This window comes from Peromyscus leucopus, chromosome 4 (genome assembly GCF_004664715.2).
Source record: "Peromyscus leucopus breed LL Stock chromosome 4, UCI_PerLeu_2.1, whole genome shotgun sequence".
Lineage (NCBI taxonomy): Eukaryota > Metazoa > Chordata > Mammalia > Rodentia > Cricetidae > Peromyscus > Peromyscus leucopus.
The window spans coordinates 12,557,787-12,695,239 of NC_051066.1; the positions used below are offsets into that span (position 1 = coordinate 12,557,787).

General features: G+C 48.8%; 9 protein-coding genes, 1 long non-coding RNA gene and 3 other non-coding genes across 23 annotated transcripts; 6 read left to right on the forward strand and 7 right to left on the reverse strand.

Moving 5' to 3' along the window:
• Positions 1-4,029: 4,029 nt before the first annotated feature.
• On the forward strand, positions 4,030-14,909 carry Rexo4 (REX4 homolog, 3'-5' exonuclease). Its single transcript, XM_028858726.2, has 8 exons — positions 4,030-4,548; positions 6,365-6,702; positions 8,285-8,422; positions 8,622-8,815; positions 10,080-10,168; positions 11,861-11,935; positions 12,529-12,603; positions 13,941-14,909. The coding sequence occupies exons 1-8, from the start codon at positions 4,351-4,353 to the stop codon at positions 14,058-14,060; spliced, it is 1,227 nt and encodes a 408-aa protein (XP_028714559.1). The 5' UTR covers positions 4,030-4,350; the 3' UTR covers positions 14,061-14,909.
• An 82-nt stretch (positions 14,910-14,991) lies between these two features.
• Positions 14,992-34,747, reverse strand: Stkld1 (serine/threonine kinase like domain containing 1). The gene is made up of 19 exons (XM_028858727.2): positions 34,283-34,747; positions 33,019-33,105; positions 30,974-31,018; positions 28,815-28,889; positions 27,691-27,795; positions 25,478-25,548; positions 24,653-24,768; positions 23,293-23,411; positions 22,925-23,088; positions 21,948-22,078; positions 21,326-21,409; positions 19,417-19,533; positions 18,502-18,642; positions 17,967-18,095; positions 17,015-17,143; positions 16,812-16,940; positions 15,710-15,850; positions 15,457-15,536; positions 14,992-15,223 (listed from the first exon to the last, which is right to left on the reverse strand). Exons 1-19 carry the CDS (start codon positions 34,295-34,297, stop codon positions 15,089-15,091), a joined length of 2,013 nt encoding a protein of 670 aa, XP_028714560.1. The 5' UTR covers positions 34,298-34,747; the 3' UTR covers positions 14,992-15,088.
• Positions 34,748-34,937: 190 nt separating this feature from the next.
• Surf4 (surfeit 4) lies at positions 34,938-47,279 on the forward strand. Its single transcript, XM_028858748.2, has 6 exons — positions 34,938-35,098; positions 41,366-41,552; positions 42,657-42,733; positions 43,316-43,359; positions 43,769-43,955; positions 45,795-47,279. The coding sequence occupies exons 1-6, from the start codon at positions 35,051-35,053 to the stop codon at positions 46,059-46,061; spliced, it is 810 nt and encodes a 269-aa protein (XP_028714581.1). The 5' UTR covers positions 34,938-35,050; the 3' UTR covers positions 46,062-47,279.
• Positions 47,280-47,767: 488 nt separating this feature from the next.
• On the reverse strand, positions 47,768-51,559 carry Surf2 (surfeit 2). Its single transcript, XM_028858750.2, has 6 exons — positions 51,460-51,559; positions 51,115-51,269; positions 50,581-50,684; positions 48,966-49,136; positions 48,664-48,827; positions 47,768-48,228 (listed from the first exon to the last, which is right to left on the reverse strand). Exons 1-6 carry the CDS (start codon positions 51,535-51,537, stop codon positions 48,139-48,141), a joined length of 762 nt encoding a protein of 253 aa, XP_028714583.1. The 5' UTR covers positions 51,538-51,559; the 3' UTR covers positions 47,768-48,138.
• Positions 51,461-54,521, forward strand: LOC114684229 (surfeit locus protein 1). Of its 3 annotated transcripts, none has more exons than XM_028858746.2 (9): positions 51,461-51,702; positions 51,994-52,045; positions 52,273-52,406; positions 52,489-52,571; positions 53,186-53,377; positions 53,681-53,753; positions 53,845-54,007; positions 54,224-54,305; positions 54,384-54,521. In XM_028858746.2, the coding sequence occupies exons 1-9, from the start codon at positions 51,628-51,630 to the stop codon at positions 54,451-54,453; spliced, it is 924 nt and encodes a 307-aa protein (XP_028714579.1). In that variant the 5' UTR covers positions 51,461-51,627; the 3' UTR covers positions 54,454-54,521. The 3 variants fall into 3 exon arrangements, with proteins under 3 accessions (XP_028714579.1, XP_037060551.1, XP_028714580.1); XM_028858747.2 differs by having other exon boundaries at positions 51,596-51,702; positions 52,233-52,406; XM_037204656.1 differs by lacking the exon at positions 53,186-53,377 and having other exon boundaries at positions 51,592-51,702.
• A 74-nt stretch (positions 54,522-54,595) lies between these two features.
• Positions 54,596-58,378, reverse strand: Rpl7a (ribosomal protein L7a). Its single transcript, XM_028858749.2, has 8 exons — positions 58,287-58,378; positions 57,964-58,084; positions 57,519-57,668; positions 56,543-56,683; positions 56,278-56,357; positions 55,175-55,305; positions 54,911-54,980; positions 54,596-54,753 (listed from the first exon to the last, which is right to left on the reverse strand). The coding sequence occupies exons 1-8, from the start codon at positions 58,287-58,289 to the stop codon at positions 54,649-54,651; spliced, it is 801 nt and encodes a 266-aa protein (XP_028714582.1). The 5' UTR covers positions 58,290-58,378; the 3' UTR covers positions 54,596-54,648.
• LOC114684235 lies at positions 55,375-55,446 on the reverse strand. Its single transcript, XR_003733277.1, has one exon. It is a non-coding gene; the product is annotated as a small nucleolar RNA SNORD36 (small nucleolar RNA).
• Positions 56,428-56,502, reverse strand: LOC114684234. Its single transcript, XR_003733276.1, has one exon. It is a non-coding gene; the product is annotated as a small nucleolar RNA SNORD36 (small nucleolar RNA).
• On the reverse strand, positions 57,747-57,820 carry LOC114684236. Its single transcript, XR_003733278.1, has one exon. It is a non-coding gene; the product is annotated as a small nucleolar RNA SNORD24 (small nucleolar RNA).
• A 44-nt stretch (positions 58,379-58,422) lies between the features above and the next one.
• Med22 (mediator complex subunit 22) lies at positions 58,423-63,926 on the forward strand. Of its 2 annotated transcripts, XM_028858752.2 has the most exons (5): positions 58,423-58,494; positions 58,643-58,801; positions 60,197-60,277; positions 60,956-61,164; positions 63,227-63,926. In XM_028858752.2, the coding sequence occupies exons 2-5, from the start codon at positions 58,679-58,681 to the stop codon at positions 63,414-63,416; spliced, it is 603 nt and encodes a 200-aa protein (XP_028714585.1). In that variant the 5' UTR covers positions 58,423-58,494; positions 58,643-58,678; the 3' UTR covers positions 63,417-63,926. The 2 variants fall into 2 exon arrangements, with proteins under 2 accessions (XP_028714585.1, XP_037060552.1); XM_037204657.1 differs by lacking the exon at positions 58,423-58,494 and having other exon boundaries at positions 58,501-58,801.
• LOC119087834 lies at positions 58,794-65,364 on the reverse strand. The gene is made up of 3 exons (XR_005091315.1): positions 65,062-65,364; positions 60,936-61,072; positions 58,794-58,881 (listed from the first exon to the last, which is right to left on the reverse strand). It is a non-coding gene; the product is annotated as an uncharacterized LOC119087834 (long non-coding RNA).
• Positions 65,365-65,413: 49 nt separating this feature from the next.
• Surf6 (surfeit 6) lies at positions 65,414-71,659 on the forward strand. Its single transcript, XM_028858744.2, has 5 exons — positions 65,414-65,617; positions 67,974-68,177; positions 68,519-68,607; positions 69,936-70,136; positions 70,293-71,659. The coding sequence occupies exons 1-5, from the start codon at positions 65,524-65,526 to the stop codon at positions 70,770-70,772; spliced, it is 1,068 nt and encodes a 355-aa protein (XP_028714577.1). The 5' UTR covers positions 65,414-65,523; the 3' UTR covers positions 70,773-71,659.
• A 35,458-nt stretch (positions 71,660-107,117) lies between these two features.
• On the forward strand, positions 107,118-119,259 carry LOC114684223 (histo-blood group ABO system transferase 2). Of its 8 annotated transcripts, none has more exons than XM_037204658.1 (7): positions 107,118-107,254; positions 108,362-108,478; positions 112,688-112,757; positions 113,399-113,455; positions 114,960-114,995; positions 115,493-115,627; positions 117,660-119,259. In XM_037204658.1, the coding sequence occupies exons 2-7, from the start codon at positions 108,427-108,429 to the stop codon at positions 118,348-118,350; spliced, it is 1,041 nt and encodes a 346-aa protein (XP_037060553.1). In that variant the 5' UTR covers positions 107,118-107,254; positions 108,362-108,426; the 3' UTR covers positions 118,351-119,259. The 8 variants fall into 8 exon arrangements, with proteins under 8 accessions (XP_037060553.1, XP_028714562.1, XP_028714563.1 ...); XM_028858730.2 differs by lacking the exon at positions 107,118-107,254 and adding an exon at positions 107,848-108,263; XM_028858729.2 differs by lacking the exons at positions 107,118-107,254; positions 108,362-108,478 and adding an exon at positions 107,847-108,263.
• The last annotated feature ends 18,194 nt before the right edge of the window (positions 119,260-137,453 follow it).

Sequence of the window (137,453 nt, forward strand, 5' to 3'; positions counted from 1 at the left end):
TTGGGTCTTTGGGGGAGTTAATCTTAGCTGTCAACAAGATTGGATCTGGAGTAGACTAAGAGACAAACCTCTGGATGGATCTGAGGGTACTTTCTGGGACGATTAACTGAGAGAAGACCCTTCTCCAGAGTGGGCAGCACTTCCTGGCAGCAGTCCTGGTATAAAGAAGTCCAAGGAAAAAGCAGAGCTGATTTTGCCTGCCACTTCCACTGCTTGATCACGAGCACAGGCATCCTGTTGCTACTGCTACCACCACCACCATCCTTCGATGACATCAGAATCAGCTGCTTTGGCCTTTTTAAAATATATATATCTTATTTACTCTTATTTAATGTACATTGGTGTTTTGCCTGCATGTATATCTGTGTGAGAGTGTCAGATCTTGGACAGTTGTTAGCTGCCATATGGGCACTGGGAATTGAACCTGGGCCCTCTGGAAGAGCAGTCAGTGCTCTTAACCACTGAGCCATCTCTCGAGCCCACACAGAATGAAGACCAATGGCTCTCCAGAAATCCCCCAGACTTTCAATGCCAACTAGATCTGATGACTCATCCAACCTCATGGCCTGAGCAGTTACCAGGTTCTCAGCCTCCTGAGTACACAGACAACCGTGGTTGAACTACCTAACTGTGGTGGCTATTCTTGGTTGTCAACTTGACTACATCTGGGATTAACTAAAAACCCGAGTTGCTGGGCACTCCTGTGAGGGGCTTTGGTTAACTGGATCATTTGAGGTAGGAAGACCCTAAAATTGGGTCATGCCTTCTCATGGCAGCCTATATAAAGGACAAGGAAGAAAGAAGTTTTTGCTCTTTACCTGTGTGTTATTGCTCTATATTCTCTAGATTTTGATGGTGTATACTGAAGATCAAGACTGGCTGAGACATCCAGCCTCATGGCTGAACAACTACTGGATTCTTTGACTTACTGTTAGGAGATAGCCATTGTTGAACTGGCTAGACAACAGCCTGTGAACCATTCTAGTAAATAGATAGATAGACAGATGACAGACAGATGGATAGACTCATTCCATCAGTTCTAGAGAGCCCTGACTAATACACTAGCCCACATCATGTAAGCCAATCTACTAAATGACCTTTGTGATATATAATCATGCCACCTGTTCTCTTCCTCTAGAGAACCCTGACCACATAGCTCTCAAATGTTCCTTGAAGGCTCATCAATTGAAAGCTTGATCACCAGCCTGTAGGAGCTGGTGGAACCTTTTAGAGATGGGACCTCGTGGGAAGAAGTTAAGTCATCGAGACATGGCCTTTGAAGATTACTGGTTCTTTCCTCTCCAGCTTGTGGACTTTCAATGGTCATGAGGTAAGTAGCTTTTCTCTGCCATGATACTCTGCCTCACTACAGGTTCTAAACAACTGTGACTGAAACCATAGGCTAAAATTAACCTTCCCTCCTTACGAAGTTGATTATCTCAGATATTTTGTCACAGTGATAGGAAACTGACTAGCACCTCCCAAGGATGATTACTTTTGTCTCCTCAGCTAAATCTGCAGCCTCTCTTAACCACTGTACAGGGAAGATATGCACCCACCTGTGCTGGGTCAGACTGCCTCCGGGTCCTTTCCTACCTTCTTGCTTCCTTGAGGTATATATTTTAATGAAAAAATTTTAGTTTATTTTTATTTATGTGTGTACATGTGCCTGCTTGTTTGAATGTGTACCACCATGTGAGTGCAGGTGTCCACAGAGGCCCAAAGAGCGCGTTGAATCCCCAGTGTAGGTGCTGGGACCCAAATGCTAATCCTATGCAAGAGCAGCAAGAGCTCTTGACTACTGAATCACTTCTCCAACTCCTAGACTTTTAATGTTCACTTTTGAATCATGTGTGTGTGTGATCACTGTGTGGGGGTGTGCGTGTGAGTGCAGTGCAGGACGCATTCTAAGCCGATGAGCCATGTTTTCAGTCCCTCTCTCCGGTGTTGTACCCCTTCGGCACTCCTCTTCCCCACTTGCATCTTGCCTCTGCCCCTCCACTAGACTCGCCCGCTCATTCTTCCATATGACATACGTTTATCTGAGCTCCTGCAACGGGTAAGAAAGGCACTGTACCAGACTCCAGAAAAGCAGCTATGAGCCAATCAGAGAACCACTTTGGCTGCTTGGGGAAGAGAATCAACAGCAAAGTAATCAGATACACATACCATACAGCATACATAAAAGAACCTAAATAACACCTTGCATTCTAACTGACCATAAAGATTAAAGCTAGATATCAACAACAAAAGAAGTGACAGAGAGTATACAAACTCAAGGAAGTTGAGCAACTCACTACAGAATGAAAACTGGGTCAAGACAGAAACCAAGAAGAAAATTTAAAACTTTTTAGAACTGAATGAAAATGAAAGCACAACATACCCAAACCTGAGGAACACATGAAGGTGGTGCTAAGAGGCAAGCTCATAGTGCTAAGTGCCTACATAAAATAACTGGAGGTGTCTCATATTAGTAACTTAATGCCACACCTGAAAACTCCCCAAAACAAGAAGAAATAACTGCCAGGCAGTGGTCATGCATGCCTTTAATCACAGCACTCAGGAGGCAGGGGCAGGCGGATCTCTGAGTTCAAGGCCAGCCTGGTTTACAGAGTGAGTTCCAGGATAGCCAGGCCTATTCAAAATAACCCTGTTTCAAAAAACCAAACAAATGCCGGGCGGCGGTGGTGCAATCCTTTAATCCCATCACTCAGGAGGCAGAGCCAGATCTCTGTGAGTTTGAGGCCAGCCTGGTCTAAAGAGCAAGATCCAGGACAGGCACCAAAACTACACAGAGAAACCCTGTCTCGGAAAAACAAAAAACAAACAAACAAGAAGGAGGAGGAGGAAGAAGAAGAAGAAGAAGAAAAAAAAGAAAAACAAGAACAAGAGGAAGAAATAATAACCAAAAGAATAGTGGGGGTGGGGGAGTAGGGTGCACACCTTTAATCCCAGCACTTGGGAGGCAGAGGCGGGTGGATCTCAGTGAGTTCAAGGCCAGCCTGGTGTACAAAAGAGAGTTCCAGGACAAACCCTGACGGGGGGGTGGGGGGTGGGGGGGTGGTGGGGGAATAGATTGGAAGAAATAATCAAACTCAGGTTGAAATCAACAAAATACAAATAAATGAAACAATTCAAAGAATCATAAAGCAAAGAGTTGGTTCTTTGATAAAAATCAACAAACTTTTAGCTAACCTGGTCTACTAAGTTCCAGGCCAGCCGAGCTACATGGTGAGACCTTGTCTCAAAACAAAACAAAACAAAACCACTTCATGTATTGCTGAGATTACATAAATCAAAGCATGTAAAAGCAGCTGTCATACAGTAAAATGTTCAATAAAAGAAAGGTTTGGTCACTACCAAGAGGAAATACCCACAGGGCATTCTGTATTGAGAAATGAGTAATCATGAAATGTGATTGTGTTCTAGACATATAGTACCTTGAGGGGGGAAAAATACTTGCTTCGATTCTAGACTTCAGACTACCACGGATAACTATGTAAGTGCTAACTGCAATTTACAAAACTTCATTTCTCTCCTAGTCATTGAAGTCATCTGGATTCCTTGGGTCTTTAACTTAAAGGGGAAGAGGGATGCCAAACGGGTTTGGCACATGGACCCTCACCACCACCACCAAGTGGCTCCCTGACCTTCCTAAGTGGCCTGTGGGCTTGCATTGAAAACCAAAAGTGAACTATACGATTGTGGAGGCCTCATTTGGCTTAATTAAATATCGCACCATCAGGGTCAAGCATAGATTGCCTGTCATTTAACACGGCGGTTAAGAAAAATATATGCATATTATTACAACTAAAAGTCTTGTTTTATCATTATTATCAGAAATAGCTGGCGCGCCTTTGCACCCCTAAGACTGGGTAAAACAGGAACAGCAAGCTTGAGAAAAGCCTCAGTTTCTGCAGCGTCTGGTTGCGCACAGGGTAACCCGCACAAGCTCCGCCCGAGCTCCTTCCGGTCTCCCGCAGAGTGCCACATAGAGAGTGGTCCCCCAAGCCTTTTCCGGTGTCCCTGCTTCTCTTCATTCCCGCCCTGTCATGACTCCTCATCTTGATGAAGGCCTGGGGTTCCTTCTGTCAAACTCTAGGTCATCAGCTGCGGCGCTGCTCACCAGGGCAAGCAGCCTGTGTAGTGTTAACTAGCGGTCCGGCTGCCGAGTTCGCATACGTGCGGAACCAAAGGTGCAGACTCGGTTTCCACCAGGCCGCGAAGAGAAGCGCCACCCAGGTTGCCTCTAGCACTGTGGAGGCACGCTCGCTTCCTAGGGGCCGCTTCCGCCGTTGCCAGTGAGCCCGAGTCTCTTCCTTCCAGGGTCGGGCTGCTGAGAGCGAGAAGATGAAGGCGAAGGCCACCACGCCGGTGCCCCAAGCAGGGCCTATCAAGAAGCTCGCTCGGAAGAAAGCCAGGAAGAGGGTCAGGAAGAGCAAAGCGCAGGGAGGAGGCCGGGCTCCGGGAAGCCCCCCGGCAGCTGTCGCAGGCAGACCGCCGAAGGTCCCGGAGAACTTTTCTCAGAATTGGAAGGCGCTGCAAGAGGTGAGACTGGCGACAGGCTACCTTCACCCCGGACTTTTGGTCAGGTAGCCACAGACCACGAAGGAGGACTACTGGTGGTTCCAAAACGTGGAAGGGCCAGTCAACACTGCACGGACTCCTTCACAGGAACTTGGCCTGTAGGCAGTAATGCAGTTGTGACTGTCTGGCCTTTTGCCAATTTTAGTAGTAACCAACGCTTCTATAAACCACAGAGGTTTCTCTCTGCTTTACTCACATACCATAAATCCCATATTTCGGTTGCAATCCCGACAACGTCTTAAACTATGTCCCAGAACTCTGCCCCAGGCTGTTTAGAACTCGTGTAGCTCAGGGTCTCCTCCGCACTAGTGGTAGTCTTCCTACCTTAGGTAGCCTTCCGAATGCTGGGATTATGGGTGTGAGCCACGATACCCACCCTCATTTTTACATTCTAATTGGGCGCTTTTACTGTCCTTGTTTCTTAGATGAGGAAATTGAGAAACAGAGCTTAAGGTGTTTGGTTTAAGGATGGTCACATAGCCTATAAACAGCAGAACTGGGATACTGACCATGCTTTTTGATCTGTTGACCTCCAGGAGTGTATGCCATGGAGCCTCAGTAAGAAAGAGAGTATAGAATTTCTTTCTTTCTTTTTCTGGAGCTGAAGGCCTTGTCCTTGCTAGGCAAGCACTCTACCACTGAGCTAAATCCCCAACCCCGAGAGTATAGAATTTCTTGAACTCCATAATACTCCACCTTGTTCCTTAGTGTGGATTTTCCTGTCTGGACACCCAGGACCAACCAAACCCTGTGGACAGCTCCAGCTCTGTAAGCCAGCTCTTGTTCTTTCTCCCATGATAGTAAAGTAAAATTAAATGCATGGGTTGCATATTTACCATAGGGAACTTGGAGTTGGCTCTGGTTTCCACAAGAATCTAAACGCTTCAGGTCTCTTGACTATTGGGGGAGTGGGTAAGTCGAAACCCACTACATCATCTCTCAGTTAGTTGACATCTTGCTGAGGTCTTAACTGGGGATTTGAATACAAGGAAGAAATTGCTCTCCTGGACCTCTGCCTCTGCCTGGATAAGATCAAAGCTGTGGCTCTTCTCATCAACCATCTCTGGGTTGACAGGATTTTTTTCTTTTCATTGAACGACCTTCCCTTGGGTATTCCTCAGACCCTGAGCTGTAGCCAACCTCCAGAGATAGGATAAAGAAAGTGATCATTGGGTTGACCATGGAAGTCACTCTTAATGCAACTCTCAATTAAAGAAGTCAAAGTGATGCTCCTGCCCCAGGCTTAATGAAGTGCCCTGAGGTGTTAAGTCACTCGGGTACACGTGGTATAGAGTTTGAAATGCAGAGTGAAGAAGCATTGCCAGATTATGCATTGTAATAAGCAAAGGAAAAGAATCTCAATACCAGTGATTTAGGAGCATACATAAGGCTTTTTCAGGGGCTGGAGAGATGACTCAGTCACCCGGAGTGTGGATGCTCTTCCAGAGGACCCTGCTTTAATTCCTGGCACCCACATGGTGGCTCACAACTGTCTCTAACTCTAGTTGCAGGGGATCCAATGTCTTTCTGTCCTCTGTAGGCACCAGGCATGCATGTGGTGCACAAACACACGTGCAAGCAAAACACCCATATACATAAATTTTAAAAATTAAAAAAAAAGGGCTTTTCAAATAATTTTCTCTCAGTGATGGTGACTGGAAGTGTGTGTGGATGGTAGATACATGTTTGCACATACATTTACGTACAAGTTTCTTTAATCTGTGGTATGTCAGTTCAAAATTTAAATGTGGCATGTATTTAATTTTGATCCCATTAGCTGCTGAAACAAAAGACACAGGCCCCAGAAAAACCTCTTGTCTCTCAGATGGATGACAAAGTGCATCCCCAAATAATCCAGCAGAACAAAAAAGAGACTGCAGGTAAATCAGAGGGAGAGAAGAAGAGGACAGAAAAAGACCAGACCACTAGGGGTGCTGTTACATCTACATCTAAGGACAGGAAGAAACTGGAACCTCCCACAAATAGCTCTGGAACAGAACAGAAGAAAGGAGCCAAGAAGAGGACATATAGTGACATCTCTTCTCATCAAGGGGACATCAAGCATAAGTGGAAAGCTAAGGAGGCAGCTGTCTTGAATCAGTCCACACCTACTGAGTGAGTACCAACTCTGCTGTGGTGACTGGTATGTTCTTTGCTGCTGGGGCCACAGATACAGATGGTCCTTACTGGGTATCTAGCCTCCACTGTCTTCACCACCAAGAGGAAATGAGCATTTGGCCCTGGTGCGGTCTTCCTCACCTGACCCTATGATGCCTGTCACTTGTTTCCCCTAGAGTGGGTTGCTGAAGGCAGACCCTTTTGTACAGTCAGTGCTGTGTCTTTGGGCCCCAACACAGAGCTTGGCACAAGGTAAATGCCAACAAAAACTTTGGCATAATGTGTGCTGGAACCAGAAGGAGCCTGTGAAACCCAGTCCTGCCTCTTACCAGTTGATGGCTTTGGGCAGGTTTCTGCATCCTTTCTTCCTCAGTGTGGCGAGCTGTATAATTAGGGGGACTGAGGTGCAGTATGTGCTGCTTAGTGTCTTTTGGCTGCTTACTGAGCACTGTGGTGACACTTCTCCTGGAAGGGATATGTTTAAAAGGCAGGCTGGCTCCTGCTAGCTGAGCCTTTCCTTCCCTTTAGCCTAAAGAAAAGCTTGGCTCTGGAGTGTGGGGAAAGAGAACATCTCCCTGGGAACCAGTATGGGAAATGTGTTTACGACAGCTTTGTCAAGTCAAGCTAAACAGCCCATGACAGACTATAGCACACAGTGCTGAAGGGTAAAGTGTGGGTTTGGCTGCCTCTTCTGAGTCGTACAGGCAGGCTGGACTAGAGGGGCAACAGGGCCCCTCCTTCCTAAGGCTGATGTAAGCAGGGGAGACACATAGATGTTTACATTAGCATTTGTATGGGGGTGGGGTGGTCAGGGTAGCCTAGTAAAGAAGGCAAAGGAACACAAAACAAGACGTCTGTCAGTTGAGCCCTTTTTTGAGTAATGACATTGAAATCAGGCTGAAAAGCTAGAGTTCAGCAGATAGCCATGGAGCATCCAATATCAACTCTTGTCTTCCTCACTCTTCCAAAATGTGGAGACAGTGCATAGGTCCCTGTCTGTCATGCAGTCCTCCTACCTGTGTGTCCTGGTTGATAATGCATCTGTTGTTTAATTAGAAAATGTCAGTGGTCATTCTACTGAAGTGGGTCATGTTTCTGTTTTACATTCTTGGTGTTTTATGTGTAGTTCCTAAGTCTTAGATAATAGGTATATTTGCAGATTTAAAAGAACGACAGTGAGGGGCTGGAAAGATGGCTCAGTGGTTAAGAGCACCGGCTGCTCTTTCAGAGGCATGGATTCCCACATGGAAGCGCACAACCTTCTGAAACTCCAGTTCCAGGGGATCCCATGCATGCCCTCTTCTGGCCATCACAGGCACCAGGCATGCAAGTGATACTTGCAGGCAAAATACCTGTATAGATAAAAAGTAAGGAAAGAGAGAACAGCAGTGAAGGGAAAGGACAACAGCAGGCCCAGCTGGACTGAGTGCCCTGCCAGCCCTCATGGTGCCGCCCCTCACTGACAGCCCTTCTGCTCCTCACAGCCTACCAGCTGGCCAGAGAGAGTCAGTCTTTCAACAGGCATCCAGTGCCCATGTCTTTTCACAGCCAGCTGCATACTCTCATCTTTGCCTCATAGGGAAGACATCTGGTTTGATGATGTGGATCCAGATGATATTGAGGCTGCCATAGGCCCAGAGGCAGCCATGCTGGCACGGAAGCGGCTAGGGCAGAGCAAGAAAACCATCTCCCTGGTGAAGGAACAGGCCTTCGGCGGGTAAGCTGGGCTCGAGCAATGGCTGCTGGGAATGTTCTGCCTTCTGGGGCTGGAATTTCTCGGGGAGGAGGAGCAAGCACTGAGCCATGACTGCCCAGCAGGTCTTAAGGGTGCAAAATGGTGATGAATGGGCTTGGCTCACTGGCCTAGAATCCCAGCCTGTGATATTTATTACACCGGGGCCTTTGGTTCCCTTCAGCCTAACAAAAGCCTTGGCCCTGGATTGTGAGATGGTAGGCGTGGGCCCCAAAGGGGAAGAAAGCATCGCAGCCCGTGTGTCCATCGTGAACCAGTATGGGAAGTGTGTTTATGACAAGTACGTCAAGCCAACTGAGCCCGTGACAGACTACAGGACAGCAGTCAGTGGGATACGGCCTGAGAACCTGAAGCAGGGTATGATGCCCATAGGAGTGTAGCCATGGAGATGGTGGCAGGACTCATTTCTCTCCTACCTTCCCTTTTGTGTTCCGGAACAAGGCAGGACAGGGGTCCTGGCACGTCTTACCTCTTCCTCAGAGTAGCATACTTTGCAGATACAAAAGGTACCTGGCTGTTGTGCTGTCTGTGTCCTGTGCTTCTCTGCCTCCTGCCCAGGACAGTGCTCTTAGATTGCTTTCTGTTGTATGGCGGTGGGGAATAAAATGGAGTGTGTTAGGGACCAGGAGGGAGGCCGTGAAGGGCGAGTAGGCTACATGATGGGAGCTGGGGGACAGATCACAGGGTCTGTTTGGGAAACTCTAGTGCGGTGTTAGCAGTGAGGCCTACAACAAGATCCTTTGATCATGACATTGAGAACAGGATAGAGATCAGAAGACTGTTTTGAGGTGGGGGTTGGATAGGGAGGTGGCTGGAAGAAGTGACCTAACAAAGCAGAGGCTAGGTCTGATTTGTAATAGGAGAGGACACCTAGGATGTTCTGAGCCTGCCTCCTAGAGAGACCTGGATACCACTAGAGATTCAGCCTTGTAATGTCTCCCCAACTCCTCACTCACCACACTGCCTGTTTGCTTCTCTTGGTATCCATGGCCAACAAGGTGGCTCTGTTGCTCCTTGAACCATAGGTTGACCAGCAGCTCTTGCTTTCTGTTTCAGAAGGGAGGCTGGTCCTATTAGCTCTGAACAGAGTTGGGAAGTGAAGTGGTTTTGGTAGGAGTGGGGCCAGGGTGGTCCCCAAAGGATGTCTGCTGGGAGAGAGCAGCAGAGCAGATTCTAGGGTCCATGCACCCTCCTTGCGCTGTCTGGGAGAGATCCGGTCTGAATCCACTTGGGAAGTCCTAAGTATGAGTTGTATTGAGTGGGAAGCATATTGTTAGGTGTTCCTGGCTTAGTTTTAAGTGCTCTTGTGCTTCTGGGGTTTGCTGACTGGTGCCAGTCCACTGACAGCGATTGGCTTTGAGTAGAGCTTGTCTTTTTTTTTTTTTTTTTTTTTTAGCTGTCCCAGAAGTGGGAGCAGAGCACAAGGCCCAGCGGGTCCCGCCTGTCTTTGCACTTTCCTGGGGTCCAGTGTGACACTTCTAGGGGCCTCCCTCCTATCGAAGCTTTGTGTATCATTAAGAGCCTGGCCTGTTGTCATCAGGCTGGCCCGGGAATGGGAGGGACTTCTCTTAGAATCTTGGTGAGTTATGTGTTGTTAACCACTTCTTTGTCTGGTTTTCAGGGGAAGAATTTGAGGTTGTGAAGAAGGAAGTGGCAGAGATGTTGAAGGGCAGGATCCTGGTGGGGCACGCACTGCACAGTGACTTAAAGGTACTGGGCCTGGGGCCGTATCTCTTTGTGTGAGCTACACACACACACAGCCTCACATGCCTGTCTCTAGAAGCACTACTGTGGGGGACTTCTCATTTTGAATTTTTATCTTGACTTGGAAATTGTCTAGGAATAGTGTCAGGTATCTGAGCTCTGGCTGTGTTCAAGAGACCACATTAGGTACTTGTTTTTAGAGTTCTGACTACACTGTGGTTCCGGTGCCAGAGTGCTGACAGCTCTGTGTAGGGGGCTTTGAGTGTCACCTGTCTGATCTGGCAGATGGCCTGATGTCTAACTGTGTGCCCCATGTCCAGAGACAAATTTCTCTACACTGTCAAAGCCCTGGGGCTCTTGTGTACCCAGTTTATATCTAGGCATTGTTGTGATGCTGGAAGCCCAGCCTCCTGTTCTCTGGCATCTGAGGAAGACCTAGCCTGGGTTTATTACATGGGTCACTTTAAGTTCACAAGCAAACTGCAGTCTGGTCCATTTGAGGGTGGAGCAGGAAAACGGGAGCATAGTCTACTTGGCAGAAGGGACACCTCTGTGGCCATCTGGTGTGGTGGACTTCTAATGCCAGACATCAGAGCCTTACTAGGTGTCACCAGCAATCATACAGTGTAGACAGGTCTTGTTTAATCCTTTGAAGATAGGGATCAGGCTATGGGTGACAGAGCTGAGGTTTAGGGTATGGAGAGAAGGCTCCAGGAGAGCAGTGGGTATGCACCAAGATACCTCCCCCACTGCTGCTCAGCATCCCAAGCTGGCAGAGCTGACTGTTGCTGCTGCTACTTCAGCTGTCCCTAGAGGTGAGGAACTGGATGGGCATGTGTTTCCTCAGGGTGTCATTCTAGCTAGTCACCTCCTTCAAAGGCTGGCCACACATCAGCCAGTTAGGTGATTGAGCTCAGAGAACTCTACCTGGTGCTGGGGCATCTGACCTCCAGCTTCTGCCTTTTTAGACGCCTGCTGATTAAACAGTGGACATTGTCTTTCCTGGGTATGTACTGTGCTGTCACCATTCATGTGTCTCAGGAACCTTTAGATGGGAGTTCAATTCCCATTCTAATGTATGGGACTAGGGGTGTAGCTCGGTGGCAGAATGCATGCTTTGTGTGTATAGGCCCCGGGTCTCATCCCAGCACCAAAGAAATAAAAATAACAAATGTTTAACAATTAAAAATTAACTAAAGTCTCCTGCTATACAAGACCTACTGATACGTTGAGTCACCTTAAAGAAGATTGTCACCAGGGCCATACATGCTTCCTCTAGTGGGTTACTTTTTTGGCCTGTGTGAGTCCAGAAGTCTGCCAGGTTGCAGGGTAAGCTGTTCAATGTCATTTTTTGCTTCCTCATGAACAGACTCAGCTCAGATAGAGAAGGCAGTTGCAGGTAAATTGACTTTTCCCCAACATCTTGACATCAAGATTCTATTCTATTTACTTTTTGATCCACTTGCCTCCACCCCTAGAGTGCTAGGATTAAAAGTGTGCACCATACCTGGCCAAGATTTATTTTTATTAACATGGTTCTTAATTTTGGGCATCACCTTAAGTGAGAGTGATTAATTTGAGAAGCTCTCCCTTTTTTCTGAGTGTTATACCCTCTGGTGCCCTGTGAGATGCTCTTTGGAAAAGAGGGCTCCACTGCTGCAGACTGAAATGAAGATACTTGTCATCATTTTCCTCTAGGTACTGTTCCTTGATCATCCAAAAAAGAAAATCAGGGACACCCAAAAATTCAAACCTTTCAAGAGTCGCGTAAGGGTACGTAATGAATGAGTCTTCAACCCATGTTGGTCCCTGCCACTGACCCTGTGGCTAAAGGGATTTAGTTTGTTTTGGTTTCTCATTTTACCTTTAAGAGTGTTTGCTGCATAAGTTTGATCTCTGGGACCCATGTGAAGGCGGGAGAGAACTGGCTCCACAAGGTTTCCTCGGCTGTGGCTCCATGGTTAAGGGCACTTTCTGCTCTTGCGGAGAACATGAGTTAAATTCTCAGCACCCATGTCACGTGATTCACAGCCATCTATAACTCTAGTTCCAGGGGACCTGACACCTCTAGCCTTTTCAGGCCCTGCACTTATATGCACATACCCACATGCAGATAGACATACCTATGAATCACTAATAAAAATTTAAAAATTAAAAGCACTCCACCACTTGGTAGAGCTCCAGCCCCTGACTCCTCTATTGGCTGATAAGCAGTGTCATAAGCCACAGCAGGCTAATGGTTGCAGCCCTACATGCCACAGACCTCCTGGTGAAAGGGAAACTCAGTAACTTAGGTGTGCTCAGTAGCCAGCTGGGCAGAGCCTGTGAAAGCAGCATATTCAGTGGTATGCACCTTTTCTCTACAGAGTGGAAGACCATCTCTGAAACAACTTTCTGAGAAAATTCTGGGGATCAAGGTCCAGCAGGCAGAGCATTGTTCAGTAAGTATCATTGGGAAACAGCCCCTGACCTTAATACCTAGGCATGTATCCCTTGACAGTAGACACAGAAGAGGATCCTAAGCAGTTCAGGCTTATGAAATGTTGATTATATCTTAAATATTTACATTTAGCTTGAACTCAATACCTAGAATAATATACTGTAAGAATTTGGAACAAAATTCACCAGTCTAATTGAAGGCTGTTAGTATATTTACAGTTTTTTACTAAAAACCTGAGGTTGGGGACTTCATGGTAATGAGGCTTAGCTGATCAGAGAGATGCCAAGGAGGGAAGAGCAACACTTCACTCTTGGAGGAACTGACCGGTGTCTCAAGAATTACCTCATGTGTTTCTAGCACACTCTGACCCCCCACTAGGCCCCAACTCTGAAAGGTCCCTTTACCCCTATACTGCCATGCTGATGATGATGACTTAGGCTCCGGCACCTGAGCCCTGGGGAATAGAGCCTGTCCAAACCGTAACCAAGGTGCTTTAGCACCTTATGGCTCTGGGCTCTCCTGTGCCAACAGTTGTCTGTCCCGTCTGTCATCCCGTCATCGTCCCCATCCCCACCCTCCCCACCCCCCGCCGCACACCACGCAGTTCTCCTGCGGTGCAGCCTCTAACTCTGAGCCCTGTGCCTCTCTCCACTGTGCCTGCTGTAAAGCTCCAGCTGCCTGCTGCTGCAGGGTTTCCCTTTCTGCCCTGTAAACAGAGTGGCCGAGTCTGAAGCACAGGAACTAACCTGTACTCTGGTGTCCCGGCCACTTCTTCATAGTTCTCTCCTTCACTGCCTTACTTCCGTAGTCCCCCATGAGGTGTGCGCCTCTTTTAGCCTTGCAGTCTCAGTGCTGTGTAGCTGGAGAGTTTTCTCTCCGGGTCCCACCAGGCCCTGGCCGTCCAACAGCCCACTTATAAAATAAACACACAGACGCTTATATTATTTAAACTGTTTGGCCTAATGGCTCAGACTTCTAACTATCTAGTTCTTACATCTTAAATTAATCCATTTCTATAAATCTATACCTTGCCACGTGGCTCGTGGCTTACTGGCATCTTCACATGCTGCTTGTCATGGCAGCGGCTGGCAGTGTCTCCCTCCGCCTTCCTGTTCTCTCAATTCTCCTCTCTGTTAGTCCCGCCTATACTTCCTGCCTGGCCACTGGCCAATCAGTGTTTTATTTATTGACCAATCAGAGCAACACATTTGACATACAGACCATCCCACAGCAGTGCTGTGGCTATCATGAAGACCCAGGAGTCATAGGGTGGCTTCTGTGGCCTGCGGCCATGTGTTCTCACTAGCTGAGTAGTCAACATTGTTGTGTGTCACCCAGGTCCAGGATGCCCAGGCAGCGATGAGGCTTTACATCATGGCAAAACGGGAGTGGGAGAGCATTACTGCAGACCGGCGCCCCCCAGCCACCACCTCAAACCACTGCAGCGAGTACGCTTAGCACCAACCTACTGCTGTCACCGTCCCTCTGTCCTTCAGTGACTCCTCAGTCCAGTGGCAGTTGGGATGGGGTAATGGAGGCCCATCAGGTCTCTGCATAGCAGGGACCTACTCTGGTGAGCATTTTCAGAGCTATGGCTGCAGGGGTGTGGCGTGTGAGCTGCTGGAACTTCCTCCTCCTGGACTCTGCTACCAGAACCTGGTCCTGCACCTGTGTGTCGAGGTAGACTAGTCAGATACCAAGACAGAAGTCAGGGGTCTGATGTAGGTTCAGAGGAAAGAGCACTGGAATGGATGAGTGTGCTGCAGTGTCTACATCTACTGACCACCTGTGCTACCACTTCACAGTGAGCACAGCTGGATTCAGCCAGGGAGGGCACTCAGTGCCTTCCCCTAAGAAGCAAGGAGCTAAGCTGGTGGACCTAAGGGATCCAGGCTAAGGGCCTTCAGTCTGCTGCCAACCCTCTGGCCAGCACAGCAGCTCCATGACGACTTGATCAAAGCTACTAGGCTGGGGGTACTTTCTCACTCCTGTGTCCCTTGGCCCAGAGTCATCTAAAATGCCAACATCCGGTACAGTACGGTGTTTCCCACACAGTCCTTGGGGTGAGACTTGGGGCACAGGTACCCCAGAGGTGTAAGATCCTACTGCTTGGGGCACTGCTAACAGAAAGGCCATCTGCCTGCTAGCAACAAGTACAGAGTGACCAGCGAACTCTATGGACCTACCTGACAACTCCTAGAATGGCGCTGTGAACTGAGGTGTGACTCAGAGAGCACTCGTCCACTGTGTGCAAGACCCTGGCTCCCATTCCCAGCACTGTCAAAAATAAATGGATGGGTAAATGAAGCTCGTGAAGCTTAGTTTCTTCCCATCATCTAGGATTTTCCGAAGCCCTGCAGTGCAGGACTGCTGACACCACAGCCAGGCATGCCATGAACAGCTTGAGGCTTCTTTATTAGTCACCACAGAGTGCAAAATACAGCACTGGTCCTGGTGATACTTTCCAGGACCAGAAGGGCAGCATTTCAGGGCTGGAAGATAGGTGGGGAGGAGACCTTGGCTTCCGGCCCTGAAGCAGGTTCAAGCTGCTGCTCCTGGGGGTTGGGGTGTGCAGCCGCTTCTAGTGCCTGAAGTACTATGTCAGCATAAGAAATCAGCTCCTGGAAGGAGGAAACAAGTGAACCATTTGTTACAGTGGCTTCAGGATCCAGGAGCAATTACTTTGATGACACCCCCTGACTTGATGGAATCTTTGAGGTGGTCTAACTACCCTTCCCCCTTGGGATTGGATTCAGCCCAGCCACAGGAAGAGAGTAGTAGAAAAGATCACGTGGAGCTCTGGGTCAGTGCCATGTAAGTGTTCTGGCTTGATAGAGGTGTCACCATGACTTACCAGGCTAGAAGTAAAACGTCCCCGGATCACCCGCACTAGGTCCTTGATGCCTCCAGACTCCAGCTCTGGCAGGATCTCCTCTGCAGGAGCAGAGTAGGTGATGAGGTTCAGGATCCCTGCCCACCAGCCAGATAAGGTCAGTCGGGTGCTACTTTTGCTTGGAATGAATGAGTGGGGAGTCACAGGGGTTTGAGACCAGGCTCTAGGGCTCCCTCCCTTCCTGGCAGCGAAAGGACAAGGAAAGGGTCCTCACTGTAGGAAGCCAGGTGGGCCAACAGCATGCAGAGGTTCTCCACCACCTCAGGGTCGTCCTTGTAGAGCTCGTAGATATCTTGGAGGAGGTAGAGGCCGCTGCTGCCTTCTTCCAGTACTGCCACTTTGAAGGCCACCAGTTCTGGGGAGGGAAGCAAGGAATTGGGGCTTTTAGTCTAGTCTAGCATAGCTCCTTTGCAGCTGCCCTTACTTCTCAGCCCCCTGTGCCCAGTGTCCCTGGAAAGGAGCATGACTATGGTCCTCGGTTTGCTGGGAGAGCCCTCTTGGGCCAGGAACCCCAGCCTTCTGTGGAGGCAGCTCCTGAGGTCAGGGCTGCCCCCTGCTCTGTGGAAAATGCCGGAAGAGGTGACTGCACCACTTTGCCTCTCGGCAGCACAGCTCTGCACCTGTTGGCAGCGAGCCCCATGCCCAAGGGAAACACAGCACTTGTGTTCCTCTTCCCGTCACGGAAATGGAGGCTCCGGTGTGGCACTCTGGAGAAGAGCTCTGGGGCAGGTGGCCCTCCTGCCCTGCAGCAGTTAACACAGTTCAGAGGGGCTGACCTTCCCCCACAGGGTGCTGCTTTGTGCAGGGGTGTCAGGATAAGTCAGGGGGAGCTAAGATCCTAACGGCTTCCAGGGGCCCCCACCAGCTTGGGTAGTTTAGTAGACTGGTGTGAGTAGAACCCAGCAGGAGTGAAACCAAGGAGACAGCTCTTGGAGCAAGGGAGGTAAGTCGTTACCAACCAAGGGTGAGAGCATCCCTGCCATTCACCACTGGTGACCATGACCCGTTCCTGGGCCCAGGGATCTCTACAAAGGATAGCTGTGCCACTGTGCCAGTGCTTAGCGTGCCAGTGCTTAGCGTGGGGCCTGGCATAAGCCTGCACTTGAAGACGGACCTAGATATAGGAAATCCATGCAGCTGTGGGAGGTGTATAGGCAGAGATGTGGTCCCAAGACATCAAAATCGAAAAGTCCCAGTGGTATTTCCTGAAAGCTGTTTTCTCCTGTTCCAGTTTGGGGTCACTAGGTAGATATCACTGGAGGGAGCCAGCTTTTGTCCCACCTCCATGGTGGCAACCTGTCTTGTCCCAGACTTACCAGATACCTTTGCGAGGCTGGCCAGGCCACGACAAACATTGTTCACCAGTAGTACTCTGTCAGGGCACAGCTGGATGCTTCTCAGAAACAGCTCTACCACCTTCTCAAACTGAGTCTCCTTTATGCAGCCTACAGAGCACAAGCCTTGTTGCCTTATGTGTCCAGGGTCACCCTCCCTGTTACCAAGACCTCAGGCTGCTCACCCAACAATGACAGCAGCCAGAGCACTGCACAGCCAGCCTCAGCTACTTCCACATCCTCGGCATGCTTGGCCAGCACCGAGATGACCACAGGTGAGAATTTGTACAAGGGCTCTTTGTCCACAGTAGCAGCTAGAACCAGGACGAGGATGGGAGACAACAGGCCAGGTATGAGCAGAAGTACCTGCTGTCTATGTACCCCTCCACACCGCTCCCTCCCACCAAGAACAACAGGAGACTCGAGGGGACAGATGTCCTCAGAGATGGAAACTGGGGCTTGCAATGCCAGAGTCTGCAGTAGACTCATCAGTAGAGATGAGGACTTTTTGCATTTGTGGCTTCTGCACTTTTCTGGGGTTGCCATGGCTTAGAGCCCTCTTTCCTAGGGTAAGACAGTATCTAGAAGAGGGGGAAGGGCAGACCTCGGAACCTCCATCCTAAACCAAAAACCAGAACAGGGCATCAAGTTCTGGCTGACCTCTAAAGCCAGGGGCTGCCTACTCATTGCACAGGGTGTCCTGAAGGCCTTCTTCTCTTACCTCACTTGTGTCTCACTGTGCCTATGTGCTAGACTCTCAGAAGAGCCCCCAAGGGGCTGGGGTTGCCCTCCTGTGCTTAAGGGATAAGATATAGAGCAGCAGCTCTCAACCTGTGGCTTGCAACAGACTGAGAACTGCTGATAGAGAGGCTCTAGCACAGCGGTTCTCAACCTTCCTAATGCTGCGACTGTTTGATACAGTTCCTTGTGGTGACTCCCAACCATAAAATTTTTGTGTTGTTACTTCATAACTAATTTTGCCACTGTTACGATCATAATGTAATACCTGTTTTCTGATGGTCTTAGGTGACCTCTGTGAAAGGGTTGTTTGACCCCCAAAGAGGTCGTGACCCACAGGTTGAGAGTTACTACTTCAGCAGGTCTCATGCAGAGGGGCTTGTGGAGGGAGGGCCTTACCATCTATCAGAAGGGACCAGAGCAGGCTTAGGATAGCGAGACAGATGTCCCTGTCGTCCTGGAAGTGGTACAGTTGCTCTTGGGCAATCTGAAACAAACCCTGTTCCTCCAGCTCTTCAGACATCAACCCTGTGGACAGCCACAAGCACTTGGAGGAAAGGTATCCAAGAAGCTTTCCCCAACACTGCCTTTTCCCAATGGGCGGATGCAACACCTGGTCTGCCTGGCTGGTCTATTTTATGCCTACCTCTAATACCCTTCTCACTCAAGTGTGCTTAGTGTGGGTGAGAAGTCAGAGACCTGGAGTGGCCCAGTGCCTAGCTAGTCTTGACCTGACCTATTAGCCAGCCGTTTGATTCTTGGCCACTGTCCTCAGCCTTCAAGTAGTGCCCATGGCTGCCATTGAGAGCAGAGAACAGTATGGCTATCCCATCTTGGGAACGAGCCCCTCTCCTGCCCCTCTCCTGAGGGATGCCTCTGTTCTGTCCCTGGACTTTCAGAGCAGAAAGGAAGGGCAGAAGGCCCGCCTACTCACCTTGGCTGGAGATGATAGTGAGCAGGTTGTAGACCAGTGTGATAAGCCTCTCAGAGTTGGGGTGGCTCCTCAAGGCATTCATCAGGAAAGAGATAATAAAACTGCCCCTCGGGATCTCCGCTTCTGAGTCTTGTGCCAGTGCTGATTGAGCCAGAGAAAGAACATGGGTTAACCGCACAGTTAAGACTCTAAGGTAGACAAGTGTCCTCCCTCCCTAGTGGGGACAGCATCACCTCTTTGTATTAAAGAAACAGATCTGCCTATTCTCTAGGCACTGGGCAGGTCTTTGTAAACATGGGACCTTGCTCGCCAAGGATGTGGTGTTCCAGTTCCGGCCTTCAAGATCTTCCTGGGTCCTTCCCAATGACTGGGTGTGAACATTTAGTATAAAGTATTTGTGGGCTCTTGCCCAGTGGTAGAGTGCTTACCTTGTATGCAAGAAGGCCTGGATTTGATTGCCCCCCCACCCCTAAAAAAAGATACAATCTGGTGGCTAGGCCTTCAGTATTAAGACTAGAAAGGTAAAGGGGTAACTAGATGCTCTGGGCTTAAAGAAGTAGCTAGTTTTCTTCCTGTTCCTGAGAGCTGGGGAGGCTTCTACTAAGGACTTTAGTGCAGTGCTGTCCCCTGCTGGCAAGCCTCTCCTGGCTAGGAAAGAGCACTAGACCATCCTGTCCAGCTCCTGGGACATGGCTGGAGTACAGTCGAGAGGTCCCGGCAGGCTGGGCCAGGCCCCATGTAGACCTGGTGTAGGCAGACATTCATTGTGCCCTCTATCACTGAGATGAGTCACAGAGGCACAGAAGGGAACAACAGACTGGAAAGGCAGATGTTGGGGATAGGTGGGAAGTTGGAGGAGCTGCTGAGGCTGAGGACCCAGGAGGGTGGGGCTTCTCCATCCAGTCTGGTGCCCACCTTGGCCCAGAATACGCAGCAGCAGGGAGCAGGTGCTGACCAGAATGTCCAGGATCCTCTGGTGCTGTTTCATGATGCTGATCAACTCCTCCACCAGCTCTGTGGGCCACGGCAGGTCTGTGGAGCACGCAGCACAGGTGAAGTGTGGGAACAGCTGGGCTGTGTGACCCAGACCTGATGCCCAGGGGCTGCTGGGAGCCCACTAGTGAATACAGAGGGTCCAGGGGAGTGAACGCAAAGGCAGAGAAGGACGACCAGCCCACGTGTTCACAGAGTTCGGGAAGCACACCATCTGCCCAGGTCCACATTCTGGGTTGTCCAAGCTAACCTGGAGTTCCTGGGCTCTAGCAGTTCTCCTGCCTCAGCCTCCTGAGTGAAAGACCACAGGCAGAGTAACACCATGCCCAGCTCTGCCAAGCCATGCACTTGGAGCAGCTTCATGAAGCAGGTCTTCTCAGCCCTCACTTTCAGACAGCAGAGCTGAGAGTCAGTGGTGAGCATTTGGCATTACATGGCTGTGTAAACCTAGCCTGTCTGACCCCAGCGCCTGTGGCCGTAACTGTCTTGAGACTTGGCTTGTGATGAGGACATCAGATTCAGGAACACTGATGCCCAGGAAAAAGCTACAGGAAGTCCACTCTGACAAGGCTGAGGAAGAGGCAGCTCTGAGGTGGTGGGTGAGGCCCACTGTGGGGATAATAGCCCCTGTTTTCCAGAAAAGCAAAATCTACCTTATCCTGGGCTTCATCTTGGTCACAGTTCAGCTACAAAAGGGACGTTAGGAGAGTGATGGCTAATATGAAGGGTCTGTTAACTCACTAGGAGTCACACCTCAGCCTCATGTAACCTCCACTGTCCTAACCACCGAAACAGATCTTTGGTGTCCTTTGGATGTGTTTTGTGGATAGAAAGACAAGTAGGAATGGATAAGATGGGTGGGTGAACAGATGGAAGGTTACAGGAAGGAAAGGATGGAGGAAGTGGTGAACTAGCTAGAGGGAAGGGCATATGGATGGCATACAAGTATGATATTTGAGCAGGAGAGACAGGAAAGCATGTCTTCGGACATTCAAAATTTCCCAAGAAGCTTAATACCCATCAAAGGTGATGCTGATAAAGAGCTGTTCTCAAGCATTCTGGTAGGAAGGCAAGTTGGTGTGCTTAAGGGGGATGTCTCTGTTATTCAGAGCTACATCTGACAAGCACGTACGGCCAGATATGCCAAGTGACTAGTATGCCAAGTGATCAATCATGGTGCTGTTTATAAAAGTGGAAAACGAGAAGCAACTCAGATGCCCACTGTAGAGATGGTGGGACAGATGGATGAGGCTCTTCAACCAGGTGTGATGGTGCACACTTGTAGTTGTAGGCACTCTGGGGGCAGAGGTGGAAGGATCACAAGTTCAGTGACTTTTTGGACTACACAGTGAGTTTGAGACCAGCATGGGCAACTTTGTAAGACTCTTTCTTAAACTTCAAAAACAAACAACAACAACAAAACCCCCCAAAGAGCTGGAGAGGTAGTTCAGCATTGAAATGGTTAACCAGCATTGTACAGTCTCAGTCTCTAGTACCTCTACAAACCTTCAAAAGTGGTCCTTTTTTTTTTTTTTTTAAACAAAGCTTTGTCTCCTTATAGGTCAAGCTGACCAGGTGTCTCCATCCTCTTGCCTCAGCCTTCCTAATGCTAGATGGATTTCCTGTTGACCTTTTGAAATCATGCATAGAAGCCAGCCTCTCTCCTACCCTCCTCTGCTAGTAAGCACGGGATCAGGAAGAATTCCAGTTAGCAGCACTGGCCAGAAGAGCCTGCAGTGAAAGGCTGGCAGTTCCCACCTCCATCCACAATGCTCCATTTCTACCTCCCAGCCTTTCCTGGGAGCCTCTGGGGAAGGTGCAGGACCTTTACCTAGGTCTTCCTCTGGCATTGTCAGAAGCTTGTTAAGGGCCCTGAGCTGGACCTCTGGTCGGGTGGAGAAGTTCTGCATGACATCTGCAGGAACAAGAGGATACAGGAGACCCTACTGAGGCCAAGCCATGGGGTGCGGTCCCTAGCCTTGCCTCAGTTAGGCTACAAGGCAGCACTCCTATTGTCACTTTTCAGAGGAGGGTGCTCAGGCCCAGGAACTCACCCCAAATCAAATCCAAGTCTTTGGGAGCCTATCTCAGAGCCATAGTGCCTGCTGCCATACACGCTGGCACATAGGAAGCACACAGCCTGAGTGATGAAGACACCTGGTGTCCAGGGCATGGAGCCAAAGGGACTCTGGAGAACATGGGCAGTGGACAGGTCCTCACTACACAGGGGACATGTCCGATGAGAGCAGGGGGCAGGGCACAGGCAGGTCCAGGATACTGAGAGCCAGGGAGGGTATAGAGCATTCCAGGAGGAACCTGGAAACTGTTCCCACCCACTAATCATGCATAAGCAGCAGGTCTAAGACCAAGTTGTGGGAAAGAGACACTAAGCCTCTAAAACTAATGCCAAGGCCACAGCAGCTCCCAGCACTGTCCCATGTCCCCACTGTCACCTAAGACGTTGGCCATGTTGCCTTCTAGTAGCACATCAGTGATGAAAATGGGAACCGCCTGCCGGTGCATGTTCAGAGCAACACAGGAGTTTCTGAAGGAGGTGCTCATGAAGGTGATTCGGATCACATCCCTGGCAGAGGGACAGAAGACAGGTGGCTTTCCACAGGAGCTTCCCTCTGCCTTGGGCTATGGGTGACCCATAGTGGCAGATACTGAACACCAGCCTTCCTGGTGGGTGGGGGCTCTCTGTCCTATGTGTATCTAGTAACCACCTTTGTAGTTCCACTTCTAGGGACCTACTCTGTGAAGTCATAGGACTCCTTCTGTGGAAGGGTCCCCAAGGATGGTCCTGGGTCTAGCACTTTTGCCTTCATACCCCCTTCTTCCTTAAAAACATATGAACATTGGGCGGTGGTGGCACAGGACTTTAATCCCTTCACTCAGGAGACAGAGGCAAGTGAATCTCTGAGTTCTAGGCCAGCCTGGTCTACAAAGGGAGTTCCAAGACAGCTAGGGCTGTTACACAGAGAAACTGTCTCAAAAACCCAAAAACCAAACCAAACCAACAACAACAACATGAACAGGTTTTCTGATTGACATTATTAGAAACTTTCCCTGGGCTCCTGAAAGTGATATGTGTCCTTGAGGTTGTTCTCCGGTACCCACTGGGAAAGTAGGGCTGCTTGTATCTTTTTTTCAGAGACATATTCAAGACAGGTGCTCACATCTTAATTCTAGTAGTCAGGAAGCTGAGGCAGGAGGATCACTATGGATTCAAAGCTAGCCTGGACCACAGAGTGAGACCCAATTTCAAAACCAAAACCCAAATCCCCAGCATATATCTGTTCAAGATTAGGGGCTGCCAGGTAGCTGAGGAATGTGAGTGGACGAATCAAGACAACTTCCTGTGTGTGAAGGTGGGGAGATGCTCAAAGGTACACTGATGGGTTAAAAAAAGACCCAGCCCTGAGCTTACTTGATGGCTAGTCGATCCGAGGGTTTAATGTGCAGCATGAAGGGCAGAAGCAAACAGAAGATCTCTGCTCCGGGGATCTGCTTCTCCTCCATGGTCTTCAGGATGGGCTTCAGGCTGCCTGGGTGATGGCGAATGCCCTTCCTCAGATGCATGGCTTCTGTGTCCTTTGAGGAAAGAGGGCATCTGACTTGGACTTTCCTTAGCCATGAAGAAGGCTGGGCTGTCAATGTTCCCTCACCAGGCTGAGCAAGAGCTGAGGCAGGGGTCTGGGGAAAGTGAGCATACTGTAGCCCACATGGGACAGAGGGAAGGTCAGGGTGGCATGGTTAGTAGGGTGAGGGCAGGTGGCTTCTCCATGGGAAGCTCACGTTCAGGAAGGAGCAGGTGGCCATGTCTAGAAAGATGCAGCCCAGGGACCAGATGTCAGATTTGCAGGTGAAGGAGAATTTGAGAGCTTCAGGAGCCATCCAGGACTTCTGGCAGGGGTCTGTGGGCAGGACCAAGGTGGGAGAACCATTGAGTCCTATGCTTGCTCCCTGGGGACAGGGAAGAGAGCAGAGCAAACCTGCCCCAGCACTACCACCCCCCTTTTTAGTGTTTTGAGAGAGGATCGCCTGTACCCCAGATTGGCCGTGAACTCCTGATCTTCCTGCCTTCACTTCCCAGTGCTGAGACTTCAGGCTTGCTCTATCACACGCAGCTATATTGTCCCCATTTTAATGGTCCTTTGCAAGGACTTAAGTCAGGAGCCTGGCAGTCACCCTCCTTGGGTAAGATGAGAAGTGCAAGCTGCAGGCAGTTGAGGCCACTGTTATGACAGACCTTAACCTTACCAAGGAGGCTTGTTCGTCCGGGCAAGTGTCTGCCAGGCTCGCCCGAGGGCCTGCCTGTCTGTGTGGCAACAGGCAGGAGATGAGAGAGCCATGTTCCAGAAAAACTAAAGCGTGGCCCTCTTTGAACAGCTTATCCCCTCTAAATGTCAGGACTTCGGGGCAAAGTTCTGGCTGCCCTGCCTTCTTCCTAAACATAAACCCTGCAGAAAGAACCGAAAGTACAGCGCCCTTGCCCTGTCCTATCAGCGTGCCTGGACTTGGGTAGTCACTCCGTTTCCCAGCCAAACAGCAAAGGGCCAGACTCCAAGGACACACACCATTGACACCTCCAAACAACCCTTCCATGTACCTACCTAACCACCAACCCACCCACCCATCTGCCTGCCCATTCATCTACTCACCCACCCACACTCTGTGTGCCAAGGACAACCACTGCCACCGCAGGACTCGGAATTCCCTTCCAGTGTTGCTCTGTCTATCTGGGACAGCTGTTACAGACTTGATACTGTACCCCTTTTACCCTACCATCTTTTCATCCCCTGGGCTACTTCAGGCCTCTGTGTAACATGCATGGTCAGTGCCTATATCCCTGAGGACTTCTGTACCCCCAAATACAGCTTTTGTCCTTCTTGGGTGCTCTCTTCCCCACAAGAATCAACATCTTTGGAGGACCACAACCATAGCTTTGTTCCCCAGGGCTCTCTCTCACATGTTGGTGTCCTTTGGACCCTGCACCTTACCCACAGAGGCATGTCTGTTGTGTTATGCCCTTGATAGGAAGTCTCTGGACCTTCTGAGCCAAAGAACCCAGCCCAAGGGTAGCCACTGCCCCTGGGTGCCAAGAGCCACCACCTCCCTTGCCACTCATTCCTAGTTCCCCCGTCCCCCCAGCCACCTTCTTCTGCTCGGACATTCCACTTGGCTTCGTGGGTCATCAGTGCCTGGGAGCTCAAGTCCTGCAGTTTACAGTAGTTGTCATTGATAAGGGCGATGTTGGAAGGCTTCAGGTTCCTGCAACCAAAAGCAGGGACCCCTGGTGCCATGTAGCTGCCTGGGTAGGACTGGCACAAACCTGAGCCTTAAGCCTGCTCTCCCAAGCCAGTTCTAGCCCTTTTCACTCTTCAAGAAAATGCCCTGCTCAGCCCACTTATTAAATAATTATTTCTTAAAACATGACTTCTACTCAGTTTCTATACATTAGGGAAGAACACCTCCCCCCCCCCCCCCCGCACTGTAAGTACAAACACTGAAGTTCCTCACTAGAGAAGGTATCCATTTTTTCTGTACATCTGGTGACATTAACATGGGAACTCATTCTTTTTGCACACATGGCCCATGTAGGGGGAAGCTATTTCCCAGATCTTCCCACCATAGATCTTGGGCCTGAAGCTGGGTTCAGGGGTCAAAGGCTGGACCTGGATTGCAGCAACTTATACTGGCCTGTCCAGAGGCTGTGCCATTGCAGGCAACCTCACCTCTCCTCCTTGGCATCTTATCTCTGTTTCCTTGCCCTTTAGAACCACCCTGCCTGGCCCCCACACTCCCATAGCCCTGTGCCTTTGGGGTGAGTCAGACACTCAGAGGCTTCCTGGGGAGGTGCCCTGTTCTCTCAGAAAAAAGGGGAGCTCACAGAAGATGCTCCATCCTGCCCAGATCTGTCCCCCGGGCTTTGGCATCTGGACCTGGGGGTTTGGTCAGTCTCCAGAGGAGGCCCCATCACCTATGAATGATGTTCAGCTGGTGTAGGTACTCCACCGCGTCCAACACCTGGCTCAGCATGGTATGCATCCACTGAGGAAGAAGTCGGGGATGTGGCATTGGAAGGGGCCTGGGAACTCCCTAAGGGGAGGTCTCTGCAGAGCTTTGTATGATCATACAGTCAGTGGGACAGTGACAGTGCTGGAGATGCTGGGTGCTGTGGGGCTGCCAGTGGCCACTCTGTGGGCCATGCTGCTCATGGAAGGTGCCCCCTGTGGGTACTACATCTGCTGAAGCCTCAGTGCCTGTCAGAGCTTGCACTTTATGCCGTCAGAGTGAAAAGAGCCTGTGAGAACATCATGGGAGTAACAAAGTGCACCTAGCGCTTGGGGCTACCACTTTCAAACAATGTACCTAGGACTCCAGAGTCCCACATTAGGATTCAGAGACACCCTGAGGTGCCAGAGACTGGCTGGGTAGCAGGAAGCCCACATCCTCCCGCTGTGGCCCCTATCCTGATAGAGGAGCTCACTTGATGGTTCTGTGAACATTTCTGTTTCCCAGATTCCCACCAATTTCAAAGGTGCAAGCCCATTCCAGAGCCTTCCCCCGAGGCGCAGGCAATGCAGAGAGCTACATGCCTCCTATGAGTCTCTCGGGGAGATGGTGTCTGGCCCGCAGGAGCACAGAAACTCTCAGTAAAGTGTGCTCATATCATCTTGGGAGGGCACTAGACCCAAAGGTAAAAGTGAAAGTTTATGAGCTTTTAGAAGAAAACTAAGGAAAGCCCCATGACCTGGGGTAGGGAAGGCTGTCTAAGCCAGGACCAGAAGGTCCTGACCACAGGGAGGATATCCACCAACTGGCCTCCATTACACTGAGAACTGCCTTTCACAAGGTGATAGCAAACAAATGAACTGGCAAGCCCCAGACTGGGTAGGGATATATGGACACTGATATCTACCATATGTAAAAGAATGTCTACAAATCAGTAAGAAAAAACCCAATTTGAATGGACAGAGGATTCAAACAGGCACAGAAGAAGAACTCTGAATGGCCAACATGTTGCTGGATATGGTGAAGGAGGCCTACAATCCCAGCACTGAGAATGTGGAGTCAGGAGTATCAGTTCATGATCATCCTTAACTAGTGAGTCCATGGTCATCTCAAAAACAAAACAAAAGCCGGGCAGTGGTGGTGCATGCCTTTAATCCCAGCACTCGGGAGGCAGAGCCAGGCGGATCTCTGTGAGTTCGAGGCCAGCCTGGGCTACGAAGTGAGTCCCAGAAAAGGCACAAAGCTACACAGAGAAACCCTGTCTCGAAAAACCAAAAAAAAAAAAAAAAAAAAAAAAAAAAAAAAAAAAAAAAAGAAAGAAAGAAAGAAAGAAAAGAAAAACTAATAATTATTAAAAAAAACACAACATAACAAACAAAAACACATATCTAAAATGTGCTTGCCAGGTCTACTGATAGGGAGGTGCAAATTAAAGTCATAACAAAATGTCACTAACCCCTGAATTCTTGACAGGGAAAAGACAGGCCCAATGATGACTGGCCAGAGGGCCATATGGAAGGGGCACCCTCTCTGCTTCTGGGGAAAGTAAACCCTGACCCACCAGCTTCTGCTAGAACGTCCTGAAGCCACACCCCTGCTGTCTGACCCAGCGACCCAGTCCTAGACGATTAGACAAGAAACACTAGCCCTTCCACGATGCTCCTGGCAGCCTTACTCTACAGCCCTGAACTGGGGGTGATCAAAGGCTCATCAGTGCAGGAGAGGCAGACCCACTGAGCACTGCCTTGCCATGGACAAAGGTGTCTAGCTGACCACAGGGGGAATCAGGGCATGGCTAGACCTCAGAGGCATGGGGCTGAGTGAACAACGAGTATGCGGTTTTGAGCCACACACTGAACTCATCTTGATAATTTTAGGAAGTGCATTACAGTCTTTGGAGGCAGAGCCCCATCAGTTGCTTCTGCCTTAGAAGCTTCTGGGTCCTAAGGATGTCTAACCCTTAGCACAGGGGGGTGGCTGCGGCTGCTAGTGGTGTGCGCACATTTGCAGTGCATCAAGATATGCACTTGAGATATGTGCATATAGTGGTATAATGCCTCTGCACATGTAAGAGAAACCTAGGCCAGACCCTTCAGTTCCTCTGTCTCCCACTAAAGGGGCCTTAAGGGGTATAGGTTTAGGTGGCCTGCAGACCTGGTGGCCCAGAGTGTCTCTTACCTCAGAGTCAATATTCTCGCTCAACCTCCTCTTACTTTCCATGATAGTCTGGAAGGTTCCTTGGGTGGTATAGTCCATCACCAGGCAGAGGAACAGAGAGGAGATCTGTCAGAACATAAGGCCCCATAACCAGCTGCCCAAAGTCTGGGCCTGGGGGTTGTGTAGGACCTCTTGCTCCAGGACATCTTCCAATGGCCATCATCTGTGGTGGCAATGGTAGCACTGCCCAGTAGGGACCCATTACTCTCTTGCTCCCATTCCTGTGCCGTACCACATCAGGCCTTGTTAGTTGACCTTTCCTGAATGTTGCAATTGTTCCTGGCCTCTGCACATGCAGAGCCCTTTGTGGAACGGTCTTTACTGCTCGATTGCAGGATAGTTCCTCTCTTAAGACTGAGTATCCTACCCTGCTCAGGGCCCAGTATGTGGCCAATGGCCAGCTCTGTTTCCTCCAGTGAAATATCGTCTCTGAAAGCTTCAGGGTCCTTGGGAGACTCTGGAGGATTCATGCAGTGAGTGCCATCCCTAGCCCCGAGTTGTCAGCCTAGCAAGGAAACTGATGGAGATGGGCCACAGTAGAGGCCCCTCAGTCCCCTCTGATCCTTCTGGAGGTGTGATTTAGGAGAACCCTACTCATTGCAAAGACAAAAAGTCCTGTTGCCCATAGGGCACAGGTCTGGGAAGCCCCACTCAGGATCCACTAACTGAGGCACTGGGGCTTCAGACCCCATCATGAAATGAAAGTGGTGTTCCCACCCTGCTCTCCTATCTAGTAACCTGTCTGGAGCCATGGGAGTAAGGAGTCCCCAGCTTTGGGACAACTGGGGGAGGAGGCAGAAAAGCAGCTTCCTAGTTTCAGCCCCTTCTACAGAAGCCAAAACCCCACCATTAAAGATGCAGTGGGGAGCCTAACACCTGACCTCCAGCTTTAGCTGTCTTCTACCCGGGGGACCCAGAAGCAGTTGCTCTTAGCCTCAGCTTCCTGTTTTGTGAAATGGGCTGACAGGTCTCCTATGATGAGGTTGTTAGGGGATCATTTGATATCACCGACAGGACTCAGGCAACGCCAGCCTCTCAGTGTGTTCCATGCTGTCAGCTGCGGGGCTGTAGGTGTTCCAACCCACCTCACTGTTCCACATGATGAACATCTCATGGTACAGAGAGATGTTGGGGTGCTGGAGCTTCAGCAGGGGCATCAGCTGTACAGAGAGGGAACAGAGTGTCTCAGCCAGTACTGCTCTGCTACATATTTCAAGCTCTGCTACATATTTCAACCAAGAGATGGGCCACCAGCTTGGGGCGGGGGGCATGATGTGGATGCAAGGAAGCTGTGCAGCCTGCTGGAGAGAGGCCAGGAGGCTGATGTGGGTCTCCAGAATGGGGTGATCGTGCTATGTGACCAAGACTTGTTCTTCAACCTTTCTGAGCCTCGTAAGTACATATACAAATGGTGACAGGCTGGGGTGTAAGTTCAGGAATAGAGCCCTTCTCTAGCATGCATAGAGCCCTAGATTTGATACCCAGCACAACCCCAACCACCAATGAACTGGTGCAGACCCAGAGGAGTGCCAGGAGAGGAAACAGCTAGGGTGGCCTGGAGAAGGTGCTGTGCAAAGTCACAGTGAGAAAAGTACTTAGGAAACAAACCCAATCAGGCAGCAGAAATGGCCTCCTAGACATATTGCCAGATGGGCAATAGCTTTGCCTGGAAGCTGGATGGGAAAGCACCCGGCCTGGCAGATGGGAATGGGAATGGACAACATGGCAGTGTGATGGTAGAACCTCCCATGCTCTTTCCACATGTCAGAATGTGACCAGGTCCTTCCCTGCCCCACTGACACCGTGTGTGACACACGAGATGTTGACTGGCAACGTGCAAGGGCAGGCAACTCCAGAAGGAAACCAACTCACAAGTGACCGTCATGGAGGAGGAGACACCTCTCACCTCGGGTGAGATTTCTAGAAAGGCTCCAAGGAACTGCTCATAGGTGCTATCCATAAAGCTGGTAACTGCCTCACCTGTGGCTGTGTGAGGGTAATTAATCATCCTCTCACCCTTCCCTGACTCCTTCCTCTTTCCCTGCCTTGCATATTTGAGGCTGGTGCTTTACCACAGAGTCACATCTCAGCCCTTGGGCTGGAGCCTCACAGTGCAGTCCAGGCTGCCCTCAAGATCCAGTCAGTGCCAGGACTGTGGGTGTGCACTAGCACACCCAATTCATTAGCTAGGTGACATTTTCTTTGTAAACATTTTCTCCGTGTGTCTCCCAAATTGGTACTGTTCTTCTTTTATAACTAGAAGAAAAAACATTTTTTCCCAGTGCTGGGGATAGTACCCAGGGCTCTGAGCAATTGAGGCGCGTGCCCCACCACTGAACTACAGCCCCAACCCTACAGAAAACGTCTTCAGGAACTGTGAGATGGCTCAGTGAGTAAAGGACCAGGAGAGAACCAACTCCCCAACCATGTCTTTTGAATTGCTCGAGTGTGCTATGAGTCACACATATGCACATGCACACACACACTAAACAGATGTAAAGAAAACAAGAATTATTTTTTTCCAGACAGGGTTTCTTTGTGTAGCTTTGGTGGTCCTGGAACTCGCTCTGTAGAACAGACTGGCCTTGAGCTCAGAGATCTGCCTGTTGCTGCCTCCTGAGTGCTGGGATTAAAAGCATGTGCCACTACTGTCCAAAAAGAAGATTTTTTAAAAAGATGGTTACTGGGGATCGTCAAGATGGTTCAGCAAGTTAAAATGCTTACTTTGAAAACTTGACAATCAAGCCAGGTGTGGTGGTGCATGCTTTTAATCCCAGCACTCAGGAGAAAGCAGAGGCAGGAGGATCACTGTGAGTCTGAGGCCAGCCTGATTTACATGGTGAGTTCCAGGACAGCCAGGGCTACATAGTGAGATCCTGTCTCAAAAACAAAACAAAAAGAAAGCATGACAATCTGAGTTCAGCCCCCAGAACCCACACACAGGTGGAGGGAGAAGTGAGTCCACAGAGTTGTCCTCTGACCTCCACACATGGCTGTACATGTGCTTTTTGTCCCCTCCAACAACAATCATAAATAAACACAATGTGAAAAGATGGTTAGTGGTAGAGCAGCCATTAGGGGAAGGGTGTCCCAACGGGCAATTAAGAGGTGGTTGTCCTGAGCATGGACTCCCTTTCTGGCCACTGCAGGCTTCCCTTCACCCTGTCACTCAGCAAGTGAGCACCAAATGCAGTTCCTGTGTTTGCTGAGTCCTGATCCTCTCCGGGGAACCACTGATTATTACCTCCTCCAGGGCCTCGTTGGCGTGGTGCTCATCAATACACTCCACCTGCAGGGCAGAGGAAGACAAGCTCAATGTGAGTGTGTGGTGAACAATGGCTGCTACTACCACTGCTGTGTGATCACTGTCACTGTCATTATCAAGCCACCACCACCTCACCCCCACTACCACCATCGCCATATCTACAGCCACCACCCCGACCTTCGCCACCACCCCTACTACCACCAGCTCTACCACTTCTGCCTTAGCTTTGACCTCCTTCTCCACCGCCACATCAACTACCGGCTCCCACACTAGTAGCATCATTGCCACCACTGCCATTTCTAGGAAAGTTAATCAAACATAGTAAAATCATTCACTGGACACGGTGGCATGTGCTTATAATCCCAGTGCTTAGGAGGCAGAGGCAGGAGGATCTCTGTGAGCTTGAGGCTCATAAAAAACCTAGTCCAGTCCTGCCTCAAAACCAAACCAAACCAAACCAAACCAAACCAAACCAAACTGAAATGAAACAAAAACCCTGAAACACTTATTCTAAAACAACGTAAAGAACAAATTGAACCAGTGATGTTGGGGACAGGATTTAGCTCAGTGATGTAGTGCTGCACGCTTTTAATCCCAGCACTCTGGAGGGAAGAGGCAGGCAGATGGATCCCTGTGAATTTGAAGCCAGCCTGGTCTACACAGTGATTTCCAGAACAGCTAGGGCTACATAGAGAGGCCCTCAAACAAAACAAAACAAATTAAACCAGTAAAATCTTTCAATACTTCCTGAAGTCCTACTCCATGGATTTTTTCCCTAAGGAAGTTATATGTGCTCAAGAGGGGAAGACCCTATAAAGATCTCTGAAGATGTTTATCACAGAGGTTTATACTGGGAAAACACAAGGCAAGCTAAAGCCGTATGAGGGGACAGGCCGGGCCAACTACAGCACACGAAGCAGGACTAGTTGGGAGGAGACACAGCTATCAGATAGAGAGGAGGAAGCTGTGGTGACATGAGACAGTGTCACTGTGTGAGATGTTATCAACCTCAGTACCGTTCTTACAATCATATAAGAGACTGGAAAGACACGCAGATTCCTGCCTATAACCCCTGGCCTGATTTTTATTTAGAAAAACCAGGCAGCTAGTTTTACTTGTGTGTTTGTTGAGAAAAGGTTTTACTGTGTAGCCCAAGCTGGCTTTGAACTCCAGCTCTACTAGTCCCCCCCCCCCCCAAATGCTGAGAGTATAGTAGTGTGCCATCATGTCTGGTGTGGCTAGCTTTTAAAAAACTCTTGTAAATGCTCAGAAGACAGGCAGCCACTTTGGCCACTGGCGTGTGAGACAAGGCAGCTGACCCCACAGCTAACTAGCAATAGAGAGAGGTACATAAACACTTCAGCCCCAGCCCCCTGGGGCTGAAGCTGCTGGGAGGCCTGGCAGAATATGGTCAGGCCCCCACCCACAAGGTTCCTGTCACCACCCCAGAGGAAGGTGTACAAGAGACTTATACAGCAGCCACTCCTCTCTAGGGTGCTCCTGGGGGCCTACATCCCACCCAGCTGTGCTAGTTATGTGCCCTTTGCTCAGTCTCTGTGATCCTCTACACCCCCCCCCCCCCCCCCCTTGGTAAGACCACTGGCCCTGTCCTAGGCAGAACTGTGTTATTGCTTATCAAATTCAAATCCTCTCAGAAACTGCAACCCTGGTGAGGATGGGGCTCCTGAGTTTCACTGTTTCTGGCTGTGGAATGGGGGCAGTTGTTCTGGGTTGGCAGGATTGGTAGGTCCAGTGAGATGACAGCGGGCACGCAGACAAGCATCGTGGTTAGTGGAGTAAAACTCAGCATTTCTCCTCCCCGAGGTGTGTGTATGTGGGGCGGGGGCGGGGGGGGGGGACAAAGAGGGAATTCCAGGAAGTCTCATGGTACGGCCTAGCCCACCAGGCTTGTCTGGGGGCCTTCTGGGAGTCTGCAGACCTCTCTAAGCTGGGATGGTGAGCTTGGATTTGGGAGAGCCACTGTTACAGACTGTCCCCATGGCTCCTGGGGCTCTGTTCCTTACCTGTTTTACCACGTACTTGGTGTCGGTTTCCATTTCCTCCACCACCAGGTTCACTCCCAAGGCCCCGGGACTGCACTCTTGCAAAATCTACCCTCAAGGAAGAGAGAGACTTTGAGCAAGTGCACACTGCTCTGTATTTCCCGCATGTGCTGACTGCACACTGGGCCCCCAAAGCAAGCATCTTCCCTCAGTTTTGCTGTGGAGGAAATGGCCGCAGGTGACCGAGAAGCCCTCCATGGTGGTGGAGCCAATACAATCTCCCTCGAAACCCATTCTGGAACGCTTATTTTATAGCCTCATGACTCTCTCTCAGACTGCAGGGACAGCCTGACAGTAAGAGCAAGCTGCCCTGGGACAAGGGATTTAGTGGTCCTAAACCACAGTGACACCACCTTCCAGCATCCTTCTCCAAGGAGAGCATCCCAACAAGGCCCTGTAACTGGTGAAGCTGGGGCGGTCACAGCCTCCCTCAGGGCTCAGCCCCACAGAAGGTACTGCGCAGCCACCCTCTGGGGCCTGGACTGGTGCTCACTACCTACAATTTACAGGAGAGATACTGAGGCCTAGGGAGCAAGGTCCTTGCCTGAGTACAGCACTCTGGGGTCTGAGCCAGAGCCTTTGGTGGAAGCCACACCCTCAGAGCCAGGACTCTGCGAAGGTCAGGGCTGTGGGGTATAGGTGGCTGAGCTCTCTGAGTGCTGAGACAGTTATCAGGGTGGGGGAAGGGGACAAGATACCTAGAGGCAGTACAGGAAGGACAGATAGAATCAGGAAGTCCTTGGAGACCAGCCCAGGCTGTAGGCAGTGGATCAGACCACAGCATAAAAACTATTTTATTATTATTTTTAAAAATTTCTAAACTTTAAAAGTTTCTGGCTACCAGAAGTGCATCTGCTTGGCTAATGCCTCTAAGCCTTCTCAGAGAATACTGCAAAAGGGAGGAAACTCTAACCCATGAAAGCAAAGCTTTTATAGCTGAGTCTAACATTTAATGAGGCTGACACTTTAGGTAAACGGCAGTTTAAAAAAAACATTCAGTTTTTGTTCTCAGTGTTCTGCCGCTAGACCTCAGCATACCGACACACGGAGCGAAGGGCACACGCACCATTCTCCAACCAGAGGTCAGACTGGGGGTTGCTCATCATTTTAGAGAGGGAAACTGAGGCCCTGTGAGAAGGGCTCAGAGAAAGTCACTTGAGGGACTATGGGGTCAGACTGTGTGGCCCTCAACCTGTCCCCGCTGCCCACGGACCCTGGGCAGCACCTGATACTTTTCCATGGTATCTCGAGGAGACACTCTATGCCTCGCTGTCCCTCTGTACACGGAAGACAGTCAATCCCCTCGAGCCAGGCCGGTAGTCGGACCCTCAACTGAGCATGCTCAGTAGTAACTACCCCGTGTGCCCACCCAACCCCCCTCAGCCCCACTATCTGACTTCGATGACTCTGGGCGTGTCTGCCTAGCCCTTTGGCACGCACACGGCGTCTTCGTACTCCGCCCCTTAAAGAAGCCGCAGAGAATAGGGTGCCACGAACGGGACGAAGGGCGGGGCCCGGTGTGTTGGGTCGGGTGGAGGGCGGGGCATGTACTGTGACGACAAGGGTAGGCGGGGCCTCGAGCTCCACAGGCGGGAGCTGTGGGTGGCAGGAAGTCTAGCGCGGTAGGCGGGGCCTGCTCGACCGTGAGCGTGTAAAGTGGGCAGGGCTTCGGGTTCTACCGGAGATAGGGCTGGAGGTGGCCCGCAGGGGCCATAGGGGCGGGGCCTGGAGCGGAGGGGGCGGGGCATGTCCATGAAGGGCGGGGCGCCGGCGGGCGGCCCCTTGAGCGTGGAGGGCGGGGTCTGGAGCGTGAAGGCGCGCGGCAGGCGGGGCGGGGCGCGGCGGGCGGCGCGGCCCCTTTAAGGCTTGGCCTACGTGGCAGCCGCTAGAGCCGCCGCGGCGCAGCGAGGCCGGCCGCCGGGCACTTCCTGTGGAGGCCGCAGCAGGCGCGAGCGCCGAGGACCAGCCAGCTGAGCCCGCCGCCGCCGCCGCCATGGGCCAGAACGACCTGATGGGCACGGCCGAGGACTTCGCCGACCAGGTGCGGCCCGCCCCACAGCCCTCCAGCCCGTAGGGCCCTACGGACGCTCGCCCTCGCCGTCCTGCTTAGCTCCACGGAGAGATCCGCGGGCGTCTGGGCGGGGGTCGGCCGGGGAGGCTCCCAGGGCCCGCGGTGCTGCGCTCTGCCCTCTGCCCTCTGAACCACGGCAGCCCCTTGGGGACTCCTGGGGATGGGGATACTCTGTGCGCGCCCCGCTGCCCTCCGTCCGGGACCATGCTGCCCCTCCCTCTTCTCGTGGACTCTGCCCTGGTTGCCCGGCCTGGGTCCACGACGCCGGAGGACAGGAGCCTGCCCCTCGGCTCTCCTTCCCTAGTGTACAGGTGGCGAGTGAACCCCAGGGAAGGCCTGGGACGAGCTGGGGCCCGAGCGATTAGCCGGGCCGGATTAGAGCCCGAAAGAGGCGCAGGTGGCACCCACTTTTTAAAATTAAGTTCGACAGGAATGGGGTGGGAGTTGTGTAGGTGTGAGCCTTTAACTCCTGAAATTACACCGTTAGGTCTGCGAAGTAATAATGGAGCCTGAACTGGCACTCACTGTAGGCTGAGTGGTGCCGGGCCCATCCGCCAGCCTGTTCTGGTTCACCTAGTGTGTTCGTGGCTGTCGGTGAAACGAGGAAGCATTTTGTGGCCTAGACTACTAGAAGGCTTGAGTGTGTGTGAGCATCTTCAAATGAGCTGTGGGTCAAATAGGCTTCTCTACCCCTCCTTCGGAGGGGAGTCATCTCTCATGCATTCGGTTCTGTTGAACTACTTTCCTGTGAACTGATATTTTTTAAGTCATTTTCACCCCCTTTGGAAAAGTGTTTTTTTTTTTTTTTTTTAAATGTCGTGATTTTGCATTAAAGACACAACCTTAAGATTGTATTCATCATCACAAAGACACAAAAGTGTCTTCCTCATGTGCTGGGTTCCATTGACATAATTGTCAGTGACCCAGTTTTATCTCCCCGAGTAGCCGCTCTCTAAGAAGACGGCTGCATGGCCAGGGGAAGTTTGTGAGCTGCTCACCTCACAATCTTCTGCTGGAAAACCCTCCATTTTGCAAGTGGATTTCACAACCTGACCCAGATAAAATATCTCCAAGCAGCTGCCAACTATCGAATGATAGATTTCAACTAGAGGAAAAGTTCATCTTTAATGAAGTCCCCCATGCATTTTGTTTTATTTAAGTGAAAGAAGCCAAATTTTGAGACTGGACACTTTTGTGGGGAACACAGTGTCCACCTCCATCAAGTGTTTGGTTTAGGTTCTTGGACTTGGCAGTGGCCACCACCCAGGAAGAAACTCTGGGTCTCCTACTGCAAGCCTGGTGTTCAGGGCAGCTTGCATCCCAGGCCTGGAGTTACGTTTCAGCTACACATCAGTGTGAAGATGCCAGTGCTGCAGATTGCCTGTTGCTTAAAACCAGAATTCCCAATGAATGTCCACAGAAGCTGGCAGGGATTAGCCTCAGAGTCCACCTGGAAGATAGCAGAGGACACCACAGGAGCGTCAGTGAGGCTGCTGGGAGATGTGACTCCTGCTCTTCTGAACCAGTGTCAGGACCTGTGTTGCCAGTGATCAGGCAACAGGGATCCTTCCACAGGCTTCCCTGTGGCCTCAGTGTGACCAGTCCTGGGAGCCTTTGTGTTGAATATTCATCTGTCACATAGAGGAAGGTGCTGATGGTCCTGCTTTTTAAATGAAAGGATCTAATGTGTTAGGAATCAGGTGTTAACTCTGATGTGTTGTCAGATAAGTATCGCACATCCATGTTAGCTAGCCTTGTCTTTAAAAGACAAAAGTAGAACTGACTTTGCAAAAACAGATTCGCCCAGAAAATCAGGCTTCTCATCTGAGACTTGGAAAAGTGTTCCTGACAGCGATGATAACAATGAGCCATTAAATGGGCATCCCTACCTTCCTGGGAGGCCATCAAGGCTCCATCTTCCCAGGGCCACAGAGGTTTGTCGTGATCTGCACAGTTCTGGTCTCAGCATCCACATATGTTGGTAGAACTCGTCCTTTCCTTTTAGTGTGGTGGAGGCTGGTCCCTTGGGATATACACAGCCGGGGCTCTGCTGGCAGGCTCCTGTGAGCTACACCTCTGCCCTGGCATTGAGCTCCTTGCCCTTGGCAGCCAGGGAAGGTGTTCTCTTGCTCCCAGGAAGCCAGACCCTGAAGAAAGTGCTGAGAGCCAGGAGGTAGGCCTTCAGAAGTCATAAGAAACCAGGTGGGAAAGAGCTGGGAACTCAAAGTCAGACCCGTGTCCTGTGGCTGCTGCTTGATTCAAGCTAGACAGATTGTAGCTTCCAAGTGAATCTACACCAGGAACATTAGTGCTTAATGGATTCTGCCTCATGGCTGTTACCAGGGTGACAGGAAGGCTACACTGGGGGGCCTTCCATTCCCAGTGTGGACTTTGGTGTGTTGACCTATCCTTAAGGGTGGCAGAACTAGAGCACGGAGCTGATGTGGGCCTTTGTTGAAGTAGTGCCAGAGTGGGCCTGATGAGGTTCCTTGCACCTCATGTACTTGTTTACTTGTGATTAACACCAGATGGCCTGGGTAGGGCCTGGTGGGGGTGATGGGGCGGGCAGCGCCTGAACCTTACCTTTCCCAGTGCTTTGTCTTCTTGTACCTCTGAGACCTTAAGGATTGGGGTAGCTGACTCATGGCTCTGCGTGCTGGTCTTGACTGGAGGTTGAACAGTGCCCCCTTCTGGGGAAGTGTGGTAGAAACATGGGAGACTTGGTAGTGCCTGGAAGATGAGGCCCAGCCCTCACTGTCTTTGGCCCTCTTGTTACTGCTCTAGTTTTTAGAAAGGGAAGGTGGTCTTGCAACTCCGGTGCCCGTGCTGCATTGGATACCTATATACAGTACTTGGTGTTTTCTAGGCTCCTAGAGTCCAGGGCAGCCACCAAACTGTTGAGCTGACTTTGCCTGCCTGGTGCTGCTCTCAGCTCCTGAGCTTGTGGGTCTTTTGAACAGGCAGGAATCTAACGTGACGTTTCCTTAAAGTTCTCCCAAACTGAGGGCAGCAGCTGCCCTGGATCCGTTCTGGACATGAGAAGGTTGGTGTTGCTGCTCTGTGAGTTGGCAGTAGCACTCCCTTTTGTGATCCTGACCTGTCTCCTGTCCTGTCTCAGGACAGATAGGATTATGTCCTAAATCCCCTCAGTCCTCTCACATGATGACCCCCTGAGACAGACCTGACCCTCCTCATTTTTTTAAATTTTTGTTTAATTTTTGCATGTGTCTGAGTATTTTGCCCGAGTGTATGTCTGTGTACCACTTGTGTGCCTGATGCCCAGAGAGGCCATATGAGGGCATTGGGTCCCCAGGAACTAGAGTTACAGGTGGTTGTAAGCCACCATGTGGGTGCTGGAACCACGCTTGGGTCTTCTGAGCTCTTCATGACTGAGCCATTTCTCCAGCCCCTCTTCTCATTTCTTAAGCTGCTGGGCTGCTTTACTGCCTGTTTGCAAAGCTCAGGAGAAGCCTGTTTGTCAAGGTGGGTTGATTTGACTGCCTTTCTTCCCACAAGCTTTCCTCATCAGCATCTACCACTGGCTTTCCCAGGCTCTGCAGTGAGAACTGTGGTTATGGGGTTTTTTGCTCTTGGTAGTCGTGGCCAGTATGAGCTGGGACACTGGTAGTGGCCTGCAAGCACAGAGGGGATGTGGGTGCGGGAGCACTTTGCGGCAGCATGATGTGAGCCAGCAGCTGCGAACAACATGCACGTGAAGGGTCTTTGTTGTTAAACTTGGCTTTTCTCCTGGGTTCAGATGCACATCAAAGGAGGGCTGGTGACTGGTGCCCTGTGCCCACCTGACAGGCGCTTGTCTTTGGAAAGCAGAGCCCAGCAGATGTGCTTAGTTCAGCACATATTACCTGCAGCTCTGCACTTTCCCCTAGAAGCAAATCACTGCATTGGTCTCCCAACTATGCTGGTGTGGAAGGGAGCTATGACTTGTCCCTCCCTTCATTACTGTCTTCTACTCTTTAATCCTCTTGACCCAGACACCCCAATTAAGAGGAGCAGACTCTTCGGGACGTTTTAACTACATCTAGTAGATTGTGCTGGATTGTGTTTGTAGCAATTGAGCTTCTGTGGTGAGGTTCTTGAGGGAGGAGCAGGCTGCAGCAGGGCTGGGCTGGTTCACCCAGTGGGTGCAGCCCCATTGTAATTGTGCCGGGGAACAGTTCTCATTTGGAAGCAAGTCAGAACACCTCCAGTGTCTGTGGCTGCTTGAGAGTGCACACCCTCCTGTGGTCTGCACAGCTTCCGTTAGGTGCTTCACAACATGAGGGTCATTGCGCAGGAGCACTCCGAGATCTGTGGTGGTGGTGGTGGTGTTGACCTCTCTGATAGGATATTGGTGATTGCATCACTGCTGGCGGATTTCTGGAACACAAGGGCCATGAGGCAGAAACTGGGAGGATAAATGGTGTCACGTGGCCTTCACCTAACAAGATGCTGTATGTTCTCTACCAGGGCCCTAAAACTCAAGCACATTTGGAATCTCTTTTCTTCTTGTATTTATTGTGAGATTGGGTCTCTGTTGCCAAACATGGTCTTGAAATACTAGGCTTAATTAAGTGATCCTCCTGCCTCAGCTTCCCTAGAAGCTATCATTGCAAGCATTGTGTCATCATGCCTGGCTATTTTTCCTGTTTTAAAGCATGTCTTCTCTTTTTACTCTTACAGATTTTTTTCACTCTGCAAGTTGGGAAGGAATTTTAGCAGCTAGTAATTGTGTGGTCCTTACTTGTTGAAGGGTAACAACCCCCCCACCTAACCTCCCAAAGTCACTGGCTCACTGTGCCTGGGGCACATTGCTGGCCAGGGTCAGACAAGGTTGGTTGGACAGGGTGAAAACAGTGGCCTGAGTACCTGTGCTCTGACTCCCAGAGCTGCTGGCTGTCTCTCTGGCACCATCAGTGTGGCTTCTGCCGTCTCCTCAGGAGGGCTGAATAAGCACGTGCAGACACACCAGGGGCACAGGCTGCGTGTCTGAAGGATGTGGGCATCAGTGCTGTGACTTTTTTGCTGTTCCTTGTCCCAGGTGCAGCTTGTCTGTTCTGCTGACCAGGCCAGACCTGAACAACCCCTTCGTGGGCTAAAGGCTGGGCAGCTGAGATGGCAGCTTTAGCAGTGTCTTGGGCTTTGAAGAAGCTTTTTAAGGTGCTGAGAATTCGGAAATACTCCTTATTCGGATATGCATCCTCATCTATTTCAGCAGCTGGTTTATAGTGCATGTTCATTCTGCTGCCCTGGCGGGGTCAGATTCTGCCCTTTAGACTCTTCTTGACACGTCAGTCCATGGGTAGCTCCTTGATCTTTTCTCCTGGGCCTCCATACTATCCTTGGATTTCTTTCACTTGCGGCTCAGTTCTCAAGAGAAGTATGAAAAAGTATGGGGTTCACTTACATGGCATTTGCACCTAGCTTCAGTAGGGTATGCTGGCCTCCTGATCAAGCCATCAAAATGCCATCTTCACAGGGACAGAAGGGAGCCATGGGTATGCGTTACAGAACTGCCCTTTGCTGGTGATTTGCACACTTGAGTTTCACTGCAGTCATTGTCAGTCTCTCATATTGGCAGTTTTAACCTTGCTTTGGGTCATACAGGCTGTGAGAACATCCCAGGGCTTTCTAGCCCATAGCACAACTGTTCATCTGTACCACAGTTCCCCATAGGATATTGAACTTTCTGGAAGGATTTTGTTGGAGTGGGAAATGGTGGCAACAATAGAGGCATTTATTTTGGTGCCACAGTTGGGGACGCTGCTTGTGGCATCTTGTGGGTGGGGGTCAGGGGTGCTCTGCTGATCTGTATTCTTCAGTGCTGGGGAGAACCCTGGATGTGAGGGTCTGAGGTGTGAGAATCCCTGGGCTGGAAGATCTCAAGAGAGCCTTTCAGAAAGTGTCTGTGCCTCCTACTTGTTAATGCCCCTCCCTGGGCATGGAAACTGTGTGTCTTGTGGCATTTCTCCCGATGGCTCTGGAGCACAGCTGGTAGATAGTACTGGACATTGCCTTATGGTTCTGTGCCAGATTCATGTGATGATGTCTTTGTCTCTGGGACTGGGTGTTGGATCATCACGTGTCCAGACTTAAGAGGTGAGCACCTAGAACAGGTGCCGAGTACTGCATCTGCCCTGGGAAGGCACTGGAGCTGCTGAGAGCTGGCTTGTCTCCCTGCCCTGCTGCCCACATAATGAGGCTGCAGCCACCTCACCAGTGTGTTCTGTGATCCTGCAGTTCCTGCGAGTCACCAAGCAGTACTTGCCTCATGTGGCACGCCTCTGTCTGATTAGCACCTTCTTGGAGGATGGCATTCGCATGTGGTTCCAGTGGAGTGAGCAACGGGACTATATTGACACCACGTGGAGCTGTGGCTACCTGCTGGCCTCGTCCTTCGTATTCCTCAACCTCCTGGGACAGTTGAGTAAGTGGCTCTGAGCCTCTCTAGTACACCTCTGGGGCATCCTGTTCCCTGGAATGATACTCTCCAAACTTGTGGTTGTTGGCATTGAGAAGCTGTGTGTGAACTTGAGGCCTGGGTACCTCCTTCTCAGGCTGAAGACTGATGGTGATGAATACTCGGGTGCTTGTCATCTGAGATTACAGCTTAAGCCATGCCCTGGGCTTTGAAGCATGATAGCCATGGTTTATTTCTGTGAGCTTTTTTTTTTTTTTTTTTTTTTTTTTTTTCCATTAAGATTTATTTATTTACTAGGTATACAGTGATCTGCCTACATGTATGCCTGCAGGCCAGAAGAGGGCACCAGATTTCATTACAGATGGTTGTGAGCCATCATGTGGTTGCTGGGAATTGAACTCAGGACCTCTGGAAGAGCAGCCACTGCTCTTAACCTCTGAGCCATCTCTCCAGCCCTTCTGAGCTTTTGGATGAATGGTCCTTCCCCAGTCTTGTGCTCATTTCTTTTGCTATAGACACAAGCCTGGTGTGGTGACTCACACCTTTAATGCCAGCATTCAGGAGGCAGAGGCAGGTAGGGACTGCCTCTTTTGAGTTCAAGGCCAACCTCGCCTATGTAATAAAGCAAGTTCCAGGGCAGCTGGGTCTATATTGTGAGACTCTGTCTATAAATAAACAAAAAAGCTGGACATAGCCCCTGCTTTGTAAGTGTTAGATGCTAGGAGATGCTAGAGCCTAGGCAGTTAAGGCAATCACAGAAGGAGGTGCCCAGAAAGGATGAAAGGTTTTAGTCAGCAGAGAACCAAGGCATTTGGATTCACATCGATCTTCTGACAGCCCATCTTCTGGTGGCAGCTTTCTTACCTTTGCATGTTTGGAGGTGAGAAAGGACTTGGGCTTTTAAGCATTGTTGGATGTGCTCTCCACAACAAAGTATGGTTTGGACTAGTGTTCTTCAGAAGCTGGGCAGGCTCCAGGGCATGGGCCTTGCCTGCCGTGAAGGCTCTGGGAAGGTGCTTTGCTTGGGGTGCTGCAGCTCAGCAGCACTGGAACAGAAGGTGTCTTGTTGCCCTGGATACACTGCAGCCCCTAACTCTGTCCTCTTTCTAGCTGGCTGTGTTTTGGTGCTGAGCAGGAACTTCGTGCAGTATGCCTGCTTTGGGCTGTTCGGAATCATCGCACTGCAGGTACACAGACACCTAATGGTTCTCACTTTGGGTACATGGGGCGTGGGATAGGTCTTGCTTTGCTTTGGTGGAGCTGTGTATTGTGTCTGGCATCTTCCCCTTCCTGTGTATTTGGCTGTCCAGAGCACCTTTCCTTTTAGGAGCAGATGGTCTCAAACAGGTGCTAGCCATAGGTACTGGGCCATCATTCCCTTTTTCCTGAGCTGCTGTGACAGAGACATAGGCCACAGATTAGCTGCAGCTGTATGTACATGAACCGGAGTCCCTGCATTTGACAAGTAAGAATGCCTAATTACCCAGAGTGGCATGCTTAAGCAGGGTAGTTCAGCAGTACTGGTGGTCTTACAGTCGCTTTGTGTTCTAGGACATTACAGCACAACTTTGATAGTCAAACAGGTTCAGAGGTCACACTGTGCTCTGTTAGAAATACTGAGCCAAGTTGTCCCAGTGATCTGCCTTCAGTGTCTTAAATAGTTTGTACATCTTATGTTCTTATTCCATTGGATGACCCTGCCTCATACTGTTATGAAATCTATAGATATTAGTGTGAACATGCTAATTGTTTTCTCTCTGTTCCTTCAGACAATTGCCTACAGCATTTTGTGGGACTTGAAGTTTCTGATGAGGTAGGTGCATTTTGGGTGGTAAGAGTAGAGTCCTTGGCCCTCTCACCTGAGCACCTGTAGGCGAGTGCCACCTTCTGTAGTCCCCACTGTGCCTCTGAGAAGCAGGGTTTCAATGGGCACAGCAGGGCTTTCCCCCACAGCTGGAATCCTGGCTTGATAGTGAGGGGTCCTGTCTTCTACATTGCATGGGTGTGTGGACTGAGGGCTGAGTAGAAGTGGTAGAGACCAGAGCTTGGTTCCATGTGCATCCAGGTTCAACGTGTTGGTTTAACTTGAGTCCTTTGTACTCAGACCAGTCTGGTCCCATTGAGTGGTGGTTTGTTTTAGAGAAAGGGAAGGGTGGGCTTTGGTGTGCTCTGGCTTGGTGGACAGATGCCTGGTAAATGTAGGTGACATTTCTGTTCCTCAGGAACCTGGCGTTAGGAGGAGGTTTGCTGCTGCTCTTGGCAGAGTCCCGCTCAGAAGGGAAGAGCATGTTTGCTGGTGTTCCCACCATGCGTGAGAGCTCCCCCAAGCAGTACATGCAGCTTGGAGGACGGGTCCTGCTGGTCCTGATGTTCATGACCCTCCTTCATTTTGATGCCAGCTTCTTTTCTGTGAGTACCCCAAGCCATGTGCTACCTTTCAGCCAGCCTGAGATGAACCCATGCTTGTAAATGAGCCTCCCCAGCCAGTGTCCTCTCTGCAGACTCCTGACTTCCCTACTTCAGAGTTCACTTCACACTGTTGGCCAGTACATTCTGGTTTTTATGTCACACCTTAGAAGTTGGCAGAAGGACATTGTTGGAGGAAGGGGAGGAGTGTTTTCCAGCATGGGTGTCCGGGTGGGTATAGATGAACTGAACTCTCAGAGTTATGGTAGAGACCAGGGTAGCACTTCAGCTTTTACTCATCTTCCCCAAATATTTTACACTGAAATATGGTGTTTGGGGGCTGAGAGATGGCTCAGTGGCTAAGAGTGGTTTCTCTGTGACCAGTTAGGACCAGAGTTCAAATCTTAGCACGAGAGTAACTGGTCAGGCATCCAGCAAAGACTGTAATGAGCTGAAATGAGCCCCAGATTCAGAGAGAGACCCTTCTTCAAAAAGGAATAGCTGGAGAGTGATAGAGGATATCCAACACCCTCTTCTGGCCTCCATCCTCCCGCACATATACTCAAACACAAATACAAACAAATCTTTTTTCTTTAATGTTGCTTGGCCAGATGTGGCACAGACCTGAAATCCTAGTGCCTGAGAAGCAGAGGCAGGAGGATTATAAGTTCAAGGCTAGTTGGGGTTACATAGAGACCCTGAAAAATTATCTTTCATTCTCTACCACATGGCCAGAGAACTTTTCACATGTTCCCACATTTTCCTTGTTATAAATTCAGTCTTTGCACCCTTGTTTTACTGTAAACAATCAGGATCAAAAGTAGCCATGTATCAGCCTGAATGTTTTGCTGCTGATAGGTTTCTTCTGCCAGACAGAAGTTCTGTATTCTTTCTGTAAGGTCCTAGGCATGGGCACAGTGCAGCTGAGTTCACGGCAACTTCTTTCTTTCATTATTATGGTTTTTCAAGACAAGTTTTCTCTGTGCAGCCCTGGCTGTCTTAGAACTTACTATGTAGACCAGGCTGGCTTAGAACTCACAGAAATCCACCTGCTTCTGCCTCCTGAGTGCTGAGATTAAAGGTGTGCGCCACACCACCAGACCTTCACTTCAGTTTTCTAACAAGAATGGCCTTTGCTGTTTTACAAACCCTTGTTTCATGTTTACTGTTCATACTGCAACAGGATGCTCGCCAAGGCTACTGAACACTACCAGCGAAGTCCCAGTCTTTCCTTTGCCTTCTCAGCTCCTCCCAGAGTGGCTGTTGTTGCTCCATTTATGGCATTATGCTCCTCTAAATGTCTCCAGTTTCTGACCATTACCTTGTTCCACAGTTTGGTGCTACTTTAGCAACAGCCTCACTTCTTGACACCAGTTTCCCAAGTTCATTCTCTGTTGCTGTAACTGAATGCCACAGAAGGGGCAATTTACAGAGAAGGATGTTTTATTTAGTTACGGCTCTGGAGGCAGGGAAGTCCAAGGTATCTGGTGAGGGTCTTGTAAGAACTCTATAGAGTACTGGCACAATACAGGGTATCATACGGTGAGACTAAGGAACAAGCCTTCATTCACAGCCTAATTACTCACCAAAGTCCTAACTGGCAAACAACACTGACAGGACTTGGGGGGTTTTCCAACACATGGTACTTGGGGAGTACATGTAAAGCCATAGCATCTTTAATATAGAAGTTTTGGAAGTTCAGTGTTTAGTATGTTTTAGGGTTTTTGTGCTCCCTCTGCCTATAGTTTTCAATTCTCATCATGTCCTGGTGAGAGTTATACAAGTGTGCACAGCTTTCTTCCTGACCTTTAATCTGAATGTTTTTCCTTTGAATCTGTGCAGATCATCCAGAACATTGTGGGCACAGCTCTGATGATCTTAGTAGCCATTGGTTTTAAAACCAAGCTGGCAGCTTTGACTCTTGTCGTCTGGCTGTTTGCCATCAACGTGTATTTCAACGCCTTCTGGACAATCCCAGTCTATAAACCCATGCATGACTTCCTGAAATATGACTTCTTCCAGACCATGTCAGTGATTGGAGGCCTGCTCCTGGTGGTGGCTCTTGGCCCAGGGGGTGTCTCCATGGATGAGAAGAAGAAAGAGTGGTAACAGACAGACCCCTCCCCTCCCTGCCTGAGGCACAAGGCCCTGGACTGGTTCAGGGTAGAATCAACAAACTGCCAGCGTTTATGTGTCCTCTTCCCTTCCCTTCCCTTGGTAAAGGCACAGATGTTTTGAGAACTTTATTTGCAGACACCTGAAAATTGAAGGTAAAATCTGCTTTGGAAACAGTCTGGAGTCTGACTGACCAGGGCTGGCCAGCTGGATGGTCATTCCTTAGCCAAGGCTTCGAATAGACAGTTTGGTGGGCTATGGCCTCAGTCCTGTCTTTGAGTTTCTTTTGGAGGTTGAGGACCTTCAGGTTGTACTGAGATGTACTTTATCATTCAGAGCAGTTTCCCTTTTAGTTTTACGTTTACATCCTTAGCTCAAATTACTAAATGACTTAGGATGGTCCAGCCAAACACCAAACAGCTAAAACCTCCAGTTCAGAATCCTACCAGTGGCCCCAGGTATTTTATAGGATCAGTGAAAATGATAGAGGAACCCCAAGCCTAGAGAACAGTACAGTATTGGAGAGGTGGCTGCTACTGCTGGCCCAGGTCCTTGATGTCAAGCTGACTGAATGCTCTTTACTGGGTGAAAGGTACCCTGGGAGTTTTGATGTCTCCAAGCAGGGCTGGGGTCAGGGGCAGGAAGTTCTTGGAAAGCTGCTGGTTTGGATACTGCTATCCCCTCAAGCCTGGTGGTGGGAAGGGCAGGAGAGCAAGCTGCTCATGGGATGGCCCACCATGGAACCAGCCTGGGGAGCAGTAATGCCATGGGGCCCAAGTGAGGAGCTCCAGTACTGAAGACACCCAGGCTTAACCCGGTTACCTCACACTTGACCTTCTCAGAGCAAGACCTGGACCCCACAGGTCATGTTCACCCCAGCTTAACTCCCTGTTCCAGGCTGAGTTTACCCCATCGACAGCCCTGATGCCACCATTTCCCTAAGGCTGTTGCTTGCTCAGATTTTTGTCAACTTGCTCTGCTGGATGCAGCCAAGATACTTTTTACAATTTGTGATGCCTTACCAATTTGATCTCAGTCCTGTATTTAAAGTTTTCTAACATTGCCTTACACCGTGTTTCTCTTTTTGGGGGTTTGGGGGGGATGTTTAATGCTGTGGTCCTGCTCATTTGCATGGTAGTGCCATGAGGGTAGTTGGGCTCCTCCTGGACTTCCCCCAGGTCTATTGGAGAGAACAGGTAGACAGGCTTAGAACCCCTGGAGGGGAGCTGGCAGCTCACCTCACCCTTGGCTGCAGTCCTGGAGGTCCTTTCTGGCATCAGCTGGGTAGGCAGGACTGTGTCCTCTGAGTCATCTTTGCTCAATCCTGCCTCTTCCCCTTGCCTCACTGGCTCTGCAGTCTGAATCTACATTCTCACCACCCAGCCCGTGTTCCGCAGCCTTACGGCCTGCCTATTCCTCCCTTTGTGAGTTCCAGCAGCGGCTCAGGCCATGACATTTCCTTACCAACCAGTCCCTTGACAAGCAGAGCTGCCTCTGTACACCCACCTGCTCCGTTACTTGCAGTGGCAGCTCCATGATATTCCAGTTTGTGGAATAGGGCGCAGACTCTAGGAGGCAGGTGCATGCCTCTCGGCAGTGGCCCCCATCCCAAGGGTGCCCTGGGCCCATCCACCAGCTTTCTGTGGGCTATGCCTGGGATGGGAGAAAAAAAAACCTACACATTGGTTTGGCAAAAACGGTTTCTGAAAATGCTTTAGCTTTATGTGGGAATAGGTATAAACCTCATTTTTATGCTGTATTTTATATCTTAGTTGTGTTTGAAAATGTTTTGATCTTTGGAAACATCAAAATAAATAATGGCATTTGTGGTATATAGTGTGATCCTATGTGGTGACCAGCCAGGGTGGGGGCCTGGCCAAGCTCAGGGTGCTACAGTGAGCTACATCAGCAAGGGTCACTGAAGACCACAGAAAAGCCATGCAGAGAGAGAAGTCAAGTCCCTGCTGCGGCCATCTTCTGAACAGAACCTCCAAGCCCACTCTAGGCAACAGGCAATGTCAGGACATCAGTGGTCAGTTCCAAGGACACCCAGAGGCTTTCTCTGTACACTTCATTTCCCCAGCTGCTTAGAAGAACTGAAGTTCTTGGGCTTGTGGTGATGATGGCTCTTGAACTTCTTGGTCAACGAGGTGAACTGCTTCTGTGAAAGCAGAAAATAGTGACTAGGGCCTTTGCAAGACCACAGGGAAGGTGCTGTGTGTCTAAGGCCTGCTTTCTCGACAAGGTTCCCCTTCTCTGCTGGGTCAGTGTGGGGCCAGGGAGAGGGCAGCACAGTTCACTAGACCGTCCACCCTGCTTCTCTGACAGAATCTTCATTTCTGCCTCATAGAGAAGTGCCCAGCAGCTAAGTTCCCTGACTCCTGTGTGTAGGGCACCCAGCTCAGAGCTGAGAAGCCATTGGTGAGGACCTGCTCCTAGACACCTGAAGTGGCCTTGGCTTCCATATTTATAGGCTGTTACCTGACAGTGCACTTGAAGAATTTGCTAAAACCATGAGGAGCACTAGCTGTCCAGCCTCACTCAGCCAGGGCAGTGTAGCCCTCCTGACCTCAGCACATCGAGGCACAGCACTCACCTTCTTGAGTTTACGGCCCCTCTTGTGGTCCACTCTGGCCTCTCTCCTTTCCCCAGTGCCCTTCTCTTTGGACTGCTTTGGCATCTCTTCCTCTTGGTCTGTCAGAAAGTCTTCAGGAGCGGTGTTCTCAGGCTTGCCCAGATCTTTTTTTGTGAATAGCTCAGCTGGAAGGAACGAACAGCCTGGCTGAACTACGCCATAGGTAAAAGCACCAGGAAATGGGAAACGGCTAACAGAGCAGGACCACAAGAAACCTAGCAAGAGACAAACATGAGGGCAGGAACCAGGTTGTACCTACTTACGTGGGTATAGATCTGTCATGCTGTCATCACTCAAGGATCCTCCCTCGTCACTGGAAGCTGGCTCCCAGAAAGCTGTTCTCTGGTTAGGTAGCCCATCTCCGTCCCTCTTCCTCTTCTTGTGCAGGAGGCAGGCAGGGACATACTCCACACCTTGTTTCTGACACTCCTCATCTAAGAGACCAGCAAACTTACACTGGTGCCCTTTTGGTGCAGTTATGCTATGGGCTGTACCGTGGTAGGGCTCTATTCCTTTATCCTACTGGACATGCATGGACAACCTGGAGGCTATGGATGGAGCTCAGGGGAAGCTCCCTGTCTCAGCTCTCCTGAGCTTGCAGCTGGAATGAGACTTAAGAGAAGGAAGGCCTTACTAGGGTCCCCACTGCTGTCCTCGGATATTAAGGGGTCTGAGCTTAGACTTCCCACGTGGTTCAGCACCATCTCCTTGGGCGGGCGACACCAGCTCTAGCCATCACTGCTCTTGGGGTGCCAGTCTAACTGGAACCTGGCATCTGAGGCCTTTTCCCCACTTCATCTCTGCCATCTCCTCCCAGGACCACTGTGGCCTCCTTAATGAGTACCAGCACGAAGTCTCCTCTCAGTGTCCCGAGCAGGCCACTCAGCCGGTGACTTCCAGCCCATCACCCTGCAGTGGTCTCACTGCTTTCTGGCTCCATCTTAGCTCTTTGATACATCTTTATAATTCTCTCTCATGGGGATCCCTGCCCAGTGCCTCCCTGTCACAACCCAGGAGATGACAAAGCTAACAAGGGCACATCCAAGTCTTAGCTGCCACGTGTCAGTGCAGCCCAGGTACCAACTCCAGGAGCTCCAAGATGTGTGGGAGGAACTGGTTGTGCTGTATAGGATACAGCCTGCACATTCCTTACCTTCCCATTCTCTGAAATCTGCCTGTGGGGCTGGACAGAGGTAGTGCAATCCTTGAAGCCTCCCACTCATCCCCAGTCTCTGTAACATTCCCCCCCGCCCCCCCAAGTCCTTGCTAAGGCCTGGCTCTGCCTAACTCCTTCACCCCAGTAGCCTCCAAGTTACCTAATCTCAGTCACTTTCTTACCCTCATCATTTTGTGGTGACATGGGAGACCTTCCTTCACCTCCCTTGTCCTTAAGCTGGCCTCAATTCTCCTGGCCTGGCACTACCCTCCCTAACCTACCTGGAAGTTCCACAGAAGTCCTACTCTAAACCACTTGGGATGCCTTCCCACCCCTGGCTCTACCCATCGACACCTGAGGTCTGTGAGTCCCCTCATCCTCTGCTGCGTAGAGGACTGTTTGCACCAATCCAGATCCTGGAAACAGACCCCAAGGCTCTCCTGCAGTATCAGATGACTATGGACCTGTCCTGGAGTTCTGGCACTACAGCCTCAGCCTGAGAGCCACCTGGAGGTGGCTGTGCAACAGCAGGCCTCCACGCCGTTCACCGTAACTCCTCGGCCCACTTCTGGCTTTATAGTGGCAAGGTCAGGAGCCACCGGCCCTCTCCTCACTGCAAGGCCAACCAGCAATGGGCAACGAAGGATGATCAAGACATCTTTCTGGCTTTTGGGGGGCAGGGGACGTGCATCCTAAAACCTGAACCTCCCATGGTGACTTACATTGATGAAGTGCTCTCTGATACCTCCGGCCCTGGGTATGCCTCAGCACATGCTCTGGGGACTTGTTGATGTGCCTCAGGGTGAGTTTGCAGAACAATTGGTACCTACAAGGCAAATAGACAGGTATGGATGGACAGTGCCCACCAAGGACCAGACTTGTGGGCTCCACCGTGACTGGAAGCTGCCAACACCTGAAGTTTTGCTGGGGATGCTCTGCATCTAGTCTCAGCCACACAGGTATACTTTCAAAAACAGCTTCCCAAACAATTCCACTCAGCATCTGGGATTAAGGACCCAGATTGTTACCCAAGAAAAAGAAACCGGAGTTTCACACTGCTCCAGGGTGCGTGTACGGGGAAACGGCTCAGGGAGTTCCATGTGAGGATATATCAACCACACAGTCATGGGGTCCCCAAACGGTGAAAGTGGTACTGTCCAGCCTGGCCTCGGGTGACGTGTCAGTGGAAGGTCATTATATGCTCGGAATAGGGGGCACAGGCTCTGCACCCAGGCGCTGGCCGGCCATCTACGTACGGATTCTTTGTGCTGGGCACGATGTGTGGCTCGAACGCTGTGTAATCGAATTCCGAGGAGGCTCTGGACAGTCGCTGGTACTTCTTGCCGCGAGTGTAGACCTGAAGCTCCGGCAGACGACAGGGTAGCTCATGGCCAGTTAGGGAGCAGCGCACCTGTGGGTGGGCCGCCTGTCAGCAGGTGGTTTTCGCCAGCCCCGCCCTTCTCCTACACTGTCCTCCGGGGTCCCACTGCTCTCCAGGCACAGTACTCCCGGGTCCCACCTCTCCCCGGCACGGTCCCCCGGCTCCTTCCGGGTCCCGTTCCTTCCTGGCCCTATCCTCCCCGGCACGGTTCTCCCCGGACCTTGTGAGTGTTGGGCAGCAGCTTCAGGCTGGGGTGTTGGCGCAGAAAAGCCCGCACATCAGCGGGTAGTTCGTCCATGATCTGAGTTGCCCGTCTGAGGCTGCTGCGACCACGTGGGGCAGAGCGCCGATCCGGAAGCAGATTTCTCAGTCCCGGAAGTGGTCAAAGATGGCCGCCGTGATGGCTTTCTCTGTGCTGCGGCAGCGGATGACGCGGTGGCCCCAATGGTCCTGCGCGGGGCTGGTAAGCGGGGCACCGGGGAGGACCCTGCCCAAGAAGAGGGACCGGGAGGATCGAGCCCAGAGTGGAATGGGGCTGAGGAGGACCCTGTCTAAGGGGGCTTTGCCCGGGGTGGAGCAGGGCCAGGGTGGACCCAGCCTAAGAGGACCTAGCCTGGGGTGATGCGGGGTCGGGAAGGCCCCTGTCCCGGACCTGGCCGAGGTTGAGCGGGACTGGGTTGGACAGTGCCAGGTGCTTGCGCTTGGCAGCCTTGAGGTTCCCGAGCTTAGCCCCGCGGCTGTTCGGTCCCTGCAGGCCCCGCTCCGCGTTGCCAGAAGGAGCGTCCTCGGACTTTCTTTGCGCTCAGGTGAGAAGGGCTCAGACCTGGTTGCGGTTGGGACACCTGCCTTCATTCAGCCCGCAGTGGTCTGCTAGGTGTATTGTACTGGGAGTGGACTGAGCACGGGTGCTATTAATTGCCCCTTTCCCTACATCCTCTGTGGGCATAACCTAAGTCTTGTGGGGAATTGGCCACCCAGTTCTGTTTGTTCTAGGGCCTCTGACCCCATGCCGGTATTGTAAAACTCCCTCCAGGGATTGTCTGGAAGCCAAACAGGTGTAGCAGTTCTACTGCTGAAGCAGCCACCGCTAAAGCAGAGGACGACTCGTTTCTCCAGTGGTTCCTGCTTCTTATCCCTGCTACTGCTTTTGGCCTGGGGACCTGGCAGGTGAAGACAGGGGTCTAATTTATTAGATGTCTCTGAGCCTTGGACCCTACTGCTGTTTGCTTAGCTCACGTTGTTTCTGTAGGTCCAGCGTCGGAAATGGAAGCTCAAACTAATTGCAGAATTAGAGTCTCGAGTCATGGCTGAACCCATCCCTCTGCCTGCGGAGTGAGTGCGGCTGCCCACCCAATCCATCCCACTTACAGCAGCAGTTGGGGCCCTGGCTTGTTTGGTGTCTTCTCAGTAATTTCTTTGTCCTTAGGCAGGAGCCCTCAAAATTTCCCACTAGACTGGCTGCTGATTGCCTTTATGAAGCTGCCAAAGGGCATGGAACGTAAATAGGAAAGATGTATTTTCTCATGCCAGATTTCCCTTTTCTGGTCCTGAAGTAGTGACAGTTCCTTGTAGCATTGGTGGGTCTCAATGCAGGTCTCAACATGGTGACAATTCTTAAAAAGTGTCCTCTAATTTTTTTGTACTGCTCTCTTGAATTTGCTACAAGGGTTAACTCAGGATAAGTAACAGATGAGTTTGGACTCATGTTTTGTTAATTTATGTAAAGTAGCCATACAGGAACCCATGCTTCCCTTGAAAAGCTGGGTTTGGTAGCACAGATCCACTCTTGTGCTGAGATCACCCCTCGAGGACACAACCTGTAATCTGATGAGTCTCACTGAGCCTTTCTTACCCTTCCTGCCTGGTGGGCTTGGTAGCTTGCAACCTGCTTAAAGGATTCTGACAAGCCTTGCTTACCTACAGCCCTCCCCCCCTTCTCCTTGTAGCCCAATAGAACTGAAAAATCTGGAGTACAGGCCAGTGAAGGTCAGGGGGCACTTTGATCACTCCAAAGAGCTGTACATGATGCCTCGGACCATGGTGGACCCTGCCCGAGAGGCCCGTGATGCTGGCCGTATCTCCTCCTCAGCGGAAAGTGGGGCCTATGTAGTTACTCCTTTCCACTGCTCTGACTTGGGGTGAGTAGGCCATGCCTGGGCCTGGCAGTCTCTCACTGTGCTCAACCAACCTTTAGACCCTTGGGGATCCACTGGATCCAACTAATACTGCATGATAGTTTTCAAGATCTCTAATTCTGACATTAAAGTTTTCTTAGCCAGTTCATTGATAGGGTTTGAGTCACTGAGGCTTAGCTGTGTTGGACTGGATACACAGAACAAATATATCTGTTGAACTGTCCTGTAGATGTTGCAGTGACCATTAGTGATGATCTGTACTGGAATCCTTCCTCACCCCAAGGGACACTTTTATTATTGCTCCAGAGTCACCATCCTGGTTAACAGAGGGTTTGTCCCCAAGAAGAAAGTGAATCCTGAGACCAGACAGAAAGGCCAGGTAAGATATGGTTCTTCAGTCTGGAAGATTAGTTAAGTCATCATTCTCCACAAGGGACTCCTGTAAAAAGCAATCTCACCTTCCTTTGTAGGTCCTTGGAGAAGTAGACCTAGTTGGCATAGTGAGGCTGACAGAAACCAGGAAGCCCTTTGTCCCTGAGAACAGTCCAGAACAGAATCACTGGCATTATCGGGACCTACAGGCTATGGCCAAGATAACAGGCGCAGACCCCATTTTCATCGATGCAGATTTCCGTATGTTGTGGCACCTGCCCTGGGAGAGCAAGCACTGTTGGCTATTAACTGTCCCACCTCCCCTTCTTTCCCTGGCAAGTCTTCATCCTGCAGTTTGGTATGGGGGCAGAAGGAAACCTGATGGGTTCTGACAAGTGACTTGGAATTTGTCACACAAAAATGGAAATGCTGAGGATCACCACCAGAGGTGGAGATTAACTCCTCCTGTCTCTACAGAGAGTACAACCCCTGGAGGACCCATTGGAGGGCAAACAAGAGTCACTCTTCGAAATGAGCACATGCAGTACATCATCACCTGGTTAGTCCTGCTGTCCCGTTACAATCTCCCCCACCCATTCACTGTATGGGCTGACAACTAAATTTCTTTCAACCACAGGTATGGACTGTGTGCAGCAACGTCATACTTGTGGTTTCAAAAATTTGTGAGGCGGACACCAGGTGTGTGAAGTTAGTGAACCTGTTCCTAACCAAGAGATCTACACATAAAATAAAGATGGTTATTTTTAAAACCCAGGCTCGGTCTCAAGACATTTTATAGGGGGACACCACCAATTTAAGCACACTAAACCAAATAACCAGACCATTAGATGGAAGATAAGTTTGTAATTATATTTATGTACAGAAAACTTAGCAGTGTACATTTAACCCAATTTAGTGGCGAGTTCTTTGGCCTTTGCCTTTTCCAGCTTGGCAATCCGAGCCACAGATTTAGGACCCAGGACGTTGCCTCCCCAGTGGCGGCGGATCTGAAATGACAGAAACAGCAGTCAGCCTGGCCTGACACCCTACCCTCTAATGCGTGCATCAGTTAACATCCTATATATATTCAATGGTTCCAAGCGGGTACTCGAATCCAACTGCTTCAAGCACTAACCACCCCACGTTCTGTATAGAGCTGCTTACCTCATCATATCTGTCGTTGTAATTGGTCCTAATAGCTTCCACCAGCTTAGCCAGAGCACCCTTGTCTTCCCTGGCAAGGAAAGGGAAAAGGCCTTGTTACTCTTTGGGAAGCAGGAGTAATTTTTCCTATAAGCTTTGGTTTTTGCCTCAGACACAGTATGACCACACAGCTGATTCAGGTGAAGAAATTCTTAGCCATCATTGGCAAATGGTTCCCAAACCTGGGAGAGTAAGGGAAGCTTAGGGATAAGCATGAATACTCACGAGTTAACCTGTGTGAAGGCAACGGTGGTACATGTCTTCCTGTGGACCAGCCGCCCCAGCCTGGCCTTTCCCTTGATGATGCAGTAGGGGACCCCCATCTTTCGGCACAGGGCAGGCAGGAAGACCACCAGCTAGAAGCAAGCACAAGCTGTAGGCATTTGACGCACAAGGAGCAGGAGCTACACTGCTTCTTTGTGGCAAATGCTCAGGGTTAAAAAGCTCATGTAACTGCACATCAAAGCTACTTCAGTCAAAGATTCACATCATTGCAAGAGCCACACAAACTGATCCCTCTTCCTCAAACTCAGCAAAAAGGACTCCACCCATCCAGAGCCAACACAGGACCCTGGCTCTGCACTTGATGCTAAAAACCACCAGACCCTCTGTAACGTATCCCTTCACTTGTAAGTTACCCCACAAAATAAACCTCCCTTTTAAGTACGTGGAGTTGCCTTAATACTTCCAACAACAACATGTACTTCCTGTTCTCACACATAGACTGAAAGTTGAATTTATGGAAACATGATGTAGAAAGGGGCCAGTGGATGGGGGGAAATGGAAAGATGCAGCTGAAAGGGATAAACTTCCAGTTCTGCGGTGAAGTTATGACAACTACATAGCACAGTGAATATTGTATTAAAGCCTCATACTTTACCTGCTAATTTAACAATAATATTTCTGAAAATTTAAAATGACTTTGTGTGTGTGTGTGTGCCCACAGAAACCAGAAGATGTAGAATCTTCTGGAGTTGGAATTACAGGCAGTCGTGAGCCACTCTATGTGGGTGGATTGGAACCGAACTCAGGTGCTCTGGAATAGTACATTCTCTTATTCACTAAGCCATGTCTCTAGTCCCCAAAAAGAAATTTTTAAAAAGGGCTATTGAATTTCATGCTTGAAATTTATCAGGACACTAGGTCATGAATGTTCTTATAACAAAAAGTTCCCCTGTGAGGGATACATAGATCACATAGCTTGATCGTGGTGATTGCTTCATATTGTGAAATTGTAGCAAAGATTATTTTATATATCTGGAATGTGTAATTTTTTTCATTTTAATCTCAATAAAGCTGAAAAAAAAAAAAAAAACCACCAGACCTACCTCAATGGGGTCTACATCGTGGGCAATGACCACCAGCTGAGCCTTCTTGTTCTCCACCAAGGTGGTGACTGTATTGACCCCTGGAACACACAACCACTTTGCCTGAGTGCTTGGGCTGCTACAGTCACATAAAAAGCAGTTCTACCAAGCTGTGACTCAGGGTTAAAAAGCTCGATTTCACTCTTCACAGTGATTTCAGGTGAAGAAATTCAGACATCATTGCACAGCCTGCCCTACCACCCTTCCTTTCCCAGGGGCCACCTACCTGCTCGGAGGACAGGTGGTCTCTTAGTCGGGACGTCCCCTTTGCCAGCAGCTTTCTTCTCAGCTCGGGCCAGCAGCCTTTGCTTCTTCTCCTGCTTTGTCTCTGGCCTGTACTTGTGAGCAAGCTTAAGCAGCTGGGTAGCTGGGAAAATAATTCTTCAGTTAGACTCTAGGCTTGAATTTTTTTTAAGATTTGCTACGTAGCTTCTTGAGTACTGTGGTTACTTGGCAAGCAATCTCACGCTCAGACTGAATTCTAACTGTTGTTACTTAAAAGGCAGTACAGGCCTACGTGGAGGGTCTCTGAACCCTTGTACAGCTGTGGCATAAACTCACTGAAACCATGTTTTTTGTTTTGGTTTGTCGAGACAAGAGTTTCTCTGTGTAGTTTTTGTGCCTGTCCTGGAACTCACTCTGTAGACCAGGTTGGCCTTGAACTCAGAGATCCACCTGCCTCTGCCTCCCAAGTGCTGGGATTAAAAGTGTGCACCACCACTGCCGCCAGGCAAAACAAATTTTTAAAAATCTAAAAACAAAAACCATCCTTGTGGCACATGCTAGCACTTGGGAAGCAGGATCTCTGAGTTCAAAGCCTGCCTGGGTCTATGTAAGGAGCCCAGAACAACATAGAGACCATCTCCACAACCCTCCCCGCCAACCTACCCTTGTGTGGTATGCGCAGGTAAGAATGCCAGGGGTCAACGTTGGGCATCTTCCTCATATGCCTCCCCACCTTACTAATAAGTTAAGTTTGCTGGCTGTTTCAGGAAGTGACTAGGGACCCCTTTCAATCCCTCCCCTGCCCCGTATATGGATGCTGAGAATCCTCAGCTCACACTTGCTCAGTACCCCTTTTTCCTTCTGAACCACCTCCCCGCACCACCGTTGCTTTAACGTGATGACACTAAAAAGGACAAACTCAGGCCCAATGTCATGCCCTGGAAACACGAAACTGGGCCCCTGACACAGAACCTCACCTGTTTGCCGGTCCAGGGCCTGTGTGAACTGGTTAATGGCAGGAGGTACCTTGAGCCGCTTATAGAGGATGGCTCTTTGCCGCTGCAGCCTAATGTAGCGGGGCCATTTGACGAAGCGTGTGAGATCTCTTTTGGGCTGGATGTCCTGCCCTGGGAAATGAAGAGAGACACTACGAGTGAGGAGTCACCGTGTGCCAGCCGGCATCTGGGCACTTAGGAGGGTGTTGGTGCATCAGCGATCTTGGTGGTTCAAATGTCATCACCATCTTTCTGATAGCAAATATTCTTTTACATCATCTGCACACAACACAAGCCCCTCTAACGGCACGCCACGGCCTGCCAGCAGGCACAGCAGCCCGGCTCTCCGGACGGAGACATCCCCACCCCGAGCACCCCGGAACCACCCACCGCCTCGCCGTCGGGAACGCACTTCCACCCCACTTACCAATGCCGAAGTTCTTAGGCCTCTTCTCAAACAAAGGGTTCACCACCTTTTTGGCCTCCTGCTTCTTCACGACGGCGGGGGCCGGGGCCACCTTCTTCCCCTTGGCCTTCTTTCCCTTGGGCTGGACAGAAGAGAGAAACCCCGTGAGGCTGCGTCTTCCGCCGTCGCCGTCCCATCGGACGGCAGCGTCGCGCCCGGCGCACCGCTCGCCGCCGCTCCGTCTCAGCGCAGGGCCCCGAAGCGCCCAGGGAGTCCGCAGACCCCGCGAGGCGGCGGCGGGCGGCGGATGGAGGCGGATGACGCCAGGGACCGCGATCACTCACCATCTTGCTCGGCTGGAGGAGAGAGAAAGAAAAGGGAATTGTGGGTAATATGTAAGCAGTCGCGGAGATCGCGAGAGCCGGCGCCTGCGCGGGATTTCGGGTTTAAAGCGACTGACTCCCTGGGCACTCGGTCGGCGGGGGCGGGGCCTGAGCGGGGGCGTGCGGAGTCGCGGCTGCGCGTTCGCTGAGGGCGGCGGGGCCGGGCAAGGTACCGCGGGTCCGGAGTAGCGGCGGGCGGTAGTAGGGAGCAAAAACCGCGCGCCGGAGTGGGTGCTGTGCGCCTGCGTGGGCTGCGGGCCTGTGTTCGCGGAGGGAGCTGATGTAGTGAAAGCCCTCCCTACCACCCCCCGCCCCAGGTCCGACCAGACTGCGGCTCTCACCCGGGGTCTGTCATGGCCCAGCAGAGAGCCCTGCCCCAGAGCAAGGAGACGCTCCTGCAGTCTTACAACAAGCGGCTCAAAGACGACATCAAGTCCATCATGGACAACTTCACCGAGATCATCAAGACCGCCAAGGTACGTGGACGCTGTTCCGAGGCCATACGAGAAGGCAGGAACTGGTTTTCCCTGGGGTCTGGGTACATGTCTAGATTCTGCTGCAGGGGTGGGGATGCAAAGGGAATGTGATCAAGTCTGGTGCGGGTGGGAGCGACAAGGTGTCAGAAGTAAAGGTCAGCAGGTAAATGGAAAAGCCAAATAATGACAATCGTGGGTAGAGCAGAGGACTCTGGACGAGACTGCCAGGGCTTTACTTTAGTTACTGGACAGTGGCCACCTGGACTGAGTGTCCCCCATGCCGTAGATCGTTGTGATGACCGATGAGTTTGTGGTGAACTCCAACCACACATTAATTTTTGTTGCTACTTCATAACTAATTTTGCAACTGTTTGTGAATCGCCATGTTGAGAACTGCTGCTCTATTTATTTCTGAGATGCCTCAAGACCGCTGAGATCTGTCAGTCTCTAGCTGGTCCATCTGTAAGCTGAGAACAGCAGTTCAGGCTTTTGTGAGGAAGCCCTCCTTAGTTAGCTGCTCAATACGGTGCCTGCTCAGGAGGGGTCACTTGAAAAGGCACTTTCTTCTGGCTGGGGATGTTGAGATTGTGAAGCCCTTGCCTAGCAGTTACAAAGCCCTGTGTTTGGTCCCTAGCACTGAATAAACTAGATGTTGGCACAACTCTTTAATGTCAGGATTTAGGAAGTGGGTCAGAAGTTCAGGACAGCCTGGGTTACATGAGACCCTGCCTTAAGGCCGGGTGGTGGTGGTGCATGCCTTTAATCCCAGCACTTGGGAGGCAGAGGCAGGTGGATCTTTGTGATCCTGGCCTACAGAGCGAGATCCAGGAAAGGCACAAAGCTACACAGAGAAACCCTGTCTCGGAAAACAAAACAAAACAACAACAACAACAAAAAACCCACCACCAACAAAAAAACAAAGATAAAAAAATCTTGTCTTATGCCGGGTGGTGGTGGTGCACACCTTTAATCCCAGCACTCAGAGCCAGTCGGATCTCTGTGAGTTCGAGGCCAGCCTGGTCTACAGAGTGAGTTCCAGGACAGGCACCAAAACTACACAGAGAAACCCTGTCTGAAAACAAAAACAAAAGCAAAAACTTGTCCTTTATTGAGCATCTTATTTCGCGTAAACTTTCTCAAAAAGACTTGGCAGTGTCCCTTTGATGTGATGAAGTCACCTATTGTCACCCACAGAACAAGAGGGGGTTGGAGTGGACATTGCCAGCTGTCTAGATAGGGGTAGAGTGCTGGATATGCAGGAAGGCCTGATAAGCAGGCAGGCTGTGGTGATGGCACTCAGGGTGGGGTGGTGGCTGTTAGTTGTTGGGTTTCTGTGAACCAGGCTAAGCCAGGTGGCTGCCTGGGCTGATTCTAGACTTTCTTATTTGTCCCCAGATTGAGGATGAGACACAGGTGTCGCGGGCTACTCAGGGTGAACAGGACAATTACGAGATGCACGTGCGAGCTGCCAACATCGTGAGTGGCAAGGGTGGAAAACGCCCCTCTAGGGGTCATGGATGGAGTCCAGAGCAGCAAACGAGAGAACAGTGGGGTGGCCAGAGCACATTTTAGGAAACTGCCCCTAGTGGTCACTGGGGGAGGGGGTGGCAAGTAGACAGTAGTGGTCAGGAGGAAGGCAGCCCTTCTTGCTGACATGAAGGTTCCCCAAGGCTGGCTATAAACGGAAAGGCAAACGGCCTTTTGTCATATGTAAAATGTGAGCCCCTCTTGATCTTACAGGGAAAACCCAGTAGGCCAGTGTCTGTGCAGAGGGTACCAGCAAATGACAATGTGTGGGGCAAAGACCCCAGTGAATCCTTGCAGGAGGAAACCCAGGGCATAGTCTTCTGTTGGCTTTGAGTGAGTGCACAGGATGTGTACATGGTGTGACTGGTTGGTTGGGGAGGGAAAGCTCCTTGAAGTAAGCAAACTTATTCCACCTGTGGTCGGCGGGAATGTGTGTGTGTGTGTGTTCTGATCCTGCCTTCCCAGTTCCTTCTCTGTCCTCACAGATGGCTCTGTGCAGGCTAGTACTTTTCTTTGTTGGCCATGAAGTTGAGATTTCCAGAGAACCCACTGTTGGCCCAGCACCTGTTACACAGAGCAGGGCCACCGTCTCCGCCTCCTCTCATACCCTGATTATGATGGTGGCAGGTCCGAGCTGGTGAGTCACTGATGAAGCTGGTATCTGATCTCAAGCAGTTCCTGATCCTCAATGACTTCCCATCTGTGAACGAAGCCATTGACCAGCGAAACCAGCAGCTGCGCGCCCTGCAGGAAGAGTGTGATCGCAAGCTCATCACCCTGCGGGACGAGGTCTCCATCGACCTGTATGAGCTGGAGGAGGAATACTACTCGTCCAGGTACAAATAGAGCTGGACTCGCATGCAGGTGGTACCTGCTGCCTGCCCAGGCCAACGAGGGCCTTCAAGGGCCTTGTGCTTTTCCAGCCCTCCTTACTAGAGCATTTGATGGACAGACGGTCACAGCCAGCCATCAGCTGGTGCCCAGGCCTCCCCTCAATGAAGTGGGGTGAAAATCACAGGACTTGGTGTCAGCGGCTGAGGCCAGAGAAGGGCACCCCTTGGGGCAAGGAAGCCCTCCTGGGCAGTGCAGTCTCCGCTTTACTGCTGTAAATCTCTGTCTAGACATTTCAGCCCAGGCTGGATTGGCCTCTTGTGGCCTTCTGGGTCTCTAACTATGTCCAGCCTCCGGGACACCACTGCCTACTGCTAGCCCAGAGATTCAGTTCCATGTGGGTGTCGTCAGACTCCACAGTGTAGAGATGAACACTGGGACTGGGGAAGGAGCTCAAGCATGGTGGCTTTGAGAACTGGCTTTGAGATGCTTGGATGTCCTCATGGTCCTGGAGCCTCCTGGTATCAGACCTATGCGTGCCCCAGAGGATAGCAGTAGGTAGGGTCTGTCACCTAGTCCTCTTCAGGGCCACTTGAAACCTGATACTTTCCTAACCAGAGAGGCCTTGAGAAATTAAGAGTACAATATGAAATATTCGGGAAACTGAGGCTAGAGAATGGCGGCCTTGCTCACACCCCCTTAGCTTGAATTTAAGGTTCCGTCCAGCAGCCCCCTCTCCCAGGCAAACCTGTTCTCCCCCGGTGGTGGATCTGCTGCTCCTGCTGCACAGAAGCTGCAGCAGGAGCCACGGGTGTCCATGACTGGGTGGTGTGTGGTCTAGGGCTTGCTTTTCCCATCCTAGACTCAGTGTCACTGCCCAGCTGGAGCAGTTCTAAAGTTTTCCAGAGAGTTCTGGGGCGATCCTTGGTTCCAGTATTGATCAGCTTAGCAAACAAAGGGGACCATATCCTCTATCCCCAAAAGGCAGAGCTTTCCACTTACCCAGGATGAATCCCTTCACATCTTCCTGTCACCACCCTTTGGACATTTACCGCTTCAAGGGCTCCTAGGTGGATCAGTCTTGGGACAGTGACTCAGCCCTGCTACAGGGGTTGATAGAGAAACCCTGGGGATGAAATTGCTTAGGACAGAAACCCAGAGTATCAGGTTTCCAAAGCCTCAGTCTCTCTGTGCCACCTGCATGGGTTTCTGGGACAACCTGTGTCCCCTCTGGGCAGTCACCTTTTCCATATTCCTCATGGTAAAGCAGCTGCCCCTCTGCCTGTGAATTACCTTAAACGTCAGTGCTCTTCTGTGCAGGGGCCAGTGGGTTCCATCTGCCCCTATCAGCTTCATGCCCACCCCACCAGCAGCTGCCCAGCTTCCCCTCTGTACAGCTACTCCTGCCTATACACTCACTGCTTGCTAATTCTGGCTTTGCCTCCCCTCCACTCTTTTGGGGATGCTACTCTTCTGGGTAGTTCTGAGAGGGACTGCTGGGGGCAGGTATGGGGCCAGGGCCTTGTGCATATTAGACAGCTGTGGAAACAGATGTGCTCCAGGTAACCACTGCCATGACCGCTGAGGTTAATCCTTCTCTCTTCCCACCTCTGGTCTTCCCTGTATAACAAGGGGAAATGGAGTGCATGAAGCTATAGGGCTGGAGCAGTGGTGTGTAGAGAAATGCCTGGACCTCTGTTCCTGACTTTTTCTAGTTAGGCCAATTCCCTGATAGGGACAGACACAGGTCTGCCACCACGGTCTTTGTAAAGTACCCTGCTGGTACAGGGTGGGCGGTCAGGATGGGAGGAGACCCACAGGGACAAGGGGAGTCCTAAGTGTCCGGAAGGACATGTGGCCCATGGGGAGAGCTTGCCTAAGTCACATGGCCTTCTTTCTTTGGATGCAAGGGTGGCTAGAACTGGTAGCCGAGGGGCCAGCACAGGAGAGGAAGGGGAGGCAGTCAGGTGATGTTCATTTCTTAACTCTGCGTCTGTCTTGCTTTCTCCTCCCTGGCTTTCCTCTGCCTGCTCCTGTCACTCCTGGGGGTTTCTTGTGGTGGCAAAGCTCAAGTCTCTGCGAAGCTAATGACCTACCTCTGTGTGAAGCTTACTGGAGGCTGGACCTCGACACAGATTCTGCTGATGGCCTCTCTGCCCCTCTTCTGGCATCCCCGGAGACTGGTGCTGGTCCCCTGCAGTCTGCAGCCCCTGCCCACTCCCATGGTAGTGGCTCTGGCCCCACAGAACACACCTGAGCCTCTTGGGGTACCCTCTCAGGGTAGCCCTCCCCAGGGCCCTAGTTATCGGAAAGCAAGTCCTGTCAGTCTCAGCTCCCACTTGGGGACTTGGGGATCAGGAGCACTGTAGCCTCAGGGACGTGGCCAGGCCAGGGCCAGTTCCCTGTGACAGTTGGGAATGATGTTCATCTCTAGTGGCTACCTTCCTGACTGCCAGGTGGAAGGTTTGTCCCATTGAGGACCTTGAGTAGGGAGGGTGGCTGGTGATAGAAAGACAGCCTCAGCTTGTTGTTTAGAATTGGGAGGTGCTCAGTGGACCTTAGCCAAGTCCAGCCACCCATCCTTGGCTCAGGCCCCTGTGTAGAGAGCCCTGTCCACTGCCTGGTGCCTGGAGCACCATTGTCTGTGCCATATCTGACAATCCTAGCAAGACTGAGAGGCAGCTAGCCAGGGCATCTTCCTGGGTTCTGCCGCCATTTTCATTCTGCTACTTTTGTGATAAAACTGTTGAATAAAACATTACTTTTTTGTGTTGTTCATCTTTCTTTTCTGATCAGTCCAAGATTGCCCCTGGGTTCCTTGAGCAATGGCCCCTCCTCCTTGTGTAACCTTGGACTCCAGGGTGACCCCTCTCCCACTAGCATCTACTAGGTCCTTGACATTTTGGTAAATGAATGAAAAATCTGCCATTACTTCAGATAAGACGCACCTGTACCTCTGGTGCCACCCACTTCTGCCACCCCAGCTTGACGCTATCATGTCTGCATCTTGGAGTGGGCATGGGCTTGGAAGGGGTGTGTCTAGAGCCACAGGCTGAGAAATTAAGTGGCAAAAACAACTAGGAACTCGGACCCCATTGCCTCTCTGTACCAGGCTCATCACTGACATGCAGAAATCATGGTACTGGCCTTCAGCCTGTCACTCATAACTACGGTGAGCAAGCTTCATTCACAAAAGTAGTCAGCCATGAGGAACATGGGCTGGTCACCAGGTGTCCAGCACCTACATAGCCAAACAGAAGGTAGCACACAAAACAAGTGGGTAGCTAGGGGGAAGTCGCTGTCCCAGTGAGGGAGTTTTCCATCAGAGTGAAGTCTGCAATGTTAACTGCTGGAAGAGCTCGTAAGTGACGGAGAAAGCTTAGTCACAGGGTGGAGGAGTTTGGGGGAACACTAGAAGCATCGGTTTGGAAGGGCTTCCAAAAATCTTAATGAAAGACACTGTGTTTTATTCTGTTTGGTCAATTCTGTCCTTCACATTTAAAAGCAAAAATCGCCGCTCTCCAGCTTGTGCTGCTGGGGGCACTGCTCCCAGAGAGAAGGACAGGGATTCAGTTTTCTAGAAACTCCAAGTCAACAGTGATGTAACTTCTGTATCACCTTTTTTTCCCCACGAGCATTAACTTGTGAGTGACCAAGACCCACGCAAAAAACTCTACGTAGCCATGTGTATAGCAAGGCCTGTTCAGGCCCTGCTAGGGCCTCGCTTTTCCCTCCATTTCCTCTATATAAGCCATTTCAATGCCATCTGCAAGCCTGCAAGGGGTTTTCACCCCTAAAGGCCCAGTGCCATCGAAACAACTGAGATGCCTGGCTGCTGCATGTAATCTAGGATCCACGCCATACTCATGTCTCCGGTTGTCACCCCACTTTTTTTTTAATACCTGTTTGTGTTTTGCTGTGAGTGACTGTGGGGTGCTGGGCCGGATTCTGGGCTTCAGGACGATGATAGGGAAGAAGCCAGAATGGCTTCCGTTTTGCCAGGCGGAGAGGGCGGGACTGAAGCCCTGACGCTTGGCGGAACCGGTGCGTTCTCATGTTACTTCTTTAGAGAAACGCCTCCAGGTTAAGGACTGACTAGCCGGCCTCTCAGGCCTGGCCAATCGAGCTCTGAGTGGGTAGCGTACACTGTGGTTTGGACTGAGACAAATACTTGGGGGGTGGCTTCCGGTGCTCCTGAGCTAATAGCGAGCGTTGGCCTGGCGGCGCCTGCGCACACGGCACTTCCGGCGTGGTCGGGCTCGGCAATCGAACGCTCGGCTGTCAGTGCCTGCATGCATGGTGCTTCCGGTGGGCCATAGAGCCGTGGGAACCGCCGCGCGTGGCGTCAGCCGTGGTCTCCAGCCATGGCCTCTCTGCAAGCCAAGGATACCTATCTGCAGGACTTGGCCAAGAAGATCTGCGCACAGCCTGGCCCCGAGCGGCGGAGGAGCGAGTGGGGTAAGGCAGCCCATCCGAGCAGCCTTTGGGAGTGGATGCCGTCGCACGGGGCCGCTGTCCTAGCTTGGATCCGGACCCTCCACGCGTGATCCAAGAGTGAGCCGGTAGTCGCTGGGACAGCTACGGCTCCTGAGGGCGCTGGGCCCTGATGGAGGGGAAGGTGGTTAGGGAACTACCAGACTCGAACGGAACGAAAAACGTGCTCGCTAGTAAAGTATGAAGAGGTCGTCGACTTTTCTCACTGGCTGGTGGTTGTCTTTCAGTTCTTGTCCGTGTGTGTTTCGTGAGTTGAGAGTACGTACACTCCATTCTTGGACGTTTAGTTTAAAATGCTAACATTTCCTCATCGTTAGAAGTGAAAGTAAATCTTTCATCGTAAAGAGTTCATTGCCGCTGGGCCTGGTTCGTGGGGGAGGCTGAGGCCCTCGAGGGTAAAGGCCCGCAGGCCTGTCTGGGCTGTATACATTGATAAGTTCACCTTTGCGTGGGCAACTTCAGGAAACCCTCCCAGAAAGTAAAAAGAACTGGAGAGATGGCTCAGCGGTGAAGAGCACTTGTTACTTTTGTATAGAACCCATATTCGGTTCCCAGCATCAATGTGGCAGCTTACAACACACAGTCCCTTAACTCCAGTTCCAGGGGATCTTATACGCTCTTCTGTTCTCCAGCGGCAACAGACACGGTTATGATACACAGACATACATACTTACAACGCTCATAAAATGAGTGAATGAGTCTTTTGGGGCGGGGGCAGTGGCAAGCATGGTTCACATGTCTTTAATAACAATGCTTGGCAAGCAGAAGCAAAGCAGATCCCCGTGAATTCCAGGAATCCACAGCCCTCACCTTAAATGGTTTATTCTGAGCCCATTTTGAATGACTGTGGCCTGTGATTTGGTTACCCCAAATGCCACTTTCCAACACAAAATCTTCTTGAAGCAGTTTCTTTTAAGTTTTACAGAACAAAGAAAGCCAAGGCAAGTTTAAAATACATTGGTGTGTACATCAGGTAGTTATAGCAAGATGTGGGAAGCTTTTCTAGGCCCAGATGCTGATGACATTTTTGTTTTTTGAGACAGGGTTTCTCTGTGTAGCTTTGTCTGTCCTGGAACTCTGTAGGCCAGGCTGTCCTTGACTCAGAGATCCGCCTGCCTCTGCCTCCATCTCCCAAAGTGCTGGGATTAAAGGCGTGTACAACCTCACCTGGTGCTGTTGACGTTCTTAACTTTTAGGTTGATCTGCTAAGTTAATAGATTCTAAAAAAGGCCGGGCGGTGGTGGCGCGCGCCTTTAATCCCAGCACTCGGGAGGCAGAGGCAGGTGGATCTCTGTGAATTCGAGGCTAGCCTGGTCTACCAAGTGAGTTCCAGGAAAGGTGCAAAGCTACACGGAGAAACCCTGTCTCGAAAAACCAAGAAAAAAAAAGAGAGAGAGAGATTCTAAAAAGTTTTTATCTATTAGTCACAGATATAGAGGTGGGCAAGAAATGGATTATTCATGGGACTAAAGCTAACTTGAGATAAGGTAATTATCCTCTGGACCTGTAACATTCCGGCCTTTCTACACCACTGCAATTCTGATGAGTCCATCGGTCTTTGCAGACACAGCGATGACAGGCCAAAGTATGAATACTACGGTATCACCAAAGCCCACCCCAGCATGGGTGATGGCTCTCAAAAGCTAGAAACCTGGAGTGCACTGCACTACTTGTAGGCAGCTCAGCAGGTTGGAGAGTGTCTATTCCATGTGTTCTGGCTTGACTCAGAGTCACTTGGCCTTCCTCTTGTATATGCTTGGGGCAGAAGGGGCTAGTGAAGCTGGTCAGTTCCAGAGCTTCCTGAGCTGAAGGAGCTTCCCACGGTGGAAGGTTTTATCCAGGAGGAAACTGCTATACATGAGCCAAGTGTTCAGTTTGGGGTAGTCAGGAGAAAGTGTCGTACGTAGCAGGACCATCATTTGTTCCTGGAAGTGGGTGTTTATAATTAGATAATGTGGTAATGACCAACCTGAAACCTGGCTTTGTGGTCTATTCCTCATACACCTATCTGCTGGGTCAGGTGTGTGAGTGTAGTTTAGATTTCTTAAGAAATTGTTAGTTTATTTTTGTTTTCTGAGACAAGGTGTCGCTGTGTAGCCCAGCCTGGCCTCACACTCTCAGCAGTCTTAGTGCCTTAGCTTCCAAATGCAGGGATTACCGAGGTGTGGCCACCTGCTGCCCAGGCAGTTGGTGGCACTAAGCTCTGGACAGGTGGCACTGGCTTAGCCACCTGGTCCTTTGCATCACTGGGATCAGTGCCTTTGCAGGATCTTTCTTTGCTGAACTGGTCAGAAGGGATTCAGCTTGTTTTGCATTTCAGCTGTCAGAACAAAACGCTTGGAAGCTGCCGGCCCCCCGAAAAAGAAAAGGAAGAAAACACAAAAGAAATCTCAGGAGCAGGGACAGAAAGCCACAGAACACAAGACTAAGCCCGTAGGGCAGACGGCTCCCACCTCCTCTAGGGCTAAGAAACCAACGGTCTCCAAACAAGAGAAGAACTCCAGTGCCCCGGAGTCTCCTGAAGGTGAGGGGCTCCAAAGCATGTGTGGTCAGAGCTGGGATGGGACCTGGAGGCAAATGTCCCCACTGCTCAAGGGTACCAACGGGTTTATGGTAATGATACGAGACTTTTCAGTGAGGGAGACCATAGGAGCAGAATAGAAGACAGAGCGCATGATGGTCCATAACACACACTGTTTTTCTAATGTCATAGTGACCAGCCTCATGATGCATTTGTTATCTGTCTTAAAGGAGCTGGGTTGGAACTTACTGGTGGCCTGTAACCCCACGAGTGGCACTGGGGAAGGAGGGGGGGAGGAATGGTGGTGGGGAGCCCCTCTTCCAGCCTAGTCTCCTTCCCTGCAGAGAGCCAAGTCACAGCACCCGATTCTGTCTTTGCACTGGATTTCCTGCGACAGCGGCTACATGAGAAGATCCAGCTGGCCCGGGGCCAGGTAAATGGGGCGTCTTCCTGAGCACCTGGAGCAGACTCGTAGAGTTTTCCCTCCTCATTTCTGTGCCAGCGTGGGGTGTGGAGTTTGTTTTTTGTTTTACCCTTTCTCTTTGGGGCCCACCACTCAGTTCCCGATTAAATATCCAGAGACTTATTCTTACTTCGGAATGCCTGGCCTTAGCTTGGCTTGTTTCTAGCCAGCTTTTTTAACTTAAATTATCCCATCTACCTTTTGCCTCTGGGCTTTTACCTTTCTCTGTTCTATATACCTCTCCTTACTCTGCGTCTGGTTGTATGGCTGGGTGGCTGGCCCCTGGTGTTCTCTTCTTGCTCCCCGTCTTCTCTTCCTGTTTATTCTATCTGCATGCCAGACCTGCATGTTCCTCTCTCCTGCCTTGCTATTGGCCATTCAACTCCTTATTAGACCAATCAGGTGTTTTAGACAGGCAAAGTGACACAACTTTACAGAGTTAAACAAATGCAACATAAAAGAATGCAACACATCTTTGCATCATTAAACTGATATTCCACAACAGGGCACCTCTTGGTTGAGGTAGCAGGTATAGTTCCTTTCTTGGAGTCCCCAGAGTCATCTGCCTCCTTAAGGTTCTGTCCCTCAGAGAAGTGTGACCTCCTTCCTTTGGGGAATTGCCTCCACTGATGCCACATGGGTAGAGTATAGCCTGAATTGTGCCTCTAAAGGTCAGTGTCCACAAGTGAGGTGACCTGACCAGCCCTGACTTAGTGCTACATGGTGCTGGCTACCATGCCTGGTCGCACCTCCCCCCACTCCCGCACTCCGATTTCTAAGGCTCTGTTCTTGAGTTTTAACTTCTCACTCTCCCAATGTATGGTACTCACTGACTCCAGGTTCCTAAGGGGATCAAGGCTCAAGGCCCCTATCCTGCAGCACAGGCCTGAGTTGGTCACATATACAGTGCTCTCTCTGGCTATCGCAGGAAGGGGTACAGAGAGCACTCAGCCTGTGTTTGTCGTGAGCAGAATTTACAGTGGTTAGGACTGGCACTCTATCCTAGAAACCCAACCTAAGTTCTGAATTCTAGGACAGTGGATGACCACACGCAAGATGAAGTGCTCTGGTATGCTGAGGGGGCCTGGGAACTGGACCCATGATCCTTTCTAGGGGTTCCTCACCACATTGGTGCTATTCACATCTGGGTAACGGGTTATATGCTGGTGAAATATGGACGCCATGGACTTGTGGCCTGCGTGAGGATTTCCTCTCATCTCAGCCATATGCCAGACAGAGGGCTTCGAGATTGAAAAAACTCTAATGAATGAACCCCCACCTTTTCTCTTTACCCTCAGGGCAGCACCAAGGAGCTGTCTGCTGCCACTCTAGAGAAAAGACAGCGGAGGAAGCAGGAGAGGGAACGGAAGAAGAGGAAGCGGAAAGAGCTTCGAGCAAAGGAGAAGGCTGCAAAGGCTGAGAAAAAGGAGGAGCCAGCCGAGGCACCCCCAGAAGTGGCCTGCAAGGAGCCGCAGGAGTCGGGGCTGATCTTTAATAAGGTGGGGGTTGTCTGGGCTGGGTGCCTTTGGGCCAACTTTGCGCCTTGCTGATGGTGTAGGTGCATGCTGGTGACTCCTATCTAAGGGAACAGAAGTCATTGGTCTGTGTCGCTGGTGAGATCGGTGTGCCATCTCATTGATGTGCTTTACCTGTAGGTGGAAGTGACTGAAGACGAGCCGGCCAGCAAAGCCCAGCGGAAGAAGGAGAAGCGGCAGAAGGTGAAAGGGAACCTGACGCCGCTGACGGGCAGGAACTACAGGCAGCTGCTGGAGCGTCTGCAGGCGCGGCAGGACCGGCTGGAGGAGCTGCGAGACCAGGACGCAGGCAAGGCCCGGGAGCTGGAGGCCAAGATGAAGTGGACCAACTTGCTGTACAAGGCGGAGGGCGTGAAGATCCGTGACAACGAGCAGCTGCTGCAGGAAGCCCTGAAGCGCAAGGAGAAGCGCAAGGCGCAGCGCCAGCGCCGGTGGGAGAAGCGCTCGGAGCACGTGGTGGAGAAGATGCAGCAGCGGCAGGACCGGCGGCGCCAGAACCTGCGCAAGAAAAAGGACGCGCGGGCCGAGCGGCGGCTGCAGAAGGCCCGCAAGAAGGGCCGGGTGCTGCCACAGGACCTGGAGCGTGCGGGCCTCTCCTGAGCGCCTTGCCCCTGCCGGCTTCCTCCCTGGGCACCTAGGTGACAGACTGTGGGTCTCCTGCATGAGATCTACACATTCTTGCACCACACAGCCATAGTGAGGGCTCCAGTTGTGTGCCAACAGGATGTTTTGGCATCATCCTTAAGTAGCACAGTGTCCTCCAGATCCTGGGAGGGATAAAGGGGATCTATGCACAAGTTTTGTGAGTGTGTGTGTGTGTGTGTGTGTATGTGTGTGTGTGTGTGTGTATACATGTTTCTGAAGGCTCCAGAATCAGGGGAGTAGAGATTGGGGTGAGGCACCCTACTGACCTCTTCCTACCCACCTGTATTTCCAGTGGCCATGAGAACAAAAAGCCTTGACTACTGCTTCTGTGTTTACAAGCTCCTGGCAACGTAAGAGCCCACAGGATTCTTGGGAGAATCGGATCCAGTCAGGCATGTCTCTGGACCAGAGCTCCAGCGCTACAAAACTGAGTCCCAGGTCCACAGGATGTGCCTTGGGTCACATGGCCGCCTGTGGGCCAGCTGGTGGAGGAGGCTTAGGATGTAGTGGTATATTGGCTAGTTTATGTCAGCTTAACACAGACTAGAGTTATCTCTCTGAGAAGAGAGAGCCTCAGCTGAGGAGAAAACCAGTAGATTGGCATGTGGGCAAGTCTGGTACATTTTCTTTTGGGCCCAGTTCTTTATGGGCAGTGCCACCTCTGGGCTGGTGGTCCTGGTTATATAGGAAAGCAGGCCAAGCTAGCCATGGGGAGCAAACCAGTAAGCAACGCTCCTCTGTGGCTTTTGCTTTAGTTCATGCCTCCAGGTTCTTGACCTGACTTCTCTTGGCAATGTACTGTTACTGGAAATGAACATGAAATAAACCTTTTTCTCCCCCAAGTTGCTTTTGGTCACAGTATTTTGTTTTATCACCATAATAGAAACCCTAAGATAAATGTCAGTGTGCTTTTGGTGGCAGAGAGTCTGGGCAGAATGGCTCCTAGGGTGCTGGCCAGGACGAGGTTGTGAGTGGAGGTAGGACAGCTGTTGGCCAGGTGAGAGAATGGACAGTCTGTAGGTGCAGAGTCACCCTCCTAGGTGAGGGTGTGGGTGCAGGAGTGGGGTGGTGGGGCTGGAGTACTTTTGTAATTACTAAAGACTGATGAGAATTAAGTGATTGTTGGTGTTATGGTACACGCCTTTAGTTCACAGCACTCAGGAGGCAGAGGCAGGTGGATCTCTGAATTGAGGCCAGCCAAGGCTACAAGAGACCCTGTCTCAAAAAGAAAAAGTCATCTAGACACTTCCTGTGTGAGTCTGATGACTGAGCTCAATCTTTAGCGCCTGCAATAAAGGAGAGAGCACTGTCCTCAACACTGTGGTGTCATGGCCCTCATACACTGGAATAATGGGGTGGGGGGAAGATCTAGAATATTGGGCAGCTACAGTTAGGCAGGTGACTAGAGTCTAAGTTTATGAAGTGGTAAAAAAAATATGTGTATTCTAAACTCTCCCAGGAAAACCACTGGTTATTGTTTGAAACTACAGTGTCCTCAAAGGCTATGTCTGAGTAGCTGGTCCCCTAGTGGTTGGCACAGGTGCTTTGTGGGAGCTTTTTTTTTTTGTTTTTCTTATCAAAGGTGGTGGTCCTGACTAGGGCCTTATTCCTTGGACATCCTCTTCCCCCTTGTGCCAACTAGCCAATCAGATTGTAAAGTTGAGCCCACGAATGAAATCAGTCACGACCAGATCCTGGGATAAAGGACAAGAGCGCTTGTCCATGTGTACTCAGCCCCATTTGGGTTGTGGTGCACCTGTTTTTTTACAAAAAGAAAGTACTTTGCTGAATTACTTTGACGGTATGTGTTCCTTCATGCAACACTGAAATTATTTCCTAACAGCATGGCTGGCAGAGAAGGGACATTAAGATGGTCCTTGAGGGTTGTAGCCTACCTTGCTTCAATTCTGTTCTTTGCTTCCTGAATTTTGCCATGATGTAACTACCAGCAACCTCAAACAGCAATCCTCCTGCCTCAGGCTCCTGGGATTGTAGATATCCTCTACCATGTCTGGCAAACAATAAAAACTTTATCAAGAGCTCACAACTAGGGCTGGAGAAATGGCTCAGAAGTTAAGAACACCTATTGTTTTTGCAGAGGACCTGAGGTTTGGTTACCAGCACCCACATGGTGGCTCACAACTGTCTTTAACTCCAGTTGCGGGGATCCAACACCCTCTTCTAGCCTCTGAGGGTTCCAGGCACACAGGTGCTGCAGACACAAGCAGACAAAACACCCATATATAGAAATAAATAGCTCACGGGGCTGGAGGGATGGCTCAGAGGTTAAGAGCACTGACTGTTCTTCCAGGGGTCCTGAGTTCAATTCCCAGGAACTACATGGTGGCTTACAACCATCTGTAATGAGATCTGGTAGCCTCCTCTGGCCTGTAGACATGCAGGCAGAACATTGTATGCATAATAAATTAATAAATCTTTTTTTTTTTTTTTAAAAAAAAGAAAGAAATAGATAGCTCACAACTAACCCACTCCTGTGATAATATTGCTATCATTGCTAATAGGGTGAATGCTCTCCTGGCCCTCTTTTTGTACAGTGGGAGATTTGTTTTGTTTGAACAGTGGTTTTAACATGTAGCCTAGCTTGGTCTTCAACTTAATCAGCCTCCCAAATGCTGGGACTATAAGTGTATGCTACCACGCCTGACTCCTTTTTTGTTTTTTAAAGACGGGATCTCTAGCCCTGGCTGTCCTGGAACTCACTCTGTAGGCCAGGCTGGCCTCGAACTCACAGAGATCCACCTGCTTCTGTGTCTTCCCTAGTGCTTCGATTAAAGGCTTGGCTCATGATTTTTTTTTTAAACTTTTTTAAAAAGATTTATTTATTTATTATGTATACAGTGTTCTGCCTGCATGTATGTCTGCAGGCCAGAAGAGGGCACCAGATCTCATTACAGATGGTTGTGAGCCACCATGTGGTTGCTGGGAATTGAACTCAGGACCTCTGAAGGAGCAGCCAGTGCTCTTAACCTCTGAGCCATCTCTCCAGCCCCGGCTCATGATTATTCGCGCGCGCGCGCGCGCACACACACACACACACACACACACACACACACACACACACAGACACACACACACACACACACAAAATGGAGGAGGACAAACTACAGCAACCACCTAAAGGCAGAATTGGCTCCACTAGAGAAAAGGGCAGAACGGCAGTCCTCAAGGGCACAACAGGAGCAGGGCTTCACAACCCATTCCACAAAAGCAGCAAGTGCTTCCAGGGAAATCAAACAGAGACAGGAAGCTGTGAGGGGTGAGGAGCATGGAGCATCTGAAGGATGGTTTTTGCAATGAACCCTCCAAGTGTTACAGCTCTGGAGGGAAAGGTATCCTGATTGGTTGGGAAGTCAGGCTATACCTACAGCTGTGGAGGGAGATATCCTGGATACCTACAGCTATGAGGAGAAAGGGTATACCTGAAGCTGGGTGCGGTGGGGGATGGTCTCCCTGCAGGGGATCCTGCTCCCCTAAGAGAGAGTACCATTCCGTTACAACTGAGCTCTGCTCCGCTTCTACCCCCTCCCTTTAAGGGGCCTTCCCAGCAGAGGTATCCGTTTCTTCTTAGCTCAGGCCCAAGATGTTACTTCTGCTTTACTCTGCTACAGGGGCAGGGGAAACCCGTGTAGAAATGTAGCAATCTCCTCTGGCTCCAGCCCCGCAAGGGAATGTCCTGGCAAAGATTCTGCGCCATGCCAACAAAAGATCTTCACTCAAAACTCTTTTGTGAAAGAGTTTTATTTGGGAAGGCGGAGTCCAGGAGAGTGGTTGTCTCTACCAGGGTGAGAAAGCACAGCCCATAACTGAACAGGCAGAGGGGCTTACATAGGGCTTCCTAGGGGTGGAGTTTCTCCAGAGAGAAGATTACTGCTCAAGGATTAGTTTTCCTGCTCAGGGTTGGTTGGTTTCATTAGTCAGAGCTAGAGTTTTTCAGAGCCAAAGTGTGTTTCTTTCGCTGTCCCATTTTAGCCTTTTGGCTCTAGTTTTGGGATCAGGGTGTATTTCTTTCACTGGCTCTTGGTTCAGGGGTAGAGTGTTTCTTTCATTGGCTCGGGTCCCAGGGCCAGGGTATGTTTTTTTTCACTGACTGTGGGTTTCAGGGCCAGGGTGTGTTTCTTTCACTGGCTCTGGTTTTTCAGCGCCAGGGTGGGGTTCTTTGGCTGGCCTTTTTACCCTACAATCCCCAAACATAACTGCAGCTGGAAGTAAGAATATATATTCTTGGGCCTGAACGGTGGCACATACCTTTAATCCCAGAAAACTCACTCTGTAGACCAGGCTGACCACAAACTCACAGAGATCAATCTGCCTCTGCCTTCTAATTATTGGAGCTAAAGGTGTGCACCAACCTGGCCTAAAAATTAACTCATTAAAAAAAAATACCCTTCTAGGTTTTTGTTTATTTTTATTTTTGAAATTAAAGTATAATTACAGCATTCCTCCCTTTCCTTTCCTTTCTTCAACCCTTATGTAACACCTCCTTGCTCGCTCTCAAATTTATGCTTCTATTTCTTTGTTTCATATGTATATATGTATGTACATGTTTTTATTCATCTATTTATTTTACCTCCCAGCCTCAGCCTCTCCCTCTTCCTCCTCTCCAAGTCCCTCTCCCCCATTCTCCCCTCCTATCTCCCAATCCCCTCCTCTTCTGTCTCCATCCAGAAAAGGGCAGGTCTCCCATGAGTATCAATAAAACTCATAGGCATATCAAGTCGCAGTAAGACTGATCACCTCCACAGGTATTTTTTGGTTTTTCAAGACAGGGTTTCTCTGTGTGACAGCCCTGGCTGTTCTGGAACTCACTTTGGACACCAGGCTGGCCTCAAACTCACAGAGACCCACCTGCCTCTGCCTCCCAAGTGCTGGGATTAAGGGCATGCACCACCATGCTCGGCTCCTCCCCATGTGTTAAGGCTGGGCAAAGTGACCCAGTATGAGAAGTAGCATCCTTAAAGCCAGTAAAAGAGTTGGAGACAGCCCCTGTTCAAGCTGTTAGGAGTCCCATAAGAGGACCAAGCGACACAACTGTCACACATATGCAGAGTGCTTAGGTCAGTCTCATGCAGGCTCCCTGGTTGTTGGTTCAGTCTCTGCAAGTGTGTGTATATATTTCTAAATATATAAATACAACCTGCTTATTCTGTATAATGTTACTTGTATGTATGTGATTTCATGGCTGACTACTTGGTATTGAATATCCAGTTCGGGGGCTCTTTGTGAAAGCCAAAGTTATATTTTAAGTTTTAATTACTATGCCTTAGAGATTCATGAAACAAAAATATTTCTGCTCTACAAGCCCCTTGCCCAAGAACAGATAGTTCCTGAAAGGCTGGAGGCTGTTGTTTGTGGGAGGTAAAAAGCCACGAGTTTTTCATTCCCCTAAACAAGTTTGTTTGACCCATCTGCACAAGATGTGCTTGATCACATGTAAGGGGGGGAGGGTGTTCACAGGCAGGAACTACATCAAGATGTACACTTACCTCTGATTGGATGTAGGCTGGAGGTACGTCAGGCTGTAGGCTTGCCTCTGATTGGACCTGATGGGAAATGCAAAAAATTATTGGTTTTCTTTCTTAAGCTTCTGCAAACTGTGACTTGGGGCCATTTCCCAGGGACCTGGGTATGGACCTGGCCAGAGTGTTAGAATTCCTAGCCACCCCCCCAGCTACATGACCGCACACGCGCTGTCCAGTAGCCAGGCAAGATGCTTAGTGATCCTAGGGCCTTACATCCTACTTAATCTGTGTGCTGCATGGTCACGTAATCTATGCGCATGCATGGCGTAGCTACCTAAGCCCATATGCGCATGTGCTGGGGAGGGGGCCTATAAAAGAGGGTTCCACTTATTCCTTCCCTCTCTTCCTGCAGGGTCATTCCATAGGCCTATGCACACTCCTTCTATTTCCTTCCCTTAATAAACTCTTGTAGTGGGTTTTGTTGTACCTCGTGGCTTCTCTCACATGGTAAACAGTGCCGCTTAATAAATAACAGAGTCCATTAGTTGAAGTTGGCTTCAAATTTGGCTTTAAATTGTGATAATGGTCTTATTCTCATTCAGTGGGGTTAACCTCTTCTCTGAGGAAAACTAGCTCCCACCCTCAGCATGTCTTAGTTGCCCTTAAGGTGCCGTGAGATTTCCCCTTCCATGTTAGCCTGCCAATTGCTGTTCTTATTCAGAGCTTGTGTAGGCAGCCATGCTGATGAGACTTCAGGGATGTAGCTTCTAGGAGATGAAACCTCACTACAAGCTTCCTGTTTCTCTGACTCTAACTCTCCCTTTTCTGCAGTGTTCCCTGAAACTTAGGTGCAGGAGTTGCATTGTAGATGCAGCGATTGGGGTGAGGTACCGCATGGTTACCTGTGCTTTGCCACTTGATCAGTTGTGGCTTTCTGTTATGGTCTCTGTCTGTTGCAAGGACATGTTTCTGTGATGAGGGGGTTATTTTTATTTTGTGTTATTATTTTTGCTTGTTTATTTTCCCAAAGATTATTTATTTTTAATATGTATGAGTGTTTTGCCTGCATGGAAGTGCACTGTGTGCATGCATGCCTGGTGCCTGTGGAGGCCAGAAGAGGGTGCTAGGTCTCTCAGATTGGTTGTGAGCTGCCATGTAGGTTCTGGGAATTGAACCCTCATCCTCTGCAAAAACAGCAAGTGTTCCTAACCACTGAGCATTTTCTCTGTTCTTAATAATTAACCCTTGGAGATCTGCATTTTAGCTAGGAAAGTTTTTGCAGGGTGTGGTGGCACATGCCTTTAATGGAAGGCAGAAGCAGGTGGATCTCTGTGAGTTTGAGGCCAGCCTGGTCTACAAAGTGAATTCTGGGACAGCCAGAGCAGTTATACAGAAAAACCCCTGTCTCAAAAAACCAAACAAACCAACAAACAAAAAATTAGTTTTCTTAGAAAAGGGGTGGGAGGCAACAAACGAATAAACGCAGATGCAGAATGGGTGATTTTGTGTTCCTGTGTTCTGCACGGACGTTTCTTACCCTGCTCTGCACTGGATTACATATACTCTGGCAGCATTCTTCAGGTACCAAGTCCTCTGTTGGCTTTTCAGTGATAGTTGCAAGAAAGTTCACCAGTTCCTGGTGATCTAGTTGGCTCACCAGGGTGGATGCTGCTGCTGCTACTGCTGCTGCTGCTGCTGCTGCTGCTGCTGGGGAATGCCGGGGAAGGCGCTGAAGTTGAAAGACCATACTAAGGTTCTTCCCATGATAAGGGGGTGCTTCATAGGTGAGGTACAGTCAAGAACTGGGAGGGAGTTTTATTATACATTGAAAGTACACAAGAGACAGGGAGCAGGGGAGCATTCTTCAAGAGAGTCATATCCCCTAGGATTTTGATAGTTCTGTCTTATGGCAGACTTTAATACTTTAATAGAGAGGAAGAGTATTCATGAGCTAAGATGGGAAGAAAGGCAGAGAATTCAGGAATTTTCCCTTAAGATTCTTTCCTGTCTTCGTATTGATTCTTCAGATGTGTCACAGTGTCAGGTGCATGATGGGGGCAATTCACAAGACTAATTATATGGAGACAACATTATGATAAAGCAAAAGCAAAAGATGGTTAGTGGCAAGTCATCTCAGTTGGCCATGTTGGTCCCAGTTGGTTTTGGTTAGTCTTGTGTCTTTACTGTCACTGGAGTTTTTAGGACTAAAGTCTAGGCTCAGCTATCCGTCCTAACACATTAAATAAAGAGATGAATCATGATGGAAAACAGAGAAGAGGTTGGTTCAATGCAGCCACATTGGGAAAAGCACAGATAAAAGGGTCCAGTGGTCCCAGGCCCTTCTTCAGGGTAACCATCGTGAGGTTTGGTTTGAGGAGATAAAACGGTTAAGCCGAGTTGACCAAAGTGTAGTCCCACAAAACATTATCTCAGCTCTAGTTCTGCAAAGAGGTCTGATGAATTGTTATTCTGTTGGTAGCTGTCTTCCCCTTAGCTAACCAATCTGGTTTCTACAAGATGTATTACTTCTGTTTCAGAGTAATTGTGCCCCTCTAAGGCTTGTGGGGGATTTATCCTGTGAGGATTTGCTCTTCCTGGAATCCAAAGTAACTCCAGAGGGAAAGGTTAAAGGCAAATTAGGTCTAGTGTGGTGGCCCACGCCTTTAATCCAGCACTGTGCGCGTGCTGGTGGAGGCGGGGTGGGGTGGAGGCGGACAGAATCTCTGTGAATTCAAGGGAAGTCTGTGTGGTCTACATAGTGAGTTCCAGGACAACCAGATCTATATAGAGCGACCCAGTATCAGAACAAACAAACAAACCAACCAACCTGACGAACAGAAAAAGATGACGTATCTCTGTGCTTTCCACCCTAGTGAGGGAGACAGACACCAAGACAAGGCAGAGGCACCAGGATTTCATCTTGTGTTCAGTCACTTTGTGCGCCCAAGAGCATGGTCAGCACTTTTAGCAAAAACAGCACATAGTTGGTTCAGTACTGTTCAATCAGTTGCATGGTGCTGGGGCTACACGGCTCTGCGGTGACATCAGCCACTGGCCACCTCACGGGCTCCTTTGCGTCATATGCCTATTGTCACAGTCAATCTTCAACTTGACTTTGTGGGAAATGGAAATGAAATGTGCTGCTCTTCCCTCAGAGAGAGCTTTGCCTTTAAAGCGTCAAGCAGGGCTTTTAAGAATTTGCCCCATGTGCATCTTCTTTGTGTCAGGTTCACTCTTCCTTGAGGGACCTGTCATCTCAAAGAGCTGTGCTTTTGGGACAGGTTCCTAACCTGGCATTTGTCTAAGGTCAAAGCATGTGTGCAAATGCAAGGTTACATCCTGTTCTCAAGTGTAATTGCACTTTACTTATCAATTGTACTATTTTTAAAGTTTTTGTTTGTGTTTTGACAGATCACATGAGAATGTGAGGCCAAACTCTCACCCACAGTGAAGTTGTATTAGCAACAAAAACCCAGTAGATATCCGGCAGTGGTGGCACACGCCTTTAATCCCAGCACTAGGGATGCAGAAGCAGGTGGATCTCTGAGTTTGAGGCCAGCCTGGTCCACAGCAAGTTCAAGGACAGTCAAGGCTACATAGAAAAACCCTGTCTCCAGCACCTGTGTGGCCTGGGCAGGAATCTCCATGACGGGTAAGGTGACCTGCTGACATCCCACGCAACCTAAGTCAGAAGCTCATTTTTTAGTAAAAGGGGGACCTGTAGGGCCCTGGCCCCCATTTTGGGTAACTGTTGCCTTGCTTGCTGACCTTGACCTTGATATCCTCCCTATGCTAATTCCCTGCCGGGTTCCACCCTCCTGAATGCTTAAGGGAAGTTCCTTGTCTGTGTATCCTGCATAATGGGCATTAACAGCTTAGATGCAAGATTGTAAAACATTGGTAGCGAAATTCTGCTCTCCGGGGTTCTCCCATTGTGCTGTAAGCCTGTATTTAAGACCTCTTCCCTCCTTCAATAAGCAGCATTCTGCATTAAAAAAAAAAAAACAAAAAAACAAGCCAGGCAGTGGTGGCACACGCCTTTAATCCCAGCACTCTGGGAGGCAGAGCCATGCGAATCTCTGTGAGTTCGAGGCCAGCCTGGGCTACCAAGTGAGTTCCAGGAAAGGCACAAAGCTACACAGAGAAACCCTGTCTGGAAAAACAAAAAACAAACAAACAAACAAAAAGACTAATTGTTGCTTGCTTGTGTAGATATTGAAATTGTGATTTTCCTCTTTAAAAACCTTTCCCCATACCTCTCCTTTAGGACATGCCTGAGATTTGGCTTTAAGACTGCTATGCTGTTACCAGCTAATCAATAAATATTTTAATTATAATTGGATTTAGTCTATGCTCTTTACTCAGGGGAAAGAAACTCTATTACATCAACACCTATATCAGGCAGCTCATAACTATATGTGACAACAGCTCCAGGGTATCCGATGCCCTCTTCTGGCCTCTTCATATTCGTGTGTGAAAATATACATGAAACACACACAACAAAATTAAAAAACAGGGTTATTTTTTTTTTGTATGTGTTATTTGTTTTTCTGGGTTTTTTTTTGTTTCTTTGTTTTTTGTTTTTCCAGACAGGGTTTCTTTGTGTAGCTTTGTGCCTTTCCTGGAACTCACTTGGTAGCCCAGGCTGGCCTCGAACTCACAGAGATCTGCCTGGCTCTGCCTCCTGAGTGCTGGGATTAAAGGCGTGCGCCACCACCGCCCGGCCAATTAGTCTTTTCATAAGCAACAACTGGTATTTTCTGCCAAGTTAAATGGTTAGAGCAACTCAAAACAATCTTTGGGTATCTGTGTAAGCAAGTTACAGAAGCCAAAAAAAGCAGTTAGTCATACCATAACAAGTAGATGGTTATGGCTATACATTTCAGTGTGGGGGTCACTGAGTCGGGGTTACTGGGAACTTATCTTCTAGGAACTGGAGTCAGAGACAAACTGCTAGTGGGTACCAAGATAAATGCCTGGCAAAATGGAGTTTCTTTATCCACCACACGAGGAACCCAACTCAGGTCCACTGGGAGAGGAGGAAGTGCTTTTAACTGCTGAGCCGTCTCTCAGACTCTCAACCTTTTCATGAACCCCTTGATCAGTATCAAGTAGGTATCAGTAGGGTTTAGGGTTATTTATGTAGAAAAGAGGCCTGGGAGTCTGAGGCATGGAGAAAGATGAGGGGAGGTAAGGAAGGGAAACTAATTTGTGGTTTGAGTATAATCAAATTTTACAAGGCTCCACAGAACACATGTCTAGTAAACCAGAAAATGGGGACTGGCACTCTAGGGTGAAATTTATAATCCTGTGTTTTCAAAAATGCCACGTGAAGGTCAGAGGACAACTTGCCAGAGTCAGTTTTGTCCTTATGATGATGATGGAGCAAAATTTAGGGTCAGGGCCCCCAGAAATGAGCAGTGTTACTCCCATCCTTGGCCAGAAACAGAACTGTCTTTGGTTTTGTCTTATCTGCAGGTCAGGAGTCAGGGAAGGGAGCTCTGATCTTACAGCCCCACAAGTCAACACCCTTGCTTTGAGGCTACATGTGAGGGTGTGACGGAAACTCCAGCCACCAACCCCTTCCGGTGAATGCTTTGTATAGGGAAGTCTGAATTTTCATGGTGGAAATGGGTTATATCTATCCCCCAGTTTCAGCTCATTTCCTAAGTAGTTCTAGGCTCTCATCTCTTGAGTGAGGAATGTTACAGTAGTCTTGGGGACCACTGAAGACAGATGTCAGAGCTCTACTGAGGCCCATTAAAGAAAAGCTATTTCCTCCTGGTCAAAAGAAAGAAAGAAAGAAAGAAAGAAAGAAAGAAAGAAAGAAAGAAAGAAAGAAAGAAAGAAAGAAAGAAAGAAAGAAAAATCCATCTCAGGTCTTGGGTGGTGCCCTCAAGATTAAACCATCAAATACCTTTGTCTCTTCAAGAGTTACTTTAGCTGACTCTGTCAGTCACCTGGCCAAGAGACCACCCCTTGACTGATTCACCCAAAGCCATTCTAAGGAGAGGGGAGAAATAATTCTCCTCTTAATGAGAGAATTTCTTGTTTTCCCCAGAAAATCTACCCTTGGTACTATGATTATAGCGTTTCCAACATGTGACATTGTGGAGCCTTCTCCTTTTTCTCTTTCTTTTTAAAAAGAGATTTATTTTTCAGTATATGTGCATGCACATGCGTGTGGGTGCCCACAGAGGCCAGAAGAGGGTGTCGGATCTCTGGGAGTTACAGGTGGCTGGGAGGCACCCAACATGGGTGCTGTGAGCTGAGCTCAGGTCATCTGCAAGAGCAGCAGGCACTCTTCAACTGTTGAGCATCTCCCCAGCCCCTGCTTTTCTAACTACTCAGAAAAGGAGAAGAAACTTTTTCTCTTCTTTGTGTCTATGTTTTATGAGCCCAAGGCTCCCTTTCCTGAGCTTTGGGCTTGCTCACTCTTTTTTTTTTTTTTTTTTTCATCTGTATTTTTTATTTATTTATTTATTTTACAATACTATTCAGTTCTACATAACAGCCACAGATTCCCTTGTTCTCTCCCTTCCTGCCCCCCTCCCCTTCCCCCCAGTACACCCCCCATTCCCACAACCTCCAGATCAAGGTCTCCCCTGAGGACTGGGATCAACCTGGTAGACTCAGTCCAGGCAGGTCCAGTCCCCTCCTCCCAGACTGAGCCAAGAGTCCCTGCATAAGTCCCAGGTTTCAAACAGCTAACTCATGCACTGAGCCCAGAACCTGGTACCACTGCCTAGATGCCTCCCAAACAGATCAAGCCAATCGACTGTCTCACCTATTCAGAGGGCCTGATCCAGCTGGGGGCCCCTCAGCCTTTGGTTCATAGTTCATGTGTTTCCATTCATTTGGTTATTTGTCCCTGGGTTTCCTCACTCCTAGTCCCTTTGTTCACCGGAGGGTGCTTACAAACGCACGGCTTTCTCTCTTCCTTTTCTGCCTCTTCCTCCTCTAGACAGCCGCTAAGATTCACAGTTTGTCTGCCTTTGTGCTTTTCTCTCAAACTCCAATGAATCTATTCTTAAGAGTCCCTCTGAGTCCTTTTATAAAATCTTTTACAAATGCTACTGGAAATCCAAAAGAGGAAACCCCAGTTTCCCTGCTAACACTTCTACCACACCATCTGGGTTCTGAAGTGTGAAACTCAGGTTCTTGGGCTTGGCATCAATGGCCTCTGTCCACTGAGCTGGCTTATCAGCCCTGAAGGTCATTCTTAAACACGTGTGCAGACCCAAAGGCAAGGTCAGTGGGTTTTGCCAGTTTAAAGCAGATAAAGCTATCTACAAACCTCTCCCAAAGAGCCAGTCCGTGCCAGGATGGCAGTACATCAGCAGTGTTATGCGTATCATAACGTGGCTAGCACATGAGTGAGTTACTTCTCTCTCCCTTTGCCTAAGCAGCTTCTGAAGTCAACAATGAAGGGAGTGCCTGGCAGCTGGCGAGCTGGAGACTGGTTCAGGCTGTTTCAAGAGAAGGGACAATACTCTGCTTTTATATTTCTGGAGGGAGGGGAGAGCAGTTCCGGCCTCTTCTAAGACAAACAAGTGTACTCATTTCATTGTGGTTACTCAGGTGGTTTGAAGGAGAAATTCCCTCATAGTTTCAGGCATTTTGAGCACTTGGTTCTCAGGTGTTGGCGCTCTTTGGGGAGGTTCGGGAAGTGCAGCCTTGCTGGAGGAAGTGTGTCAGAATGGGTGGGCTTTGAGAGTGTAGAGCTTCTGGTTCACTTGCTTTGCTTTGCGGGTGCAGTAAAAGATGTGACTCTGCTCGGCTTCCTGTTCATGCTGCCATGTCTGGTGCTTGCTGCTGTGCTTTCCTGCCGGGACGGGCTCATCTCTGGAACCAAACGCCAAAATTAACTCCTCCCTTAAGCTGCTTTTGGCCACAGTGTTTGTTACATAAAAGTAACAAAAACAGTTAAAAATACATTATTGTTTATAAACATGCCAGCTGGGGAGTGGGGCAAAGCAACCCTTCCAGCACACCTTGTTACCTGAGTCACAAAGCAGAGGCCTGACTTAGGCACACTGACTAGATTGGTATGTTTATCCCAAATGATGAACTAGTGAGGAAACTGACGGTAACTTGGGAAAAAGAGCCTTAATTCCAGCTGGGAAACAGGCCTGAGGGCTGTCTTTTGGGTATTGGTAGCAACCTTGAGGTTTCTAAATGGGGAGAGGACAAGGGCAAAAGTGGACGAGGTTTTCCTAGCTCTGAGTCAGGGGATCAAGGCAGCCACTGGTCCTGGTGGAGAGGATAGCCACTAGCCTGAGGAAATTTCTTCTGCTCAGGGACAGTCTCAGTTTGCTTCATATTTGCATGCGATCTCGGAATTCAAGCTGAACTGGGAGGAAGAGCAATTCAGAAACAAAACAAAACAAAACAGAACCCACCGATGCAGACAAATGAAGCACTACCACCATAGTTTCCTGCGCTGGCAGGGACCTCCATTCAGGGAAAGCTGGACCCTCGAGGACACTGCAGAAAAGAATTTCAAGACGGGCCAAATGATGCGAAGTTAGTGAGTTTATGAAGTATTTAGGAGGCTGGAGAGATGACCCAGGAGTCAGAGCGTTCGCCGTGCTTGCGGAGGACCTAGGTTTATTTCCAGGCACCAGCATCGATTGGCTCACAACCACCATTAACAACTGCAGTTCCTGGTAATCTGATGGCCCGTTCTGGCATCTGGAGGGGCCCGCACACATGCGGCACGCACACAGACTAGCAGGCATTCATTCACACACACATAAATAAAAATAAAATAAAATATTTAAAAGTATTCAAACAACGTTATAAAATAAAAGACTAGTATACATGCTCAGGTCATGGGTGTGGGCTCAGACAGAGAGACAGAGAGGGACAGAGTGTCATGTTTAGCTGTCTTTACAATGGCCATATGTTAATATATAATCCCATGTCTTTCTAAGTTACCTTAGTCAAAGGATGTATTTTATAAGAAGGTTCGATAAAGCAAAGCTTAAACTTAAGTAAAATTTAAAAGCTAAGTAAAAATGTATGAGCTGATTTACTTGTTTTTTATATTAAAGAATTTCATTTTGACTGTTTGGATTTAGGGTTGAAAGAGGAGTGATAGTATGTTAAAAACACATTATTATGAATGTTCACCACTTCCTGCTTTTTAACTTTTTAATGGTTTATTTATTTTTATTTTATGTGCATTCATGTTTTGCCTGCATGTATCTGTATGAGGGTGTCAGATCCCCTGGAACTTAAATTATAGACAGTTGTGAGCTGCCATTGAACCCAAGACCTGTGGAAGAGTAGCCAGTGCTCTTAACTCCTGAGCCATCTCTCCAGCTCCCTGCTTTTTAAGTTTAATAGTTTGCTGCTTTATTTTTATTATTTATGTATTTTTATTTATTTATTGTGTAAGCTTGCACTTCAGAGTGCATGTGGAAGTCGGAGGACAGTTCAGAGGAGTGGGTTCTCACTTTCCACCACGCCGGTCCTGGCAGTGGAACTCAGGTTGTCAGGCTTGGCAGCAAGTGCCTTTGCCCACTGAGCCCTCCTGCCAGTCTCCAATAAGCCAATGCATTAGTTACTTTTCTGTTGCTGTGATAAAACATCATGATTAATGTAACTTGTAGAAGGAAGGGTTTATTTGTGCTGTGGTTCCAGAAGGACAAGTGCTATAAGCAGCAGGCGTGATGGCTGGAACTGGATACTGAAAACTCACATCTTGAACTGCAAGCAGGAAGCTGAGGGAGCAAATTGCACAGGAGAGGCCTTAAGCTCTCGATGCCCACCCCCAGTGACACATTCCCTCCAGTAAGGCTGCACCATCTAAACCTACTCACAAAGTATTCAAATGACGGAGACTGTGGGGACATTCTCATTCAAACCACCACAGCAAATAACATAGACAAGTAACTGAAAGGCACAGAACCATCTATTCGATGTGGTCACGCTGGAAAGAGGGGCTAAGATGTCAAGTGAACACCCCCTACCCCAAACACACACCACATCCATCCTCAGGCCCCGACAGGAGGCTTAAGTGGAAGGCAAACGGTATAGGTAGCTGAGCAGTCCTGGTCAAGTTCTGGTCCTGCCCATCAGTGATCCATCATGGTCTTTTTATTTCTCTCGTGGCCCTAAAACATTAGTCTTTACTGCTAATGACTGGGAGGGATCCCAGAACTGACTTTAACAGCTGCCCAGAGTTTTCCCCTTGGGGAGCCTGCATCTAGGCACTCCTTGTCAAGTTATCCCTCTTGTTTTCAAGGCTCTTTGCTAATGTACTGTTAAACTGGCTGCTTATCACTGAGTTTAGCGGGAACTGTTGCATAGTTAGCTGGATATCAGCAGGCTTGGAGGACAGAGGGGCTGGACTCCACCCTCATAATCAATAGCCTGTAAGACCAGAGACAGAACTTAGGGCTGTAACTACTGTTCAGAGGAATTAGACTTGAGTCATATCACTGGCCTTGGTGGAGACATAACATTCGGAACTTCCTGGAAGTCATTATAGGTAACTATTAAAGCCTGGTTTCTGGAAACCTAAACCTTATAAGACTCCTGTATGGCAGGAAGCGTTGTGATGGAGAACACATGTGGATGTTGTCTCTAATGCAAGAGTGAAATCCAACAGGACTGACAGCTGCCTGGGTAGCACAGAGTTGCACAGGAAAGCTGCCTGTTCCAAAGACTTTAGAAATAGTGTAGAATGGCGCAACAGTCACTTTGGCCTTTGTCCATCTCACCCCCAGGGTGTGTGATTTTCTCCAATCTGCAGTGGACTCTGCCACACTGTGCTGTGTGCCTTGAGTCACTTCAGTGGAGATTGCTGGATGGAGACCCTTGGGAGGCCAGAGTGAGATCCCAATGAGGTCTTTTGTGTTTCTGCTTGGTTACTGATCTTGTAACCAAGGTCTCTTCATCTTGTGTTAAGGCATAAACTCTCTTTCCTTGTCTAAGAAACATTTTTTCCCTATCAAAGGTAGTTATTTCAACAAAAGCCCACATTGCCTTAATCACCCCCTTCCTCTTCTCTCCAATTACCCAGTCTTGCAAGATTATGAAGTCATTCTCTCACCAATGGGAAAAGACACAGTCACCACCTGCATTCAGGATAAAAGACAGAGTCTGTCTTAGTTAATTTCTATGGCCATGACAAAAACACCATGACCAAGGCAACTTACTGAGGAAAGCATTTAAAGGGGGCTTACGGTTCCAGAGGATCCATGACCAGCACGTTGTGGAGCCTTGCAGCAGGCAGGCATGCTGCTGTGGCAGTAGTGAGAACTCACATCTTGATCCATAAGCAGGAATCAGAGAAAGACTCAGAGTGTCATGGACTTTTGAAACCTCGTAGCCCATGCCCAGCAACACACCTCCTCCAACAAGGACATACCTTGTAATTCTCCCTAAACTTTACTCCGCCTGGGAAGCAAGTATTCAAATACATGAGACGATGGAGGCCATGATCATTCAAACCACCTCAGAGGCTGTCTTGGCTCTGCATGCTTGCTGGCTGGTTTTGGGTTCTGTTTCACCCTTCTGACAAAAAGAAGTTGGTTTGCCGAGTTGCTTTCACTTTGCCTGTGAGTTCCTTTATGACACAAGCTTATTCTTTTCCCACACTTGAGTTGAGGCCACAGACAGTTCCTTTACAGTTATAAATTCCCTCTCATGTACACTTCTGCTCCTTGTGGCACAGTCTCCCTCACTTTCCTGCCTTGGTGATTGTGTTCCTCAGACCATTTGCTTCAGCTCCACTTGACTTTGGTCATGTGCTACATCTGTACTCACCTAACTCTGGTACCCTTTTCTTTTCTTTCTTTCCTTTTATTTCTTTTGGTTTTTTGAGACAGGGTTTCTCTGTGTAGCCCTGGATGTCCTAGAACTCACTCTGTAGACCAGGCTGGCCTCGAACTCAGAGAGATCCACCTGCCCCTGCTGGGATTAAAGATGTGCACTACCACCAGACTTGGTTACCTTTTTCTAAAAGAAGGTGGCTATACCAATGTTCTTTCCTGAGTCTCTATTGCCATGTGATGGACTTGGTATAGTTCCTGTACTGGATTGAATGGTGCCTCAGTTTCTTTTGCTGTTGCTATGATAACACACCCTGGCAAAAGCAACTTAGTATTTATTTCAGCTCATGGTTGTAGGGTGGATTAATGTCAGGGTCTTCATTTCGATTCCATTGGTCTACATGTCAGTTTTTAGGCCAATACCAAGCTATTTTTATCACTATAGCTCTATAGTAAAGCTTTAGGTCAGGGATGGTGATGCCTCCAGAGGTTGCTTTATTGTACAGGATTGATTGATTTAGCTATTCTGGGTTTTTTTGTTTTGTTTTGTTTTGTTTTTCCATATGAAGTTGAGTATTGTTCTTTCCAGGTGTGTGAAGAATTGTGTTGGGATTTTGATGGGGATTGCATTAAATCTGTAGATTAGTTTTGGTAAGATGGCCATTTTTACTATGTTAATCCTACCTATCCTTGAGCATGGTAGGTTTTTCCATTTTTCTGATATCTTCTTCAATTTCTTTCTTCAGAGACTTATAATTCTTGTCATATAAGTCTTTCACTTGCTTAGTTAGAGTTACCTCAAGGTATTTTATATTATTTGTGGCTATTATAAAGGGTATGTTTCTCTGTTTTCTTTCTCAGCCCGTTTATCATTTGTATATAGGAGAGCTACTGATTTTTTTTAAGTTAATCTTGTATCCTGCCACATTATTGAAGGTTTTTATCAGCTATAGGAGTTCCCTGGTAGAATTTTTGGGGTCACTTATGTATGCTATCATATCATCTGCAAATAGTGAAAGTTTGACTTCTCCCTTTCCAATTTGTATCTCCTTGATCTGCTTTGCTATCTTATTGCTCTAGCTAGGACTGAGACTAAATTTTAAAACCCAAATCCAGCACAACCCAGACATTCCTAAAGGTACCAAATTAGCGTTTAGTTTTGGAGGTTTGTCATAGTAAGTTTCGTCAACTTCATACAGACCTAGACCTCAATTGAGGAAGCATCTTCATTGATTGGCCCGTGGGCATGTCTGAGGGGCATGTCTTGCCTGCTGATTGATGTGGGAGGACCCAGCCTACTGTGGATGGTATGATCCTTTGGCAGGTGGGCCTGGGAAATATTAGAAAAGTGGCTGGGCAACCAGCAGAAACAAGCCAGTGAGCAGCATTCTTCTATGGTCACTGCTTCAGCTCCCAGCCACATTCCTTCTTTGGCTTCTCTTGACTGTGGACTACAGTCTATAAGCCAAATAAATCAACTCACCCTAGACATGGAGCCCGTGTCAGACCAAAGTAACAGTTGCACCCAAGTCCAACTTCATGAACCGAGTTTTTAATTGGGCTTACCAACAGGAATGTGGCTGAGAGGTTACACAGAGGAACAGAGAGGACTCAAAAGCAGCTGCATCACTGAAAAGTCACCCCAACACAGGCAAAGTCCGCAACCCTGCTGCTCTCTGCATAGCTTGAAGGCAGTTGTCAGGTCCTAGAATCTCTTCCTGGCAGCTCAGCTGCTCAGGGTCCCCTCCCCCAGTTGTTATTTTCTGCTTCTGTAACCCTGGGTAGACCCCCTTTTTATTCTGAGTCTCAGGAGCCTCCCCCTCCAAATGTTTCAGTTTGGAGGAAACTGCCATACAAGAACTATTTTCTGCTGGGCGGTGGTGGCACACACCTTTAATCCCAGCATTTGGGAGGCAAAGGCAGGAGGATCTCTGTGAGTGTGAAGCCAGCCTGGTCTACAGAGTGAGTTCCAGGACAGCTAGAGCTGTTACACAGAGAAACCCTTTTTTGAAAAACAAACAAACAAAACAGAACTCTTTTCTTTTAGGGATGTCCCTGGTTAGTTTTGGTCAGTGTGACAAAAGCTGGAGTCATCAGGGAAGAGGGAACCTCAGTTGAGAAGATACCTCCATCAGACTGCCTGTAGTCAAGGCTGTAGGGCAGTTTCTTTATCAGTGATAGACATCCGAGGGAGGGCTCTGCCCACTCTAGGCTGTGCCGTCCCTAGGTATGTGGTCCTGTGTTGTATAAGGAAGCAGGATGAGCAAGCCATGGTGAGCAAGCCTTTTTTACTGGGGTTCCTAACAGGAGTGTGGGGGAGGGGTACTTACAGGAGCAGGGGAGACTCCAGAGCAGCTGCACCACCCAAAGCCCACCCGACATGGTGACAACTCAAGAAGGCTGCAGCCCCAGGGCCCTCTGCACAGCTCACAGGCAGCTCTCCAGTCAGAGAAGGTCCTCTCTCTGTGGACTGGCTGGTCAGAGCCTTCCAGAATCTTCCAAGTTTTCATTTCCCAGACATGTGACCTTGTTTATCCCCTGAGCTTCTCACTCCCTGCCAGGGGAATTGTTCAATTAAAGGAAACCGCCAAAAACCGGAATCCGCATGCTCCTACAGCAGAATTGCATACAGCTGGCTAAGGTGTAGGAGGGGTGGCCAGAATCTCAGGCAAGGATCCCACCCCTTCTTCCTATGCGGGAACATCACCATCAACGAGCCGGGTATTAGGAGTCTCTTGCAAGAGTCCCAGCCGCTCTGACGAAGATGACAGCTGTCATTCACAGGACAGAGCTCTCTGACCCTGGGTGACAGAGTGACAGCGCTGTCCACATGCTTCCTTCATACCAATCTTTCTCTGCCTCAGGGGTTGTAGGGTTCCACTCACTGATTATGAGGATTAGAAGGGTAACCAAGGGACACGGACATGGAAATACGTTATCGTAAGATCATCTGAGGGTGGACCCACCATCAAAAAGAGAAAACAAAAGTTCCCTAGTGAGGAAGCACCTGAAGTCAGTTAGCTGATCACCGCCATTTCTTGTTCTGTATGTCTTATTTCTTAAGTCGCTTTCGATCAAAACGGTTCCGAAGAACTTGTTTTTAGGCCCTGAGTTGGACCAGACTAGAGAACGTCCTTTTTTAGAAGCATCTACCCACAGTCATCCAGGATTTGAGAGTATGCACCCTGACATGATATTTTCCTCTGATGGTTGGGACAGGCACACTGGAAAGGAATGTCTCAGGCTGTGTTTGTCTCCACCTTTGACAAACTTTCCTTGTCCCTCGTTATTTTCAGTTGACTTATTAGGTCATTGGCAAGTATCTCCAACTGGATTACTGTTCTGTTGTAACTGGTTCCAATCATTCCCCTGGAGAGATCCCACAATGCAAGCCCAGAGTACTGGAAGTGGGTAGGAGTCCACAGACCCAGAAATTGCTTTATTTACTATATTGGGTACCTTGTGGGCTCAGATCACAATGGCTTTACTAGATTTGTTGATTGTTTGTTTGTCTTAGACAGGGTCTTATTATGTAACCCTGGCTGGACTGGAACTCACTATATAGACCAGGCTGGCTTCGAGATCAGAGATCCACCTGCCTCTGCCTCCCAAGTGCTGCGATTAAAGGCATAAGACACCATGCCCAGCATATGAATGACTTTTCATCTTGAGTAGAAGAAGAGAGAGGAGGCTGGTCAGAACCAAACTCAGGCAGCAAGGCAGTGTTTTCCACTTACTTGCTCATTTGAGCAAGTATTTAAAGTCACTTTTGTGTTGACCTTCCCAAGGGTTCATGGGAGGTGCTATCATTGGTTCAGCCCATCACTAAGCCATTGACTTGGCTCCAGTCTCCTGCAAAGGTGGTCTAATAAGCTATCAGAATTGGATGAAACTTACTTCCTGGGAGACCTGTTCCCCCTTTGGACACAGCACCAGGCTCTCAGCCTTTTCCCTCTCCCAGCATGAGATTCCTGCCAATCATGTGTAGTATTCCCTCCCAATTCTATAGTTACCTCATTTGGTGGCATCGTTTTCAAACCCAATCTGAGAACCAGACTTGATCGGTCCTGCCCAATTCTAGAGTTCTCTTGCCTGGTGTGTTGGTTAGTTTTTTGTCTTTGAGTACCCAATTAGTACTTTGTACAAAATAAGTACCTCAAAAAAACAGAGGGACCCCTGCCTTGTGAGATCTGGTATTACCTCCTTGTGATGTTAGTGTTGCCAACTTACCAAGCTCTGGAACCACCTAGGAGACCAGCCTCAGGCACATCTGTGAGGTATTATGACAAATTAGCTTGGCCATGTTTGTGAGGGTTTATTCTGATCAGTTTACTTGAGGCAGGAAAACCAACTTACGTTTTTGTTTATTTGTTTGTTTTGAGACAGGGTCTCTTTATGTAGTCCTGGCTGTCCTGTATTCACTATGCTGACCAGGTTGGCCTGGAAATCACAGAGATCCATCTGTCTCTGCCTCCCAAGTGCTGGGATTAAAGTCATGTGCCACCATGTCCTTCTTGGGAAGACCCACTATAAAGCAGGACTATACACTAGGGTTGGGTCCTGAATTTCATAAAAGGAGAAAGCTAGCTGGTCAGGACCATCCATTGTTCTCTGATTTCTGAGTGCTGATGCCATGTGACCAGCTACCTCAAGTTCCTTTCTCATCACCACGGCATCACCTCAACACTCAGGGGACACAGGTGGTTGATTGCTGAGGGCAGTCAACAGTAAAGAGTTATGTCGAAACTGTTCTGTGAGTCTCCTTCTTGAGTCTGGGAGTGTGGATATCTCTGGGGTGTTGTTTCTTACCACCTGGGTGCCTTTGATAGCCTTTACACCTTCAGCTCTGTGGCTAATGGCTGGTGGTCATGTAACAACAGCCAATTAGTTTAATTAGAGATTTTTGAATGTCATTGGAGATACATGGAGAGAAAATTGATGAAGCAAGGTGTGATTAGTAGAGACAGGAGAACACGGAGAGGGGTCAGGAAGGAATGAAAAGGGGGTTCCCAATCCGGTAAAATTGAGTACAGTGTGGGGTGAAACCTCATTCTTCTGGAATTGAAGACAAGGCAGTTGATACCAGTGTCCTCTGAAACTTAAGGGAGCAGGGTCCTATTGGGGTTGATGTGTATGAAGAAATATTATCTTGAGGGGGGATACAAGGCTTGAGGTGGGATAAGTGAATCCAATGAGGGAGGCCCTCAAGCTTATCAGCTGTGGGGGTTACAAGAATTACCTCAAAGGGGCCCTGCCATCTAGGGGAAAGGTGCTGTGGAATCTCTTTCTGTATGCTGTGAATATGTGTTGCTCCCATTGGTTAATAAATGAAGCTGCACTGGCCTATGGCAGGGCAGGATGGAGCCAGGTGGGAAATCAGAGAGGGAGGGGGAAGGGAGAGAGAGAGAGAGAGAGAAAGAGAGGGAGAGAAAAAGAGAAAGAGAAAGAGAGAAAAAAGAAAGGTAGAGTCAGGGCAGATGCTGTGAGCCACCACCAGGAGAACAGGTAAAGCCATGAAGCCATATGGCAAAACACAGATTAATAGGAATGGGCTAAGTTATAAGGGCTAGCTAGCAAGAAGCCTGAGCCATAGACCAAACAGTTTGTAATTAATATAAGCCTCTGTGTTTATTTGAGACTGAACAGCTGTGGGACCGGGTGGGACATTAGCTTCTGCCAAAATTTGGTGCCCATGTGATTCCCATCAAAATTCAACACAATTTTTTTTTTTGTTTTTGTTTTTTGAGACAGGGTTTCTCTGTAGCTTTGGAGCCTGTCCTGGAACTCGCTTTGTAGACCAGGCTGGCCTTGAACTCACAGAGATCCACCTGGCTCTTCCTCCCGAGTGCTGGGATTAAAGGCGTGCGCCACCACTGCCCGGCCCAACACAATGCTTTATAGACCTTGAAAGAATAGCACTCAACTTACTATGGAAAAACAAAAAACTCAGGATAGCAAAAACAATCCTGTACAATAAAAGAACTTCTGGTAGTATCACCATTTGTGATTTCAAGCAGTACAGAGCTGTAGTAATAAAAACCTCATGGAATTGGCATAAAAACAGACAGGTTGATCAATGGAATCAAACTGAAGTCCCAGATATAAATCCACACACCTATGGGCACTTTAAAAAAAAAAGAAGTCAGAATTATACAGTGGAAAAAAGAAAGCATCTTCAACAAATGGTGTTGGTCTAACTGGATATCAGCATGTAGAAGAATGTAAATAGATCCATATCTATTACCTTGCACAAAACTCAAGTCCAAGTGGATCAAAGATCTTGGCATAAAACCAGATACATTGAACCTAATAGAAGAGAAAGTGGGGAAAACATTGGCACAGGAGCCAACTTCCTGAACAGAACACCAATAGTGCAGGCACTAAGATCAACAATTAATAAATGGGACCTCATGATATTGAAAAGCTTCTGTAAGGCAAAAGACAGCATCAAGGACAAAATGGCAGCCCACAGAATGGGAAAAGATCTTCGCCAACCCCACATCTCACAGAAGGTTAGTGACCAAAATACACAAAGAACTCAAGAAACTAGATGTTAACAAATCAAATAATTCAATTAAAAAATAGGGTACAGGGCTAAACCAAGAATTCTCAGCAGAAGAATCTCAAATGGCCAAGAATCACTTGAAGAAGTGTTCAACATCCTTAGCCATCAGGGAAATGCAAATCAAAACGACTCTGAGATTCTATCTTATACCTGTCAGAATGATTAAGATAAAAAACACTAGTGACAGCTTACATTGGAGAGGATGTGGATCAAGGGGAACACTCCTCCATTGCTGATAGAAGTGCAAACTTGAACAGCCACTTTGGAAATCAATATGACAGTTTCTCAGAAAACTGGGAATCAATCTACCTCAAGACCCAGCTATACCATTCCTGGGTGTATACTCAAAAGATACTCCATCCTACTACAAAAATGCTTGTTAAACTGTGTTCATAGCAGTTTTATTCATAATAGTCAAAAACTTTGAGCAACCTAGATATCCCTTAACTGAAGAATGGATTTTAAAAATGTACTTTTACACAATGGAGTATTACTCACTTGTTAAAAAAATAATATCATGAAATTTGAAGGCAAATGGATGGAACTAGAAAAAAATCATCTTGTGTGAGGTAACACAGACCCAGAAAGACAAACAGCATCTCTACTCAACTTATTAGTGGGTATCAGCTATAAAGTAAAAGATAATCATGCTAACGTTCACAGACCCAGAGAGGCAAAATGACAAATAGAGCTCAATCGGGGGATTTATGAATCTCCTGGGAAAGAGAAATAGAATATATATGTTGGGTGGACTGGGGGTGGGTGGGGACAGGAACAGGAGGAGGGGTCAGGTGGGGGAGGATGGCGGGAAAGAGTACTGAGAGAGACAACTGGAATTATGGGGGGGGCAATTCAGGGGCAACGTAGAAACCTAGTGCAACAGAAACTCCCAGGAATCTAAGAGAATGACCCTAGCTAAGACTCCTAGTAGTGGGGGATACAGAGCCTGAACTGGTCATCTCCTATAGCCAGGCAAGACTTCCATGGAGGGGTTGGGACACCAACCCAGCCACAAAACCTTCGACCTACAATTTGTCCTGCCAGCAAGATGTGCTGGGGTAAAGGTGGCACCAAAATTGTGGGAATGGTCAACCAATGACTGGTCCAGTTTGAGACTCATGCCATGAGAGGGAGCCCACCCCTGACACTCTTGGGGAACCAGAAACCAGAGTCTGGATGGCCCAGAGACCTAAGATAGAACCAAAAGTGCCCTTAAAAAAGTAAATGAACTGATTCCTAATGATATTCTGTATGCTTATAAGCAGGAGCCTGGCATAGTCACCATCAATCAGAGAGGCTCCATCCAGGAACCGATGGAAGCAGATGCAGAGACCCACAGCCAAACATTCGGTGGAACTTGGTGAATCCTGTGGGAGAAGAGGAGGAAGGATTGTAGGAGCCGGAAGGGACAAGGACACCACAAGAAAACCCACTGAATCAACCAACCTGGATTCATAGATATTGAAATGACAATCAGGGAGCCTGCAGGGGTCTAACGTACACCCTCTGCATATATGTTTTAGTTGTGTAGCTTGGTGTTTTCATGGGACTCCTAACAGGGGGAGTGGGGACTGCTTCTGATGCTTTTGTCAGCCTTTGGGACCCTTTTCCTCCTACTGAATTGCTTCATCCTGCCTTAATATGATGAGAGGTACTTAGTCTTATTGCAACTTGATATACCATGTTTGGTTGATATCCCCGGGAGGCCTGCCCTTTTCTGAAGGGAATGGAGGAGTGGATGGGGAGGAAGGAGGGAGGGCTGAGAGGAGAGAAGGGAGGGGAAATCGCAGTACAGATGTAATATATGAGAGAATGAATTAATAATAAATGTGGCTCTTCTTTCCTCCATTAAGCCTCTGTGAAATCATCTTCACAGACACACCCAGAGATACACTTCTGCCCATGGCGATTATAAATCCAGGCGATTTGACAATGAAGAGAAACCATTATGGTGCCCAACTGCATTACTGCGGAAAGGCAAGTGTGTTAGTCACTCTCCTCACTGCTGTGATCAAATACCCAAGGAAGCACTTTAAGGGCACCATGTACTCATTGTAGGGAGGGGGATGGAACTGTGTCTAGTTTTAGCTACTCTGAGGAAACCTACCCACCTCACTTTCAAAGCATGGGCCATGCCACAGGAAGCATCCCCAATGAACTAAGACCAAAAGTGAGACAAACTGCTGACTGTCACCAGGGTCAGCTTTGTTCTGGAGGGACCGGGTGTTGTGGAGTATTAGCTTAAGATGTGTTACATTCATTTATGTTGTGGAATACCTGTTTAATGATGCGAAGATGTGTTGCATTTGTTTATGTTGCATTTGTTCAATTCTGTAAAGCTGTGGTACTTTGCCTGTCTAAAACATCTGATTGGTCTCACAAAGAGCTGAATGGCCAATAGCTAGAGAGAACTAGGAGAGAGAAATAGGTGAGGTTGGCAGGCAGAGAGAATAAATAGGAGGAGAAATCTAGGGAAAAGAAGAACCAGGAGCAAGCAAAGGAGGAGAGGAGGATGCCAGGGGCCAGCCACCCAGGCACACAGCCAGCCACAGAGTAAGAAGGAAAGAAAGATATATAGAGTAAATAAAGGTAAAAGTCCAGAGGCAAAGAGAAACAGTATAATTGAAGTTAGAAAAGCAGGCTAGAAACAAGCCAAGCTAGGTGTGGGTATTCATAAGTAAGAATAAGTCTCCAGTATGTATTTGGGAGCTGGGTGGTGGGCCCCCAAAGAGTAAAAAATAAAACAAAACAAAACCCCAACTACGACCAGGTGACACCAGATCTGATGAACTGCTGGAGTGTGACAAGTGGGTCTGACATTTGTAGCTTTTCCAGCTGAGAGCCATGTGGCTCATTAGTTGAGTAACTCCCCAAGAACAGGGCAGCCAGAGGGGATGACTGGAGCCCATTCTGTCTGGGTCCAGGAACCAGGCCTCATTCAGGAGGAATGCAGCAGGGCTGATGACTAGCAAACACCTCAGTGTTTTGTCCTCCCAAAAAGGAAATGGAAGGTTCCAGAAGGACATGTTGACGATAACAGAGTTCCTTACTTTTTTATTCCATGGGTTTAATTTAATTAGGTGAAATTTACTCTTCTGGCAGTGGATTTTTCTGTGAGTTTATAATAAATGCATAGAAAATTATATATGAGCAGGGTGTAGTGGCGCACACCTTTAATCCCAGCACTCAGGAGACAGAAGCAGGTGGATCTCTGTGAATTCTGATCTACATTGTGAGTTCCAGGACAGCCAGAGCTGCATAGTGAGACCCTGTCTCAAAAGACAAAAAGAAAAAGTAAGGAAAGAAAATTAAATATGAAAAATTATTAATCCCGTAATTGGCAGACATGTTTTACGGATGTGTTGCAAAAGGCTCTCTGTGTCTCAGTTGTGAAAGGTATTTGCATTTTCACAACATTTCAGCACATAATATTGAACTAAAATGTGGGTTGATGGCTCAGGATATGGTTCAATAGATAAGAGCTCTGGCTAAACATGAGGGAAGACCTGAGTTCAAATCCTCAGCTCTGTGGGTGGCAGAGACAAGAGAATTGCTGGTGCTTGCTGGCTGCCAGCCTAGATCCAAGTTCAGTGAGAGATTCTATCTCAAGGGAATAAGGTGGAGAATGATAGAGCAGGATCCTGAACATTCTCCTCTGGCCTCTGGACATGTGGGTAGGCATGTGCACTTACACACATGCGCATACCTTCCACCCAATATGGCATTGAATAAGAGAGATATGTCCTTGACGTTTTGATAGAAGAAGCCACTGGATGATCTCTAGTATGGCGTTTGGGCAATATAAACATATTTTGGTGCACACCATTTCCAATTTGATGGTGATCACCTATTCAAAAGTATAGAAATAGGGAAAGTAAAAGATATTTGTATAAGTTATTAACATGTGGATGCAAATATTAGAATAACCTGGAAAAATAAAATTACAATTTCTTGGACATGTGACTGAGAGGCTCAGAGTTGGGACAAGGACCAATGTTTATGAAGAGTGTTGCTGATCTCTGAAGTGGTGTGTATTTATTTCTTTGATTAAAGAATGAACGAGAGGTGTGGGTGGAATGAGGGCCCGTGGAGGCACCTGCCATACAAGAGCTTTGGAGATGTGGTGGACCTGGGAGACTGGTTGAGAGATGGGAGGAGAATAGCATTTCAGGTATAGCTGAATGGGACCATGCTGGCCATTGTGGTCTTGCTTTCTCCTTGAAGCAGCCGGACAAGTTCTGTTTTTCATGTTCTGGACACACTTGGAGTCCATTTCCCTCTGTCAATCTCCAAGGCTTTGTTCTGGGAGACATGGGCGGGGGCTGGGGGGAGAAGGTCTTGTGCTTCTGAGTGTGTTTAGAACACCCCACAGTCCCAAACCTGTGCAGATGTTCTGTGGAGGTTGAGGATGGTGCTCTCTAAATCCCAGGGCAAATCCAAGGCTGACGGAAGATGGGCAGGGAAGGCATGGTGGCCGGAGCCTGAGGTGGCTGGTCACACTGCATCCACAGTCAGGAAGCAGAGAGAGAGAAATGCTGCTGTTGCTTATACTTCAGTGGGGAAATCTCTGCTGCAAGCCTCAGATACTATCTAATGATATTCTTAGCCTTTTGACTGGTAGAGAGAATGGTTTTATTTAATGTATTTTTTGTGTTTTGACTTTTACTTGTTAGTCACAAAGATGTTAGGTCAGACACAGGGTGGACGCATACTGACTATTAAGGAAGGCGACAATGGCCCCAAGGTAAATTGTAGCTAGATTCTCGACCAGCAACATTCCAACTTCTCATAATCAGTTAATCAGTCTTGTAGAAGGTACTTGGAAGGTTTAGCTTCTTTGGTTTTTCTAAATTAGGTTTTTCTAAACCAAGTTGACAAGATTAGCCAGCATTTGGGAGGTGAAGACAGGAAGATCTCTGTGAGTTCAAGGCCAGCATGGTCTACATATTGAGGTCGAAACGCCTGGGATTCATAGTGAGACCCTGTCTCAAAACAAAACAATCAACAAGGATCAATACTAACAACAAATGCCGAACACAACACCAAAGCAAACCAGAAAGAATGTCATAGTTTCTCTTCAGTGTTTAGGCCACTGATCATTCTGAGTTAGGTTATGTGTGGGGTTAGGGCCTGGGTGACACAGTGGATTCCTCATTTGACTTCAGCTGCTGTAGCATGATCCTGACCAGAAGAGACCCCTGAGCATCATCTACTCCACAGATTCCACTTTAGCCAACAGACACAGGCTGGGGACATTGAGGGAATGCCAGGGGGTAGTGCAGGGACCTGTCTTTCTTGCTCACTGAGTATCCCACCGCCCATGAAATAGTCCACACACTGCCTGTGACAGATGGAGGAGCTGACCCTCTGCCTTACCAGCTGCACTCAGGAAAGCTGGTCCTGCTCCTCACCTGGGCGGCACAGCAGAGCTGGCCCTGAAGGTGTAGGTGTGGGAGAGCTGACCGTGAGGGTGCGAAAGCTGGAGAAGTGGCCCTGCCCCTTGCTCATCCCTGCAAGCAGTAAACTAGCCAGGGTGATGCTGGAGAGCTCACTCTGGTTTGCAGGGGTGGGGGGGAGCTGGTGGGCTGGCCAACCCTGCACTACTCAGGCCCAGAACTAGGATTATGAGTTGGCCCACCCCAACATCCACCCCATCTATGACCTGCAGGAGCATGTGAAGGGGACGGTCTTGCAGACTCAAAGCTGCAGGATCTCCATGACACAGGGCAACAACAGGATGTCCAAGAGGAGTCCCATTATCGATAGTGTAGCAGAAGCCTTGAACCAGACTGATGACTCTTTGCAATGAACACTTATAAGTAAAGATGTATGGATTAAAGGGTTTACTCCGTGACTCACTGTGTCACACTACAGCTTCCATGACAAGATTTTTTTCCTTTTTTTCTTCTCTTAAATTTTACTATATTTTATTTGGCGTGGGGTGGGCATGGGGGTGGAGGGTGGGGGGGGGAGTTTGCAATGGCAGAGGGTGGATACAAAGGGATGAGGAGATGAATCAGATAAAGATGCATGATGTAAAATCCACAAAGAATAGACAAAAAGAAAATTTAAAAACTTTTTAAGAAACGAGGAAAAAAGAAAATAAAAAGAAACATCTTACAGATCAACAGCACTTTTACCCTTGAGGAGCTGGGCTGAGTGAGAGTGGAGACTGGAGAGAAGAGAGTGCTTTGGTGGGCAGTCTGGACAGAGGGACGACTGACCAGGGCTTCTGACTCCTCTTGACCTGTACCTCCTCCTGTGCCAGGTGAGAGGCTGCATTGGAAGTACAAATTGGGGGACAGTGAGAGGCTGCCTCACTCTGAGTTGTACAGTGCTTCATTCCTGAATGGAGGCCATAGCTGGAAGTGCCTGCACCAGCTGAGCTCAGAGGACATGCTCTTTCTCCTGAAGACTCGCGTCACAGCAGCCTGTCTTGATGCCTCCCTTTGCTAACACTTTCAGAACCCAGTGTGTCTTAAGTGCCTAGGACCGGGAGTTTTCCATCGAGATTTAATTGCAAGGTGTGGGAAATACCACTGACCTGTGGGTTGTTTAGTGGATGTGCATTCAAGGTGCTCAGTGTGAGGAAATGATGCCATTTTGGAGTCAGGAGAAGGAGGGCTGGGGACATGGGTTCCAGCTCCAGTGCTGGATAAACTTGGGGTGATGCTGCATGCCTGTGATCACAGCATTTGGGAAGTGGAAGCAGATGAGGTTCAAGGCTGTCCTGCAGAGTGTGTTCAGGCCAGCCTGGGATACATGGCACTCTACCTAGAGAGAAAGAGAGGAGGAGAAAGATGTGAGGAGGAAGAGGAAGGAGAGGATGAGATGAGAGGGAGAGGAAGGAGAGATAAGAGAGGATGGAAGAGATAAGAGAGAGGGATGCTGGGCAGTGGTCGCATATTCCTTTTATCTCAGCACTTGAGAGGCAGAGGCAGACAGATCTCTGTGAGTTTGAGGCCATCTTGGTCTACAGACCAAGTTCCAGGACAGTCAGAGCTGTTATACAGAGAAACTGTCTCAAAAAACCAACCAACCAACCAACCAACAAACAAACAATAAATAAATAAATAAAAAAGAGAGAGAAGGGGGTGAAAGGAAGAGAAAAGAGATGAGAGAAGAAGAGACTGAGAAAGATGAAAGAGAACAAATGGTCAGGAGAGGAGAGCTTGGGGAAGGGTTAATAGAGTAGGAAGGAACCTAAGCCAAAGAAGACAGAGGGGCAGATTTGGGGGACCATAGCAAAGGGAGACTAGAGTAGAAAGAAGGGGAAGCATCCACAGTCCCTGGAATCTGAGGTGTGGGTGAGAGACTGCTTGTGTCCATGGGAATACCTGGCTGAGGACACCTGGCTCCTGTAGACACATCTGGGCAAATCAGAAGTCTACCAGAGTTCTTCCCTGACCACAGGTGTTCAGGACTGGGTTTTCTCTCCCGAGTGTGGGTCCTGCTGTGTGCCCAAGGTTTGGGCTGTGCCTAACGACTTGCTACCCAGAAACTGAACCATCCAATGTCATGCCATGGACCTCAGAGGTAAGCTGAGGGGTGAGGAAGGGGCTGTGGGTTCCCTCCATTTACTACTCACCATCTGGTGGGGTCTGCATTGCTGCTGTGCCAGAGGCTCAGAGGCAGCAGGTCCAGGCCTGCTGGGCTGTCAGAAACCCTTAAGGTCCTTGGATCTGTGTGTTTGTGCATGTGTACTGGTGAGGGGTGGGTGAGAGGTGAGTGGGGCAGGGGTCTGGGCCATAGTGGAGAGTTCTTATCTGAATATGCAAGGCTGCTGTGGAAGGACATTAAGCGCAAGTGACCCGCCTCTCTCTTAACGGGGCTTCTTCTACTCCGCCTGCCTAGGCATTCCAGGACAGAGGTGGTGGCCAGTGGCCATGAAGCTGGCCTTCCAGGAGCGCAGAGGAGTCCATGTCTCCTGTGGGAAGAAGGGGAGGAAGGAGGCCAAGGGGAGAGTCTCCAGGTGACTGAGTGACCAGTAACCCTGCAGGACGGGAGGTGGCTGGAGGGGAGGTGTGACGGGAGGGAGGGTGGGCTGGCTCCTGACCCCTCACCTGGTCAAGCCCAAATCATTTTGATAGAAAAGGACATTCTTGGTGTTGCACAAAGAAACATACGAACAAAGCACAGTTAATTCGGGAAGGGAATTTCATTTTGCAAAAGTGGTGTGCTATGTGTGAGCAAGGACATGGGAGCACAAAGCACACTTAGATTTTATTTTAGTGCCAGTGGTGACTGTGACTCACCCCATTGGTGGGAGCTGGGCCTTACAACCCGAAGTCATTGATTGATTCCTAATCAGCATAAAGGGTAAGGGCATGATAGAGTCAACAGGCATGTACACCAGAGTTTACAAGATGGGGGAGGTTACAGAGTATTGGCCCTTGATGGCTAACAACCTTACACAGAAAAATCTTATTTCTCATACTTCCTTTTTTCTCCATGTGGTAAAATACATATAACAAAATTACCATCGTAAGCATTTTTTCTCATAACAAAGAAGACAGAGTTTTCTTGTTTATTTCTGCATGTGATGTGTACACGTGGGCGTGTGTGTGGAGGTCAGAGGACAGCTCTGTGGAGATGCAGATGATTAGGGCAGGGGTCAATTGAGCCAGCATGTCTGTAGGGAGTACAGGTGTATTCAAAATATAAAGGTATACAATTAAGTCACAATGAACTTTTGTCAGTCAAATATTTTGAATAGCTTTCTCAATTGTTACACAGGGTACGAGACATAGCAGTGAGGATCCTCCTAGAGCCTAGGTCAGAATCTCCATTAGCAACATCAGAAAGAGGTTGGTATTCAGCTGTGGAAATGTGTAGGGGTCCTTCACATAGTTAATATCACACAATAGTTTTTGAAAATTATTTCATGTTTTTAAGGATGACATTTGAAACTGTACCTTTTGAGGGCATATATCCCCCATATATCTCAACTATTGAAAAGGTGCTATCCATTTTATTTTTCTGGTGTGATTCTGAGAATAACTTTTTCAAGACAACTAATAGCATACTGGAAAACTTTGGACAGTATGAGTTTTGTTAGTAAAAAGAGTATCATTCATATATTGCATAATGTAAGCTTGAAGGTATTTTTCCTGCATGGACAACAAGGCTTCTGCCACAAAACATTGACATATTTTGGAGCTGTTTACTATTCCCTGATGAGGAAATTTCCACTGATCTCCCTGTACAGGTTCTTTATTATTAAGTACAGGTGCAGAAAGGCAAACTTTATCCTGATAGTCTGAAGGAATACCAAAAAAGCAATCATTTAAATCTCTCACAATAATCTGTAGGAATGACCATGGGTGTGCACAAACCTGGTTGCATGGGCTGCATGTAAGCCTCCATGCTACATGCTGTGGCAATGGCCATCTTTCTGATCTCATTGGTCTGGTGAAAATAGGAGGATTTCAAGGACTGTTGGAGACTTCCCTGTGCCCCATGTCCAATTGTTGCTATACTTCAGCTCTTTAACTACACTGTAGCAATACTTTGAGATATTCCATCTCCCCCTTTTATTGGCCACCCAAATTGGAGAAATCAGTCGACTGGATGACAGGAAAAGCACACATCTAGGTTGGTGCATTACCAGTGACAGTTTTTATAAATTTGCATGTCCTAAACCAAATTGACCAATTTTAAACAAAAATCTCAAAGGGTGGCACTAAACCATCTTTATTTTTCCCAATTTTAGGGACATAGGTACTTTAATTCTACTAGAAGAAGACCGTAACTTCCATCTGAGACAACAGATCTCATCCTCATATATTCACAGGAATGCCTGTCACAAACAGCTATATAAATTCTGTATATCTTTTATGACCTCTCTATTTTAATATCTCAGAACTCCTTGTTTTTACCCCAGTTGGGAATCTAACCTCCAATCAAAATGGAGGACAGTTTAAGAGTAGGCCATTTTTGTAGCCAAAACATAGAAGCAATAATAGTAACATTAACATTAGTATCAATAAGACCAGAAAAGGTTTTATAATTTAAGAGTAAAAAAGAAGGTTGTTCACTAGTAATGTGCTGTGACCACATGATATGACATTTTCCTGTATTTCCAACCCCCTGGTATCCTCACTCGAAACTTCTTTGGTTCATGGGATATAAGATTATAATAGCAATTGAGGAATAGAGCGTTTCTTGTCAATAGACAACAGTCCTCTTGAAGACCTAAGTACCTTAATTTCTCCGGGATAATCTTCATCAACTGCACCAGGAGCAGCAATAACTCCCTTTAAATTTAGACCACCTGCCCCCAAACCTGACCCCACTGACCTGGGGAAATAGGTCCCCAAATTCCTGTCAGCACTGCTTGTATGCCCATTGCAATGGTAAGAACCACATTCCTAGCTGCTGGCGGGTCAAATCCTGCACCTTCTGAGGTTGTGCTGGGAGAGATGAAACACTCCATTGCCCACTGGGTATTGTAACAGGGCAAAGGTTCCTCCATCTTGTCTCAGCTGAAGCCATCTTTGGTTTCTCCCCCCTGTTCTGAAAAGTCCCGTGGGAAAGCACCCAATCCTGTTCTAGAAACTCAGGGTCGAAATGCCCCAGCTAACTGCATCTTCTTGGCTCTTGTTCAACTGCTTGCTTGCTTCTCCATGCAACTGCCGACCAGGGTGTAGTTTTTCTGTGTTCTTTGTCTTTGCAAACTCCCTGTACTATGCATTTGGGGCTGCTCTGTAAGAAGCGTTTCTCCCCAGGCAGTTGCTGGTTGGCCTAATAGAGACTCTCTATTCGGACTTTGGTGGTGCTGAGTAGTTTTTGTGTCCTTACCCTGCAACAGGTATATCCCCGGAGTTGTTGATAACTGCAGTTATTTCCTGGTGTCACAGGAAGACAGGCAAAGGGTTGCCCATCTTTATAAAACTTGTTCTCCACTGATTAGCCAACAAATGCAGAATTTGGCATGTTAAAATTACCATTATCCTGTCTGGGAGCCACCAAGGATCCCTAAAGTCCTTCTGCAGATGCCCTGGTTTCCCACATCTAAAGTAAACCGGCCTACCTAGCCTCAGTGCTTGCCTGTAATGGACAAAGACTTTGTTTTTGTAGGCTGAGCAACCACCTAGTTTTTTTTTTTTTTTTTTTTTTTTTCTTACTGCTTTTGTAAGGCCACGGAGAAATCAGCAAAAGATTCTGAAAGGCCCAGGAATATTTTGAGGAAGGTCTGGGTAGGTTTCAGGTAGTTTTTTCCACACCCACAGTGCAGCCAGTGACCTGTGTTTCTCTCTCAGATGAGGCTGTTGACAACAGGCAGTGGCTGTGGCAGTGGCAGCCATGAGAGGCACTTACCAGCAAGAAGCTAAGGGAGGAAAGCATGCACAAGGTTCTTCCCTGGACCCCTCTGTATCGGGGCCACTGCAGGAAGGTGCTGGCCACTCAGTTCATGGTTCTGGAAATGTCTTCCCAGAGATGTGTCTTAGTTGATTCTAGAGCTTATCAAGTTGACAGTTAAGTTTAACCACCACAGTAGGGTTGGCTGATTTCATATGGTTGGATTTTATGAATTCTTTATGTACTTTAGATAACAGTCCTTCATCAGATAATGTCCTTTGCAGTTTATGGCTTGTTTTTCCTTTGTTCCTTTGTTAGAGCAGAAAAAAATTAATTTTAAAGAAAGGTAACTTAATCATTTTTTTCATGTACCCTGCCTTTGGTGTTGTATCTAAAAGGTCATCATCAAAACCCTTATGGTCTACATTTCCTCCTGGGTGATCCTTTAAGAATTATATTTGCATTTAAGTCTGTGAGCTGTACTGGATTACCTTTTATGAAGGCTAGGCAGTGTCTTGCTTGTTTGGTTTGCATGTGGGTGTTCAGCATATCCAGCACTTTCTCCACTGTGCTGGCCTTACTCCTTGCAAAGGATCAGTGGACTGATATCTGTGGGTCTATTTCTGGGCTCTCTGTTCTGCTCCACTCATCTATTTGTCTAGTCTTTCAAATACCATGCTGCCTCAGGCAGTGTGAGTCCTCTGGTTTTATTCCTCATCACTGTGTTAGCTTTCCTGGGGGCTTTTGCTTCCCCACATAAATTTTAAAATTAGTCTTTCTTCCCCAGACAGAGTCTCTTATCTCAGGCTGGTGTTGGACTCACTATGTAGCCAAGGATGACCTTGAAATCTTGATTCTCCTGCCTCCACCTGAAAAGTGCTGGGATCAAACGCTGGCTTTGTGTATGCTAGGAAAGCCACTCTACCAACTGAGACAAATTCCCAACTCTAAATCATCCTGTCCATACTTATAAAATGGCTTGCTAGGTGTGGGATGACTCATCTCTAGCAGGTTTGAGGGCCAGCCGGCTGAAACAAGTCAAAAAGATGCTTTCTGAGAGCCAACCTGGGTCTGCCTAAGGGCCTTAGCAACAGCAGCTGAGACATGATCTGCGGGGTAGAAGGCATATGAGGCTTGCCTCTTCCTGAATAAACTGAGCGTGTTGTTTGGACGTTCTCCCAGAGTCTGCGCGGTTTGACTCTGCACCTACTTGCCCCCCTCCTGCAAAGGGAGCAACAGCACAGGACCCTGCCACAGCTAGGATTCTGATGGTGCTCTGTTGGCTGTATCACAGGCTGGGAAGAGCAGGTATCTCCACAGCTTTGAGTCTTCTCGTGCATAAACTGTGGTCTCTCTTTCCTAACAGGCCAGGTGAGGGGAGGAGAGAGAGAGGAGCCTTGGGATTTGCAAGGCTGGTTTCCAGTTCACTAGCTCTCAACCAGGTAGTGGAAGCCTGAGGAGTGGCTGGGAGAGAAGTGAAGGGAGATGGTGAGATGAATCGCGGTCCTAAGGCCCCAGGTTTCTGGCCCACAGAGGCCCTGGGGCCCAGGCCTAACATCCGTGGGAGGATGAAAGCAGTTAGCTGACAGGAATTAGAGAGGACAGGTAAGAAAAGTGAATTCAAAAACTAATCAAGATATGGGGGAACCAAACTTCTTTCTGCTCGACCCCGTCACCTCTGGGTGACTCTGTGTCACCTGCTAAAACGGGGTCAGCAGAAAGCGAAGCAGTGAAGAGGTCGCCAACAGGCCTGGAAACACCAGCCAGAAGAAGGAACCTGCTGCCACCTTGGTCCTCAACCTTCCTCCCCGCAGGGTCCAATGCCAGAGATGGTATCTGGCGGAGCACAAAGCCTAGGGCTTGGGACAGGACCATGGGGCTGGAGACGCGGAGGGGTGCATCGGAGTCCTGGAAAGTGGAGTGGCAGGGTGTAACAGGTCGCTAGTGTCAACGGCCTTGCAGGGGGCCGGGGGTCTCTAGTCAGGAACTGTTCAGGATGCCATGGGGTAGGATCAATGGGAGGGGCACCAGCGTGTTTGTCCCTAGGTCGAGCGTGTGCCCCCAGGCTAATGGTCTGGACGATACAGGCCGGGAGGGGCGGGGCTTATCGGCCCCAGCCCAGCCTTTGGGCGGGTGACCTTGGCTTCTGTCCGCGGAACTGATGTCTTTAGGAAGTTCGGGGAGTAGGAGGGTCTGTGTTCCCGGGCGCGTTCCTCCCTGCCAGCATCCTTCGGGCGGGCGATGATCGCTGATGCTGCGGTGGTGGGCGGCGGGAGCGGGAGCAGGTGCGGTGGATCGATGGCAAAGCTGCGGTTGGGTGAGTGACCTCAGCAGGACAGCCATAAGAAGCGCGGGCTCTGACGCCGCCGGGGTAGGGTCTGAGGCCTCCTCTCCACACTCCCCTCCCTTTTCTAGTCCCACCTGGGCAGGAGCGCAGTCTCAGGTAACCTCCTGGAAAAGCTTCTGGAGTCCGCAGGGAAATGGGAGCTAAGAACCGAAGAAGAGAGGACACAGGGGATCCCTGCAGGTGGGGTGAGTATCCACCCCTGCCCGAGGTGCATCAGGCTTTTCATTAAATTTTTATCTCCTTGAGCACTGGACTTAGCTCCATTACACCTCTGGTGCTCCTTTTCTCCTCACACTGGACATTTTGTAGTTTTCTTTGTCCAGCTTGTTCCTTTTCATGACAGGTCTGCTTAAGTGATTACTGAGAACAACAATGTTATTAGCCCTGTCAGCAGCAGGCTGTCTTTACATCCTCGCTTCTACACAATTAATCCAACACTCTTTACTTTAGCCTCGGGCATATTTTTTGGACAAGGGCAGAGAGCAGCCGACTTCTTTGCCAAATTATCACAAGAAGGGTCCTTAGGCCATTGATATTCTTCCCCTCTGAAACCTGAGCTGGGCCCTCATAATTTACTGGCTTAAAGAGTTCAACCACTTTTCTAGTCCAGGGTCGACAACAAACCACAGCAAGACCCCACTCCCTGGTGTTGCTGTGCGCAGGTCGCAAGACCCCCAAGCAAGACCACCACAGAGCCATTATCTGATGCAAGCACACAGAGGTTCTTACTAACAAAACAGGCAAGCTTGGCCTGCAGTCCAACATCCGACACAGCGGGTGGGGAGAATGGCCCTGAGCACTCACTTTAAGGGGTTTATATAGGAAAAGTTTACATGCAGCTTGGGATTGGATGAGGGGGCTAGGGGTGAGGTAAGCATAAGGTTACTAATTGCTAACAGGATTCAGGGTATCTATAGAGACGTACATTTTTATTCCCTATGTCCTGCTTTTGTTGACACATTCAGATTTATTGTTGCAGTTCTACACTTCTGTAAGGTTGACGTCTGGTCACTTGAGTCCATTACTCCCCATATCTTGTTTTGCCAAGTCCAGGATACATAGATTTCTTATTCCAGCCTTATAAGTTCAATTTCTGATCACTTCTAAAACTGCTGGTCAGCAAATACCTTTGGAGGAGGGGAGGGGGAAGCGTCTCTCAAGATGGCTACTGATTTTTTCTTTCAGTATCAACTTCTGTCTTACTGTTCTATTGCTGTGAAGAGACACCGTGACCACAGCAACTCTTATAAAAGAAAGCGTTTCACTGGGGGCTTGCTTACAGTTTCTGAGCCTTATCGGCAGTCCATTATCATCACAGTGGCATACATAGCAAGCATTAGAGCAGATGCTGCGGCAGTCCATTATCATCACAGTGGCATACACAGCAAGCATTAGAACAGATGCTGCGATCTGCATCCTGACGCCCAGGCAGCTGGCAGAGTGTGAGAGAGAGACTGGGCTAGGCGTGGGCTTTTGAAACAAAGTTTTTAAAAAAAAAAGTGACTGGTCTTCCTCCAACAAAGCCACACCTCCTGATCCTTCTCAAGTAGTGCCACCCCCTGGCGACAGTGCATTCAAGTATGAGCCTGTAGGGGCCATTCTTATTCAAATGGCCACAGTTCAGTTTCCCAGGTATGATTTTAATAAGGCCATATGTCCCTATAGTCTCAACTCATCCCTATGTCCTTGTTGAGTGTCAGTGCGGTTGGATTTAGGGTAGAACCAAAGCTCCAGAGACTGGTCACAGAGGCCGGAAATGGACCCACTTGTGTGGAGTTAAGTGGCTTTTTTGTTTGTTTTTGTTTTGGGGCCAGGTTTCTTTGTGTAGCCTTGAGTGTCCTGTAGACTAGGTTGGCCTCAAACTTACAGAGATCTGCCTGCCTCTGTCTCCTGAGTGCTGGGATTAAAAGTGTGTGCTGCCACCACCTGGCTAGATAAGTGTTTTTAAAAAATGATTTAATTTTACTGTTTTAAAATTATGTGAATGAGTATGTCTGTGTGTAGGTATGTGAACAAGTACTTGTGGAAGCCAGAGATATCAGCAGGCCCTCTTAGAGTGCAAATTACAGGAGGTTGTAAGCCACCTAATGTGGGTGTTGAGAATTGAACTTGGGTCCTGTGCAAGTGCAGTGTGTCCTCTGAACTGCTGAGCTGTCTCTCCAGCTTGAGTGAAAATATTTTTCCTTTTTTTAGATTTATTTTTATTGTTTGAGTATTTCATACATGCATAGAAATGTTTTGATCAAATCTACCCTATATCCCTCTCCTCTATCTCCTCCTCTATTCCTCCCCACATTTCCCTTACGACTTCTTGTGATTTTTTTTTTTAACCCACTGATTGCACTTAATGCCACCTGCATGTGACTGGGTGTGGGGCATCTACTGGAGCGTGAGTAGCTTCTGAGAGGCTGCATTCCTGAAGAAAACAGACTCTGCCCTCCCTCCCCAGCAGCTGAGAGTTACCAACAGCTCCTTAGATAGAAGGGGGACCTCATGAGCCCCTACCATCCAGGCTGGGACTTTGAGCCAGTGTTTGTAAACACACACACACACACACACACACACACACACACACACACACACACACACGAACACCCAGGAGTGTGAGTACAGAGGCCAGAAGAAGGCACCAGGCAGGCATTCTCCTTTATTACTCTTTACCTGTTCCTTTGAGGTAAGGTCTCTCTCTGAACCGGAGGCTCAGTTTCCTCAGTCAGGCTGGAAGTCAGCAAGCCTCATTGATCCACCACCACCACCACCACCACCACCACCACCACCACCACCACCACCACCATGACACTCACTCAAGAGTCCTGGTTACAGACTTTCATTCCTGGAATGCCTGTTGTGTTACATGGATACTGGGATCCCAACTCAGGTCCTTGTGATTGTGCAGCAAGTGTGCTTAATTCCTGAGCAATCTTTCCAGCTCCCACCACGTAATTTCTGATGAATGTTAGAATGATGTGATGGGAAGATGTATTTTCTTAAATGGCTGCAACTATTGGGACATTAAAAAAAAAGCAATAAAAAATAAAATCCACTCATGACCCCGTGGTGACTCTTGACAGCATCATGTTATATAAACAGCCAGGCTGAGGGCACAAGTGTCTCCTGGCTCCTATGTAGATGAGGAGGGGAATGTGGGGGTATACACAGCAGGGGGGTTCCTTGTTCAGAGATTATCAAACAATATCTAAAATGGACATATTTTATTAGATATAAATTATACCTCAGAATAAGTTTTTAGGGTTGTTGGTGGCTCATGCCCTTAATCTCAGCACTCAGGAGGCAGAGGCAGGTGAATCTCTTGTGAGTTTGAGGCCAGCCTGGTCTATAGAGCAATTCCAGGACAGCCAAGGCTACACAGAGAAACACTGTCTCAACAAACAAACAAACAAACAAACAAACAAACCCAAGAAATAAAAACTAAGATAAACACATACAATTAATTAAATAAATAAAATAAACAGAGTACCGCATCAAGTGGTTCAGAGGGGAAGGTAATGGACTGGGGCAGGGAGAGGTAAGCCTTTTTAGATATAAACCTTTAGGAACACAGTGTGTGAGTGTGGGTGTGCATGTGAGGGTCAGAGGACAACCATGCGTGTCAGTCCTTGCCTTTCACCTTGTTGAGACAGGGTCTCTTCTGTTGCTGTTCACCATGTGCAGACTAGCTGGCCCGGGAGCTTCCAGGGACCCCCATCTCCCCCTCCCCTCTCCTCACAGGAGTGCTGGGAATTCACATGTCTGGATTTACATAGGCTCTGGGATCTGAACTGAGGACCTCATGCTTGTGTGGCTGTGACAAAAGCCTTACCCACTGAGCTCTTTCTCCAGAGCCCACACATGAGTCTGTTTACATACGTGTCTTTAGGACTATTTGAACTTGATTGTGAGAACACACAACTTCTAGAGACATGAAAATCACCTGAGGCATTAGGGGCATAGTCCAGTGGTGGAGCACTTACCTAACACTCACCAGCCCTGGGTTTCAACCCCAGCATGAGAAAATGTCACTAGCACAGACCAATTGCTGTCCCTGTGGGTGTGAGCATACAGGGGCCAGAGGGGGAGCAGTGACCCTGAAGTATTCATTTTGGTTCATTTCAGTTTACCACAGGAAGGGGTGCTCAGTGGCCTGAGGACATGGGGGCCCAAGGGTCCTTGAGGGCCAAGGGAGCAGCTGGAGTCCTGAGCAGGAAGTGAACAACCTTCTTTACCCTCTGAGTGCTCAGCGGGGCTGGCGCTCCAGCTGGGATTGGGGCTGCCTGAGATAGGGCACAGTAGTGGCTGTGGTGCTCAGGATGACCTCTGAGTCTGAGGAGAGGCCTGGAGGGGAGTCAGGTCCAGGAAGGGAGTGAGTAACTGGATCCTGTGCTGCTGTTTTTCAGGAAGACCAAAATGCTACTCACTTCACTTTGGAATCCTTCCCCTCATAGTGGTTGCCTTGGTCTTCTTTGGGTAAGAATCCAGGCTGGTGAGGAACAGCTCCTGAGACCCTGATGGGGACCCTGAGCTGTGGGCATCCCCACTACCACGGCAGTGACGAGGGTGCTCTTGGCCACTCACACAGAGGCCTGTCCAGCTTTTGCTTGTCCCCATAGGGCAGGCTCGGTTGCAGGACAGATGTCCCTCTCTGATTCCACAAATGGGGCTGGGTGCCCAGGCATTTGGTCCTTGCTGTGAGGGTAGACCTGGAGAAGGAGAGGAAGGCAGGCCTGGCGCCTGGACTGCAGCCCTCTCTAGATTCAGATGGTCTGTGAACACTCACAGAGTAGAGACACTGCCAGGTCTACCAAGGCTTCTGTAGACACAACGTGGTAATAGTCCTTGATGTGGCTTTGGGTTGTAGCTACCTGGCATGGAGAAGGGGCTGTCTGCAGCTGCATTAGGTGTCCAGATGCAGGCCTTGTCCCCAGGGCCCTTCTTGCCACCTCTTCTTCCAGTAGGGTGAGCTTGCTTAGTCCTGTCACCTGGCCCTGCATCCCCACTGGGAAAGTCTGTGCTCACTGGGTACAGTGATGCATTTTGGAGGGAGGGACAGACAGCCAATCTCAAGTCTGTGTCCTGAACAGCTGCCTCTGTGCATGTCCTTCCTGCAGCTATGGGTTCCCGAGCCACAGAAGCCAGGAACTGGGAGACTCAGAATCTGTGACTAGGTGAGTGGGTATAAAATGTATGTTGTGTGTTGTGTTTTTGTGTGGTGTGTGTGTGTGTGTGATATGTGTGTATGTCATACACATGTGAGAATCAGTTACTGGCTGGATGAACTTTCTGCTGCCTTCTGCCTTGTGGCCTCTGACTGTACCTCTACATGGATGGGTCCAGTCCTTCTCTAGGCTGCCCCCTGCTGTCTCTAAAGGGAGAATGTATTGGGGGAGGGAGCACTGTTGTCTTTCCTGTCTTTGGTCTCATCCTCCCTTTTGTACCCGCCTGGGGCAACCCCAAGAACAGCTTCCATTCCCCACCCACCACCCCAGCAGCCTGCTGAGTGCAAGTTTTTTTGCCTTCTACAACCAGGCCCAAGTTGGAGGTCCCGCCATCCCCACAGTCCCAGATCCTGTCAGTCTGCCTTTTGGGAAGGCATCTCTTGGCTTTGCTCTGCTTTCCTGGACCTGCTGCGGCCTTGCATCAGCCACATGCCTGTTCATCTGTCTCAGCCCTATTTTCCTTACAATAGCTAATGATCCTTCAGCACAGAAGGTAGGAGGCTTTCTGAAATCAGATCCTGCCTGCTGACCCTCCCCAGCAGCCTGCTTCTTTGCATTCCCTCACAAGCCATGCATGCCCTTGAGTGGGGCTCTGGCCTTGATCTTTGTCTATGCTGTGCTTCCCACTAGCCTACACTGCCCCCCACCTGCTCTTTGTTCAGTTCCCTCTTGTGTCAGTTTTCCACTGCTGCAGAGCACTCTGCCCCCCCCCCCCACTTGTGTTGGGAGGCAGTCACACCTTTGATGATTCTCCAGAGCTCCCTGGCTTTATGTGTATGAGTGTTTTGCCTGCATGTATGTCTGTGTACCACATTCATGCCTGTGCCCAGAGAGTCCAGAAAAGGCCCTCAGGTCCCCTGGAACTGGAGTTCCAGACAGTTGTGGGTCTCCATGCGGGTGCTGGGAACGGAATCCCGTTGCTCTGCAAGAGTAGCCAGTGCTCTGGCCACTGAGCGTCTCTCCAGCCCTGCTCTCTGCTCCACAGGCCGTCTTAGAACGCAGCTTATAGCAGGAGTGACTCTTGTCCCTTGGGGCCTGACCTTTTGAGGGAACTTCACACTGATGTTGGGACTGGTCTCTGACCAAGACAGAGAGCCAGGACTCTGTGTGCCACCAGCTAAGGAGAAGACCAAGGCAGGCTGCAGGCCCAGGTCAGATGGTTGGCATCTACCAGGGACAGACATGTTCTCATCTAGTTTGTGAATTAAAGAAGTCCTTAGACCTCCCAGCCTTAAGTAAGGGGAGGGGTGTCATGATTTCCTCTCCCTACCTTATGTCAAGTGAGACTGTGATCTCCTGCTTCGGCCCATCCTCTGCTCCCAGGGTCATGGACGTACACAGTGGCTTGGTTGCCACTGCTGGTGCAGGTCTGTTTGCCTGGTGCAGAGCTGCCAGTGACATGCATTCCAGGGACCTTCCTGTCACCTTGAGTTCTGGTGTTGTCTTTTTGCAGGATGGCCTATGCCCAGCCACAGGTGCTAACACCCAGGTGAGTAGATTTAGTCAGTGCATGGGAAGTGCCGTAAAGGTCCTAAAGGAGGATTTGCGTCAGTGGGAACAGTCCAGCAGCACACCTGAGAGCTGGGCCAGTCTCCAGCACTGGAAAAACCAAACCCAGAAAAAACCAAAGACCTGATTATGATTCTCGTTGCCCTCACTTCACAACCCTGTCAGAGTCCGAGGGTTGTCTGACTCAGGTCTGGAGCCCGGAGCATCTCCTGTCTGTCATTTCCCATCTGGGATCTGCTCCTTGTTTCCTGTCTCTGTCATCAGTTTGCAGAGATGTGGTGGCTGCAGTGGCTGTAAACTCAGTTGTTTTAATGCTTGGTGGAGTGGGGTGGGCGTAGTCAGTGAGAGCTGCTGCTGATTGGCCAGGCCCCACTGGGGAGGGTGGGCAGTCCTGGGGCAGCTGAGGGTGTGGAATCTGAGAAGGGCTCCTGCAGGTATGTTTGGTCATGTGTTGACTGTGGCTTTGTCCCCATGTAGTAGGAAAGATGTTCTTGTCCTGACCCCTTGGCTGGCTCCCATCATCTGGGAGGGGACCTTCAACATCGACATACTGAATGAGCAGTTCAGGCTTCGCAACACCACAGTTGGACTGACCGTGTTTGCCATCAAAAAGTAAGCAGTGGGTGCTGGAGAGACGGCTAGTGGGTAAAGCACTTGCTTCAGAGGACCTGAGTTTGATCCCTAACATCCATGTAAAGGCTGTGCATGGTGGCATGCCCCTGTCATCCCAGCACTGTGGGTGGAGGGGAGACACAAGTGGATCAGGCAGCTTTCTGGGCAGCATAGCCAAACAGTGAGCTTCAGAGTCAGAGAAGGGATCCAGTTCAAAGAACAACACAGATGAATGACAGAAGAAGACACCCAAAATCAACTTCTGGCCTCCACACAGGCACACAGGCAGGTAAACATGACTACATGCAATGGGCATGCACATACATGCACATATGTGCATGCACATAGTTGTCAAGCTGGATGCAGTAGGGGTGGGGTTGGTTCACTCTGCCACCATCTCTATCTCTGGTGGGCTCACAGGTGAGTGAACCCAGCTCTGCCTCCTTCCACAGCCCCAGACCTGCTGCCTCTTCCTCTGTGCTCTTAGCCAGGTGACGCATCCCTCAGCACACACTTTAGGTGGGTGTCCTCATCCCCAGGGCTTGCAGCGAGTAACAGGATGTCAGCAGAGCTGCGACCACCCATGTGTCCTCAGATGCGGGACAAGGTGGACAGTAAGGGTTGGGTGAAACCTTTAACCTCAGTCCTGGGGGTGGTGACCTATGAAGCCCTGAGACTCTGGGTCAGGCTGACTTTAGGCCACAGACCAGAAACTTGCCCTGTGGAAGCCTGTGGGGAGCAGGACAGGGTGGCATTACAGTGTGGAAGCCTGTGGGGGGCTGAGAGATTTGTGCTGCCTGCATATGAGAAGTGGGGGGGCTTTGTCCTTCCCTACAGTGCTGCGTGAAATCCAAGGATAACTCTGAGGCCTTTGTACCAATCAGACTTGAGAGAGGTTTGGGGCTCAGCTGGAGGAGCTTAGGCACCTTGAGAATGCCTGCAGCTCCTGTGGACAAAGGACTTCACAGTAACAGGACACAAACACTACCTTGTCTGGGTGCTACTGGGTACATGAGCAAGAGCCCTGCCAGGTGTGGGTAGGTGCTCTGTCTGTGGGAAGAAGGCCTCTGAGGGAACTAGGTGAGAGCCCCATGGGAAAGCAGCCTGTTTCTGACATTGAGGTGGAGAGGGCTTGGCTCACTTGCCAGGTGATTGGCATCCCTGTTCCCATGGTGGGGGCACATGGCCCTGGGGGTCATCAAGGGAGAAGCAGCAGCTATCTGAAGCAGGTAGAAACTTCTTGGACTGGAAGTTGACATAGAACCTGGGGTAGAAGCCTTTTGCCCTGGGACCCGAGGATTTGGCTTAGGCTTGCCCTTCTTTCTAGGGTACCTGTCTCCCTTTCCCTGCCTGCTCTGTGAGACTGATTCTTGCTCTGGTGGAGTGAATGTGGGATGACACTTAGGGACATAAATGAGTTACTGAGTGCCTTGTCCACAGGCACCTTCCAGCCTCTGATGAGGAAGGTCTGGGATTTGGAGACCCCTACCTTTCCTGAGACAGGGCCCTGGAGAGTGCCACAAAGGAAGGGTGCAGGTCCCAGACCTGCCCTTACAGATCCATCCAGTTCCACCAGGGTTTAGCAAGTGGGGCCCTGTGAGCACAGGCTCTGCTCTGGCAAATGCAAGAGTGTGGGGCATAAAATGTCTTGAGATGGAGCTGTCATTATTGGGGGGATGGTGACAGACACATGGAGAGGTGGCCTACTGAGGGGACTACCAAGACAAGAGATACCTGCAAGGCATCTGCCTGGATCTCCAGGTCTGGAGTCATCCCCGCTGCCTGGCTGAAACCTTCCAGGGCTCTACCTTAGCATTTCTTGCTAAGATGTGGTGCTGATGTTGCACCCTTCTGCAGCAAAGGAGGGTGAGGTGAGGTACAGTTTGCAGACTGGTCAGCACAGCTGTACAGAGGGGGGATGCTGCCGCTTCAAGCCTCCAGGTAGCCATGGATTCTGCAGCCTGGGCCTGCCCTGGCAAGTCTTGACCTAGCTGCACTAAGGCTCTCCATACCCCTTTGTCCTCCCTCACAGGTATGTGGTGTTCCTGAAGCTGTTCCTGGAGACGGCAGAGCAGCACTTCATGGTGGGACACAAGGTCACCTACTATGTCTTCACTGACCGTCCAGCTGACATGCCGCAGGTGCCTCTGGGTGCAGGACGGAAGCTGGTGGTGCTAACTGTGCGCAACTACACCCGCTGGCAGGATGTGTCCATGCACAGGATGGAGATGATCAGCCACTTCTCAAAGGAACGCTTTCTGCATGAGGTGGATTACCTGGTGTGTGCAGATGTGGACATGAAGTTCAGCGATCACGTGGGTGTGGAGATTCTCTCAGCACTCTTTGGTACCCTGCATCCTGGCTTCTACAGTAGCAGCCGAGAGGCCTTTACCTATGAGCGGAGACCACAGTCCCAGGCCTACATCCCCTGGGATAAGGGTGACTTTTACTACATGGGAGCCTTCTTTGGGGGGTCAGTGTTGGAGGTGCACCATCTCACCAAGGCCTGTCATGAGGCTATGGTGCAGGACAAGGCCAATGGCATAGAGGCCGTGTGGCATGATGAGAGCCATCTGAACAAGTACCTGCTATACCATAAGCCTACAAAAGTGCTGTCCCCAGAGTACATGTGGGACCAGCAGCTGCTGGGCTGGCCGTCCATCATGAAGAAGCTGAGATATGTGGCTGTGCCCAAGAACCATCAGGCAATCAGGAACCGATAGCTGAAATCCTATTGGGGAGGCCAGACCTATTCCAGGGGCACTCCAGGCTGCGTGGAACTGGAAGGATTTCAGAGACATTGGTGAAGTGTCACCTTCCAGCAGCCCTGGTACCAACCCCTTGGCTCACCACACACTAAGGCCCTGGAGTGCCAGCCTCCTCCAGCTCCCACTGTGTCCCTATGCTCCTTCTATTCAGTGAGATGGTAGCCAGAGCCTCCAGAACATGGGGAAACTCTGTCATGCAGTTTCATGAGGGCCTGAGCATCCTCACACAGGCATGTGCCTTCCTCTGCTGGAGGCTTGACAGATGGCCAGTGACCTTAGGCATAGGCAGGAGGGCAGGGAGACTTACAGATTACAGGACTCAGAGGTGCTTAGCTCCCGTTTAGCCCAGCTGGCAGACCAGCACCCTGAGACCTTTGCTCATTTTTTGGTTCATTTGGGGATAACTAGTTATCCATCCTGGGAATAAGTATTTCTAGGCAATATAGGAAGTTTTTAATTTTCTTTTAAATTTTTTAGTAATTTTATTTATGTATGCATTTTTTTAAGGTCTGAGTATTGTCTGCATGTATACCTACATGCCAGAAGAGGGCATCAGATCCCATTATAGATGGTTATGAGCCCCCATGTGATTGCTAGGAATTGATCTCAGGACCTCTGGAAGAGCAGCCAGTCTTCTTAAACACTTATCCATTTCTCCAGCCCTCTTTTTCTGTTTCTGAGGTACTTGGGATTGAACCCAGGGCCTCATGGGTGCTAGTCAGATATGCTACCACTGGTCCGGGCTCTCAGAGACACATGACTGAATTTGCGGAGTGTTAGGTCCACTACATTATTTTTATACTCTAGTTTCCATTTGAAATTTCCAATAATAAAGAGATGGTTACTCCCCTCCCCCCCCTTTTACATTGTTGTGATCAAATTCGGTTGCCAGCATCAAATTTTACATTTTTTTGGGTGGTAGTGGGGGTTATTGTTACTTTTTTTTTTTTTGCGTTTTTCTTTCTTTTTATTTATTCTGTGCATCTTTTATAAGGTGTATCTTGATCCCATTCATTTCCCCATCCCTTCTCATCCACCTTCTGCCCCTATACCCCATCCCCAAATAAAACAAAAGCTAAGAGAAAAAAGGGGGGAAAAGAGAAAAAATTAAAAATCTTGTCATAGAATCTGTAGCGTGACACAGTGAGTCACGCAGTAAACCCCTTCATCCATGCATCTTTACTTACAAGTGTTCATTGCAGAGTGTTTGGTCTGCTTCAAGGCCTCTGGTTTCTATTACACTATTGATGCCAGGCGCTCACTGAGACTCCTCTTGGATATCCTGCCGTTGCCTTGTGTAAGGTCCCTTCTAGTGCTCCAGCAGATCATAGATAGGATGGATTATTATTATTATTTTTTGGGCATCTTGCCTTTGTTGTGAATTCAAGGTCTCCTTTTTTTAAAAATTTGTTTTCATTTCATATCAACCACAGTTCCCCCTCCCTCCCTTTCTCCTGCTCCCCCACCTCCTCCCTACCCGACACTCATCCACTCCTCAGAGAGAGTAAGGCCTCCCGTGGGAGTCAACAAAGTCTGGCACATCAAGTTGAGTCAGGCCCAAGCCCCTCCCCCCTGCATCAAGGCTGAGCAAGGTGTCCCTCCTCCATAGGGAGTGGGCTCCAAAAAGCCCGCTGATGAACCAGAGATAAATCCTGGTCCCACTGCCAGGGGCCCCACAAACAGACCAAGCCACACAACTGTCACTCACATTCAGAGGGCCTAGTTAGGTCCCCTGTAGGTTCCCCAGGGAACCAGAGTTTATGAGCTCCCAATAGCTTGGATCTGCTGTCTCTGTGGGTTTGTGCGTCATGATCTTGACCCCCCTGCTCATATAATCCCTTCCCCCACTCTTTGACTGGACTCCAGGTGCTCTGCCCAGTGCCTAGCTGTACATCTCTGCATCTGCTTACATCAGTCACTGGATGAAGGCTCTATGATGACAGTTAGGGTATTCACCAATCTGATTACAGGGGAAGGCAAGTTCAGGCACCCTCTCCTCTATTGCTTGGAGTCTTAGCTGGGATCATCCTTGTAGATTCCTGGGAATTTCTCTAGTACCAGGTTTCTCCCTAATTTCATAATGGCTCCCTCTATCAAGATACTTCTTTCATTGCTCTCCTTCTTCACCTCTCCCCCTACTTGACCATCCCATTCCCTCATGTTCTCATCACCCACCCCCTTCCCTCTTCCCCCTCTCCCAGTTTACTCAGGAGATCTGATCTATTTCTTCCTCCTAAGTGGATCCATGTATGTCCCTCTTAGGGTCCTCCTTGTTACCTAGTTTCTCTGGAATTATGGATTGTAACCTGGCTATCCTTTGTTTTACATCTAATATCCACTTATGAGTGAGTACATACAGTGTTTGTCTTTCTGGGTCTGGGTTACCTCATTCAGGATCATTTTTTCTAGTTCCATCCATTTGCCTACACATTTCATGATGTCATTATTTTTTATAGCTGAGTAATACTCCACTGTGTAAATGTACCACATTTACTTTATTCTTTCTTTGGTTGAGGGACACCTAGGTTGTTTCCAGGTTTTGGCTGTTACACATAATCCTGCTATGAACATAGTTGAGCAAGTGTCCTTGTAGTATAATTGATCATCCTTTGGGTATATGTCTAAGAGTGATATTGCTGGGTCTTGAGGTAGACTGATTTCCAATTTTCTGAGAAACCATCATACTGATTTCCAAAGTGGCTGTACAAGTTTGCACTCCCACCAGCAGTGGAGGAGTGTTCCTCTTAATCCACATCCTTTCCAGCATAAGCTGTCATCAGTGTTTTTGATCATAGCTGTTCTGACAGGTGTAAGATGGTATCTCAAAGTCATTTTGATTTGCATTTCTCTGATGGCTAAGGATGTTGAGCGATTCCTCAAATGTCTTTTGGCCATTTGAGATTCTTCTGTTGAGAATTCTCTGTGTGGATCTGTACCCCATTTTTTAAATTGGATTATTTGATATTTTGCTGTCTAGTTTCTTGAGGTCTTTATGTATTTTGGAGATCAGACCTCTGTCAGATATGGGGTTGGTGAAGATCTTTCCCTATTCTATAGGGTGCCATTTTTGTCTTATTTACTGTGTCCTTTGCCCCACAAAAGCTTCTTAGTTTCAGGAGGTTCCATTTATTAATTATTACTCTAGTGTCTGTGCTACTGGTGTTATATTTAGGAAGGAGTCTTCTGTGCCAGTGTGTTCAAGGCTACTTCCTACTTTCTCTTCTATCAGGTTCAGTATAACTGGATTTGTGTTGAGGTCTTAGATCCACACAGACTTAAGTTTTATGCATGGCAACAGATATGGATCTATTTGTATTCTTCTATATGTTGACATCCAGTTATGCCAGCACCATTTGTTGAAGATCATTTCCTTTTTCCATTGTGCAGTTATGACTTCTTGGTAAAAAAATCAGGTGTTCATAGGTGTGCTGATTAATGTCAGGCTCTTCAATTTGACTCCATTGATCCATGTGTCTGTTTTTATGCCAATACCAAGCTGTTTTTTATTTTATATCTCTATAGTAGAATTTGAAGTCAGCGATGGTGATGCCTCCAGAAGTTCCTTTATTATACTGGACTGTTTGTGCTATCCTGGGTTTTTGTTTTTCCATATGAAGTTGAGTATTGTTCTTTCAAGGTCTGTGAAGAATCATGTTGGGATTTTGATGGGGATTGCATTGAATCTGTAGATTGCTTTTGGTAAGATTGCCATTTTTACTATGTTGAGCCTACCTATCCAAGGGCATGGGAGATCTTTGCATTTTCTGATACAGATGGGGTGGATGTTGGGGTGGACCAAGTTCTGGTTCCAGGCCTGGTCTGCTGCACTGGAACCAGACCAGTTGGTCCACCAGCCAGTTCTCCCCTGTCCTCACCACTAGGGTGAACTCTTCAGCATTGCCCCAGCTAATTCACTTCCTGCAAAAATGAGTGAAGAGCGGGGCCAGTTTTCTGCTTTCACACTCTCAGGGTTGGCTCTCCCATACCCACACCATTAGGGTCAGCTCTATTGTGTTGCCCAAGTAAGGTACAGCTGATGAGGGGTAGGACAACCGTCCTGCTCTTATGACCTCAGGGCCAGCTCCTCCACCTGTCTCAGGCATTGATGGGTGGTAGGTGTGTGTGGGGGAAGGTATCTCTCCTTCGCCCATACTACCACATGTCTGATGAGTAATGGGGACAGCTCTCCTTTGCTCATAAGATTGGGGCGAGGTCACCCTTACCTTTGACCACCGGGAAGCTCTGCTGTGCTGCCTAGGGGAGGGGCAGGGCCTGTTTCCTGAGTGCTGCAGCTGGTAAGGGGGGTCAGCCCTCTCATCTGTAGGTGGTAAAGGTGATGGGTAGTAGAGGGCATCTCTCACCCTCCCACACCACCACATGACAGACAAGTAGTGGGGACAGCTCTCCCACACTTACAACTTTGGGGTTGGCTCACCCACACCTCTGCCAACAAGGTTGACTCTATTGTGTTACCCAGGCGAGGGGCAGGGCCTGCTCTCCCAAGTATGCAGCTGGTGTTACTTGTTTTTTTTTTTTTTAAATTGATGCAGAATCTTTAGTAGCTCAAGCTGGTTTCATCCTTACTATGTGGCCAAGGATGGCCTTGAACTCCTCATCCTCCTGCATCTACCTCCAGAGTGCTGAGATTACAGGCATGTCACCACACCTAGCTCTGATGTTCTTAATTTTCTTAAGACCTCATTTATCTTGTTCTAGAACAGTTTCTAAGCCCTGAAGTCTTTTGTGTCCTTGGCTGGTTTCCATTTCTCACATTGTAAGGATCTTGTTGTTGTTGTTTTTTTTTTTCTGTCTTTTCTGTGACATATAGGTGGAGTTTTTCCTGTATTTTGGCAGCTTCTTCCCAAATAACCAACACATAGGCTTAATATTAATTGTAAATGCTCAGGCTTATTATTAACTAGCTCTTACATTTTAAGTTAACCCATATTCCTCATTTATGCTCTGCCAAGTGGCGGTACCTTTATTAGCATGGCATATTCATCTCCTGCTCCCTCTGTGTTTGGCTGGTGACTCCTGACCCTGTCCTTCTCCTTCCCAACATTCTCAATTTGACTTTCCTGCCTAACTTTATCCTGTTCAGCTATTGGCCAGTCAGCTTCTTTATTAAGCCAATGACAGCGACAAATCTTTATAGTGTACAAAAGGATTATTCCACAGCAGTGACAGGATTCCTATGTATCCCTAGATGGCCTGTAATTTGCTACTAGACCTGGATGGCCTGGAACTCAGAGATCTGCCTCCCTCTGCCTATCACCACACTCAGCAAGAAATTTCTCTTCTTCTATTAAATGTGGATTAGCCACCAATATCCAATATTCCATAAACCTCTCCCATCTTGACACCCCATGTAAGTGCTATCTGCCAAGCTTTGGACACTTCTGAGACTTCCTATCACATTCTTCCTTTTCTCAGCAATTATGAATTAGCCAATTACTTCACATTCTGAGGTCCAGTTTCCATCAATGGGATAAGTCACAGTCATGACCTGTGTTACCACAAAACAAGTGAACTTCCTGCCTGGTGTGCTTGCTCACTCTGTGTGGTAGAACCTTCTATTTTGATAGCTTGGTTTCAATTCTTTGTGAGTTTGTGAGACACTGAGAATATTCTCCAACAACATGCAAAGTAGAGTGTAGTGTCTGACCATCTCTTCTGTGGTGGGTAGATTTCCTGAATTCTGGGCACTCTCTGAAGGATCTACAAAATGATAAGATACAGGGTACAGATGAAGCTCCTTGAGGCCAGGAGAGTCGTTTAACCTCAGAGATTATGGTAGTTAAGAAAGGGAGATGGGGATTGGCGTGTGTGTGGGGTTCAGACAAGGCTGGAGACTTAGAGGGTCCCCGTAGCCTTCTAGGAGCTTCTCTGTGTCCTTTTCAACACCTCTCTGTCTCCATTCCCACTCAGGGTTGGTCTCCAGTTCGTGGAAGTTGAGAGTTGGGAGTCTTTAAAGGAATGAGTAAAGTAAAGTACAGATCTGAATATTAAGATGGAGAAAGTCCAATGCTTCTTCCTGTTTAGGGGCTTTCTGGGTGCTTTCCTTTTTCCTTTTCCTCCAAACTCCATACAAGCTCCCAGCTCCATTTGAGAGGAACCAAAATGTCTCCACATGGATGCTATCAGTGGGAACACGCCCAGACTCCCTTGTCAACTCCACTGTCCTGTTCCTGAGATTCCTCCTGGGTCTTTGTTGTGTCCTGCCTCCTTCTGTGAGGCTGTGCTCATAGGTCCACACCAGAGAGAAAAAACAAAACAAAACAAAACAAAACAACAACAACAACAACAACTTAAAATAACAACAACAACTTAAAATATTGTCAGTGTGCATCTAGGAGCACACACTGTAACCATAGCACCTGGGGTGAGGGGCTGGGAGGCAGGAGGATCAGTAGCTCACGGTCACCCTCAGCTTATCAAGTTTAAGGACAGTCTCAGCTACATGTGAACTTGTCTCAAAATATTAAAAAATAGAATAAAAAATAAAAGCAAATGGTAGACTATCAGGAAGTTGAATTTCGGGTATGGAGAAGGGTGTCATTCAAGCTTACCCCAGCTCCCCTCATTGGTCACCCCTACCTGACTGTGCTATGATGGCAGAGCCAGTAAGCTGTGCTGGGAACATGTGTGTTCCACACCGCTTTCCCTCCTAAGACCCTGCGAGCACAGCGGTGCAGACCCAGCTGGAGGGATGGCCCCTGGGGTTTGAACCAAGCCCCCATCCAACCATCTCTACTATCTCCAGTTACGTCAGTTTCTTTCTTTTTTACAGGGTTTATTTGTGTAACAGCTCTGGTTGTCCTGGGACTTGCTTTGTAGACCAGGCTGCCCTCGAACTCACAGAGATCTGCCTGCCTCTGCCCCCCAAGTGCTAGGGTGACAGGCATGCACCACCACTGTCCCACTGCTGTGTCAGTTTCCGACAACAGCCAAGTTGCTCTGATTGCTTACACACATTCTATACCTGGAGGTGGCAGTGTGCTTAATATGGTGATTCCCTTACTGAAGGGCCTTTTGATTCTACCCAGTTTGAGATGATTGCAGCCATGAGCATTTGTGAGGCCTCCTTGTGGATCTACCATTTGAGTTCATACCTTGGAGTGAGATAGGTGGGTTGGGGAGGGGGTGGATAAGAGTGTGTTCCACTTTTGTAAGATGCTGCCAAGTGCCCCTTTCAGTGGCTGCAGCATTTTGCACTCCCGCAGAGATGAAGGTTCCAGTTGCTCCCTTCCTTATCAGTATTGATGATGTCAGTGTTCAGGGTTCTGTCCATTTCAACACAACATGTTCTATTGTTTCATTTTGTGGTGTGTGTGTGTGTGTGTGTGTGTGTGTGTGTGTGTGTGTGTGTATGTGAGAGAGAGAGAGAGAGAGAGAGAGAGAGAGAGAGAGAGAGAGAGAGAGAGAGAGAGAGATAGATGTACCATGGTGGACATACAGAAGTCCAAGGGCAACCTTTGGGAACTGGTTCTCTTGCTTTACAGTGTGGATTTCTGTGATTGGACCCAGGTCCTCAGGCTTGGTGACAAGCACCTCTGTCCACTGAGCCTTCTTGCCAGCCTGTGTGTTAATTTATAGTCCCCTGATGACATTTGATGTGAAGTATCTTTTTGTGTTTATTTTTACCTGTATCATTCCTCAAGGGATCTTTCTACAACTTTTGCCCATTTTCCAGTTGGGCTGTTTGTTTTCTTATTACTGAGTGATGAGGGCTCTTTGTGTGTTTCGAATTTTAACTCTTTATCAGAGATGTGCTTTGCCAATGTTTTCCTCTAGTTGGCAGCTTGTCTTTTCATTCTCTTCGCAGCATCTTTTTTTCTTTTTGAGACTGACTGTTGTGTGTCTCAGGCTGGATTTGAACTAGCTTTGCAGCCAAGGATGACCTTGAATTGCTGATCTTTCTGCTTCCACTTCTCAAGTGCTCAGGTTGCAGGTGTGTGCCACCACACATGGTCAATGCAGTGGTGGGGGCTGGATCCAGGGCTTTGTGAATAGTGGGCAAGCACTGTGTCAGCTCAGCTATATCATCGCTTGCTCACAGCATCCTTGACAAAACAAAAGTTTTTCATTCCAATGGTGTCAACATATTAGTTGTCTTTCATGGCTTGTGCTTTTGAGGAAGTATTGCCATAGCCACCTGGACTTTCTTCCAGGCATTGTCTAGGCATTGTGTGATTGTGTGATTTTTCACTTCATATGTAAGTTTAAGACCCATTTTAAGTTCCTTTTTGAGACAAAGTCTCATATCTTGGTTGATGCTGAACTCACTATGTATCCAAGGATGCCCTTGAACTCCTGATCCTTCATCCTCCACTTGACAGGTGCTGGAATTAAAGGTATACCCAACTACACTCCACTTGAGTTTATTTTCATGAGATATGTATATAAGTGTTTTTGTTTTTTCCATGTGGGTACCCAGTTATTCTAACACCCACTGTGGAAAAGACTGTTCTTTTCCATTGGATTCATTTACTCTTGTAAAACAAACACATTGGCTGGGCATCTCTGGGTCTGCTTTTATTGTTCCCTATTCTGTTCCATTATGCTCTGTGTCTCCCTCTGCCAATACCACAAATTCTCAATGACTAACAGTATAGTGTCTTAAATTCATAAAGAGTTTCCAAGTCTGTAAAATACTCATGTTCAGGTGTTGGAGTTGGGAACTCTGAAAGTCTGGCCCATTCCCCAAGGAAAAAACTCTCTGAAGTGACATACAGCTGTGCCCTCAGTGTTCGGTGAAGCAAATGGAGTCAGGCAAAGAACATGTAGGGTGATTGTGTTTTCCAGCCACCACCCAAAGGAACATCATCTCTGACATCCCAGAGCTGTATGACCAACATCCCAGCTGGGAGATTTCCTTCAGGAGCTCATTCCCATGATGCATTTTGCCTGAGCCTCTGTTGTTTGGAGACACAACTCAGTCCTGTCAAAGTGCCCTCTACAGGATCTGAAAACTTAGGACATATGGGAAGCATTGGGTAATAAAGAAGAAAACTCAAGGAAAAGTGACAGTGAAAAAGCTGAGGGTGAGGGAGAATGGTGCCCACTTCACAAGGCAAGCAGATCTGTGTTAACCAAGTTGAGAAAGAGGTCATTTCAGCAGTGACATCAGGACCTGGACAGAGCTGTAGTGGCTTTGATGAAAGCCACCATGCTGGCTGTGGAGGGAGAAACTCTCACCAGTGGAATCCACAACAGCCACTTCCCTAATGGCGAGTCTAAAAGTCCTCAGGTGAGGACCATGCTGGGTGACTAAAGTCCTATATTTAATGACTAACTTGTAGGTCTTTATTAATGTGAGAAGTAGCTGGGTGTGGTAAATGTGGGAGTCATGTGCAGTGGATTTTGGTGCCACCCAGAAATGTCAGAGGTAATGAGCATCATCCCACCAGGTGGGCATACAGTAGTTACAGGAAAAAATAATGATGTATGATTGAGGGGAGGAAACTTTCTTCTTGGAATATGTCCTGTACCTTTCTCTTCTGGGGGTCAAGTTCATTTGCCCAGTCAGAGATCTTTTCAGCAGTTAGGTATGGCTGATGGAGATGGATCTGGTGGCTGGAACTGCATGCAAAGGTACATGGGAATCTTTAAAGCCCAAGCAGGTAGGCTTCTGGTAGCTGGTAGGCATAGCAAGCTATTCTTGGGCGTGGTAGGCATGGCCATGCAACCTGACCTGGCTTCATTGAGTTCATCAAGCAAGGGGAGACACACAAAGTCCCCAAGGGAACAACCCCAGGATAAAGAAGTGGGACAGCTTGGGAAGAATGAGTGTGAATATAGAGAACTAATCGGGGGGTGCTCTATCCATTCTGCTGCAGCCAACACTGATCTGAGGAAGTAACTGAGACAGCTGATGGGATCTTTCTAAGCTGTGTTAGATCTTGCTAACACGTGACTATAGTATCCACTTAGTTGCTGACTCCTGGTTGGAATGGATTGCAATGGACTTTCAAGTGCTTGTCAGAAGTTATCCACACAGCCCCACTACTTGTCCTGGATGGTGGCCCAGGGCCTTGCTTTCTTATCCTGTTCATCCTCTGTAAAAACTTTTCACTATGTAGATGACATGATGCTAACCTTGAGTGTTTAGCAGATTTGGAAACACATTTGAGAGACATGCAATCATCCCTAGAGGTGCAATGGTGGGAAAAGGAAACCTTGAGGAGGGGAGGGAACAGGATAACAGCTGACTGGCTGAACCACACAGTGTTCACCTCCTCCTCTTACAGGAGAATAGCTGCCTGCCACACAAGGCCTTAGGGGTCAAGGGTTTCATGTTGTTGGTTGTTTTTGCACTTTTGTGGGGCCCACCACCCAGTTCCAAATTAAAGCACACATGGAGGCTTATTCTTAATTATAAATGCCTGGTCTTAGCTTGGCTTGTTTCTTGCCAGCTTTTCTTTTTTCTTTTCTTTTTATTAAGAGATTTTCTACTCATTTTACATATCAACCACAGATTCCCCTGTAGGCTGTTGTTTTGTCTTTTGTCCTACAAAAACTTCTCAGTTTCAAGAGGTCCCATTTATTAATTGTTGCTCTCAGTGTCTGTGCTACTGGTGTTATATTTAGGAAGTGATCTCTGGTACCAATGAGTTCAAGACTACTTCCTACTTTCTCTTCTATCAGGTTCAGAGTAACTGGATTTATGTTGAGTTCTTTGATCCACTTGGACTTAAGTTTGTGTACGATGACAGTTATGGATCTATTTGCAGTCTTCTACACGTTGATATCCAGTTATGCCCGCACCATTTGTTGAAGATGCTTTCTTTTTTCCATTGTACAGGTTTGGCTTCTTTGTCAAAAATTAGGTGTTCATACATATGCGGATTAATGTTAGGGTCTACATGTTGGTTTTTATGCCAGTACCAAGCTGTTTTTATCACTGTAGCTCTATAGTAGAGCTTGAGGTCAGGGATGGTGATGCCTCCAGAGGTTGCTTTATTATACAGGATTCTTTTAGCTATCCTGGGTTTTTTGTTTTTCCATATAAAGTTGAGTATTATTTTTTCCAAGTCTGTGAAGAATTGTGTTGGGATTTTGATGGGGATTGCATTGAATCTGTAGATTGCTTTTGGTAAGATTGCCAGTTTTACTATGTTAATCCTACCTATCCATGAGCATGGGAGATCTTTCCATTTTTTGACATCTTCTTCAATTTCTTTCTTCAGGGCTTAAAGTTCTTGTCATACAGGTCCTTCAATTGCTTAGTTAGAGTTACCCCAAGGTATTTTATATCCTTTGTGGATATTGTAAAGGGTGATGTTTCTCTGATTTCTTTCTTAGCCCGTTTGTTATTTGTATATAGGAGGGCTACTAATTTTTTTTTTTAGTTAATCTTGTTTTATCCTGCCACATTACTGAAGGTGTTTATCAGCTGTAAGAGTTCCTTGGTCAAATTTTTGGGGTCACTTATGTATACTATCATGTCATCTGCAAATAGTGAAAGTTTGACTTCTTCCTTTCCAGTTTGTATCCCTTTGATCTCCTTTTGTTGTCTTATTGCTCTAGCTAGAACTTCAAGTACTATATTGAATAAATATGGGGAGAGCGGACAGCCTTGTCTTGTTCCTGATTATAGTGGAATTGCTTTGAGTTTCTCCCCATTTACTTTGATGTTGGCTGTTGGCTTGCTGTAAATGCCTTTATTATGTTTAGGTATGTTCCCTGTATTTCTGATCTCTCCAAGACCTTTATCATGAAGGGGTGTTGGATTTTGTCAAAGGCCTTTTCAGCATCTAATGAAATGATCATGTGTATTTTTTCTTTCAGTTTGTTTATACGGTGTATTACATTGACAGACTTTGGTATGTTGAACCAACCTTACGTCTTTGGGATGAAGCCTACTTGGTCATGGTGGATAATTGTTTTGATGTGTTCTTGGAGTCTTTGCCAATATTTTATTGAGTATTTTTGCATCAATGTTCATGATGCAAATTATCTCATCTACCTTTTGCCTCTGGGCTTTCCCCTTTTCTTATTTCTGTATATCTTGCTTTCAATCTTACTCCATGGCTGGCTATGTGGCTGGGTGCCTGGCCCCTGGCATCCTCCTCTCTTTGTTCTCTGGCTGTATCTTCTTTCTCCTTCCAGATTTCTCCTATTTATTCTCTCTGCCTGCCAGCCCCGCCTATTCTTTCTCCTGTCTTGCTGTTGGCCGTTCAGTTCTTTATTAGACCATCAGGTGTTTTAGACAGGCATGGTAACACAGCTTCACAGAGTTAAACAAATGCAACAGAAAAAAATGCAACACATCTTTACATCATTAAACAAATGTTCCACAGCATAAACAAATGTAACACATATTAATATTCTACAACAGTTTCATTTCCCAGAGTCCTTCAGAGTTGGCAGGTTGGCCTCAGATTCTGGGGATTCCCCTAGTAAATTGCTGCTTTGGAGACCTGCAGAGACTGAATTTGTGGAATGGTCAACAGGGGGCGCAAGACACCAGGAGAAGGCTTCTCAGACCTGGCATAGACAGCGAAATCCCTTTGTGGGCTTACATATGTAACCTTGCTATGTGTGCCTCTCACACCCTTGTGACTTCCCATCATTTAGCTTCCATTTATAGAGCCTGGCCTTGTAATCCTAATAGCTGAGTGAATCTCACACATACAGTGCATATCAGTGTGACATTTCACCTGTGTGGCTCCCACCTTGTGATTTCTCACCTTCTTCTCATGTGATCTGTTACTGTCTGTGCCACACCTGTGTGATCCCCCAGCTTTATGACTCCTGTATGACTCCTATATGTGGCTTCATATGACTCCTGTATACTTCATATCTGTGTGGCTTAGCCTGTGAGTCTATTCGTGGAACTTGCATCCACATGTCTCCCACCTGGGTAAACAAGACAGTGTCTGATCATGGAAGTGGGTGCCTGGGCAGCCATTGACCCTGACCATGATTCTGTGGTTTCTTTTGTTCCCCCAAAGTCCCAAACTGAAGCTTCCTTAGGACAGGTGACAGGGGACATGGTGCAGGTCTGAATGTCTCCAGGGACAGAAAGCCTTCTGGAGAGACTTGTGCAGAGTGAGGGTTAATGTGCAGGATCACGGCCTTAAATAGTGGCCTCAGGTTGGGCAGCCTAAGTTCCCTATCTTGTATACAACATGGGTTGAGAGGGCAGCCATCAGGAGGTATGGCACAGAGATCTGGCTGACGTGTGACTTGGATGGTTCAGTTGGTGCCTGTCTATGACATACATAAAAGCCAGTTTTGCCTTGGGAATTCTCCTGGCACAGCACATGTAGGGCATACACTGTGATTGCTCCCATCAGGGAGGCATGTTTTCAGGCAGTGTTCTACACAGAGTATCTGTTGTCCAGGATCTCAGGCCAATGGTGGAAGGTGAGCTCTAATCTAAGATCACAGATGAGCCTGGCAATGCACAGTGAGTGTGGAGCCTGTCTGGGCTGCATCCCAACAATCTGCAGGACAGTGACACCAGTTGCACTCTGTGGGGTGTCCTTGGACCTGGAACATTGTTCTCCTTTTTTTACCCCATTGTCCATTTTCTGCTCTATGGGTCATTTCTCTTTTAGGTTGACAACAGCTGAAACCAAACACTTGTGCCCAGGAGGCCTGGACTGTCTAGTGCTGTCCCATAGCTGGTGACTGAGACCCTGGCATGGTCAGGAGCAGGGCTGAATTTGGCTGTTTGAGACTGAGCTGCTCCAGCTGTGACCTCTGTGAGTCTGGCTCCTGTAGCCCTTCCTGTGAATCATGGCGGGGGAAGGGCCACCTCTCAGGTCTGTTGGGATCCTGGGAGCTGGGGACTGATTGGTGGAGGAACCTGGTGAGGAGCTCTGGAGATTGTGGAAGCCAAGAGTTATCCAGGCTGGGTGCCAGGCCACTGTGAATCTTTTCTGAAGGGTCAGGTGGCTTATTCAGAAGTAGTGCCACTGTCCCCCACAGATGGGGGCTAGCATGTGGTGTATCTCATAAAGTATCCAGCAGAGGACTACTGTCTCCTCTATGGTGGGGAGAAGCTGAAGGAACATCAGATCTGAACAGCAAAAATCATGGGGAGTCAAGTTATCATTTGTCCCCTGGCTTTCCTCTCCTTCCCTGGGAGAATCCACCAGCATCCAAAACTCACAAATCCTTGTCCTACCCTGGGACTGAGGATCTGAGGTTGCACATTCTTGCTCTCTCTCTCTCTGTCAAGGGAAAGGTAAAAAGTGCTGACTGTTCACAGTGACACAGATACCACAAACATCACCATTGTAGTCAGGGTCTCATTGCAGACAAAGCTCCTGATTACTGTGGGGCATTATCAGAGGAGAGGGACAGGGGCAGAAACAGGAGCCAGCATGTAATGCCCGGCCCCAAGCAGAGACTTGGTGTCATTGCAATTTATATGGAGGCCAAGGCTATTGAGATTTCCCAATGACAGTGTATGGAATGGAGCCCTGACCCCAGCGAGATGGGCTTCTACAGTCGGGGTCATTGCTGACACCCCAATCTTACCTAGGAGGAAGCTGAGGTACACTGAAGGGAGTGACCTGGGTCTCCCGGGTCAGCTGCTTTGAGTATCTGGAGTTAGTATTCACTGGTTCCCCTTGCTTAGCTGGGCTTCCCTCCAAGCCACAAGCATCTGGCACACACACTTTGGAAAGGTGTCTCTGCCCTTCTCCACCCCAGCAGCTGCTCAGTCCTCCAGGCTAGGAAGGAAGTTCCATCAGTTCCCTATCTCTGACCCCTACACTCCTGTTTCTCCCAGGCATCAGCTGAAGGCACCACCCCAATAAACCAGGAAGCTCTAGAGAGCTTTAAAAATGTTGAAGCTCCAGAGCCCCCACCTGGAGACCATCTTCATTCCTGAGCAGAAGTATGAGAAGAGGCTGCTGTGCCCACCTCCACCAGCCCATGCACGGAAGCCAGCAGTTCACTCCAGGGCAATGAGCTGTCTCTATTTCTGGCTTTCTCCTACAGAGATTGAGGAATGATGACTGTTGGAGGAGCCCTGAGGTCCTGGTTGAATTCCCAGGGTCTTTTGTTTTTTTTATTGAACAGAAGTCTGCTCTTCAGGAGGCAATTAGCTCACGTGGCCACGTACAAAGGACTCTTGAGAAAACCCTGGTCTAGGGATTTCATAAATTTCAGGAGGTCCTGTGTTCTGTGGGCTAGGTAGGAGAGAATCTGTTCTCCAGACATGTGTGCACCATGCTTCTGGAACTTTCCCTTCCTAAAATCACTGGGTTCACATTTTTGTCATGGATATCATTTCTAGGACACCAGGACTCTTGAATCCCAAGCTCTCTTGTTCATAGCCCTCTTGTGCTTGCAGGTGAGTGGGACATTCATCCTTGGCACTTCCACCACCCCTCAGTGCTCACAGAGACTGCATTTACTGATGAGTTTCATTGCAGACTAGTTCAGCCATGACCAGATGTCAATGTTCCTGGGTCCCTCTGCTGTGCGATGTTTTAGAGATAGCAATCCCTAGCCTTCCCAAGATCAGCTTCCCATATGTGGGTAGAGCCAGAGTCAGGCAGCATCCTTGTCCATCCGTGCCATGCTGTTGTTCTGAGCTAATTTCCTTCCTCTCACACACGGGCATGGGGCACCGAGGGCCGCCTGGGGCACTGTGGGCAGCCTGGGCCACTGACTTTTCTCCCACTGTCTCTCTGCTGGGTGGAGCCCCTGAGATCCCAGCATCACTGCTAGGATCTCAGCCTCCACTGCTCTTCCCTGCTGGCTTCAAAGACTTTCCCTCAGTTCTGGATCATGAATGACCATGACTCTAAGCAGCCCAGGGCACCTCCACTGGAGCTGGTTTCTTATAGGCATTGAATGAGCCCCCTTCTTGATTCATCACATTTCCTCCTCATCCCCTAATCCTCCTCCACACCTCTCTATAAAGAATTTCAGCAGTCCCTTGTGTCTCTATAGTGCATGGTGTCAGGTATCTCCGGGTCCTTTGAGGATCTTCCCAGAGGAGAAGGGCTGGGGAAGCAGGCAGGAAGAGTAGGAAGACAGACCAGGATTCCCCCTGGCTTTCTTAGTGGTGCTCCTGGACAAAGTGCAGGAGGTTCCAGATGTCAGGGGTTCGAATTGGCCTGGCCAGAGACACAAGGCTAAGAATGTATTTGGCAGGATGGATTACATCTTCCTGCTATCGGAGATAAGGTATCTAACCCAACCGGGAACAGAGGCAGAGCCCTTGCCTGTGGTCATTTTACTGGAAAAAGCTCTTGAAGAGTGTCAGGTGACAGCCAGAGTGATGATGCACAGCTCAGTGTTGGGGTGCTCCTTCTTCTGAAGTCCTGGGTGAGAGGGTTCCATCTGGGGTGATTGACAAGCCCACATGTCTGGTGTTTCTGACACAGTGTGACATGATTCTTTGTCATTGTTGATTGTCACACAGACATCTCTCTTCAGTTTGTGCCTCCAGCTGTGCTGGAATGGGGAGGATGTCAACATGTGTAAACATGATGTGGAGGACTCTTTCCTGTCATTTTTCTCAAAATGGAATAATTCAGATCAAGGCAGTCACTTTGAATTAGTGACTTAACTAGAGAATTAGTGGATTAACTAGACCATAGACCCAGCCTGAAAGTTGACATTGCTGCAACATAGAGGAGCCTGGAGCATCCCTGCCTGCTGTCCTCACCAGGCCACAGCCTGAATGCTGAGCTCTCTTGAAACCTCCACCAGACAAGTGAGTCTGTGACTGTACAATTCAGCCTCGCTCAAACTGGCAGAATGCCACCAGAATGTAGCTTGAATCTTTACCCTGGTGTGACACGAGGGCCCTCTAGTCCAGGTCTGTAGAGAATCTTCATTCAGCTCCTAAACCTTAGAAGCCCAGTTTTTCTTGCCTGCAGATTCTTCTCTTTTGAAGGCTCCAGAATAATGATACACTGAGCTGTGTGTACAGTGTTGTGGGGCCTCTCTAGTTGATGGCTCCCAACTCGCCCAACTTTCCTCTGCACCCATTTCTAAGGCCTAGGACCCATATGGTCAGGCTTCTTGGGGCAAAGATTGAACTCCACGGCAATATTTCCTGTGTTAGTTCTTGCTGTTGTGACATTAATCCAACAGACACAACTTAAGGGAGGAGGGGTTTATCTGGCTCATGGTTCAGGAGATACCAACCATGATGGTGGGGAAGGAAGTGTGCCTGAAACAGCTCAACCATGGCTTTGGAAGCTTGGCCCATAGCTTGTTCACATTTTGGTGGATCAGGAATCAGAGTGCTCAGGGTTGACCCAGAGGTGATTTCCATTGGCATCCCATGTGTCCTGTGAGGCCACAGTGCCCGTTTCCACATTTCCCAACAAAGTCCTCCCAGCTTGGGATCAAATGTTCAAACCACTAATCCTGTTGAGGGGCATTTTAGGTTCAATTCAGAACATCCAGAAAATTGACACCCACAGAGAGACAATTGTACACAGTCAGAGATGTGCACACATGCAGACCTTCATATAGGACACACATGTGTTCACACAGAAGCAGAAGTGTCAGCACAATCACTACCATACGCTCCCAATGACATAGGTCAGACACGGACACACAACCTTACATATACATGCATGAGAACCACTGTATTGTGTTTGTGTACACTCAGAAATGTGCACACACACCATTACATACACAGGCACAAAAGTTCACACTCACTTGAACAGGCACAGACTGAAATGCAGAGTCAGTTTTACACATGACTATGCAGACACAAATGTCAATGTGCCTTCTCACACAACTACACAGACACACATGCGCATACTCAATACACACAGGCACACACAAACACAGCTACACATGTGCATAGAAGCAAGATAGTGCATTTAATCTGTGGTGTGGCATCCAACAGAGGATAAATGAGGTGGGGGCCCCACACAGCTTTATCAGGCCTGACTCCAAACCTCTTTTGTGGAAAGAGGGAACAGATCAGATCTGAGAACAGGCAAATTTAGATTTGGGGGACATGCTAAGGGACCAATTGCCGGGTGGCTGTGGAGCAGCAGCCTAGATATTGAGAGCCAGTATAGAATGCAGAAAGCAAGCCAACACAGGAGCCGGGGTACAGGAGGAAGAGATAACTCACTTCTCAAGAGTGTGGGGACAAACTTGGGGTCATTATATGGATATTTTATGGAGAGGAGCCAGATGCTGTCCTTTGAGTTGGAAGCTAGGAGAACCATGTGGATATGAGGGGATCAGTTTCAGGTGGGAATGGAAAGGGTGGGTCTTCTAGAACCTTGTTATCCTTCTGGCTCTGGGTTCTCAGATGTCACTTCCTACTCTGATAACATTCTCTCTCCTGACTAGGTGTCCTGAGAATGAGTGAAAGCACAGGCAGGTAGCTATTTACAGGAATTAGCACCATGTATTCATGAGGTCCAAACAAAACAGAGCTACCAGCTTACAGCATGGATGGGGGCTTTGTGCAGATGAGGTGTCACCCAGGGCAGGACATAAATGCTGCAGGGAAGCCAGGAGCACAGAGGCACCATGATGACCATGCAGCTGCTCCTGCTGACTGTGGCTCTGACCCTGTCCTTTTTGGTACAAGCAGATGAATGGCCTCTCCTGATTCCTGCCCCTGCTGACAAGGTAAGAGCCTTGGGATGACTAAGGATGGGATCTGGGTGTCCATGGTCATGACCCTAGATGGGATGTTAGACTCAGGTCTGTTGATGGAATCTCCTGGTGGATATCAATGGGGTGCCCTACGTTATGCCCTAAGGCCAGTCTGCCTTCCTGAATATCATTTTCATGCTATCTGTAGGATGGGGGCCTTCACAGGCTGAGGGATGTGTTGAAGACATGGATGTCACTATTCTGCCACACTGATACCTGTTGCCCCCTACTGTTAGATTGTTGGTGCCCAAGAAGTTCCACAAAAATGAGTGTTTTCAGAATTTCTATTTTGCAATGGAAGGAAGATTTTATATATGTTATATATAACTGCATGCAGGATGATGTACACAGTGCAGTGCTACTGTTTGCAGAGTGCTGAGTAGTGCTGGGAGGGGTAGTGTGGAAGGAATGGACTTCCAAGAATCCTTTTTAAAATTTTCCTAGAGGTA

Excerpts from the sequence above, each read along its gene's own strand:
- Rexo4 (XM_028858726.2), top strand. The coding sequence starts at position 4,351 with ATGAAGGCGAAGGCCACCACGCCGGTGCCCCAAGCAGGGCCTATCAAG. Across the intron at positions 4,549-6,364 it reads ATTGGAAGGCGCTGCAAGAG|CTGCTGAAACAAAAGACACA; the intron begins GTGAGACTGGCG and ends TGATCCCATTAG. Across the intron at positions 10,169-11,860 it reads CACTGCACAGTGACTTAAAG|GTACTGTTCCTTGATCATCC; the intron begins GTACTGGGCCTG and ends ATTTTCCTCTAG.
- Stkld1 (XM_028858727.2), bottom strand. Across the intron at positions 31,019-33,018 it reads CCAAGTACGTGGTAAAACAG|GTGGAGTGTATTGATGAGCA; the intron begins GTAAGGAACAGA and ends TCTGCCCTGCAG. Across the intron at positions 15,224-15,456 it reads GACGTTTTACTTCTAGCCTG|GAGCTGATTTCTTATGCTGA; the intron begins GTAAGTCATGGT and ends TCCTCCTTCCAG.
- Surf4 (XM_028858748.2), top strand. The coding sequence starts at position 35,051 with ATGGGCCAGAACGACCTGATGGGCACGGCCGAGGACTTCGCCGACCAG. Across the intron at positions 41,553-42,656 it reads CAACCTCCTGGGACAGTTGA|CTGGCTGTGTTTTGGTGCTG; the intron begins GTAAGTGGCTCT and ends TCCTCTTTCTAG. Across the intron at positions 42,734-43,315 it reads TCGGAATCATCGCACTGCAG|ACAATTGCCTACAGCATTTT; the intron begins GTACACAGACAC and ends CTGTTCCTTCAG.
- Surf2 (XM_028858750.2), bottom strand. The coding sequence starts at position 51,537 with ATGGACGAACTACCCGCTGATGTGCGGGCTTTTCTGCGCCAACACCCC. Across the intron at positions 49,137-50,580 it reads TCAGAGAGCACTTCATCAAT|ATGAGGAGTGTCAGAAACAA; the intron begins GTAAGTCACCAT and ends CTGGTCTCTTAG. Across the intron at positions 48,828-48,965 it reads CATGACAGATCTATACCCAC|CTGAGCTATTCACAAAAAAA; the intron begins GTAAGTAGGTAC and ends CGTTCCTTCCAG.
- LOC114684229 (XM_028858746.2), top strand. The coding sequence starts at position 51,628 with ATGGCCGCCGTGATGGCTTTCTCTGTGCTGCGGCAGCGGATGACGCGG. Across the intron at positions 52,572-53,185 it reads CCCATCCCTCTGCCTGCGGA|CCCAATAGAACTGAAAAATC; the intron begins GTGAGTGCGGCT and ends TTCTCCTTGTAG. Across the intron at positions 53,754-53,844 it reads AGACCAGACAGAAAGGCCAG|GTCCTTGGAGAAGTAGACCT; the intron begins GTAAGATATGGT and ends CTTCCTTTGTAG.
- Rpl7a (XM_028858749.2), bottom strand. Across the intron at positions 55,306-56,277 it reads ACGATGTAGACCCCATTGAG|CTGGTGGTCTTCCTGCCTGC; the intron begins GTAGGTCTGGTG and ends GCTTGCTTCTAG. Across the intron at positions 54,981-55,174 it reads GCCTTCACACAGGTTAACTC|GGAAGACAAGGGTGCTCTGG; the intron begins GTGAGTATTCAT and ends TTTCCTTGCCAG.
- Med22 (XM_028858752.2), top strand. The coding sequence starts at position 58,679 with ATGGCCCAGCAGAGAGCCCTGCCCCAGAGCAAGGAGACGCTCCTGCAG. Across the intron at positions 58,802-60,196 it reads AGATCATCAAGACCGCCAAG|ATTGAGGATGAGACACAGGT; the intron begins GTACGTGGACGC and ends ATTTGTCCCCAG. Across the intron at positions 60,278-60,955 it reads ACGTGCGAGCTGCCAACATC|GTCCGAGCTGGTGAGTCACT; the intron begins GTGAGTGGCAAG and ends TGATGGTGGCAG.
- Surf6 (XM_028858744.2), top strand. The coding sequence starts at position 65,524 with ATGGCCTCTCTGCAAGCCAAGGATACCTATCTGCAGGACTTGGCCAAG. Across the intron at positions 65,618-67,973 it reads GCGGCGGAGGAGCGAGTGGG|CTGTCAGAACAAAACGCTTG; the intron begins GTAAGGCAGCCC and ends TTTGCATTTCAG. Across the intron at positions 70,137-70,292 it reads CGGGGCTGATCTTTAATAAG|GTGGAAGTGACTGAAGACGA; the intron begins GTGGGGGTTGTC and ends CTTTACCTGTAG.
- LOC114684223 (XM_028858729.2), top strand. The coding sequence starts at position 108,188 with ATGATCGCTGATGCTGCGGTGGTGGGCGGCGGGAGCGGGAGCAGGTGC. Across the intron at positions 112,758-113,398 it reads GTTGCCTTGGTCTTCTTTGG|CTATGGGTTCCCGAGCCACA; the intron begins GTAAGAATCCAG and ends TCCTTCCTGCAG. Across the intron at positions 114,996-115,492 it reads CCACAGGTGCTAACACCCAG|TAGGAAAGATGTTCTTGTCC; the intron begins GTGAGTAGATTT and ends GTCCCCATGTAG.